Source organism: Thamnophis elegans, chromosome 2 (genome assembly GCF_009769535.1).
Source record: "Thamnophis elegans isolate rThaEle1 chromosome 2, rThaEle1.pri, whole genome shotgun sequence".
In the NCBI taxonomy this organism is placed as follows: domain Eukaryota; kingdom Metazoa; phylum Chordata; class Lepidosauria; order Squamata; family Colubridae; genus Thamnophis; species Thamnophis elegans.
The window spans coordinates 161,039,745-161,181,465 of record NC_045542.1 but is presented as its reverse complement, the minus strand read 5'-3'; the positions used below and the strand labels follow the sequence as shown (position 1 = coordinate 161,181,465).

Here is a 141,721-nt window from a genome sequence, read left to right as displayed (position 1 = left end):
TATTAGTGGTCCACAGGATTTAAAATTGAATTGAATTGAATTGAATTTTATTATTTGTATGCCGCCCTTCTCCGGGAGGGACTCAGGGCGGCGAACAACTCAAAAGGGGAACATAAAACAGAATACAAGTAATTAAAATAGCCAAGAATCACACAACCACATAAGTCGAGAGGGGAGGGGAACTCATCAACCCCAGGCCTGCCGGCAAAGCCAGGTTTTGATGGTTTTTCGGAAGGCCTGGAGAGAGGTGAGGGTCCGAATCCCTGCGGGGAGTTCGTTCCAGAGGGCCGGAGCTGCCACAGAGAATTATGAATTTGGTGGTCCCTGAGGGTAGTTTTTACAACAAAGTATAATGTGTTTTTCATTCCAGGAAACCTGCCTCCTTCTGTCCCTTCACGCACAGTGGATGAAACAGCCATGGAATAAAGAACTCGTAATTTTTTGATACAAAGCAAATGAGTATAACTATTTTTGTACTTTAATAAGATAAGATATCTTTATAATAAAAAGATTGTTCATATCAAAACATTGTAAGGTCATGCTAAAAGCTCGTGTTTCCTAATGTTTGAAATTTAGAAATGGAGGCAGGGTTGATCTTGGCATAGTGGTTAGAATGCAGTACTGCAGGCTGCTTCTGCTGACTGCTGGCTGCCAGCAGTTCAGCAGTTGGATCCTGTCCGGCTCAAGGTTGACAGCCTTCCATTCTTCTGAGTGGGTAAAAGGGGGACCCAGATTGTTGGGGGCAATATGCTGCTGTATAAATCATTAGAGAGGGCTATAAAGCCCTGTCAAGCAGTATATAAGTCTAAATTCTATTGCTATTATGCTGCCTTAGAACTCTCCACTGGTCCAAGAAGTAATGAGCAACAGGGTCAACATGGAGATATATACCTAGGGGTGGGCTTCAAAATTGCAGCAATGGGTGGGCGTGGCCATGTTGGAAGTGGCCTAATTGGCCTCCTGCACCACGGTTGGTGGGAGTTTTCTGCCCTCCCCAGGCACCGGAGGCTTTCCTTGTGCCCCCAGGAAGGCGAAAACTGCTTCCTTTGGGCTCCGGAGGCCAGAAACAGGCTAGTTTCTGGACTCCCAGAACCTCTAGCAGGCCTGTTTTCCTCCCTCCCTGAGCCTCTGCGTGGGCCCTGAATTTACCTGGCACGATGAACGGGCCAGGGGGAGACTCCTGGGACAGGCAGGGTGGGTTGGAAGGGGCGGGGGTGAATGGGCACGGCCAGCCAGAAGTAACATTTGGGGGTTTGCCAAACTGGGCAGAATCATAGCTAGAGGATCCCCCAATCATCTGTGAACCATTAGCAACCCACCCTGTATACGCCCATCTTCCTTTGGGGTGAGTCTGTGTGAACCCTCCAGGAAATGACTTTAAGCCTGAACCTCTGGGGAAACCTTATGGGACTCTGCTCCATTGGGGAAGACAGAGACACTTGGTGGACAGCTATGGCAGCCAGGCATATCTGCTGGCAGCCAGGATGCTCGGCAGCTCTTTAGCCTGGCCCCGTTTGGCACCACTGATGGACCAAGGATGTTCCAGACTCCCCATGTTTGTCTCACAGTGTCAGTCATCGAGTCTTCTCCAAGAGACTGGATCTGATCTTCTCCAGGAAAGAAGTAACTCCTCCAGAGACCTTTTTGCCTCGTCTCTAGTTTACTCTTGGGGAAATTAAGGCTGTTAGGTAAGCTCCCCATTGGGAGAGCGAGTACATTCAGAGAAGCATTGTGAGAGTTGTGTTGGAGAACACACAAACCAGCATACAGAGACACTGCAGTTTAAATAGGCTTTTACTTTCATGGAAATAGAGGTATCAGAGTCCATCAAACAGTGCAAGTCATACATGGATAAGACAGTCAGTCATCAATGTCTTTCAGTTAAGGGATAATCCAAATAACATACAATCAGTCCAGTATACTTTTCTAGCAGTTGCAAAACTTACAATAGCCCACAACACTTGCAGATCAGCCCAGCATCTAACAAAACAGAGAGAGAACTAACAGTCATTCTGGCTCCCTCTTATGGCCGATTGAGGAAAACAGCAGCCAATCACATTTTACAGTATGATTTAAAGAAAGAGGTACAGCATTATTACATGATTTATATATTGCCAACCCAACCGTTTGATTATATTCCTAACAAAGGCCATTCAATCCAAAGGGCGAAGTTTTCCTCAAATTAATGTGGAATGGTGTGTGTGTGTGTGTGTGTGTGTGTGTGTGTGTGTAGAAACCAACTCAAGCTTGCAAATGGCTTGAGTTCTAGCTTGTCCAGGAGGGACATGATAGCAGTCTTCCAATATCTCAGGGGTTGCCACAAAGAAGAGGGGGGTCAACCTATTCTCCAAAGGACCTGAAGGCAGGAGAAGAAACAACAGATGGAATAACAGAATAACAGAGTTAGAAGGGGACCCTGGAGGTCTTCTAGTCCAATCTTCTACTCAATCAGGAAACCCTACAGCACTTCAGACAATGGCTGCCCAATCTCTTCTTTAAAACTTCCAGTGCTGGAACATTCACAACTTCTGGTGGCAAGTTTTTCCATGGATTAATTAATCAGGACTAATCAAGGAGAGAAGCAACCTAGAACCAAGGAGACGTTTCCTAACATCAGAAGAGTTAATCATTGGAACGACTTGCCTCCGGAAGTTGTGGATGCTTCAACATTGGAGGCTTTTAAGAAGAGATTGGACAATCGTTTGTCTGAAATGGTTTAGGTCCATGATGGCGAACCCATGGCATACATGACACAAGTAGCACGCAGAGCCCAGTCTGCAGGAACGCCAGCCATCACCCCAACCCAGCTCCATCGCACATGTGCATGCACCTCTTGCCAGCCAGCTGGTCTTCTGATCTCTACCGGCATGCTCAGGGGGCGGGGTGCATGTGGGTGGGGTGCATGTGGGTGGGGAGCATTCACATTGCATTTTGTGTATTCACGCAGTGCTCCCATGCCCCGTTTTGGCTTCCAGGTTGGTACAGGAGACCTTCCAAGCCCAAAACAGGGTGCAAGGGGGCGCATGCGACCTGTTTTCGTCCTGGAAAGCCTCCTGCACCAATCTGGAAGCCAAAAATGGGTGAGGAGGGAGGGACACATGTGTGGAGGCAGGGGGATTGTGGGGGGGATCATGCAAACATGCATGGGGATGGGGCACATACATTACATTATGGCTATGTAGACTAGAAGACTTGTGTAACAGGATGAGCTCCCGTCACTCACCTCAGCTTCTGTCCACCTAACAGTTCGAAAGCACATTCCATGCAAGTAGATAAATAGCTACCACTTTGGTTGGGAAAGGTCCCTTTGATTTCATTTGTTCCGTTCTTGCTCCTCACTTAGCACCTTTTCTGAAAGTGGGAGTTCTGCGTGTCTTAAGAGACATCACGGTCTCGGACGTCCGAGAAGCAGCTAGTTACACCAGGTGGACTCCTGACCTTGCATTCCTCACACAGGAAGCTCCTACAGGTTTCTCTTTTGCCCAGATGAGAGGGGCTTGGCTGCTGGACAACTCATCAGTGGTGGTGGTGGGGATCTCCATCTTTCCCTCCAAAAAACCCCACCGAAGAGCGAAATCCCCTCCAAATTTGGTTTCCTTACCTTCAGATCTGTGGCGGCAATCTCTTCATCATCAGACGTGCATTCTCTGCCTGGCCAATCACAGGTCTGATTCAGCCTTGCTCCCACCTCTGGGAATTGGACCCTCCCCCCCCCACTGCATCTTTTTCAAGGCATTTAGTAGAGGTTCAGTGGCTGAGAGAAGGAGGGACACCATCAGGATTATTGACATTATGGCTACATCAGGTGGAAGGATCAGCGTTTCCCTTGGGTGGCATTTGTGCTCCAGGACAAATGGTCAGGGGGAAGGGCAACATGGGTCAGAGGGATTTCCAGAGCCAGGCGTTCTACCTGGCGGAGACCCGCATTTAGTGTCTACAGTACAGAGGCACTTGGATTATGGATAGGAGGCTTTGCAGAGAATAGGTGAGCATCAGAATGAGCCTCTGGAACGCCATGGAAAATTCAGAAGAACAGAGAACAAAGCAGAGTGGAAATCGATCATTTAGATCAGTGGGTTTCAGCATTACAAGAAGACGACAATGAGAATGGAGAGAAAGCAAAGATTCTTTTTTATAGAAATGGAGGACTGTAGAGGAGGCCAGAGTTCCCCAACTTTGGGGGGGCAGAGAGAATGGTTCCACGCTAGTGGCAGGCAAGCATGTGCACTAGCTTCCCTACAGCTTGTGCAAGTCAGGATGTGTTGCCCACCACTTCTGTGGCCTGGTTCCAAATGGCTTAAGGACCGGTAGTGGGCTACGGCATGGGGGGGTTGGGACTGGGGGGTAAACTATCCCAGTCATGCTCCATAGGATATCACTAGTGGGCTCTCTCTTTGGGGTTGATCTCGGTGCTGAGCCGGACATAAGAGGTCCCGTACTGGTTGAGGGCCACGTTTCCTACAAAAGGTCTCATACTTTTAGACCTCTCCATCCCTCCTGCAGGTGACCTGGATCTCCTTGGGGAAGCAGCCACAAACCAGGGAGATGAAGGTCTCACTGTAATCTAGCAGATCCCCTTTCTCACTAAGGCAGGGGTGTCAAACAGAAGGTCTGTGGGCTGGATGTGGCCTACAGGCCCATCCTGGAAAATGTAAGGGCCCAGCCTGGGTCCCTTTGGCCAGGTTTACCCACGTTGCTTCAGCCTGGTCTACCCAATGCAAAGAGGAAACATGCCAGCAGTTTGGGTGGTGTCAAGCTGGTCACGCTCCCCCAGTTGGCCACATCTGCCCCCCTGAGGTCAACCACAGCCCTGATGTGGCTCTCAATGAAATTGAGTTTGACACCCCTGCACTAAGGGCTCTGTAAAAATGGCAGTAGTGCAACTCAATAATTCGAAGGGCAAGACAGAAAGCAACTACTTCTAGATCCAAAATGACATTTCTTTATGAATGTCTTCATTCTGTTTAAATAGATCCAACCACCATCATAAATGACTTGGGGTGGTTTACAGAGTTTTCATCTGTTTATTTATTTCACATATGACGGTGTTACATTAGCCAAGAGACAGCAATGCTAGTGCAGAATAGTACTTGGCTGCCTGTTTGCTAGCTCTGTTTGGTTGATGCTCCCGCACTTCCCAAGATGTGCCACAAGAGGGCGAGGTAGCTTTGCACCAGAAAGACAGACTTTCCTGCAGCAACATCTGAGGCTCTCTCCTTCCATTGAAACCACCTCACAAATTGGCACTGCAACCAAGAAGGTTCACTGCTGGCAGGATTCTGATCATTTGCACGAAACGCCGGCTCATTTCCCACCCGAAGTGGTACCTATTTATCTATTTACATGGAACATGCTTTCGAACTGCTAGGTGGGCAGAAGCTGAGGCAAGTGATGGGAACTCATCCTGTTACGCAGTGCTAGGACTCAAACCACCGAAACAAAGACCATTTCCAGCATCATTAAGTTACTGAACCACCACTTAGAATTAAGTGCTTAGAATTAAAACTGTACTAAGAAAAAAAGGACATAACAAGATAATTAAAACAATAAGAATTATTAAAACCCTAAATAAAATCACAAAGTTACAATCTCACTACCAGTACAACATTTGTTAGGCTAGATAACACTACTAGATGCTCAGGCCAGATGGCAAATCCATGTCTTCAGGTCTTTCCAGAAGACCATTAAGGTTAGGACCAGCCTGGCCTCATGTGACACAGATGTTCCAGAAGATGGGTTCTTCAGCAGGAAAAACTCTCATCCTGGGTCCTGTCAGATGACATTTCTTAGTGGAGGGGACCCAATAACCCAGTGAACCTGATGGGATGGATAATGATGGATACTGGGGAGAGATACCCTGTTTCCCTGAAAATAAGACTTTCCCAGATAATAAGCCCAATTGGGCTTTTGAGCGCATGTGCTAAAATAAGCCCTCCCCCCAAAAAATAAGCCCTCCCTGAAAATATTGCCAGATAGCAGCAGCCATGAGGTGACCACGCTCGCCACCCCCTACACCTCAAAAATAATAAGATCTCCCTGAAAATAAGGCCAAGCTCTTATTTCAGGGGTCAAAAGAAAATAAGACTTATTTTCAGGGAAATATGGTAGTTCCTCAAATAATCCAACCCTGCAATGGAAGGCTTTATATGTCATTATTAATACCTTGAATTCAACCTGGAAGCAAACTGATAACGTACGTGGCTCAAAAAGCAGAGGTGTAATATACTGATCCAGATGCATACACAAGTGCTTGTGTCACGGTTCCACCACAAAATCGCGGAGGACAAAATCGTGCTCGACGAAAGCGCGCATTTGACGTCATCACAGCGCGACGAAAACATCGCGCTGTGATCGAAAAATGTAAAAATAAAACGAAAACCTTACCCTAACCCCCCCAAACCTAACCCTAAACCTAACCCTAAACCTAACCCTTAACCTAAGCCTAAATCTAACCCTAAACCTAACCGTTAACGTAACGCTAAACCTAACGCTAACCCTTAACCTAACGCTAAACGTAACCCTAACGCTCTAAACCTAACCCTAACCCTTAACCTAACCCTAACCCTAACCCTAAACCTAACCCTTACCTTTATGTGAATCGGCTTGCTTTAATTTTAATTTTATTTCAATTTTTAATTTTTTTCGTCGCGCTGTGATGACGTCACATGCGCGCTTTCGTCGAGCGCGATTTTGTCCTCCGCGGTTTTGACGGGTCACGTGTGTCACTACATTTTACATTAGATGAAATTGCTGGATACCCTTCAAAGGAACCCTCATGTAGAGCGCATTACAGCAACCCATCTGGGATGTGCCAAGGGTGTGACTTAGAGTTGTAACTAAGGATCTTAAGGATCCACGAAAATCGGGCAATGGAGACTCACAGATTGTCTTTTCAAAATGACTATCTCTCAGCTTTGAGGCTAATAACAAGAGGCCTGGAAGGTATTTCATGTCACTCTTGACTGGTGTATAAGAAACACACGTGGATTGATTCTGACCTAAAGGCAAGCCCTGAGAATTACACTCCTGAATTCCAAGTTTCTTTCATTTTGAGAGGCACTTTGTATAGGAAGGGTACTTAACTATAGGGAAGCTTTTGAACTTTGAGGTTGGAGAAGTCGTCTGAGAATACTATGGATAATCAAGCAAACAAATACATCTACAATAACCAATTACAGCATTGATTGCCTCATGCATGTCAGCACTCTCTAACTAATCAACTACAGTCGTGTGTTCTGGCCTATTGTCTATGAAGATTCTCAATCATCCAGGTCATGGTTGTCCCAAAGGTGGTTTTTCAAGACGCAACTGGACTTTCTTGAACTTCAGCTCTGAAGAGGTTCTGGCCTATTGTACACTTTACTGTTCCAGCTACTAAATTCAATATCGTAACAGAATCCTTCATTCAATGACAACAATCCAGCTCTCCCAGTTGAGGTTGTTAAATGATCTTGTTGGTCATTATGTAGAGTCCTACATAAAGAGTGTCGGGTCCCCAGAGGGATGGAGGAGACCTTTGAAGGCGCAGCACCAGCAGAGTTCAAGTGTCTCTCCACTCTTAGCATCGGAATTCCTCTTCTGAGCCAACCTGAGTGTCTCCACCTTCCTCGGTTCCTTCTATTGCACCTGGCATGCTACGTTACCCACTCGCAGCTCTCTCCTTTTGACCTCTCTCTTCCACCCACTCTCAAGAGCAGCATCAGCACCAAATCCTGACAACGTAAACATTTCAAGAGGAGGGAAAAAGGTGGGGAAGGGGAAGGTTTCCTGGATCTCTTTCCTTTCCAAGACTTGGCTACAAATATGAAGAAGAAACAGGCTGGAGGCTGTTTGACGTTGCTAGCCCTCTTCCTTCATCAGAGGTAGCCATGCTCTGTGAATCTTTCAGAATGCATCCAGGACCAGTTATAACTCTTTTTTGGGCCATGATAGCTGATTCAATCTTGACACTTCGCTATCCAAGGTCTCCAACTCCCCAGCCCATGACGAAGACTTTTTGGGCCCCTGTTCCTTCCCTTCTCGCTTGTGCAATGCTAACCACTGGTGCCTCAACCACTCATGGGATGTCCCGTCCTGCAAAGAGAGAAAATGAAAACATCAAAACCACAGTTTGTACCAGCAATGTGGTGTTTTTTTCTCTCTCCTTCAATTAGAATCATAGGGGTGGAAAGGACCTTGGAGGTCTTCAACCCCCTGCTCAAGGCAGGAGTCCTTATTAGCTCTCAGTCATCCTCACCTCCATACTGACAGGAATGAAGGCGAGCAACCAAAGAGGCTTGATACAAACAGCTCCTGAAACAGGTGGGAGGGGATACTCCCCCAAGTTTCATTTCCTTCCTTCCTTCCTTCCTTCCTTCCTTCCTTCCTTCCTTCCTTCCTTCCTTCCTTCCTTCCTTCCTCTATCTATCTATCTATCTATCTATCTATCTATCTATCTATCTATCTATCTATCTATCTATCTATCATCTATGTATCTATCATGTATCTATCACATTCTATCATGTATCAGCTATCTATATTATATAGCTATCTAGCTATCATTTATCATGTAAGAGCCGAGGTGGCTCAGTGGTTAAATGCAGCACTGCAGGCTACTTCAGCTGACTGCAGTTCTGCAGTTCGGCTGTTCAAATCTCACCGGCTCAAAGGTTGACTCAGCCTTCCATCCTTCCGAGGTGGGTAAAATGAGGACCCGGATTGTTGTTGGGGGCAATATGCTGACTCTGTAAAACCGCTTAGAGAGGGCTGAAAGCCCTATGAAGCGGTATATAAGTCTAACTGCTATTGCTATTGTATCATCTACCTAATATCTATCATTATCTATCATCTATCTATCACATTCTATCACCTATCTTTTATATATCATCTATCTATCATCTATCTATCTATCTATCTATCTATCTATCTATCTATCTATCTATCTATCTATCTATCTATCTATCTATCGCATTCTATCACCTATCTTTTATATATCATCTATCTATCTATCTATCTATCTATCTATCGCATTCTATCACCTATCTTTTATATATCATCTATCTATCTATCTATCTATCTATCTATCTATCTATCTATCTATCTATCTATCTATCTATCTTCTATCTATCACATTCTATCATCTAACTTGTCTATCATCCATATCTATCTTCTGTCTGTCTGTCTATCTGTCTATCTATCTTCTATCTGTCCATCCATCCATCCATCCATCCATCCATCCATCTATCTTTCTATTGTCTGTCTGTCCCTCCCTCCCTCTTTCATTCGTTCTTTCCTTCCTCTCTTTCCTTTTCTTTCTTTCTCTTTTTTTCTTTTTCTTTCTTTCTTTCTTTCTTCCTTCCTTCTTTCTTTCTTTTTTCTTTCTTACTATCTCGCAAAGGTTACCTCTGCAGCTCATGTTCTCCAGGATCTGTTTCTAAACCCCCTTCTAAAGGAAAGTCACCAGGATCATTTCCATAGATGCCCCCTCTTACACTTTGTTTTTCCATCCTCCCATTCCTTCTCTCCCTCCCTTCCAGTCCTCCTTGGACAGAAATCCCCCATTTCCCCCCAGCTCCTATTCCTGACTCCTTCCCCATGTCATTCTTCTCCCTCAGAGCTGATGGGTGCAAGAAGCTGAGCTGGGCTGGCTCTTCCCTGCAGAGCAGGCAATCACAGGATCTCCAGCAGAAGGGGCTGAACCCCAGAATAGCTACAAGCAGCCCACAATCCCTTCTTACAAAGACTTTGGGGATGAATGTTGCCCACCCAACCCTTCAATGGTCTTGGCTCTTGCGTATTTCCCAAGCCCAGAGTTTTGCATCTTACACAGACTTCAACAACAATCAGTCTCACCTCCCAGGTTACTTCAGATTGGAGCATCGGTTCTGATTGAATCTCATTATCTCCTGTGTCAGCAGAGAAAAAACAAACTCTCTCTAAAGGAAAGTCACCTTGCAAAGCCGTTGCTTCCTGATAGAGAATTGTCCTACATCTCCAGTCTGATGGCAAAGAGAGAGGATAGCTGGTTAATTTTGGAAGTAGCAGTTCCTGCCTCAAATAGAGAAGGATTCATGCTAAGAAGGCCCAGATGGCACAACTGCCTGGATTATAACCAGGCATCCTGAGAAAGATGCATTAGTACTTCTATCTCTTTATTATGGACTAAGGAAAAATGGCTAGCTGTCAAGAGGTACTGACCATGAGAAAATGGAAAAGGACATTCCTGGGTATTATTCAGAAGTAATTGTTGAAATTGTCCTTGCTGCTATTGCAGCTCTATGCTATGGTCCACCAATGGCCAGCAGAGCTGGAAGCAGAGTCAGACAGTAAGGAGTTTGGGGAGGAACATGGGCCAGTCCTGGAGGCTGGGGAAGGCTCAGACAAGGGCTCTGCATCGGAGGCAGAGATGGGGCCAAGGCCATCTGGCAGTTCTCAACTGCCTTCAGAGCTAGACAGCAGTGAGGCAAAGGAGCAGCTGGGGCCTGTTCCCAGTGTGCACATGCGCAGAGCTGCCAGAAGAAAAGAACAACTAAGAAATCAGGGTCAACTAGGGAGTAAAGATGGACAGTGAATGTCCCCTCCCATAGGAAATAAAAGAGGAGCAAAAGGGGAGTGGGCTTTTGCAGGAAACAATTTCTTCCTTTGGTCATTAGATTCATTTCAGGAGTGTGAAGATCTGTCCATGAATCTTAGAGCTTCTGTGCCAAGTCTTGGATAAATGGCTGCTTAGTTTCTTCCTCCTTTCGACCCACATGTTCAAAATGCTGTTTGTGGGAAAAGGGCTTGTGGAGATGATGGGTGAAAGGGGAAGGTTTTAGACAGTTGTGCAAAAATGCTGTAAATTAAGAATGCTTTCAGAAATAGAAGTGTTAATAGTTTGTTTTTAACCAGTTAACAAAATGGAAAGAAAATGAACAGAAGAGAAATCCAGATCAAACGGATATTTGGTGTGATCAGTCTTTTCTTTCAAAACAACATATTTATATTTATTTACTGCATAAATAAATACAAATATTAGAGATAGATGGATAGACAGACAGACAGACAATGGATGGCTGGATGGACAGATAGATGATACACAAATAGGTAGATATAGACAGATAGATGATAGTTACATTGACAGACAGACAATAGAAAGATAGATGATAGATAAAGACAGACAGATGGAGACAGCTAGATAAATAGATGATAGACAGACTGACAGACAAGAGATAGATAGATAGATAGATAGATAGATAGATAGATAGATAGATAGATAGATAGATAGATAGATGTTGTGGCCCAGCAGGAGCCGTTGGAGCTGCCACTACATTCCGACAGCGGGGGGCCCTATGAGTCGGCTCTGGAAGATGTGGAGGACCCTGGACAGGGTTCCGACTCCAAGCAGGGCGTAGAGAGACTGGTTGGCCACCAGAAGCACCTGAGCCTTGGACCAGGGGGGAGGAGACAAGGAAGAGTGAGCCGGAGGCCAGTAGTGAGTTGTTCCTGGATGCACGCCATCGAAGAGCTACTAGGCATCAGGAACAATTACGCAGTTACAGGAGGTAATTGTGCTCAGTAGGGTGGACTCTTTGACATGTTAATCATGAGATTGAATTCCATTGCTGGCTTCTAGTAATCGCCACGTTCATTTCTCACGAATCTGTGGCTTATCATTTTCCAGGATTTTCCCAGATATTGATGGCAAGGTAATTGGTCTGTAGTTTCCTGGATCTACCTTTTCCCCCCCACTCTTTGAAGATTGGAACCACATTGGCTCTTTTCCAGTCCTCTGGAAGTTCCCACACTCTCCAGGAAGTCTGAAAGATTTAAGTTCGGTGGTTCCAAGATCACATTTGCCGCCTCCTTTAGTTGCCTTAAGACAAGGGTCCTTGTTGTGGCCCAGCAGGAGCCATTGGAGCTGCCACCAGACTCTTGCCAGCGAGGGGCCTTATGAGTCGGCTCTGGAAGAGGTGGAGGACCCTGGACAGGGTTCCAACTCTGAGCAGGGCGCAGAGAGGCTGGTTGGCCACCAGGAGGTGCCTGAGGCATGGAGCAGCGGTGAAAGCAGAAGGGAGTGTGCTCCTGACATAATGCCTTGGAGTAGTGATGAGGAGACAAGGGAAGTGGTCCTGGATGCCCGGCAACGGCGGACAGATCAACGGAGAGAACAGGTACGCAGTTACAAAAGATAATTAGGCTCCTCTCAAGATTGTATTTAAGGAGAGACTGGGAGGAGTCTGGTTTTTCAGGATTCAACTTCATTCGTAACACTGGAGAAGCTGTTATCTGTCTCTGTCGAAGTCTGAGTTGCTGCCAAGGTTCTTATCTGTTTGTTGTGCTTGGCTTTCAGCCACCGAGGTTTATGTTTCCTGCTAATAAAGTGCTGTGAAATTCCAGTTAAGCTTGTCTCAGCATTCGTTACTGGACGGAGGAGGGGGTCAGAACAGGTCCCCAACCCAACCAATCTTACTTCATTGTTCAACATAGTGACTAAGCAGACAAGCAAAATACTGTGGACATTATATACTTAGACTTCAGCAAGGCATTCGACAAAGTAGATCACAATCTACTTCTCGGTAAGCTAGAAAAAAGTGGGATATATAGTATCACCATCAGATGGATTCGTAAGTGGCTGACAAACCGTACTCAACGAGTAGTATTTAATGGGTCTATATATCTACATGGAGGGAGGAAAGCAGTGAGGTACCACAACATTCCATCTTAAGCCCAGATCTCTTCAATATATTCATAAACAACTTAGATGAGGGAATAAAGGGGAACATAACAAATTTGCAAATGATACTAAATTGGCTAAATAATAGGCTCAAGATCCATACAACAAGGCCTTGAAATATCCGATTGTGAATGTTTTAACAGCTGCTAGAATTGTATTTGGCAAAAATTGGAAAAAGAGAAAGTACCATAACAGGAGGAAACTATTCGGAAAATAATGGAATGTGCCGAAATGAGTAAGCTTACATTTGAAATTAGAGAACGAGAGGATGAGCAATATTATAAAGTATGGGACTTGTTTTACCAATGGCTAGATAAAAAATCTGGGAATGAAACTGTTTACTTATGTAGTAATAGAAAGTTACAGTTATTGCTATGAAGTTTTTTCTTTTCTTGTTATGATATAGAGCACTATTTACATGATATATAAAGGACAATAATAATCTCAATGTATAAGAGTGGGATGATTTGAACATTTTGGTATAATTGCATTTTATATCAGAAAGATCTTTGTATATTAAACAGACCAATGATGATGTAATGAACAATTGATATACATATGATCTGAAATACTTAACCACTATATGGATTAATAATTAATAATGGAAAACTATTTTTGGAACTCTGGATGATTGGTGACATTATGGTCAATTGAAAATATGAATGTATATTATAAATTAATGGGAATTCTTTGTTCTAATTTCTGCCTTTTCTCCTTGGCGATAGATGATATTATAATATTTTAAAGACTCATTGTTATTTGATAGATAATTATGAATTCAAGGAAATAAGGATTGTTACAAATGAAAGAATATTAATGGTAATTTGAACACATGATGCTCAATGACAGCGAAATATTCAGTTAAGTTTAATGCAAAACCAGTGATGTTAATCTTAATCGTAAGAATTGATGCGTAAAAACTTGTAACCAAACGAAATGGAGGAAAGTTGGGGGTTTTTTTTCTTCTCTTGCTTTGTTTTGTATGTGTTGTTTTGTTTAAAAAGAATAAAAAATATATTAAAAAAAAAAAGATCAAGTGAGGTACTAATACCACTCTATAAAGCCTTAGTAAGACCACATTTAGAATTCTGCATCCAGTTTTCGTCACCACACTATAAAAAAGATGTTGAGACTCTAAAAAAAGTACAGAGAGGAACAACAAGGGACTGGAGACTAAAATGTATGAAGAACGGTTACAGGAACTGGGCATGGCTAGTCTAGTGAAGAGAAGGACCAGGGGAGACATGATAGCAGTCTTCCAATATTGGAGGGGCTGCCACAGAGAGGAGGGGGGGGGTCAAGCTATTTTACAAAGCATCTGAAGGAAATATCCCTAGAGGTCATCCAGTCTGCCCCCCCGATCAGTTCTGTATTTGTTCTCCTATGTTGTGCCGTGTGCTTATGAAGTGGTTGTTTTGTTGCCCCAATGTACAGATCTGCATGCGGCTAGCTGCATTGTGCTGCATATACATAGTACTGCATAAGTCAATGACTTATGACCAAAATTCTGGCCACAGTCACAGTCAAAAAGTTGAGGCACAGAAATCCTGCCCAGAGTCTGTCTTTCAGAAAGTCATCAGCCTGGAGGAGACTCATGTAAAGTTTACAACTAGGAAAAATATGCAGGAAACTATGCCAGGCTCCCATTGGATTTCTCTGGCACAGGGACTGAGTTTATTCAACAAAGGGCTAAGGAGCGCAACTTGTTTTGAGAAGTGAGCATCCTCGGTGGGAAGCTGGTCTGTTTGTGGCCAACGACAACAACCACATCCTTTTCCCACCAAAAGATGGGTGTCAGCGTTCCAACTAATGCACCCATTCAGAATAGAATTCTGAGGCAGGTAGATTCAGATTACAGGTTAACAGAATTGGAAGGGACCTGTTAGGTCATCTAGTCCAACCCCCCCCCCCCCATCCAAGCAGGAGACCCTACACCATTTCTGACAGATGGCAGTCCAGCCTCTTCTTGAAAGCTTCCAGTGATGAAGCTCCCACAACTTCTGTTCCTTTGGTTGGTTGTTCTCACTGTCAGAAATTTTCTCCATATTCCAGGTTGAATCTCTCCTTGGTCAGTTTCCATCTATTGTTCCTTGTCTGATCTGTACATTGGGGCAACAAAACAACCACTTCATAAGAACATGGCAGAACAAATAGGAGAACAAATATAGAACTGATCAGGGGGGCAGACTGGATGGCCTCTAGGGCTCTTTCCAACTCTGCTTGTTAAGGGCGATTTCTAAAGTGTTGCTGAAGGAAAATGCAGGATCAGCCCGCGAAAGAAGGACGATTCCTCCCAGAAATAGGGGATGAATTACTGCACTTGGGGACCACCCCATCTTTTCCCATAGAAAGGTGCCCCAAGAAGAGACTTTGAGGGTTTTCATCCAAAGCGAAGATCATTGGGGGTTTCCTGATGTCCACCTGGCTACGAGAGGATTTCCTAGCACAGCAGATGGGGACTCTGTCTCTCCCTCCCCCCCCCATTGTTTGTCTTTCAAACAATGACAATTGAAAGAGCCAATCATCATCTCGCTCGCTTGCAGCCCCATCTTCCTTTGGATTTCGAGAATAAAAAGCGGATGCGCGCAGGTTGAGTTTCCCCGACAGGATGGCTCCGCGCTCTGCGCCCCTCTTGCTTCTGGTGTTGGTGGAGGTCGTCCTTTGGGGGAGCTGCTTCAGTGAGTCCCTTCCGGGATCTTTCCCCCCCATTTATAAATTTGCCTTCCCCAGAGCCTCCTTTTGTTTCAGACTCCCCCCTCTCCCCCCCAAAAAAAAACCCGTGGCGGGGCTTTGCAGAATTCAATATTATTATTATCATCTCACAATGCAGTGGTCAGGATTTGGGGATCTCGGGATTTTAACAAGCTGCGTTGCAATCAACCTCGGGCAGGTTTCCCACGTAATTCAATGCGGAGACCCACAAGGGAAAGAAAATAGCTGGTTCTGCATCATGCACGCGAGTTTGATTTCCCCAACCTTTCGGAGATAAGAGGCAAACGCTGATCCTCTTGGATTCTGAATTCTGTCCAGCACTGGAAGTGGATCTGGGGATCTTCCTAACCTAACGGCTCTGAGAATCTGCTGTAAGGGTTGCTAGGAGCAAGGCCTTTACCTTGGGACTGGGAAGGGCTGGGAGACCATTCCCTTTGGTCCCTTCCAGCTCTATTCTGATTAATTGATTTCTACTCTTGGAAGGAAAAACCATCTGTTCTGTTCCAAGCTGGGAGAAAGACGCTGGAAATGTTTTTGTTGTTGTTGAAAATAAGCAGCAAGAAAAAAAATCACAAAGTACCGAGACTTGCAAATTGAAGTTGAGCGACTGTGGAAAAAGAAATTGTGTGTTGTCCCAATTGTAATTGGAGCCCTTGGAGCAATACCCAAAGGGCTACCTCGCTATTTGGAAATTTTAAATTTACAACTTATATCCTCCAACGTTACCTTAACAGTTCCTAGGTTCTTGGTTAGGACTCGAGCTGTTGAGCTACCAACCAGCCCCAAAGGCTGTGAATCTCACCAAAGATTTTTTTTTCATAGAAAATTTTTTTATTTTCCATTTTCATAGCCTATAATCACATGTATACTATTACATAGTCAATATCATGTTATATTATTAAGTAATTACATCAATTCATCTTACCATCAACTACCAAAGGGGAAAAAAAACAAAACCCAGTTATTGGCTCTTCTGCTCTCCATACACCATATTTATACCTTATCCGACACTTTCTTCTCCCTCTCTCCTCCCCCTTTCCACATCCTTTCTTCGCTCCATCATTTTCTACTCTACTCCCCTTCCTTTCTCCTTCTCCTCTCTCCCCTTACCACTCCTCCTTATACACCTCATCTTCTCCCCTCACCCTCTCTCCTGTCCCTCTCTTCCTATCTTTCTTCTCTCCTCTGCTTCCCACTCTTTCTCTAATTCACTTGGTGTATTTCAGCTTCTGAGCAAACTCCCTTTTGTGTTGATGGTATTTATAATTCCATTTCAATATACATAAAAAAGAAAAAATAGCAGTATACATGAACAATCATAATACCTTAAAATCCAACACCCCTCCTCCAACTTAGTAAACTCCGCTCCCTCCCCCCAACCCCCCCCAACCTCCCCCTCCTGACTTCCCAGAACCAATACAAGGTATAAATCTTTAACAAAAACAGTTCAAAATATACTTAAAAGAAAAAGTAGAAAATTAATAACATCTTTGAATTGAGCTTAGCTCCTCCTTGCTAGGCTAACTATAAACAATTTGTATCATTTCTAATCTAATTCTAATCTAATCTAATTTGTATCATTTCTAATCTAATCTTAATTTGTGTCATTTCTAATCTTAATCTTAAACTATCTGAAATTTCCTAGACCCATATTTATTTTGAATATAGTCAATCCATTTTTTCCAGTCTCGTTTATATCTCTCGTTTGAATAGTCCTTAAGATATGCAGATATTTTAGCCATCTCTGCAAAGTTTGTGACTTTCAATGTCCATTCTTGGATAGTAGGCAAATCTTCCTTCTTCCAGTATTGCGCCACCAACAATCTAGCTGCAGTTATCAAGTGCAAAATCAAGTTAATCTCTACTACTGTACAGTCAGTAATTATACCTAACAAAAATAGCTGGGGGGTAAACTTTATCCTTTTTTTGAGAACATTTTGCATAATCCACCATATTTTTATCCAGAATGCCTTAACCTTTTTGCAAGTCCACCATATATGAAAATATGTAGCGTCCATACAATCATATCTCCAGAACTTAGGTTGTAAATTCAAATACATAGAAGCCATTTTTTGGGGATCTAGATGCCATCTGTAAAACATCTTATAAAAATTTTCTCTCAAGTTTTGGGCCTGTGTAAATTTTACATTTCTCACCCATATCTTCTCCCATGTATCCAACATTATTGGTTCTTCAACATTTTGAGCCCTTTTAATCATATAGTCTTTAACTAGCTCTGTTTCAGAGTCATTTTCTATTATTACATTATATAATCTTTTTATATGCATTGAACTTTGGTCTCTAATTTGTTTAAGTAAATTATCCTTGATTTGGATAAAGCCAGTTTTTTTATCTATTTTCCATTAGCCTATAACTGCCCATACTGAAACCTTTACCTTTTCCTTTTTTAATACATCCAAAGATTTCAGTTGTGGTACACCTCTTTCCACAGTAAGAAGATGCCTATAAGTAATTATATCCTGTTTCTGTACTATGTTCATATTTTCTATTGCATGTCTAGGGATAGCCCACATAGGTAACTTATCATTTAGTTTATATTGATATTTTTTCCAAACCCGCAGTAAGACATTCCTTAAAATATGACTTTCAAAATTCCTATCCACCTTTTTGTTATATAGCAAATATGCATGCCAACCATATACCAAATCATACCCTTCAATATTGAGTATTCTATCATCTGTTAAGTTGATCCAATCACTAATTATAGATAAAACTACTGCATCATAATATAGTTTTAAATTGGGTAATTTCAAACCTCCTCTTTCACGCACATCCTGCATTATTTTAAGTTTTACTCTCAGCTTCTTACCTACCCGTACAAATTTATTAATACCCTTCTGCCATTCTAACAAATTTGCATCATTTTTAAGTATTGGTAGCGTTTGAAAAAGAAATAAAAATTTAGGTAAAATATTCATTTTCACTGCTGCTATTCTTCCCAACAGAGATAACTGTAATTTCTCCCATTTTTTCATTTCTGTCTGTATGCTATACCACAGTGGTTCATAATTGTGCTTATATAACTTCCCGTTTGAGGGTGAAATATAAACTCCTAAGTATTTGACCTTTTTAACTATTTCACATCCTGTCGTTCCTTCTAGTTCTTCCCTTTGTTTAGTATTCATATTTATAGCTAATATCTTTGTTTTCCCTAAGTTTATTTTAAATCCTGACACTTGACCATATTGATTAATCATATTCATTAAGACCTTACCAGATTCCTGTGGCTGTGTTAATGTTATAACCAAGTCATCCGCAAAGGCCTGTACTCTGTATTCTTGCTGCCTAATCCTGATTCCCTGTAGGTCCCCTGAACCCCGTATTTTATTCAACAATAATTCTAAAGTTATAATAAACAATAGTGGGGACAAGGGACACCCCTGCCTTGTACCTCTCTCGATTTTAAATGAATCTGCTAAGAGTCCTTTAACTATGATTTGGGCTGTTTGTTCCTGATATATTGCTTTGATTGATTGTAAAAAGTGGTCTCCTATTTGCATTTTTTGCAATGTTTTCAGCAGGAATTTCCAATTCACTCGATCAAAGGCTTTTTCAGCATCTAAAAATATAAGCGCCGCAGGGATTTGATTGTTCTTCCCCAGGTATTCTAATGTGTTAAGGATTAATCTTACATTAGTTCTCATATGTCTCCCTTGAATAAAACCTGTTTGATCGTTATGAATCAATTGTTGAATAACCAACATTAACCTATTCGCTAGTATTTTAGTAAAGATTTTATAATCTATATTAAGTAATGATATGGGTCTATAATTTTTTGGATGAGTAGGGTCTTGATCTTCTTTGGGGATCAGAGATATAAAGGCTGTCTTCCAAGAAGGGGGTACCTTCCCTTCCACTTGGATCTTATTAAATAATTCCTTAAGTGGTTCTACCATTTCTAACTGCAAATTTTTTTAATAAACCGCTGTCAGGCCATCTGTACCCGGTGCTTTTCCTGCTTTTAGCTGTTTAATTGCCTGTAGAATTTCCCCCGAGGTTATTGGTTGATTCAGTCTTTCCCTCTGCTCATCTTTAACTATGGATATTTTTTCTTTATCCAAGTATCTCTCTATATCTAAGCTTTGAATTTTATCATTCGTATAAAATCCTATAAAAAATTCACGAAAAACTTTTTGAATCTCTTCCTGTTGATACACTTCCTTTCCTTTAAAATGTAATTTTGATATGTTACGAGACTTCTGTTTTTTCCTAATCAGATATGTTAACCATCTACCGGATTTGTTTGCATTACAGAAAGTGTTGTGTTTTGCGTATAGCAAATTGGTAGCTACCTGATCGGACATTAACATGTTAAATTGCTCTTTTAATAATGTGATTGTTTCTTTAATCTTTTTATCTCCTAGGTTTAAGATTAGCTTCTGCTCTCTTCCTAATTTCATTCTCAAATTCAATTCTCTTTTCCCCCTGTTTGCGTCTATGTAGTCTATTCATATTTATCAGAACTCCTCTCATGTACGCTTTACTTGCATCCCATACCATTTCCATAGATGTACCCTTATTCATATTAAAAACAAAATATTATTTTAGCAACTTTTTACATTCATTAATGTTTTTCTCATATCTAAATAAGTTTTCATTCAGTCTCCAAGACCTTCTTACTCGCATCCCCACCCCCAACTCCATCCAGACTGGATTATGATCTGATAAGGCTCTGGAACATATCTTCGTCTTCTTTACCCTAGAAAGCAAATCATTGGTTGTTAGTAGAAAATCAATCCTAGAAAAGGATTGATGTCTATCAGAGAAAAAGGTAAAGTCATATTCTTCTGCATTCCTTTCTCGCCAGATATCCCTCAATTCAAAATCCTCTATCATATCAAAAAAGGTAATTTCGCTTGCTTTTGGGTATTTTGGCGGAGAGCCTTCTTGTCTTTCTTGGTATCCATGACGCCATTCCAGTCACCCAGTAATATACAGGATCTAAAGTCCCAATGTACTAACTTAGCATGAAGCATTTTGTAAAATATATCTTCTTGTTGATTGGGGGCATATATTCCCAATAGTAGTGTCTTTTTCCCTTCTAAAACCAAATCTATTGCAATATATCTTCCATGGGGATCTGCTTCAATTAATTCAACTTTCAAATCCTTCCTTAAGTATATAACAATACCATTTTTCTTCTCAGTGGCAGAAGCTATGAAGTGTCGTCCAAGTCTTGTATTAATCAGGTATTTTTGATCAGTTGATCTAATATGGGTTTCTTGCAAACAAATTATGTCATTCTTAAATTGTTTAAGATAGTGGTTAATTTTCTTCCTTTTTTGTGGGGAATTTAAACCATTGACATTCCAAGTTAGAAACTTAGTTGCCATCGTTAGCCCCCTGATGCCTTTTAAGAGCCATCTGAACATCTTGGAATTTAACCTTTGGCCTGGCTCCTCCCACTGCTTCTGATGTAACACCTGTAGGCTCCTGAATGGTGGCTTGTGTTCGTTGCTTTTTTAATTCCTGTTCCATTCATCTAGTAACCACGCGGCCTTGTCTTTGTTCCTTAGCTTCTTGTACCTCTGAGAGAACAAGTTGATACTTGAGTGGTTTGCTTTCCATCATATCCTTCTTGTTCTCTTTCTCTAAATCTAGAGGGAGGGGGTTGTCCAGCCTTCAATATGTTGCTGTAGAAATCTTGGGCCTTCCATACTGTATTGAGGCGATGTCTTTTTCCAAGGTAGCTAAATGCAATGCCGGCTGGTGCGTCCCATCTAAACTGTATCTGGTGATTTTTAAGCTCTTCAACTAAAAAGGCATAGTCTTTCCTAGATCTCAGCATTTTAGGTGGTATCTCCTTCAAGACAGTCACCTCCCGACCCCCGATTTGAAGCTTATTTTTGTAGGACTCCTGTAATATCGTGTTCCTCATATCTCTAGTGTAAGGTGACCAGACGTCCCGCTTTTGGCGGGACACACCCGCTTTCCAATGCATTTTCCCATGTCCCGCCCGCTTTTTTAAAAGGCACGCTTTTTTTGGCGCTCGCAGCTCCCGCCCATCAGCTGCTAGCTTGCTGGGCTGGCTCATCGTTCTGTTCTCTATCCTACCAGATGAGCCAGCCCAGCAAGCTAGCAGCTGATGGGCGGGAGCTGCGAGCGCCAAAAAAAGCGTGCTTTTAGCCTTTTACCTACTACCTACAAATTTAAGCCAGCCCAGCCTGCCGCTCACTGATTGGATTGGCCTGGACTCCAGCCAATCAGTGAGCTGGCTGGGATGGGAAATTTTCAGCACGCTTGCGCGAGTCTCCATTTCCTTTCGACAAAAGACGAAAGAGGTTGCAGCTGCGCTGACTGGTGAGTAATCTAATTCTAATCGAATTTTCCGCTTGCCGCAGCAGGAGGAGAGGGTGGGGGCAGCTGCAGCTGCCCGCGGCAGAGAAGTTCCACGCGGTTCAGGGGCTCCTGCCGCCTGGCAGAAGCCCCTGAAGCGCGTGGAGGTTATCTGTGGACGGCGTCCGTTCGTGAATGGGATCGCCGCCTCCGAGAGCGTGGGCGCAGCGGCAGCTGCCCGCAGACAACTTCCACACGCTTCCGGGGCTCCCGCCGCTCGGCAGAAGCCCTTGAAGCGCGTGGAAGTTGTCTGCGGGGCGGCTGCCAGCGCACCCACCTCTCCTCCTGCCTCTTCGTGAATGGGATCGCCGCCTCCGGGAGCGTGGGTGCGGCCACGAGGAGTCCGTTCGTGCAGCGCCCCCACCTCTCCTCCTGCCTCTTCGTGAATGGGATCGCCGCCTCCGAGAGCGTGGGCGCAGCGGCAGCTGCCCGCAGACAACTTCCACGCGCTTCCGGGGCTCCCGCCGCTCGGCAGAAGCCCCTGAAACGCCTGGAAGTTGTCTGCAGGGCGGCTGCCAGCGCACCCACCTCTCCTCCTGCCTCTTCGTGAATGGGATCGCCGCCTCCGAGAGCGTGGACGCAGCCGCTGCCGCCCGCAAACAACTTCCACACGCTTCCGGGGCTCCCGTCGCCTGGCAGAAGCCCCTGAAGCGCGTGGAAGTTGTCTGCAGGGCGGCAGCCGCTGCGCCCACCTCTCCGCCTGCCTCTTCGTCAATGGGATCGCCGCCTCCGAGAGCGTGGGAGCGGCTGCCGCCCGCAGAGAACTTCCACGCGCTTCCGGGGCTCCCGCCGCCTGGCAGAAGCAGGAGCCGCTGCGCCCACCTCTCCTCCTGCGTCTTCGTCAATGGGATCGCCGCCTCCAAGAGCGTGGATGCAGCGGCTGCCGCCCGAAAATAACTTCCACGCGCTTCCGGGGCTCCCGTTGCCTGGCAGAAGCCCCTGAAGCGCGTGGATCTTCTCTGCGGGCAGCAGCCGCTGCGCCCACCTCTCCGCCTGCCTCTTCGTCAATGGGATCGCCGCCTCCGAGAGCGTCTCTTTGGTTCCCTTCTCCTCCTCCTCCTCCTCCTCCTCCTCCTCCTCCTCCTCCTCCTTTCTGGAGCCCCTTCCTCAAAGATTTTTTTTAATAAAGCCCCCCCCCCCCGGTCAAGGGCGTCCCTCTTTTCCAATCTGAAAATCTGGTCACCTTACTCTAGTGGCAAAATACACCACTATATCTCTTGGTAATTGCTTTTGTCTTGCCAGCCAGGAGTTAACGCGGTAAACCTTTTCAATTTGCCAATCAAGATTCCCTCCTGACCTTCCCACCATCAGGTCGAAGGCTTCAGAGAGAATCTGTTTCAGGTTCTCTTGTGTATTTTCATGGAGGCCCCTTATCCTTAAAGCAAATTCCATTTGTCTATACTGTAACATTATGATTTCATTTTCTGCATCGCTGACCTTTTGCTGGACCGCATCCATCTTCATTACCAGGTTCGTATTAGACCTTCTAACATTTCTTCAAGTCCATATACATAGCCAGATAGAGAATTCAGAGCCATCAGAAAGTCCTCTCTAATCATTTGGTTACATGTCATAAGTTCTTCAGACATGTTTGTTAGATGCAGCTATCTCTTCCTTAAGTTTTGCTTCCATCGTATCAGCATGATTTTTCAACGCATCAATTAATTTTTTCTGCAGAATTTCCCTTGTCAAGGGGTCCCCTGCAGAAGTAGAAGGAAGTAATGACTGTAATTTAGTAGGAGGAGCTGGGGAATTTCCAGCACTTTTCGATGCGGGGGGAGGAGGAGGGGGAAATTTTTGCTTAGAAGTCATCTCAAGTTTAATCTTCTTTACTCAATTAAAAAGTCCAGGCAGTCCAATTATACAGCAATTGCTATTTGGTTTGACTCCGATAGCGAGGGACCCTATGAGTTGGCTCTGGAAGATGTGGAGGACCCTGGCAGAGTTCAGACTCTGAGCAGGGACCAGAGAGGCTGGTTGGCCACCACGAGGGGCCTGAGGCATGGAGCAAAGATGAAAGTCAAAGGGAATTTGTCCCTGACACCCGGCAGAGGAGGGCGGAGAAACGAAGGCAGCAATTACGGAGATAGACTCATAGGAGATAATCAGGACCAGATGGTTGTGGTTTGGCTCCTCTCAAGAGAGTATATAAGAAGAGACTTTGGGAGGAGACCTTTTGCAGGACACAACCATTTATACCAAGCTGGAGAAGCTCTTGTGTGTATTGTATCTCTTATCTTTGGGAGTCTGGGTTGCTGCCAATGTCTTGTCTGTGAGTAATTACCGTATTTATCGGCGTATAACACGCACCGGCGTATAACACGCACCCCCCATTTTAACACAAAAATTTGAGTAAAAATTTTTTTCATTAAAAATAAATGACTTGGAAGCTCGGAACTTAATGTTGGATTAAAATTTATAACATTAGAACATGAATTATAACATTAACTCCTCTTAAAAGGCAAATATGAAATGAAAAAACACCTCTTTGAGCAAAAAAACTTAATCAGAATCACTGCTTTTTGGAAAACCAAAAACCTCTTCCTCATCTTCACTTGTATCCTCAAAATCAAACTGAGCACTGCTTTCACTGCTTTCACTGTCTTCATAGATCAGTTCGTCTTCTTCCCCATCCAAAGCATTGCTTATGCCACATTTCTTAAAAGAGTTGATAACAATATCTTCTTTGACTGCGTCCCATGATGTTTTCACCCACTGACACACTTTTGAAATGCTAGGTCTTTTCATTCGCCCAGAATTTGTAACTTCATGTTGAGTTTCATCACACATGTATTTATTCCACTCTAGAATAAGTGTGAAAGTGTCGCTAAGTGTGAAAATGGTTGTTAAGTGTAAAAAATGGTAATCAGTCACTTTTTTCAATGCCATTGTAACGTTGGTCACTAAATGTTTTCCCCCTCCTCGAGACACCTCACTTCTTCCTTCATTCCTCTTGCTTATCTATCTTCACCTTATCCATCTTCTGCTCTTTTCTTCTCTTCCTTCCTTTCTCCTTCCATCCTCTCTTCTTTCCTCACTCACTCCCTTCCTCCTTTTCTCTTCCTTCCTCCTTCCATTCTTTCAACTTCCTTTCTTTTACCTATCTATCTTTTCTGTCTTTCTGCTCTTTCCATTTCTCTCTTCCTCTTCGCTTCTGTTCCTTCCTCCTTCCATCCTTTCACCTTCCCTCCTTCCTATTTCTTCCTTCCTTCTGCCTATCTACCTTCACCTTTGTCTTTCTGCTCTTTCCCTGTCTTCCTCTTTCCTCCCTCCCTTCTTTCCTTTCTAGTTCCATCTTTTCTTCTTTCCTCTCTCCCTCCCTTTTTCTTTCTTCCTTCCTTCCTCCTTCCTCTTGCCTATCAACTTCATCCTCCTCGTCTTTCTGCTCTTTCCCTCTCTTCCCCTTTTCTTCCCACTTCCTTCCCTCTTTTCTCCCTCCCTTCTTCTTTTTCTTCCTTTCTTCTTCCATCTTCCTCCTTCTTTCCATCTTTTCTCCTTCCATCTTCTCCCCCCTCCCTTCTTTTCCTTCCCCCTCCCTCCTTCCTTCCTCTCCTTCCCACTCTCTCCTTGGGAGGGGTTGGGGTTGGCAGCAGAGACCAAATAAAGTCAGAAAATCTTATTAAAACTTTCCTATTTGTTGGATTGCCTTGCTGCGAACTTATAAACCAAATCAGGGAAACATTTTGCAACCGAGCCTGCTGCAAGGAGAGGCAGTCCTGCCCCAGTTTTGCAAGGAATGAGAAACGGTGCTTTAAACCGAAGCAACTGCAAGGAACCGCAGACAGGGAAAGAAAGAAAGAAAGATCCTTGTAGCACAAAACCCACCTTTGCATGGTTGTGAGAACATAAACAAACAAACAAAAAAAAGCACAGCGTCCCTCCGCCCTCTGAATAGGACTCAGCATGACTCCGAGCCGGGCAGGGAGATAAGCACCTTCATTTGCATTCTCTGAGACCGTGATGCTTTGCAAGCCCCGGGCTTTTTGGAGATTTTTCCTTTCGTGCTTAAATAAAAAGAACGGGACTTCTTTAAAACGCCACAGCTCTTTCAGCCTAACAAAAATGCAATCTCTTCCTTCGTCCTTCTCCGTCACTAACAGCTGGGGGCTCAGAAATCGGAGTGAAAAGTCAGTCCTCCATCTCTTCCCTCTTCCCGGATTCACTCCGAAGTTTTAAATCTTCCTTCTGTGCATAAACACTCCCTCCCTCTCCCCCTCCCTCTCCCTGTATCTGTTTGTCTCTCACTCTCTGTGTGGCTCTTTACCTCTATCTCCCCCCCTCCCTCTCTCTGTCTCTCTTGTCATTCTCTGTGTGTGTCTGTCTCTCTCTCTGTCTCTCCTCCCTCCTTGTGTGTGTGTGTATGTGTGTGGGGGATCCCTGCCACCGCGGATGGGCTCCGGACTAGTGGAGCCTCCTCTTCCTCCTTTTTAACCAGGCGATCTTTGGCTGCTACACAATCCCAAGGTTTGCAGTGCTTCAGAGAAAGAAGGCATGCGAGAAAGCCCCCCCCCCCCATCCCCGCTGCCTGAACATTTGAATGAAGGAGGCTGCAGGCTCCTTTGTCCTTGGCTATGCAATTTTCTTTCGTTCTCTGCTGCCCGAACGAGTGAATAAGGCAGAGGGAGAATGAAAGGAGATTGCGTCCCTTCTGTCTCCCAGTTGCTCAGAAAAGCAACTGTGGGAAGGTCAAAGTATCCATGGAGAGCGAGGCTGCTGCCGGCCGTTTCACCTTCAAGGTGAAACGGCTGGCAGCAGCCTCCCTCTCCTGCGGCCAGCGTCCGTTTCAGTAGGGAAGAAAACTTCCTTTCGCCTTCCCGGGCTTCTGCCGCCCGGCAGAAGCCCCGGGACCCAGTCAAATTCGCTGCGCAAGGTGAAACGGCTGGAGCAGGCAGTTTGGGACCCGGCGTATAACACGCAGTATCGGCGTATAACACGCAGGCAGGGTTTAAGCTTGCAATTTTAGTTTTAAAACTGCGTGTTATACGCCGATAAATACGGTACTGTGAATAAAGCATGGCTAACAGTAAGCTTTTGTCGGCGTTACTTACCGGATGGAGTGGGGTCAGAACATATAAGGGATTTGTATTGTGAGCGGAGGAGTGGAGGACTCTTCTCGTGAAATACCTCTGGACTCGCTTGATTGTGTTAATATCCGACGTAGAGTGTGGATTCCAGGCAGACTCTTTGGGGGAAATGTTGCAGCCTCCTTGGGACAAAATCCGAGTCATTCAAAAGAGGGTAGGATGGAGGCCTTGCGGAAGTGGGGGGGAGGCAGATTGTGGAGGGTAAGGGTTTTTTTTCAGGTAGGGTTTTGGGGTTATTGCTCTCCCTTTAGCCTGCTTTCCCTTCCCTTGCTCTCTCACTCCCACCAATCTGTCTGCTCTCCAATCCTTCAGCTTCCCTCCCAGAAGCTCCTTCTCTGCCCCCCTTTTTGCACGCTCAACCTCTTCCCCTTCCATCACCTCCTCTCCTCCCCACTGTCCTCAGAAACTCACATTTGGTCCCTCAGCTGAAGCCCCTAATTCTGCCCCTTTGGGGTCTCTTTCAGGCTCCTCCTTGCACTCCCTCAAGTATTTCTACATCTCCGTCTCAGACCCCAGTCAAGGGCTGCCCCACTTTGTCGTTTGGGGCTATGTGGACAGTCAGCTCTTCACTCTCTACGACAGCAACAGCAGGACATTCCAGCCCAGAGCCTCCTGGATGGAGAAAACAGAGAAGGACTATTGGGACACCCAGAGCCAGATCGGGCATGTCACGGAGGACGTCTACAGAGCAGCCCTGGAGACTCTGAGGAGTCGCCACAATCAGAGCAAAGGTAGGGTTTGGTGGCTCGTCTTGTCTCATCTCCCACCCACCCCCCATCCCACCAAGGAGCAGGTCGGAGGGGGGAGAAAAGGGGTCCCTCCAGGGGTGAAATCTAATTCCCCCCACTGGTTCTGTGGGCGTGGCTTTAGCAATAGCAATAGCAGTTAGACTTATATACCGCTTCATAGGGCTTTCAGCCCTCCCTAAGCGGTTTACAGAGTCAGCATATTACCCCCAACAATCCGGGTCCTCATTTTACCCACCTCAGAAGGATGGAAGGCTGAGTCAACCCTGAGCCAGTGAGATTTGAACAGCCGAACTGCTGAACTGCAGTCAGCTGAAGTAGCCTGCAGTGCTGCATTTAACCACTGCGCCACCTCAGCTCTTTTTCTTTGGGAGTGTCATGTGACTCCCGCCAAGGAGCAGGTCAGAGGGGGGAGAAAAGGGGTCCCTCCAGGGGTGAAATCTAATTCCTCCCTACCGGTTCTGTGGGCGTGGCTTTGGGGAGGGTCATGTGACTCCCGCCAAGGAGCAGGTCGGAGAGGGGAGAAAAGGGGTCCCTCCAGGGGTGAAATCTAATTCCCCCCAACCAATTCTGTGGGTGTGGCTTTGGGGGTGTCATGTGACTGGGTGGGCATGGCCAACATTTTTTTCATGTTCAGCTTTATTTTTAAAGCTTTTTAAAGCATTTTCTCCCCTGTTTGCTCAGCTGTGAGCCGTGCGATCGTCAGAAATTATTTTTTCAGATTTTTAAAGCATTTTTCCCCCCATCGGTTCTCCTGGGGACTCCACAAAACCAGCTAAGCCGCGTGATCATCGGAAGCTTTTTTTTTTAACTACTGGTACGCAGAACCAGTATCAAAGTCCTGCCGAGGGGGAGAGGTTGCTGCCTCTCCTGAGGACTCCACAAAACCATCATCCTGTCCCAGTGGTGGGATCCTGCTGGTTTAATAACCCGTTAGTTGATCGCGTGCTCCATATGCGCCCGCACCTGAGGCACTCTGCATGCGTGCACAGTTTTAACAAAACTTACCTTCCATGTTGCTTCCGGGGAGTAACACAGCTGAGGTGCGGCAATCCGCTGAGAAGATATAGGTAAGTAAAGCGCAGGGGCAAGTAGGCCACCTGATTATCAGAGCCAACCGGCTGATCGTTGGAGCTATCGGTTCGTCCAAACCGGCTGAATCCCACCCCTGTCCTGTCCGTCTTTCAGGCCTTCACATGATACAGCAGATATATGGCTGTGAGCACCGGGGAGATGAGAGCAAAGGAGGATTTTATCACTTTGGCTACGACGGGAGGACTTTCATCACCTTTGACATGGAGACTGTCACCTGGGTGGCTCCCAACCCCCTGGCCCAGATCACCCAGAGGAAATGGGATGCTGCCCCTGGATTCAATCAGAGAGTCAAGTCCTACCTAGAGGAGGAATGCATTGGGTGGCTGGATAAGTACCTGTCCTATGGGAAGGAGACACTGCTGAGGACAGGTGAGCTTCTGGATCCAAGCTGAAGTTTCCCCCCCTTTTTGAATGGGTTTCCTGTGCCTTTTGGCTCCCTGGTAGACCTGGAGGAAATCCTCTTCCTCTTCCAGCACCTTTCATTCAGAATAGAGCTAGAAGGGACCTTGGAAGTCTTCTAGTCCAACTCCCTCTTCAAGCAGGAGATCCTATATCATTTCGAGTTTCGAGTTTCATTTTATTTATATGCCGCCCTATTCCCGGCGGGACTCAGGGCGGCGCACAAACCCAAGGAGGGGAAGGGAAAAACACAAAAACTACAAAAGTACAGGGCATTTAAAAACAACCAACAGCCACACGATTCGAGAGGGGAAGGGAACTCATCGACCCCAGGCCTGCCGACACAGCCAGGTTTTAACGGCTTTTCAGAAGGCCTGGAGAGAGGTGAGGGTCCGAATCTCTGCGGGGAGTTCGTTCGTTTCAGGTAGCTGGCTGTCCAATCTCTTCTTAAAAACCTCCAGTGATGAAGCATCCACAACATCTGGAGGCAAGCTGTTCCACTGGTTAATTGTCCTCACTGTTAGGCAGTTTCTCCATAATTCCATGTTGCTTCTGCCCTTGATCAGTTTCCATCCTTTTGTCATGCCTTCTGGTGCTTTGGAAAATAAGATGACCTTCGTTTGTGGCTGTTAGGTAAGCTCCCCGTTGGCAGAGTGAGCATTGTGAGAGTTGTGTTGGAGAACACACAAACCAGCATACAGAGACACTGCCATTTAAATAGGCTTTTACTTTCGTGGAAATAGAGGTATCAGAGTCCATCAAACAGTCCAAGTCATACACGGATAAGACAGTCAGTCATCAACGTCTTTCAGTTAAGGGATAATCCAAATAACATAGTCCAGTATCATATAATCCGTTCAGTACACAAAGTTTGCTAACAGTTGCAAAGCTTACAATAGCTCATGGCACTCAGATCAGATCAGCCCAGCATCTAACAAACAGTCGTTGTGGCTCCCTCTTATGGCCGATTGAGGAAAACAGCAACCAATCACGTTTTACGGCATGATTTAAAGAAACAGGTACAGCATTGCTACATGATTTATATATTGCCAACCCAACCGTTAGATTATATCCCTAACAGTGGCAGACCCTCAAATATTGGAATACCGTTATCATGTCACCCCAGTCCTTCTTTTCTCTAGACTGGCCATACCCAAACGCTGCAACCGTTCCTCATATGTTTTAATCTCCAGGCCTTTAATCACCCTTAGTTGCCCTTCTCTGCACTCTTTCCAGAATCTTAATATCTTTTTTATAATGTGGTGACCAAAGCTAGATGCAGTAGTCCAAGTGTGGCCTTACATCTCTAGGATGCAGGAAACCCTGTTAGGTTCCAATGGCAAGGCAGCCATTAAGAAAGAGTGCAGTGAAGAGTGCACAAAGATGATGAGGGGACTGGAGACTAAAACATATGAAGAACGGTTGCAGGAACTGGGTATGTCTAAGAGAAAGAAGGACTAAGGGAGACATGATAGGAGTCTTCCAATATCTCAGGAGTTGCCACAAAGAAGAGGGAGTCAAACTATTCTCCAAGGCACCTGAGGGTGGAACAAGAAGCAATGGGTGGAAACTAATCAAGGAGAGAAGCAACTTAGAACTGAGGAGAAATTTCCTGACAGAACAATTAATCAGTGGAACAGAAGTTGCCTCCAGAAGTTGTGAGTGCCCCAACACTGGAAGTCTTTAAGAAGATGTTGGATAGCCATTTGTCTGAAATGATATAGAGTTTTCTACCTAGGCAGGGGGTTGGACTAGAAGACCTCCAAGGTCCCTTCCAACTCTGCTATTGTATTGTATTTGTATTTGATTTGTATTGTATTTGTATTATTTGTATTTGTAATTGTAGTGTATTGTAATTTTATTTGTATTTGTAATGTATTGTATTTGTTATTGTATTTGTTTGTATTGTATTGTATTATATTTATTGTATTGTATTTATTATATTATATTATATTGTGGACCAGGAGACATAGCATCTATCCAGTGGGTGTCTGTGTGGATTAGACAGCAAAACCGTTCACATTTGTAAGTGTGCTTGTGTCCCTTGAAAAAAGGCCTAGAGCAGCCTAAGATTTGGGGGAGTGGAGGAGGACCCAAAAAGTGGGGAGAAGCTTCTGTGTTGCTTTTCTTTGAGAGGGGAACTTTTTTATTTTGTTATTCTCTTACATACTATTTTAAGTATATGATCTCATGATTGTTATTCTCCTTTACCTTTATCATTCTTATACATTTATTATTTCATTTAATAGGTATATATTTAATATAATATACAGTTTGGATTGCTTTTTTTTACCAACCCTTCTTCCTTTTGTAACACCACCTTGTTTTCCCTTTCTTTTCTCCCTCCCTCCCTTCTCTACTTTCTTCCTTCCTCTTCTCCTTCCCCTTTCTTCTTCCCTTATCTTTCTCCTCCTCCTCCTCTTCCTCTTCCCCTTTCTACCCTTTCTCCTTCTCTTTCCTTCCAGCCTCCTCTCCTTATCTCTTTCTTCTTTCTTTGAGAGGGGAACTTAAAAAGAGCATCTCCTATCCTTCTATGAAGGAAACAGGTCAAGATGCGTCAGAATTCAAAGCAGTCTGAATGGAATTTGCTCAAATCCTCAATTTGTTGCCAGAGATTTTTCAGACTGAATCACTAGAGGGACTCACAATCCAGAGTACTTTCTGGTTGAGCATCTTCCAGATTGGGAGCATTTCCTTTCGGAGATACTGGTTTTGAGTGGGGAATCCATGTCTTCAAACTAAGCAGTGGTGGTGGTGGTGGGACTTTCCTGCCCCTTCAAGCTTCTCATCCACCTTCCAGGCTCTGGAGGGGCTCAGAGTTAATTCTGGCGGTGCCTTTTCTGCAGAACCCCCCGTGGTGACGGTGAGAAGCAGCACAGAGGCCGAGGACGGGATGGAGATGTACGTCTGCCGAGTGGATGGCTTCTTCCCCAGAGAGGTCGATGCCACTTGGAGGAGGGATGGGGAGGTCTGGCTGCAGGACACCCTCCAAGGGTCTGTGGCCCCCAACTCGGATGGGACCTTCCACTATTGGCTCAGCATCCAGATCGACTCCAAAGAGAGGGACCGTTATCAGTGTCATGTGGAGCACGACAGCCTGAAGGAGCCTCTGGTCGTGGCCCTGAAGGGTGAGAGGCTGCTGGGAGGGAAAGGCTGGGGTCTTTTTCCAGATGGAGGATTGTGGGAGAGATAGTTGACTCCAGTTGTGTCCAGATGTGAGGGCACTTGGCGTTTAATCCATTTTTTTCCCCCATGTTTGAAGTTCGTCGACTTCCAAGAAACCGTCTGCTGAATTGGTTTCAGGCGATTGAAGGGAAACAACAGATCCCATCACAAGAGTTGGCATATCCTGATGAAATGCCCTTAGATCCTCTCTTAGCCACTGTCCTTGCCCTGCTTCCTGACTCCAGTAGGGGAGCAACAGTTATGCTGAGCGCCAGAAACAAATTTTCTTTTGTTTAGAATTCCTAAAGTACAAAAATCAAGGGTGTGTGTGTCAGGGTTCCAAATATCATCCAAAATTATATCAGAGTTGTTAGGTAAGCTCCCCGTTGGGAGAGCGAGTACGTTCAGCGAAGCGTTGTGAGAGTTGTGTTGGAGAACACACAAACCAGCATACAGAGACACTGCAGTTTAAATAGGCTTTTACTTTCGTGGAAATAGAGGTATCAGAGTCCATCAAACAGTCCAAGTCATACACGGATAATTCAGTCAGTCAGTCATCAATGTCTTTCAGTTAAGAGATAATCCAAATAACATAGTCCAGTATCATATAATCAGTTCAGTACTCAAAGTTTGCTAGCAGTTGCAAAACTTACAATAGCTCACGGCACTTTCTAACAGCCAGCTTACAAAAACACTCAGATCAGATCAGCCCAGCATCTAACGAACAGAGAGCTAACAGTCATTCTGGCTCCTTCTAATGGCCGATTGAGGAAACAACAACCAATCACATTTTACAGTATGGTTTAAAGAAACAGGTATAGCATTGCTATATGATTTATATATTGCCAACCCAACCGTTAGATTATATTCCTAACAAGAGTCCAAGGCAGAGCTTTCCTCAAACTTCCAATTTATTAAGAGAGACATGTTGGCACATCTGTGGAAAACCCAAATTTGAAAACTTCCCGTGTTTTCCCACCCAGTTGAAAGTTCATTATCTTTCCCCCCACACCCACCAGTCCATCCAATGGTCCAATCTTCCACTGCCACGCTGGCAGCTTCCACCCATCCAGTTCTGTCAGGCTCAGAGGTGCAGAGACAAAGGATGACCTTGGGCTTCTAGAAAGGAATTTTTTATTTTGACGACAACACATTCTACTCCTTACTATTTCCCCTCCCAATTCCCCACTAAGGAAACAGCATAGTAGAAAAGAATATTAGTGTGGCAAGCAAAAGATCCTAAAAGGAACCAGCTGCAGGCCTGACAGGGTGACTAATAGCCCTTTTCTGACTGGCAAATTTTATTAAAATCTGTGAAGTGCAGCTGGCTCCATGAAATGCATAGAGTGGCAGGAGTGATGCACTGGGAGTCAGAAAAGGGTTAGGCAGCCCTCCTGAAGTCCGTTTTCAGTAGTCTTGAGAGAGAGAGGGAGAGGGGGAGAGAGAGAGAGAGAGAGATTGTCCTCTCCTAATCCCAAGTGGTGTTTGCAACAAGAGGATTCCCCTATCCTGGTCTGCCTTCCTGGCAGTAAAAAGCTCCATATGCAAAGATTGAAACAATTTCTATCACATCACTTCCCGGCCAGATGATTGAAAGTATATGGAGTCAGCATTCGTTCCTTTCTTCTCCCCTGGGGGGACAAATCAACCTTAAAAGGGATAAAGAAAATGAAACTATGCTTTAAAAGGGATAGGTGATATGAACCCTTTTATTTTGGATAATAAGGTGTAAAAACCTCAAGCTTAAGAAAAATAGATAAATATACAGAACTGCCCAATTCCACTGCCCAGTTATGACAGCCTACAAAAAGAACTAACATGTTTTTATTGTTTCACTAATTTGGTTTATATTATTGTGTGGTCGACAACTTTTCTCTAAACCGCTGAGAGAGCCACAAGATTGCAAAACGGCTGCTTCTGAGCGGAACGCTTAAAGATGAATGTCGGCTACCTTCAGGCTGGGCAGGGGTGAGAAGAAGGCAGCGTCCTGAGGACACATCCCCTGAAGAATAGTCAGCAAGGCCTCTTCTTGCTACCTTTAGAGGGACATGAGTTGTGGGATTTCCAGTCTGTTGGCTGAATTAGATCTTCGCCCCATAATTGGGAATGATTGCTTAGAGTTCTCCTTCAGTTATCTGCTCTTTCCTCCAATTTGATTCCAGAATACAACCAAGGGCTCATCGTTGGCTGTGTTGTGACTCCTCTTGTCCTGGTGTGTGCGATTGCTGCATTCTGGTTTTTCAGTAAGTATCCTTTTCTGGGTGAAAGAAGACGGGGTGATTCCTTCCAAGTCCCTCCCCCTCTCCCCCGCCCCCTTTGAGCAGGGGAGACTGCTAGGCTTCCTGGCTTCCTTCTGTTTTCCCAGCCCTCTTGGGGAGCATCTGAGATATCGGCCTCCAGACTCGATTCGGCTTAGTCTGAGGTTCAGACAACCCTGTCTTCTCCAGAGTTGGGAAGAAGCATCACAGTTCTGTCCCTTTCAGGGGCTTTGGCCAAAAAGCAGCAGAAAAGGGTTTGAGTGCAAATCTTCCTCCTCTCCCAGCTGCCGTTTCCTCCCTTTCCCCGCCATCCCTCTATTGTGGCCCACCAGTGGCCAGCGGAGCTGGCAGCAGATTCGGACAGTGGGGAGGTTGGGGAGGAACATGGGCCAGTCCTGGAGTCTGGGGAAGGCTCTGATGATGTGTCAGAGGCAGAAATGAGGCCAGGTCCGTTCAACAATTATCAGCTGCCTTTGGGGTCGGATATCAGTGAAGGAGAAGAACAGCTGGAGCCTGTTCCCAGTGGGCGCATGCGCAGAGCTGCCAGGAGAAGGGAACAGCTAAGGAACATGGGCCGACTTAGGAGTAAAGCTACAGGTGGACGGTGAATGGCCCCTCCCATAGGGAATAAAGAGGAGTGAAAGGGGAGGGGAGTTTGCAGAAGACAATTAGTTCAATTCATTAGGGTGAAAATCTGTTCCTGACTTCTGGCCAAGTAATTGCTGCTACAGCGTGGCGTTTGGAAGATATCGGCCTGGCAGCTCTCCAAGCCTGATAAAGGTCTGCGGTTGTGAAATCTCATGAAAGACCGTTGGCCGGGACTTTACTGGAGAGGAATTCCCTTTAACCTAAATAAAAGGGGTTGTATCGGGGACGAGGAATCTGCTTCATGATCTTGGGAAGTTTAGGTCAGGACACCACCTCAGAGGCAGCAGCTCCCTCTTGGGGCAGATCAGGGGGTGAAGTCTGAAGATCTTCCTGTGGCTGAAACAAATGGGACAAACTGTCCTGGGTATCTTCTGCATACAGGAGGGGAGATTGGATGATCTCTGGTGGGTTCCTTTGAGTTTTCACTGCTTTTTTTGTCCTTTCAGGGAGATACCGAAAAAGCTACAGAGCAGCATCAACCCAGTGATTTGTCCTCTTTACATGTGAATGCCAGTTCAGAGTGGGCATTGAACTTCCTGTAAACATGGCCGATGGAGGGGAAGCCCAGGAAGGCCTTTTCTCTCTAGTTTGTTGTTTTCTTCAACTTACTAACAGGAAGGATCAGGGATTCTTTTTATTTATGTTTATTTATGTTTCTTTTTATTTATTTATTTTTTATTTATGTAACTGTCCTGGGTTCGGGAGAGTCCAAGATCCTCCATAAAGCAGCAAGAAGTTTCAGGAGCTGTGGTTTGGAGTAGTTGGTGAGCCAGAAGCCTGAAGGGGCTACAATCACTTTACTGCCAGCCCTTGGATGGCGGGGGCTGCCATTCGGACAGAGCCCCCCCTCAGCTGGCCAGCGTGACCATGCCAGCACGCCACACCAAGATCTTGTTTCCATTTGGAAATCGCTTCTGGATTTTGTGCTTGTGATAAAGAATATATATATGTAAGTTTGCAATTAAGAATGCAATCCGTTTCTTTATTTTTCTACCAAAATCAATATGGTCTTGTATGATTTTGATTTAATTAATTGTTTGAACACTGAACTGCAGTGCTAATATCAGAAATGTCCATCTGGATAGTGCCATATGATGAAATGAGTTAGGATGATGAAACATACCGTATTTTCACCCATATAACCCGCCCACGCAGATAACCCGCACACGCATATAACCCGCGGGTTTTCTGGATCGTGTAAAATGTTTCCCGTATACCCCGCCCACGCATATAACCCGCCCACGCAGATAACCCGCACACGCATATAACCCGCGGCGAGTAAAAGAGAAGGGAAACAGCTGAGATGGGGGGGGAAGAAACGGAGAAAGAAAGAAGCCTGCGCACGCTGGGGAAGAGGAAAGGAACGAAGGAGAAGGAAACAGCTGAGATCGGGGTGGGGGAAGAAACGGAGAAAGAAGCCTGCGCACGCTGGGGAAGAGGAAAGGAACGAAGGAGAAGGAAACAGCTGAGATCGGGGTGGGGGAAGAAACGGAGAAAGAAGCCTGCGCACGCTGGGGAAGAGGAAAGGAACGAAGGAGAAGGAAACAGCTGAGATCGGGGTGGGGGAAGAAACGGAGAAAGAACCCTGCGCACGCTGGGGAAGAGGAAAGGAACGGAGGAGAAGGAAACAGCTGAGATCGGGGTGGGGGAAGAAACGGAGAAAGAAGCAAGCCTCCGATCGTGTAAGCCTCCGATCGTGTAAAATATTTTCTGTATACCCCGCCCACGCATATAACCCGCAGGGGGGCGCTGTGCATGTAAAAACCGCATATAACCCGCGGGTTATATGGGTGAAAATACGGTAGTTTGGCTGGTTTGAGTAATTCAAAAAATAGTCTTTTTCTCATTCCCAAGATCTCGCCATTCTTGTCCCAAACTTTGCAAGATTTCACCTTTTGTGAATGAGACAAATCAGTATTTGGCCATGAAAAAAATGGTTTTTTAAAAAAATTCGATGTGAACTGTGTCTTTCCTACCCTGAATGAGATCAACCATTACTTCCTATGATTTAGAGCAGTGTTTTTCAACCTTAGTAGCTTTAAGACAGATGGGCTTCAATCCCAGAATTCCCTGGCCAAGCTTGGGAAGCACTGATCCAGTGGAAAGAGGGTCAGGTTAGGTAGCGAAGACACACTTTATCAAACTTGGCAACTTTAAAGACGTGGACTTCAATTCCTAGAATTCCCGTGTTAGCTTGGCTGACTGGGGAATTCTGGGAATTGAAGTCCACCCTCCTCTTAAAAGTTGCAAAGGTTGAGGAACAATGGCATAGATAGATAGATAGATAGATAGATAGATAGATAGATAGATAGATAGATAGATAGATAGATAGATAGATAGATAGATAGATGTAGATGCATGCATGCATGCATGCATGCATGTATGTATGTATGTATGTATGTATGTATGTATATGTGTATATATGTATGTTTATGTATGTGTATGTATGTGTGTGTATGTGTATATAGGGCATGTTTTTTTCCAAAAAGGCAACTGGACTTTTTTGGTTGAAAACCTTTCACTTCTCATCCAAGAAGCTTCTTCAATAATACATTTTCAAGAAAAAAAAAAACAAAGTCCAGTTGCCTTTTTGGAAAAAGCACCTTTGGGACTGTCCTATAATATCATACAATGGGTTGAGCTATACAGGTAGTCCTCGAGTTACAACAGTTCATTTAGTGACCGAAGTTGCACTGAAAAAAAGAGACTTATGATCATTTTTCAGTTATGAACTTTGCTGCATTCCCCATGATCACATGATCAGAAGTCAGATGCTTGGCAACTGTGTCATACTTATGACAATTGCAGTGTCCCCGGGGCCATGTGACTGGTCCTCTTTTGCGATCTTCTGACCACCAAAGTCAACAGGGAAGCCAGATTCACTTAACAACTGTGGGACTAATTGAAGAACCACAGCGATTCTCTTAACAACTGCTGCAAGAGAAATCGTAAAACAAAGCAAAACTTGCTTAACAAATCCATCATGTAGCGACATCACTTTTGGGCTCAAATGTGATGGTAAGTCAACTTGCCCTCAACTCTGCTTCGGATTTCACATTCCTTTCCTCCCTAAGAATTAATTCCCCACCTCAGAAGCTTTTTCGACTTCTGTGTGTTTAACAGATTAACAGAGATGGAAGGGACCTTATAGGTCATTTAGTCCACCCCCCCTCAAGCCGGAGACCCCTACACCTTTTTGTCATTGCCTGCTGAAAGCGTGCACCCCTGCCACCATAATACAATGTGCGCACCCATGCATGCGTTTGCACCCATATGCGCCCTGTCCCCATGCACTCATGTGCTCCCCCGCACATGTGCCCCGCAACCCTCGCCCATTTTTTGCCTTCCAGGTTGGTGCAGAAGGCCTTCCAGGCTCAAAATGGGATGCTGGGGGGGGGGAGCGGCACGAGGCCCCAAAATGCAATGTGAGTGCCATCCCCCCCCCCCGCATGCCCCCTGCCCACACATACATCCTCTGCAGAGACCCAATTGGCCAGCAGATGTGGTGCAGCTGGGCTGGGGTGACGACTAGGGTGGCATGGTGGCTACACCATTTCTAACAAATGCCAGTCCAGTCTCTTCTTGAAAGTCTCAAGTGAGGAAACTCCCACACTTTCCGAAGGAAACTTCTGTTCCATTGGTTGATCGTTCTCACGGTCAGAAAGTGGGTTTCTCAAAGCTGGCTGGATCAGGCCCGCTTTGCAAAGGTTTGGGGAGAAAGTTAAGTGGTCCAGGTGTTGCGACCCTCTTTGATTTGACCTGTGTCGATCCTTCGCGACTGCCAATCGAGCGCCAGTGGATCCCTCGCAGCGCAATAGAAAAGAATAAGAGTTATTTATTGACCCAGTCAAGGTGATTGGAGGCGCAATGCCTGACCCGTGCAAAGTATTGCCAAAGTCTCTCACACACCGCTTTTAAACGCAGCCGGGTCTTTAAGAGAGCGAAAGTTAGCCAAGCATTAAAATAACAACAACAACAACAATAATGATTGCATTTAACAGGAAGGATCGACCTTCGCTGTTTCAGCGGCGCTCCAAGGGGTTAAATCCAGAGAGGCAGGGAGTCCCGCGTCCTAGAAAGGCCGAGCAAAGCGGAGGGTTTGCAGGGTTTGCTTCTAGGTGCCGCCTGGGAGTCTTTGCAGACGGACTGGTGGGGAAAAAGGGGGGGGGGCATTGCCGTGCATGGGGGGAAAAGTGAGTGGCGTAGCACAAGGGAAGAGGGGCTAGGAGGGTGGATTCCTCACCCCTTCTCCCCCCACCAGCTGGGATCCCGGTGGGCCGTTTGCTCCGCGAAAAAGCCTCTTTGCAAAACTGGATCTACGCTGCGCTTCTGCTCCAGGCTGGATCGGTTCTGCCCAGCCAAAGCGCGGTGGGTTACGATCGCGACTCAGCTCATCCGGAGGGCGCCTGGTTGGGGAAAGCTGGGGCAGATATGCCCTCTAGGGAACCCTGGAAGGCGGGCGCAGGTCCCTGGCCTGGAAAAGTGGTGTGCAAATTAGATGCCTGTGCGCGCGGGCGGGCGCACATATGCATGCATGCATGATGGATTTGGAGATGATTAGGACAAACACCACGGATTGCAAAAACAGCCCATCAATCTTAGTTCAAAGGAAGCAGGGAGTCACATATTTAGGGCGTGTCAATCAAGCAGATCACCTTGCCTGCCTGTGGAAATCACTTGTGGCTCTTCCCAAGGGAGTCCCTATTTTCTTGGATCCCCTTTCCAGCTGTCCACCATGGCTCCCTCTCCTTCCACCCTCAATCAACTATGCCCACAATTGGTTGGGTTGGTTGGTGTCTGGTCTTACATCTGCTTGGTTGACATGCCCAAAGTACATGGTTCCCTGCTTCCTTTGAAACTAAGACTGCAATCCATGATGCCCCTTCTAATCTTCTCCAAATCCATCACGCAAAGGATTCTTCTTTGTCTTGCTCACTGTGTAAATTTCACAAGCTTTGGCTCAGCTGGAAACAGTGTTTGAGGCTGGTGTTTCTCAACCTTGGAAAGTTTAAGCTGGATGGACTTCAACTCCCAGAATTCCTCAGTTGAAATGCATGTGCAGAATGGCTGGGGAAATTCTGGGAGTTGAAATCCAGACTTTTTTTAAATTCCCAAGGTTGAGCTGGATCTGGACAGCAAAACCTGTTCCTGTCTTTGCAGATATATCCAGCCTGGTACCAGGTGACAAGAAGCGGTTGCAAAATTATAAATAAGAGCGTTAATTTCCATCATGGCCACTTTTCAATTTGCATGTGTGATACCCAATTTCATGTTTAAAGCAAGGAGGAGAACGGGATTCTTTGAATAACTGCATAGTTTTTTTAAATAGGCTCTGTAAATTTAATAATACAGCTTTATAATTTTGCCTAGGGACTCAGCGGCTAAGATGCTGAGCTTGTCAATCAGAAAGGTCAGCAGTCTGAATCCCTAGCGCCACGTAACGGAGTGAGCTCCTGTTAATTTGTCCCAATTTAGCAATTTGAAGCACGTAAAAAATGCAAGTAGAAAAATAGGGACCACCTTTGGTTGGAAGATAACAGCATTCCATGCGCCTTCGGCATTGAGTCATGCCGGCCCCATGACCACGGAGACGTCTTCGGACAGCGCTGGCTCTTCGGCTTTGAACCAGAGATGAGCACTGTCCCCTAGAGTCAGGAACGACTAGCATATATGTGCGAGGGGGAACCTTTGCTTTTACCTTTATGATTTTGCCAACAAAATGCAAATGTTTATTTTTAATCATTGTGCCAAACTTTTTTGGGATTCTCCTCCTTGTGTCCTTCCCAGGTTGTTATCCTTTGTCTCTGAATGTTCTCCCGTGTGCCACTATCTTGGTGAAGGTCTCCAAGGATGAAAATGGAAGAAGGAGGGACTCTTAGTTGTCTCCCAGGGGAGCCGTCCAAACCAGCCGGAGAATTTCTTCCTGGGGTCATTGTAGATTGCAAGACCAGAGTGGATTTCAGAGGACGAGGCAAATCTCTGGATGGAGATACGGAAAGATCCTGTGGACAGGCCATCCTACCTCAGGTGAAGGGAGAATCAGAAGAGGATCTAACCCAGCACTGGGAAGTCCAATGGAAGACTTTCTTGAGGACAATGGAGTCCTCTCACCTGGGCTGGGGAATGACCCATTTCCCGGAGGACCCTTCCTTGTGGGAAGACGCCAAGACCTTCCTGGGCTCCTTCGAGCAAGTGGCTGAGGCCTGTCGCTGGCCCAGGGAACAATGGGTAGCCCGGCTCTTGCCCGCCCTCAATGGAGAAGCCAGGTGGGCCTTTGATAAGCTGGAAGCTGGAGACCGAGAGGATTACGGGAAAGTGAAGGCGGCCATCTTGCGAGGGGATGCTCTGAGCAGAGAGGAGATTCGCCGGCGCTTCCGGCAGTTTAGCTACTGGCAGGCCGACGGGCCAAGAGCCGTCTATGCCCAGCTGCGGGATCTCTGCCGCCAGTGGCTGAAGACCGAGAAGAATAGCAAAGAACAGATTGTGGAATTGCTGGTCTTGGAACAATTTCTGGCTATTCTTCCTCCGGAAATGCAGAGCTGGGTCTGTGAATGCAGCATGGAGACCTGTGCAGAGGAGGCCGTGGTCCTGGCGGAGGACTTCCTCTCGAGGCAGCAAGAGGCTCGGAGGAAAGATAAGCAGGTGAGTTTGACTGTGTTCTTCCCCGAAATTGTGGGATCTGCAAAGAAATGCTTTAGCTTTGAAAAAGGAGAAAGAGTTCAGATTTTGCATTTTGTATTAATGCACTCAGTAGTAGTACAATCCAAGTGGCAGTGTGTATGTAGTGGTATATTTTAAAAAAATAGTCATTCAAAGTCTTGAACCAAGCCATCTTTTCATCATCACTAAATGCAGATTGAAAGACCATCCTCATTTACTTGGTTGTTAAGTGAAGCAGTCACTAAATGAAACCACAAGTGTGATTGCAATCCGATTTTAGTTTTTTCTTTCTTTGATAGACCTGTGAAGGTCATCAGTGCAAGAATTGGTCATAACAATTTTTTTAGACACCGTTGCAACTGCAAACAGTCGCTAAACAAGACAGTGGCTAAACAAGTATTACTTGTAATTTGGAACCACCGTGAATGAGATTCTGACTGCGGGTCCTGAAAGTCTGTAATAAACATGTTTAATGTATTTAACACCATCTGTGACTTGTTTATTTTTTTTGGATCTCATAGGGCATCTTGGAGGAAGCCCAGGCTGTTTTCTCCTGGACTCCGGTTGAGCCCGGACAGAGAGTCCTCTATGTTGAATCAACGCTGGAAGGCAGTGATGGACGTGGCACTTTGTTAGGTAAGGAGGACACTGTTTATATATCCCAGTTCTCTGATCTACGGAGGGTCGTTATCACTCTGAAATTCCTTCTCTCCCATACGAAAGCTGGGAACTTCTCTTTTCCTGAAAATCACCCGGATCTTGGGAAAACAGAGACAGTGGAGGAGAGAAATTCAGGCAGCCCTTGAAGAGCATCCGGCGACTTCAGCTAGTGCAGAACGCGGCCGCGCGAGCGATTGTGGGTGCACCTCGGTTCACCCACATAACACCTCCGCGAGCTGCGCTGGCTACCTGTCGATCTCCGGATGCGCTTCAAGGTGCTATTAGTCACCCATAAAGCCCTGCATGGTAGTGGATCTGGATACTTGAGAGACCGCCTTCTGCCAATTACCTCCCTGCGACCAATAAGATCTCATAGATTAGGCCTCCTCCGTATTCCATCGACCAGCCAGTGCCGGCTGGCAACTACAAGGAGGAGGGCCTTCTCAGTAGTAGCCCCGACCCTTTGGAACGAGCTCCCCGTGGAGATTCGTACCCTCTCCACCGTCCAGGCCTTCCGCACAGCCCTTAAGAACTGGCTAGCCCGTCAGGCCTGGGGACAAGGATAGCCGCCCCTCCCGAATGATGAATGTATGTTGCTTATTACTTTTATTATATGTGTCTACGTTATTGTTTGTATTCCCCCTCCCTGATTTTATGTGAGCCGCCCTGAGTCCCCTCAGGGAAAAGGGCGGCCTACAAATGTTAATAAACATCTAAACATCTAAACATCTGTTCAAGATGCTTTCATCTGAACTGCCTCTGTTTTCCAACAAGGATTGGCAATAATGGTCATAGGTTGCAGCTCCCAAGAGCTTTGGATTCCATTCTCCACCCTCCAGTCAGAGTTGAAGAAGCTTCTTGGATAAGACGCTAAACATCTTCAAAGAAAAACCAAAAAGTCCAGTTGCCCCTTGAAAAAAAACCATTGGGACAACTGTGACCTCGCTGACTGAGAATCTCCATAGACATATACAATAGCAGAGTTGGAAGGGACCTTGGAGGTCTTCTAGTCCAACCCTCTGCCTAGGCAGGAAACCCTATACCATTTCAGACAAATGGCTATCCAACATCTTCTTAAAGACTTCCAGTGTTGGGGCATTCACACCTTCTGGAGGCAAGCTGTTCCACCGATTAATTGTTCTGTCAGGAAATTTCTCCTCAATTCTAAGTTGCTTCTCTCCTTGATTAGTTTCTACCCATTGCTTCTTGTTCTACCCTCAGGTGCCTTGGAGAATAGCTTGACTCCCTCTTCTTTGTGGCAACCCCTGAGATATTGGAACACTGCTATCATGTCTCCCCTAGTCCTTCTTTCTATTAAACTAAACATACCCAGTTCCTGCATGAACAGTATTTGTGTCCGTATCTCATAGGCATTACTCAATGGCCATTCTGAGCTTAGATTAACGGGACAGGTGAGATCAACAGATTTTCCTTCTTAAGGATTGAAATACTTGTCTACCATTAGAAATATAGAAATTAACTCATATATCTTTTTTGTCCTCTGCTGCAGAAAATCCACTGTTACCCCAAAGTGATGTCTCTTGGCTGGGAGAGAAAAAGGAGACATTTTTTCCGAGTTCAGAAGAAGGAATACTTCCAGGTAAATGGACATCTGCCTTCTTGAACAATTTTGAATTGCTGTGAGATTTAAAAAAAGTGAGTTGAGGGTTTCTCTCAAGTTAGAGTCGGATGCCCCTGAATATGTATGTAAAATTATAGATTTCGTAACCTCTCATAATTTTGAAATCTCGTGGTTATGCCAGAAGCCATGTGGCAGGAGATTAAATGCGCACCAAAATAGGATGTTAGAAAAATAATAAAATCCTTCGTTAAACATTGCCACGGGTTATTATAATACTCTCTAAGATACAGAATGTTATAAAATGAGATTGGATTGATTCATGAAAGATACGTTTATTAGTAACTAGCTGGATACCCGTGCTTAGCGATGAAACTATGTGATCGGGCAATGCAGGAGAAATCCGGTTCAGTCCGTTGGCTCAATGGTGGTCAGAGATTGAAACATATAAGGGAATATCGCTCCCACCGCCTTGAATCCGTAAGCAGTTCCATAGGTGGAAGGCATAGACATTTTGGTGAGGTACCGACATTTAGTACCGTAAGGAGCCCCAGACCTCTCCTGAGTGAAAGACTGGAACGTCTGCCAGTTTGAACTGAGGTAATAGAATGTGAGGCAACTGGCAGTTGGAACAGAGTTCTTTTCAGGTGGGGAGGGGGAGTAGAACTCCTTAGCATCAGAGCGTGTTAATTACTGTATAAGAAATACTAATGATTGGATGGTCATTTCAAAAAATCCTTTCTTAGCAAGCACCTAGAAGCCAAGAGGAACATACTTGCCAAAATTCAAGTTTTTAAGCTTTAGGGTTCTGGAGATTTCGTGATGAGTGAATGGTATTTGCCTTTTAAATATATAGAATAGATTCACAACCAGGATCAATGTTTAAATTAGGTAAGAAAACCTGAACTGGGTTTAGTCAATCAGGAAAGGTGTGGTGAATTCCTCTTAATTCCCACTAGACTCTTTGGGGTTAAAAATCCTTCTTTATCACTCCTTTCCTTAAAGCAGAAAAACACAGCAGGCTGACAATAGGAAAAATAATAATCCACAGATTCTTCCAATCATTATGAGAATCCTATTTTTTTTTTGTCTTGGGATTGGAGTTTGGAGTTAAGGAGGGTTGCTACATGGATGGGAGACCGCCAAGAAATCACAGAGCTGCTAATTAGATTGGAAAATGAAAATAGTTTTGCATATGTCCATGAAATCCCCAGTAATCAAAAAGAGGTTTTGCCTATGCACATTGTCTCCTTAGAACTAAATGTAGAATGGTCTTGGTGAATTGAATATTATTTAGTTATATATACACATACATACTACGGTACATGCATACACATTTTGAACGTCATTCTGTTATAAGGTGAAGCATTCAATGTTAAATCAGAAATATTCAATTTGCTAGGACCGTTCTCTATTTAGTTCTAAGGAGCCTATGTATGTAAGGGAATCATTGCAGTTGTTCAGTTAATTACATGATTGTTAAGTGAATCTAACGTCCCCTTTGACTTCAAACAGTCACTAAACAAACTGTTGTAAGCCGAGAACTACCTGTATTTCATTCTCTCCCTGCTCCAGAAGGTGTGTCCGAGAAGAAAGATGGAGGGGAAACACGCAAAGCGTTAGAAAGAGGCAGGTGTGAAGCTCTGAGAGAAATCCCCTGGAATCCAGATGGTCCACAGATGCAGGAAGGTGAACAGGCAGGAGAAAAGGATAAATTTGCTGATGTGGACGAGGTCCCAGTTCCTCAGGAAAAGCAGCAGAAGAAGAAGAAAAACCGGTGCCTTGTGGTTATCTCGGAGGAGAGACCCAGTAAAAACTCAGCCTTTGGGAAGGGGGTCCCCCTCCATCAAAGACTCCATAGCCGAGAACTGCCCCATAAATGCTCGGACTGCGGCAAGGGCTTCGGCCACAAAGCGAACCTTACGTCGCACCAGAGGGTCCACCGCCTGGAGAAGCTCTACGACTGCTCCAACTGCGGGAAGACTTTCCTTCGTAAGTCCATCTTGGATATGCACTTGAGAATGCACACCGGTCAGAAGCCCTTCAGCTGCTCCGACTGCGGCCTCAGCTTAAGCGCCCATTCGAGCCTCGTCCGGCATCAGCGGATCCACACCCGGGAGAAACCCTATAAGTGCTCCGAGTGCGAGAAAAGCTTCAGTCAGAACTCGGACCTGATCCGGCATCAGCGGCTTCACACGGGCGTAAAACCCTACCGGTGCCCCGAGTGCGGGAAGAGCTTCAGTCGGGGCGACTGCCTGGCTACCCATCAGAAAATCCACGTGGGGAAAGAGCAAGGCGGGAACCCGAGCCTAGGCAAGGCGTTTGTGATCAATCAAGTCCTCTTCAGCGCTTGAGAATTTTTCACTGGCGGCAAGTGACGCTTGGAGAAGCAAGAGGCGATGCCTGATCTTTTTCAGACTAAAAGGGACACGATTTTTCAGGAGCAGGGGAGGGGGGCACATTCCTAAATTGGCAGGATTGGGACAGCACCTTGAATATGATATTGTTGTGGCCCGCCAGTGGGCAGTGGAGCTGGCAGCAGAATCGGACAGTGAGGAGGTTGGGGAGGAACATGGGCCAGTCCTGCAGGCTGGGGAAGGCTCGAACAAGGGCTCTGAGTCAAGGCAGATAGGGGGCCAAGGCCATCTGGCAGTTCTCCGCTGCCTTCGGAGCTAGACAGCAGTGAGGCAGAGGAACAGCTGGAGCCTGTTCCCAGTGTGTGCATGCGCAGGACTGCCAGAAGAAAAGAACAGCTAAGAAATCAGAATCAACTTGGCAGAAAAGCCACAGGTGGATAGTGAACGGCCCCTCCCATAGGAAGTAAATGAGTGAAAGGGGAGTGGGCTTTTGCCGGAAACAATTCATTCATTTGTTCATTTCAGGAGTCTGAAGATCTGCCTGTGAATCTGAGAGACTCTGTGCCAAGCCTTTCCTTGCCAAAGACTGTGTTTGGAAAATATTTACATGCCAGCTTTCCAAGATAAGGTCTGTGGTCATAATTTCACCTTTGAAAGACTGCTTGCCAGGCCTTTGCTGAATGTGAATGAGAGAAATTCACATTTGTTTAATAAAAGGCGTTTTGTCGGAACCAGGAATCTGCTTTGTGCTTTTTGGGGAAGCCTAGATCAGAACAATCATTTAAAGCTGAGTGCAGTGGTTTTTTTCCCCATCAAAGACTCTCCTAAGTGAAAAATCACAAGAGTTTAACTTTTTTTTTAAGACAGTGAGAGAGTGCAGCTTACACCTCTCCATCTTCATAAAGTTGTTTAAATGTTCGGATGCTAATAAACGACTTTTCAAAGAAATCTTGCCCGGTGGTCGTGGTAGCCACGCATTCTTAAGCAGTGGAAATATCTGTGTCAGTGTGTCTCAACCTTAGCAACTTGAAGATGCGTGGACTTCAACTCCCAGAATTCCTCAGCCAACTTTCCTTTGCTGGCTGGGGAATTGTGGGAGTTGAAGTCCACGTGTCTTAAACTTGCTAAGGTTGAGAAACACTGATCTATGTAAGAAGAAGAAGAAGAAAAATAAAAACAATAAGAAAGAGGACAACTGATTTGAAACCTTTCGTTATTTTTCATCAGCCTGTGAAACTGTACAAACAGGAGGACTTTTACTGTGTTGGGGAAAGAAGACAAATTCAGCAAGCAAATTCAGACTTCCATTTGCAATGAATTAGAAAAATGGTAGTGGTGGGTTTCAAAAATTTTTTGAACCTGCTCTGTGGGTGTGGCCTCCTTTGTGGGAGTGGCTTGCCAGCCATGTGACCTGGTGGGAGTGGCTTGCCGGCCATGTGTTTTCTTTCTTTCTCTCTCTCTCTTTCCTTCCTTTTGTCTCTCTGTCCCTTTTTCCTTTTTTTCTTTCATCTCTCACTTTTTCTTTCTTTTTTTCTTTTTTATTTCTTTCTTTCTTTCTCTTTCTCTCTCTGTGTGAGTCTGTGTGTGTGTGTGTGTGTGAGTGGTGGGTTTCCAAAATTTTTGGAACCTGTTCTGTAGGTGTGGCCTGCTTTCTGGTGGAACCTCTTCTAACCGGTTCGGTAGATTTGACGAACCGGTTCTACCGAACTGGTGCGAACTGGTAGGAACCCACCTCTGAAAAATGGTTTTAAAATTCTGATGAGCTAACGCAGATTTGCCTTCTGCTTCAGTTAAAAAAATAATAATAACCCAGGTTAAATAAAACCAATAAAACCTATGAGCTAACAATCTCAACAAGTATAACATGGAAGGAGAGAAAATTTAAAAAAATAGGGAAGAAAAAAAAACCTTGAGAATCCATTACGGGTAATCTTCGAGTTACGACCACAATTGAGCTCAACACTTATGTGGCTAAGTGAAACATTATTTAAGTGAGTTTGCCCCATTTGACGACCTATCTTGCTTCAGTTGTTAAGTGAATCTTTACATATGTTAAGTGGGTAACACGCTTTTTGAAAGGTTTAAAGTGAGCCAGTGCTGTTTCTTAGACTTAGAGAGGCCAAAGGAAGTGGTGAGAGAGGGCGGAACTAAGCCATGGGTAACTTTTTCCTCCAGGAAGGCAGTGTTGGGTTTTGAATTTTCCCTAAGCAAGAGAACAGGAGGCTTGGCTATAGAAATGAGGGCCCAGAGCGGAGGTGTTTCTTCCAGAAAGAGTGGAGGGTTTCAAACAGGAGAGGATAGACTCTCTTAAACCCTCCAGCTAATCTTCCTGCTCTCCTGTAGAGGAGCTGATTCCCAGCCAGCTCCTTCAGGAGTAGCAGAGGGGGAACGTATAAAATAAAAAATAATGAAATGAAATGAAAAAAGAATAGGATAGGATAACAGAATTGAAAGGGACCTTGGAGGTATTTATCCAATTAACAGAGTTGGAAGGGACCTTGTAGATCATCTAGTCCAACCCCCCCCCCCCCAAGCAGGAGACCCTACACCATTTCTGACAGATGGCAGTCCAGTCTCTTGAAAGCTTCCGGAGATGCTCCCACCACTCCTGAAAGCAAAAGCCTTGATTGTTGGTTGATTGCTCCCCCCTGTCAGAAAATTTCTCCTTATTTCAAGGTTGAATCTCTCCTTGGTCAGTTTCCATCCATTATTCCTTGTCTGGCCTTCAGGTGCTTTGGAAAATAGCTTGAGCCCTTCTCTGTCTTCTAGTCCAACCCCCAGCTCAAACAGGAGACCCTATAGAGTATCATTTCAGACCAGGGGTTTTCCAATTTCTTATTTAAAAACCTTCAATGATGGCTCACCCACAACATTTCAGGGCCAGCTGCTCCACTGAAAGTTGGAATTGTTCTGTCATGAAATTTCTCCTGGTTTACAGGTTGGATCTCTCCTTCCTAAGTTTCCATCCATTCCTTCTTGTCCTGCTTCAGGTGCTAATAGGTTGATGTTGTGGCCCAGCAGGAGCCGTTGGAGCTGCCACCAGACTCCGACAGCGAGGGGCCCTATGAGTCGGCTCTGGAGGATGTGGAGGACCCTGGACAGGGTGCCGACTCCGAGAAGGGCGCAGAGAGAATGGTTGGCCAACAGGAGGCGCCTGAGCCTTGGACCAGTGGGGAAGAGACAAGGGAGGGTGATCCTGAAGTCGTGCATTGGAGCAGTGGGGAGGAGCCAAGGGAGTTGTTCCTGGATGCCCGGCAACGCCGGGCAGATCAACGTAGAGAGCAGCTACACAGTTACCAAAGATAATTGGACCCAAGTGATTGTAATTCGGCTCCTCTCAAGATAGTATTTAAAGAGAGACTGGGAGAAGCCTGGTTTTGCAGGATTCAACATCATTCCTAACGCTGGAGAAGCTGTTATCTGTCGAAGTCTGAGTTGCTGCCAAGGTTCTTATCTGTTTGTTATGCTTGGCTTTCAGCCACCGAGGTTTTGGTTTCTTGCTAATAAAGTGCTGTGACATTCCAGTTAAGCTTGTCGTCTCGGCATTCGTTACTGGACGGAGGAGGGGGTCAGAACAGGTTGACACCCCCCCTCTTCTTTGTGGCAGCCTCTTAAGAAATTGGAAGACTGCTATCATGCCATCCCTTGAACACATTGTTCAGAATTCATCACTTTACTGCATCTTTTTTTTTTTTTTGGTAGCAATGCAGTTTTGCAATGTGCGGAAGCTGAGAAGACAGCTGAATGGATTTTCCAAAATGCTCCTAGCTAATTTGTGACTTGAATTTACTGGACTTAAATAACAGCCTAGTTATATAGAATTTACCTTGTGGATTCTCACCATGGATGGAACATGCATTAACCATGTTTAATGCGAGACGTGAATTCTACCCTTTGGGTTTTTAACTAGGATAGTAGTCAGGTGTGCTGTGTGAGCCTAGTATTAATCCAGCTAATTCAGCAATTTGGCATTTTAAGGGTGTTTAATACCTAGATCTACCAGTTAGCCTGGGTTCTCAACAGGGGCAATCAACGTTGAAAGGAGCGGGTGGATTTATCGTATTTAACATTTAAAATATTTTTATATTTATGATTTTCATCGTAAGCCAGCCAGAATTGCTTTTCAGAGTGAGATGGGTGGCATATAAATTTAATAAATCTCTAGAGCAGTGTTTCTCAACCTTGGTCACCTGAAGATGCGTGGACTTCAACTCCCAGAATCCCCCAGCCAGTTGGCTAGGGGATTCTGGGAGTTGAATTCCACGCATCTTCAGGTGACCAAGGTTGAGAAACACTGTTCTAGAGTAAGCTAGCAGTGTGTGTGTGTGTGTGTGTGTGCGCGCGCGCGCCCGCACACACACACACACACACACACACAGTACCAGCCATGTATGGTTACGTTGCAATAGAAATTCTAGGTATTTCTTGTAAACTTTCCAGCTTACCAACCACTGATGATAGCCCACTTTTTCTTCCTGCCATTCTTTCTGTGCAACAGACCGCAAATCTCTTGTGGCCACAGAGAATAAGTCTTTGGGGCTGGATAAGGCAGGGGCTTTCCCATAAGGATTTTTTAAAAGTCTCCATCTGCCTGGCTATACTTCTGCAAACTACAATATGAGTTTTCCCCAAATGTACTGCTACTCCTACTTTACTTCCTTTTACGCACATATCTTACCATGATTAGCTATTGCATGCCTTGTTTATTTATTGATGGATCAAATTTGTTGGCCACCCAGGTTACCTTAGGGTAACTCTGATTGGCTTACAAAAAAATAAACAAATTCATGAATGAAGGCAAGTATAGGTGTCCCAGAATAACAATTGCAGGATCCAATCTGGGTCGGTCACCGGAACCTGAGTTTTTCCAAGCTTTGGACTCATGCTGAAGCCCATCCTCAGTGAACTACTCTCTACCTGAATGTATACTTTTGGACTATTCTATGTGTTATATTTATGTGGTGCCTGGTTTTGTGTTGCTTTTTAATTATTAACTGGGGTATTGGTAGCCAGCTGTTGGCTGTTGTTTCCTTGTGCTACCGAGTCCTAAGTACCTGATAATTTAAAAAGTAAATGAATTTAATTTAATGAATTCAACTCGTAGAGATAGAAGCATAAATAAGATACAAGACACAGCCAAATGCAGTGGCCCAATTAAAAGATGGGGAAGGCGGGAGCAGGATGGTGGGGGGAGATGGGATATATTGACAATCAATCAACCACAACTTGTTCACAACCTGAACTCCAGCACTAGAGCAATATCCCTGTGGATGCATTCTCCCACCATGCTTATCTTGATTATTGAATCAATTCATTTTATTTGATCATATTACAGGTAGTCCTCAACTTACAACCCCAATTGAGCCTAACATTTCATTTGTTAAGTGAGTTTTGCCCCATTTTACGACTTTCCATGCCACAGTTGTTAAGTGAATCACTGTAGTTGATCAATTGGTAACCCGGTTGTTAAGTGAATCTGGCTGCTACATCGAGTGTTTGTCAGAAGGATGCAAAGGATGATTTATATGACCTTGGGATGCTACATCTCTGTCATCAACATGAATCAGTTGCCAATTGCCTGAATTTTAATCACATCACCACCGGGATGCTGCAACGGTCATTAGTGTGAATAAACGGTCATAAGTCACATTTTTCAGAGCTGTTGTAACTTTGAACGGTCACTAAAATAACTGTTGTAAGCTGAGAACTCTCTGTATTATAAGAGGGCTGTGAATCAGTTCATCAGGCAGACACCTAAATCTGGCAAGCTGATTGGCCACTGAAACCGAAGGGGATGGATGTTGGGCTCTTAACCAGCTTGAATCATTTTGGTCCTCAAGTTACGAGCACAACTGAGCCCAAAATGTTGCTAAGTCAAACATTTGTTAAGGGAGTTTGCCCCATTTTACGACTTTTCTTGCCACAGTTGTTAAGTGGTTTTTCTTCGAAGATGTTTCGCTTCTCATCCCAGAAGCTTCTTTAGCTCATCATTCAGCTTCTTCGATCTTCTTGGATGAGAGGCTTGCCTCTTGGAAACTGCACCTTTGGGACAACCATAAACTGGAGGACGACTGAAAATCTCCACGAACTTTTAATGAGGAAAGTATCAGCCTAGAAATCACTTGTGGTTTCTAACATCACTTTAGCCATCAAGCCAGCTGGCTGACCTTGGGCCAGTTACTTTCCCTCAGCCCTAGGAAGGAAGAGAAGGAGGGGAGAAGGAGGAGAAATCAAGCGCAAATTTATTTATTTATTTATTTATTTAGTTAGTTAGTTAGTTTGTCACTCATATACAAGATAACAGGAATAAGAATAAACATGAATAAGAATACAGGAAATGGGTACAAATAAATGGGGACATTAGGACAGGGACGGTAGGCATGCTGGTGCGTTTATCCTGCCAAAAAAGTGGCAGGGCTGGTGGTGTCCTTGCTGGCTAGGGAATTCTGGGAGTTGAAGTCCACACATCCTGAAGTTGCCAAGACGAGGAAGCACTGCTCGGTGTTTTTCCCAATAGGCATCAACGCTCTTTCCTTCCGCTGCCTTTATTTCTCTGCCTGGATTTTCTTCTTTTCCTGTTATTGGCCAGCATGTTCAGCTCTTCCACCTTTCTCGTGTGGGGCTTCACCTTGCTGGGGTCCCTCCGCAGAGGTGGGGAAACGATGGCCCCTTTGATGACCTATGGACTTTAACAACTCCCAAAAGTTGTCGTATTTTGTGCTGAATTTGGGATCGGTTTGGTCTTCCCCAAAAGGCCAGAGCCCCGATTCTAGCACAGCTTCATTGAGAAGACGCTGTCCGGTCATGGAGGAGGTTCACGGGTGGGTTAACATCCATGTTCAGCTGGGGTATGATGGCGGGGGGAGGGAAACATCTGGGGCCAAAGGTCTCCACTTGTGTGACTCTCTCAGCAGTGGCAGCTTTCAAGAGTCCTTAAAACTGTATAAAACTACCATTAGAAGACCTCCAAGGTCCCTTTCAGCTTGTTCTGTTCTATTACTATTCTATTCACTTTTATAAATCCTTAGTAAACCCATACCTGGAATATTGTATCCGATTTTGGTCCCCATATTAAAAGAGAATTTGATAACTAGACAGATTATTTGGGTATTAAAGTTTTTTTACCATGTGGAATGGGAAAAAGGAATAATTACCCTTAAGATTAGTTGTTCTGTTTGCTTCACCTAACTAAAACAAATGAAACAGGATATTGGTACCAATACCCCCCTGTGGGGAGGTAAATGAGTAATGAATGTCATGTCTCTGTTTTGGGAGATGATGTACGAGGTTTACATGACAGAGAAGGGGGTCTACATGACACAGGAAAGCCAGGTACTTTGGGATGATCGATAAGTTGTCTAAGAGTATAAAAGACTGTAAACAACTGCCCTTCGGGGGTTCAGATTTTGCTTGATCAATCGCTACTGAATCTTTGCGCAAATAAACCTCTCCCTCTGACAAAGAGCTGGTCTTGTCTCATTTTCTGCTACGACATTACAAAAAAGATGTTGAGACTAGGAAAAAGTGCAGAGAAGAGCAACTAGGATGATTAAAAACCTCGACTGAAGAACAGTTGCGGGAATTGGGATGGCCAGTCTAGAGAAAAGAAGGACTAGGGGTGACGTGATAGCTGTATTCCAATATTTGAGGGGCGTCCGCAAAGAGGAGGGAGGTCAACTTATTTTCCAAAGCACCAGAAGTCAGGACAAGAAGCAATGCATGGAAACTAATCAAGGAGAGAAGCCACCTGGAATTAAGGAGCGAGAACAATTAACTAATGCAGTGGTTCCCAAACTTGGCAACTTTTAAGACTTGTGGACTTCAACTCCCAGAATTCTCCAGCTAGCTCTTCTGGCTGGAGAACTCTGGGAGTTGAAGTCCACAAGTCTTAAAGTTGCCAAGTTTGGGAACCACTGAACTAATGGAGTGGCTTGCCTCCAGAAGTTGTGGGTGCTCCATCATTGGAGACTTTCAGGGAGACAGTAGACAGCCAACTGTCTGAAATGGAATAGGGCTTCCTGCTTGACCAGGGGATTGGACTAGAAGACCTCCAAGATCCCGTCCTAACTCTATATTCTGATTGTAATCGTAGAATTCCTGAGCCAGCATGGGGAAACCATGGCCCCTTTATGACTTGTGGACTTCAACTCCCAGAATTCCTGAGCCAGCGTCGCTCATAAGCATGGCTGGCTCAGGAATTCTGGGAGTTGAAGTCCACAAGTCATAAAGGGGCCATCGTTTCCCCACCTCTATAACTCTATATGGCTCCTCTCCTTGGCACCGTCCCCTCGTCCCGCTTCTTGGGGGTGGCTGCTCCGTTTCCTGGGGACTGCAGAGCCCTACCGCCTCTCCCTTCTCCTCTCAATTTCGAGCTCAAGCGAGGGGCGGGGGGCGCCTTTACGCGCTCCTCTGCCCCGCTGAGGCTCCAAAGGAAAGGGGAAGGGGGAGGCGCCCGCCATGATCCCAAGCCGTCCACGCTTCTCCCGGGAAAGGGGCGGGTTTTAAGGGCATTAAAGGCAGACGAGTTCGGCTGCCTAGAATAGACGGCGGCGGTTTTTTTATGTGTATGTGTGTCTTGTGGGGTGGGTGGGTGGGAGGCGAGCGCGCGCGCACCCTCGGGAAAGAAAAGGACCCCTTTCCTGTTTCTCCGCGCGGCAAGCGGCGCGCGCGCCAGGTGAGCGGGCAGACTTGACAGCCGAGGGAGGGAGGGAAGGTGGAAGGAAGAGCCGCCCGGGGGAACAGCCGTGAGAAGTAATACCCCCCCCCCCCGCTTCCTCAATTCCACCCTGTTCATAATACCCTTCCCGTTCGGGATCTCGGTCCGCTCAGCCCGTTCCGGCTGGTCCCGGCTCTGACCCGTTGCAACCCCGTCGGGCGGCCTCCCTCGACCCGGTTCTTGGACGGCCCTTCACCACCCACCAGTGTCCGCTGTGAATGCGACGCCCGTCGGGTCCCAAACAGGAGGGGATCCGTTGGGAGGGAAGGAATTAGGAACGGGCAAATGCCTGGCTGTAATTGCACGCCTGCACACACGTATACGCACCCGCACACGTGTAAGTGCAAGCCTTGGTAAGGCCGCGCCTGGAGCACGGGAAACCCTCGACTTACAACACTTCGTTTAGTGGCCGTCCAAAGTTACAACGGGCCTGGAAAAGGTGACTTTTTTTCCCACCCGTTGCATCATTTCCCAGGCGCACTGTGATTGACGTTTGCATGCTTGATACAACTGACTCGCATGTATGACGGTTGCAGTGCCCCGGGGGTCACTGTGGTGACCTTCCAACAAGCCCAAGTCAATGGAGAAGCCAGATTCACTTAAGTGCCCTGCTGCTAGTTTTAACGACGGCAGCGATTCACTTAACAGCTGTGGCAAGAAAGTTCATAAAATGGAGGCTAAACTCACTGTCTCACTTAGCGATATAAATTCCAGGCTCCATTGCGGTCGTAAGTTGAGGACTATCTCAGCTTAGGGTTGACTCAGCCTTCCATCCTTCTGAGGTGGGTAAAATGAGGACCCAAAATTTTGGGCGGGGGGCAATATATGCTGACTCTATAAACCACTTAGGGCTGTAAAGTGGTATATAAATCTAAGTGCTATTTATTGCTAGCGCTGTCTGTACTGCATTCGGTTTTGATCCCCACATTACAAATAAAGAAGTTGAGACTTTGGGAGGAAAAATGTGCAAAGAAGAGCAACTAAAATGATCAAAGGCCTGGAGGCTAAAACATACGAAGAACAGTTGCAGGATTTGGGTTTGGCTAATCTAGAGAAAAGAAGGACTGAGAAGGACAACATTAACAATTGTAAGATGGCCACACTAAGTCTTGTTTCCCTGTTGAGGAAGTCTGGCTCTTTGGCACCTCTTGTGATAATCCGTGGTTTGTTTAACTAGGTTTGCTGAATGAACTACCTTGTAGAGTTTGCAAAATAGATCCGTGTCAAGCACCATATCGGTTGAGGTGATCTGCAAACACTGTGCATCAGAGCGGTCTGGCCAACTTTTTTGACTTTGTATCTGAAAATATGCAAAGTGGCTCACTTAATTTGAGCTGCCTACCTTAGCTTTCTGCCATAGAGGTTTTTACAATGGCAGCTGGGATCTTCTTAATAGAAGAGGATTCTTTATTGGCCAAGTGTGATCGGACATCGCAAGGAATTTGTCTCCGGTGCAAAAGCTCTCCGTCGACATACAAGCAACCATTGATAAATCAGCATCAGAATCGTAAAATAATTTCTGCCTCTTCAGTGATTTATGTACTGCAGAGTTTAGAAGCTGGGAGGAGGGAGGAAATATTCTTTCTTTTTGGATGGATTTTTATCCTGCCTTTTCTCCACAAGCTCCAAAAGATTGCCTTTTGTTGTATTGCCACAACATGCTTGTGAGGTAGTCTGAACTGAAGGAGTTGCCCCAAACCATCCAATTTTCCTTGCTAAAAATGAACCTGAACTTGGCTATTCTTCTTCCCCCGATCAACTTTCCCCAACGGGTACCCGGTTGGACTTCGACTCCCAGAATCCCTAGCCATTCTAAGTGCTCCCAGCAGAGCATTCTGGGAGTTGAAATCCAGCACAGATGGTAGAAAATTGGAGAAAAACTGCTTTTATTCTCCGAAGATGCTATTAGACAACTCAACCAAGCGTCTGAGCATTCCAGACAGGCTTCCCCTCGGTGGAATTATGCTTTCTTCGCTCCCTTTGGATGACTTTTTTATTCTGAATTTGTACAGTATCTCTTTTTTTTTAAAAAAGCTTTTTTACAAACATATCAATGCGTGAATAGTAGGGCACCCGGAGTCCTTCGGGATTGGGCGGGCATATAAATGTGTCTAATAAATAAAATAAATCAATAAATAAATGCATTCTAATATAAACAAAACTAATAGCATTAGTCATAGTTATTACTTTCAACCAACTTATATCTTTCTAATGGCAATACCCTGTCTTCCCAAAAATAAGACCTCCCAGAATAAGCCCAATCAGGCTTTTGAGTGCATGCGCTAAATAAGCCCTCCCCTGAAAATAAGACCTCCCCCAAAATATTGCAACACAGCAGCAGCCATGAGGTGACCCCGCTCGCCATTTCCTGCACCTAAAAAATAGTAAGACCTCCCTAAAAATAAGACCAAATGCTTATTTTGGAGGGTTCAAAAGAAACTAAGACGCTCTCTTATTTTCAGAGAAACATGGTACATATTTATATAAAGTTGCAATCTGTCATTATTTGATTATTCCATTTTTCTCTTCTTATTGCTCTTATTTTATTATATAAAGGTGTATACGCTAATATTCCTCTTTTCTCTTATTTCTAATCTCTTATACTACTTTATAATCATGTCATCCTTTTAAAAAAAACATTTTCTTTCTATCCTACCTAACTTTTAGTCATGTCACCTACAAAGAAAAGTAAGGGAAGAGAGAGACAAAGGGAAGCAAATCAAAACACCACCAAAAGCGAAAAATCATCTATCCATCATCTCTTGCCCCGCTCCAGTACTTTAACAGTACTGTGCTTTTTAAAAAAACTTTTTTGAGTCAAAAAGAGAAAAACCTCTTTTGAGATAGGAAAACAGTGTCACAGAAAAAAAATTAAAATAAGAGTTCTTCCGTGGGGCATGCTGGAGGATTATCCAGCAACATGGCTTGAAATAATGGATCACATCTTAAAAGTGCTTAGTGTTGATAAATGTACGGTGGTGAAGGTGGATTGCCTTGAACTCCTGAAGAAGTGGGAGATAAATGAAATAAACGCGAATGTTTTCTATGGAGATTCTCCGTCATCCAGGTCACGGCTGCCCCAAGGGTGTTTTTTTCAAGAGGCAACTGGACTTTCTGTTTTTTCTTTGAAGTCTTTTCGCTTCTCATCAAAGAAGCTTCTTTAGTTCAAGTAAAAAACAAAAATAAAGAAACCAGTTGCCTCTTGAAATAGCACCTTTGGGACAAGTAAACGTTATTTGAAGTTCTTAATGTTCTGATCCCCCTCTTGGTACACCAAGGCACTCCAAGACAAGATTACTGCTAGACGATTTATTCACAGTAAATCAACACACTGACCAGACCTTGGCAGCAATCCAGACTTCCAAGATAAGAAATATACACAAGAGCTTCTCCAGTGTTGGTAATGAAGTTGAATCCTGCAAACAGCCTCCTCCCAAAGTCTCTCCTTATATACTCTCTTGAGAGGAGCCTAATTACAACTACCTGGGTCCAATTATCTCCTGTATCTGTGTAGTTATTCTCTGCGTCTATCTGCCCGCCGTTGCCTGGCATCCAGGACCAACTCCCTTGTCTCCTCCCCACTGCTCCAAGACTTGACGTCAGGGACAAATTCCCTTTGGCTTTCACCGCTGCTCCATGCCTCAGGTGCCTCCTGGTGGCCAACCAGCCTCTCTGGTCCCTGCTCGGAGTCGGAACCCTGTCCAGGGTCCTCCACATTTTCCAGAGCCAACTCATAGGGTCCCTCGCTGTCAGAGTCTGTTTGCAGCTCCTGCTGGGCCACAACACCTTAATATGTGTTATTTGAAGTTCTGTGTGTTCTCCACTGCTGGAGGTTTTTAAGAAGAGGCTATACAGAATCTGGAGGATGGGTTGACTGATTTTCCTTCCCGTTGCAGAGGGTTGAATTGAAATTCTGGTTGGGTGAAATTCTGGAAGTTGAGATCCACATACCTTAAAATTGTTGAGGTTGAAAAACGCCAGTTTACACGATCTTAGTGGCCCCTTCCAACTCCCCAATTCAATAATTCTACCTTTTTCCTTCATGGACGATAAAAAAAATAGAACAAGTGAGTTTGCAAATGATTCTTATCATAGACTTTATTTTACCAACCTAACTTTCCACTCCATCATCCAGGTTCCAGTGGCGTATGCACACACAGCTTAAAAATACATCCAGTCAACCTTGGGTGGGAATTCTAGAGAGTGAAGCATTCAGGACTCCCGCCGGAAGACCAACACTAATTGGGAACTACAGCACAACCACTTTCAGGAACCGGCAAAAGGACACAAAATGGTAATTATCACCTGACTTCTCTTTTAAGCTTCAATCCTAATTTTTAACATTGCGTATCAGTCTTTGTTTATTCAAGGCAACATACAGAATGCTCTGTCTTCCCATTTTCTCCCCCACAACAATCTTGGTTAGGTTGAATGTGAGTGGGCCAGAATCTCCCCTGCCGTGGTGGCGCAGTGGTTAGAATGTGGTACTGCAGCAGTGGTGGGATTCAGCCAGTTCGCACCTATTCGGGAGAACTGGTTGTTAACTTTCTAAGCAGTTCAGAAAACCGGTTGTTGGAAGAAATCTCCTTTTGTTTTTTCCCAACTTTACAGGGCTAATCCTGTAAGGAAGGCGGGAAGGAAACATTCTGGTGTTGTTTCTAGCCTCATCTTGATTGCCCTGCTTACAGAAACTGCCTCTCTGGCTAACCTTTATTACATTATAGCAGCTAAGGCAAAGCACCCATCGACATGAGTGACATTGAGTTCGCCATGCCCACCCAGTCACATGATCACCGAGCCATGCCTACCCAGCTGGTCATTAGGGCAGAGAACTGGTTGTTAAACAATTGGAATCCCACCACTGTACTGCAGGCTACTTCTGCTGACTGCCAGCTGCCTGCAGTTGGGCAGTTCAAATCTCACCAGGCTCAAGGTTGACTCAGCCTTCCATCCTTCCGAGATTGATAAAAGGAGGACCCAGATAGTTGGGGAAATACACTGACTCTGCAAACCACTTAGAGAGGGCCGTAAAGGACTGTGAAGCGGTATCAGTGGTGGGTTTCAAAAATTGTTCGAACCTACTCTGTGGGTGTGGCCTCCTTTGTGGGAGTGGCTTGCTGCCCATGTGACTGGATGGGAGTGGCTTGCCGCCCATGTGACCGGATATGAAGATGCCGCCGACACTTGTCAGAACCACCTTAAATTACCTCACACACAGCACTGGCATGCATAAGAATATGATGTAAACTTGTTTTTTAAAAGGCATCTTTGGTTTGCGTTAAAACAACTTCAACACACGCAATGTTCTGATTGCACCACAAACGCAGTAGTCATCCTTACCTTTCACAGAGGCACTGAGTTTTATAAATATGAGCATGATAGTGTAGAATAATCATATCCAAGGACCAGTGGTGGGTTTCAAAAAAATTTGGAACCTCTTCTGTAGGTGTGGTCTGCTTTCCGGGTCCACTGGTGGAACCTCTTCTAGCCGGTTCGGTAGATTTGATGAACCGGTTCTACCTACCGAATAGGTGCGAACTGATAGAAACCCACCTCTGAGCGGTATATAAGTCTAAATGCTATTGCTAAATAATCTGTGGCTGAGATGGAAAGTAAAATTGGGTTCTTCCTGTCCTAATCTGATCCCTCAATTGTTGCCGCCCAGTGGCAAATCTGAACATATCTACCTTTAAAAAAATAAATAAATAAATAAAGTTAATTATGTTCTTAAGTGAAGGTCAACCTTGCTGGCTGAACTTAGGTAGTTTTGCGGGAGATTCTCATTGATTTCTTCTGCAATCTCTTTTCACATCCCACAGCTCTGGGTTCCCAGGGCTCCCCATCCAATTGGTAGCTGGATGCGACCCAGCTTCACTTCCACCCTCTAAACCGGCCTCCCAAAACTTCTGCCAGCTCATTCAGATTACAGGTAGTCCTCGACTTAACGACCACAGAGCTCAGCCCGAAATCTATGTTGCGAAGCGAGAAATTTGCCTAGTGGGTTCTGCCGCCCCCCCCCCCCCCGTGTTACGACTTTTCTCGCCACGTTCATTAAGCAAATCACTGCGGCGATTAAATTAGTCACACGGTCGTTAAGCGAATCTGGCTTCCCCATTGACTTTGCTCGTCAGAAGGTCGACCAAAGGGATGATGTGACTCCCCCCCCCCCCCCCCCGGGACACTGCAACCGTCATAAATGCAAGTCAGTTATCAAAGCATGTAAATCTGGTGACTGTGGGGATGCTGGCATGGTCCTAAGGATGAGAAACGGTCATAAAGTCACCTTTTGCAGTGCCGTTGTAACTTCGATAACTGAATGAACCACCATAAGTTGAGGACCATCTGTATGTCACCAAATCATCACGTCTTCCCCTGTCTCTTTTGCAGCCCCCCCCCCCTCCCGTGGCCAAAAATCATGCAGCAAATTTAGTCTGGTCCCGAAACGAAGTTGCCCGATAGCAATAGTGCTTAGACATAAACTCCTTCATAGTGCTTTCCCAGAGTTTTTTTAATTTTTTATTCTCTTACATACCATTTTAAGTATACATTCACATAGTTGCTATTCTTCTATACATTTATCATTCTCATACATTTGTTATTTCATTTAATAGGTTATAATATACAATTTGGGTTGCTTTATTTACCATCCCTTCTTCCTGTTGTAACACCACCTTCATTTTCCCTTTCTTTTCTCCCTTCCCTTCTCTACTTTCTTCCTTCTTCCTCTCCTTCCCCTTCCTTCTTCCCTTGCCTTTTTCCCACTCCTCCTCTTCCTCTTCCCCTTCCTACTTTTACAGCCCTCTCTAAGTGGTTTACAGAGTCAGTCTATTCCCCCCCCCCCCCAAAAAAAAAACAATCTGGGTCCTAATTTTACCCACCTCGGAAGGATGGAAGGCTGAGTCAACCTTGAGCCCAGTGAGATTTGAATTGCCAATCTGCAGCTAGCAGTCAGCTGAAGTAGCCTGCAGTGCTGCACTCTAACCACTGCGCCACCGTGGCTCTTAACCTGATTCCGGGTTTAAGTAGAGGGTGCAAAGGAGGTCTTTAGCGCTGGCTGACTTTCTCTGTCCTTGTAGGAGTCCAGAAGTCCAGATTGCCCCAACGCCACCCAGTCTTTTTGGGACTCTGAATTGGGACTGTTGCGTGTCATTGTCAAGGAGGAAGATGACAGTGAAGAGGCCCTTCCATCAGGTGAACAGGAATAACACAATTTGGGGAGGGAGAACCGAGGGGTCTTGAATGTCCTTGAAATCCCTTCCTAGGCCAGGCTTAGCTTTGGCTCCCTTGTTGGTTCTGTGGTCAATAGTGCACAATAGTAATTCTCGGCAGCTGGGATGTTCATTCTGTGACATCACAACAGCTCAGTCACAGTGTCTGGGACTCAAACGTACAACCACAATTGATGTTCTAACCTAGGCTTCCCCAAAGAGCATGAGGCAGAGTCCTGGTCCCAACAAAAACCCCTTTTATTAAACGAAAGTGAATTCCTCTCATTCACATTCAGCAAAGGCCTGGCAAACAGTCTTTCAAAGGAATATTTATGACCACAGACCTTATCTATCTTGGAAAGCTGCCATGTACTGTAAATATTTCCCAAATGAGGTTCTGTGGAAGGAAAGACCGGGCACAGAGTCTCTGAGATTCACGGACAGATCTTCACACTCCTGAAACGAATCTAACAACCGAACGAACCAATTGATTCCTGCAAAAGCCCACTCCCCTTTCGCTCCTCTTTGATTTCCGATTGGAGGGGCCATTCACCTTCCACCTGTGGCTTTACTCCCAAGTCGACCCTGATTTCTGAGTTGTTCTTTTCTTCAGGCAGCTCTGCGCATGCACACACTGGGAACAGGCTCCAGCTGTTCCTCTGCCTCACATTTGTCTAGCTCTGGAGGCACTGATCACTGCCAGACGGTCATGGCCCCCTCTCTGCCTCCGATGCAGAGCCCTCGTCCGAGCCTTCCCCAGCCTCCAGGACTGGTCCATGCTCCTCCCCAACCTCCTCACTGTCCTACTCTGCTGTCGGGTTCTGCTGGCTGCTGGTGGGCCACAACAATTGAGCCCAAAATTTCTGTTGTGAATTGAGACATTTGTTGAGTGAGTTTTGCCCCATTTTATGACCTTTCTTGCCACAGTGGCTAAGTGAATCACTGCGGTGGATAAGTTGGCAGCCAGGTTGTTAAGGGAACTTAGCTTTCCCATCAATTTGCTTGTCAGAAAGTCGCAAAAGGGGATCCCGTGGGCCTGGGACCACAACAGTGGTCGTAAGTACGAATCAGTTGACCAGCAGCTGGATTTTGATCATGTGATCCTGCAAAGATTGTAACTGTGAAAAATAGTCCTAAATCCCTTTTTTTCCAGCGCCATCGTAACTTTGAATGGTTACTAAATGATCTGGTGTAAGTCAAGATCTACCTCAGGGGTGAAATCCATCAGGTTCTGACAGATTCTAGAGCACTGTTTCTCAACCTTGGCTACTTGAAGATGTCTAGACTTCAACTCCCAGAATTCCCTAGCCAGCGAGTAAATACGACCTCTGGCTGGCCCTGCCCCCATCTATTCACTGCCTCCTGAGTCTCAGCTGATCGGGAGGGAATGGAAATTTTGCAATATCCTTCCCCTGCCATGCCCACCAAGCCACGCCCACCAAGCCACGCCCACAGAACCGGTAGTAAAAAAAATTACATCTCACCACTGGTCTACCTGCACGGTAAAGAAGGGGCCAGATTTTCATCTCATGGAAAGTATGTTCAGGTCGTCCTTGAAGTACGACCAGAGTTAGGATTGGAATGTCCATCGCTAAAGAATGATGTTTTTAAGTGAACGGGGTAATTGTTAAGCAAATCCAGCTACTCCCACTGAACTTGCTTGTCAGAGACCTCTGGGGAAGATTTTTAAGTGTGCTTAATACTGTTTGTCAAAGATGAGCCTGAAATATTTTACAATCTTTTTTTTTCCCCTCCTGAAGACGACTGGACGGCAAGATCAACCACCGAGGCGGGTTTCCTCCCCGAAAGCTTCACTTCAGAGCATCAGCTGAAACGTTCACCGCGAAGTTCCCCAGACAATAATTTCCCTCCAGTGGAAGTGGGTGAGTGCAGGGGTGAAACCCAGCAGGTTCTGACAGGTTTTGGAGAACCGGTAATGGAAATTTTGAATAGTTCAAAGAACCGGTAGCAGAAATTTTGAATAGTTCAAAGAACCGGTAGCGGAAATTTTGAATAGTTCAAAGAACCGGTAGCGGAAATTTTGAATAGTTCAAAGAACCGGTAGCGGAAATTTTGAATAGTTCAAAGAACCGGTAGCGGAAATTTTGAATAGTTCAAAGAACCGGTAGCGGAAATTTTGAATAGTTCAAAGAACCGGTAGCGGAAATTTTGAATAGTTCAAAGAACCGGTAGCGAAAATTTTGAATAGTTCAAAGAACTGGTAGCGGAAATTTTGAATAGTTCAAAGAACCAGTAGCGAAAATTTTGAATAGTTCAAAGAACCGGTAGTGGAAATTTTGAATAGTTCAAAGAACCGGTAGTGGAAATTTTGAATAGTTCAAAGAACCGGTAGTGGAAATTTTGAATAGTTCAAAGAACTGGTAGCGGAAATTTTGAATAGTTCAAAGAACCAGTAGCGGAAATTTTGAATAGTTTGGAGAACCCCCAAATGCCACCTCTGGCTGGCCTCAGGGTGGGGTGGGAATGGAGATTTTGCAGTATCCTTCTGCCACGCCCACCAAGCCACGCCCACCAAGCCGTACCACGCCCACCAAGCCACGCCCACATAACTGGTAGTAAAAAAAAATGAATATCATCACTGAGTCAGTGTAATATCTACCCTCTTGTGAGCATTTCCCTGAGGTCAGCTCTCTATCCCAGGGAACTCATTCTCATGTCCAAGTTTGAAAATTACCTCTAGAGCCAGCAAGACTCAACAGAAGAAGCCGGGTAGAATAGAATAAAAACAGAAATAATAGAAACAGAAATAATCGAAATGGGAATGAAAATGCGGTGGGGTGGGATGGGATAGTTGGAAGGGACCTTGGAGGTCTTCTAGTCCAACCCTTTTCCTGATTAGGCAGGAAACTCTACACCCTTGATGGCGAACCTATGCCATGGGTCCCGGAAGTGGCACGCAGAGCCATCTCTTCGGGCACGTGCGCCGTCACCCGATGCTCTTCCTGGTTCCGGCGCACAGGCCAGCTGGTCTTAACGCGTGAGGGACGGCCAGAAACCGGAAGATTGTCTTTTGGGCACGTGCATGTGCACCGGGCGGCTGCTCTTCTGGTTTCCGGCACACGTGCACGAGCTCCCATTTCGGTACTCGGTGCCGAAAAGATTCGCCAGCACTGCCTTATCCCATGTTCGGTAGTAATAGTTGGATTTTTCCAATTGGATTGCATCTTGGATTAAGGCCAGTGTAGTTTGTTCTTGATTCAGAATGGTTGTGAAACTGATCACGGTGTGGGATGAGATGCCTACAGTTCAGGGGTGGGTTCCTGCCAGTTCTAACCTCTTCTATAGAAGAGGTTCCACAAATCTACCATGCCGTTTAGAACCGGTTCCAGCTCCCTTCCCCCGCCCGTCCGCACCATGCTTGCCCCGCCTGCCACTCACTGATTGGCTGGCTCACCAATCGCCCTGCCCGCCTCTAAGAGTCCTATCTTAACCTTAAAGTCTTAAAGCTGTCAAGTTTGAACACCCCTGGGGGGGGGGGTTCTAAAGGGTTAGGGATGCAAGGGTCTTGTAACTTGACAGCTTTAAGACTTGCACACTTCAATGCCAGAGTTCCTGAGCCAACATGACTGAAAAAGGAATTCTGGGAGTTGAAGTCCACAAGTCTTAAAGCTATCAAGTTTGAACACCTCTGGGTTTTTTTTCTAAAGGGTTAGGGGTGCGAGGGTCTTGTAACTTGACAGCTTTAAGACTTGCGTGCTTCAAATGCCAGAGTTTCTGAGCCAACATTTTGGTTGCTAAGCAAGAGCGTTGTTAAGTGAGTTTCACCACATTTTACAAGTTGGCCATGCCCACCAGGTCACATGACTGCCAAGCCACTCCCACTCAGTCACATGGCCGGCAAGCCACTCCTACCCGGTCACATGGCCGGCAAGCCGCTCCCACAAAGCAGGCCACACCTACAGAAGAGTTTCTAAAAAAATTTGAAACCCACCACTGCTACAGTTCCAGCCGCAGTTCTGGAAGGTAGCTTAGCGATCAAATCTTTGCTTGAGAGTTCATATACAGGATAGTCCTTGACATGTGACTGTAATGGACCTCACCCATTACAGGGTAACAGTCATGACAAACCCAATTTTATTACCTTTCTTGCAGTAGTTGTTAAAGAAATGACTACCCTAGAGGAAATGGCCTTGAAGGACAGAAGGAGGAGGAGGTCAGATAAGGGGGACATGAGCCGTGGCCAGGAAAGTAATTTGAGAAAATGTTTCAGGCAAGCCCCTCCCTGGTTCTTAAAAAGATAAAAGCGGGGGAGGGAAGCACAGTCAAGACTTTCCAATAGCAATAGCAATAGCAGTTAGACTTATATACCGCTTCATAGGGCTTTCAGCCCTCTCTAAGTGGTTTACAGAGTTAGCATATTGCCCCCAACAACAATCCGGGTCCTCATTTCACCCACCTCGGAAGGATGGAAGGCTGAGTCAACCCTGAGCCGGTGAGATTTGAACAGCCGAACTGCAGAACTGCAGTCAGCTGAAGTAGCCTACAGTGCTGCATTTAACCACTGCGCCACCTCGGCTCTATAAAGATTATATTGCTGAGGGTCCTTGGTGCTCTCTGAGCTTGGCTGTTTTTTTGCAGACGTTTCATTACCCAACTAGGTAACATCATCATCAAGGATTTAACAGATTTAACAGATGACTTAACAGATTAACAGAGTTGGAAGGGACCTTTTAGGCCATCTAGTCCAACCTCACTCCCAAGTGTAACACCCTACTCCATTTCTGGCAGATGGCGGTCCAGTCTCTCCTTGAAAGCCTCCAGTGATGAAGCTCCCACAACCTCCGATGGCAAAAGCTGTTCTATTGGTTGATTGCTCTCCCTGTCAGAAAGTTCCTCCTTATTTCCAGGTTGAATCTCTTCTTGTTCGTTTCCCATCCATTATTCCTTGTCTGGCCTTCAGGTGCTTTGCAAAATAGGTTGATCTCCTTCCTCTCTGTGGCAGCCCCTCAAATATTGGAAGACTGCTATTGTGTCTCCCCTGGCCCTTCTCTTCTCTAGACTAGCCATGCCCAGTTCCTGCAACCGTTCATCGTATGTTTTAGCCTCCAGGCCCCTCATCATCCTGGTTGCTCTTCTCTGCACTCTTTCTAAGGTCTCCACATCTTTTTTATAGTGTGGTGACCAAAACTGGATGCAGTACTCTAGGTGTGGCCTTACTAAGGCTTTAGAGAGTGGTATTAGTACCTCACTTGGTCTTGATTCTATCCCTCTGTTAATGTAATTTAGGATTGCATTAGGATGATGAAAACATCTGCAAGAAAACCACCATGCTCGGAGACACCAAGGGCTCCTCATTTCAACCCTGTGCTACAAATATTCTCCTTTACGGGATTCTGTTACTTTAACGGTTCTCCTGGCGTTTACAGGGTTGGCTTTTTAATTCTGGTTATCTGCCAAGGGCCAAAAGCCCAACCATTTCCCAGGCTCCTCTAAGATATTTTCTTTTCCTCCCTGTGTTCCCGCAGAAACCATCCAGATTAAGGAGGAACCCGCCGAGGTGTCTGTAACGATACTCGAGCATCCGAACGCCGAAGGGACGAGTGCGAACAAGTGTGCCCTGTGTGGGAAGACCTTCAGTTGCAAGTCGGACCTCACCAGGCACCAGAGGACTCACACGGGCGAGAAGCCCTTCCGGTGTTTCGAGTGCGGGAAAAGCTTCAGTCGAGGCGATTATCTGATCTTGCACCAAAAGCTTCACCGGGGGGAGAAGCCGTACAAGTGCTCGGAGTGCGGCAAGGGCTTCTACCGAAGCACCCGGCTCATCTCCCACAAAAGGGTCCACCTGGCCGAGAAACTCTACAAATGTTTCCGTTGCGGGAAGAGCTTCGGCGACGAGGCCAAGCTCGCCCAACACAAGCAGGCCAAGCACACGAACGAGAGGCCGCACACCTGTGCCGAGTGCGGCAAGAGCTTCCGCCGGAGCACCCACCTCACCAGGCACCAGAAGATTCACACCCGCAAAGCCCGCTACCGCTGCCTGCAGTGCGAGAAGACCTTCACTTGTCGAAAGCACCTCCTGTCCCACGAACGGACGCACACGGGGGACAAGCCGTACAAATGCCTGGATTGCGGCAAGAGGTTCAGCTTCAGCGGGAACCTGGCCTCGCACCTGAGGATGCACACGGGGGAGAAGCCCTACCTGTGCCTGGAGTGTGGGAAGAGTTTCAGCCGGAGCGCACACCTCACTTTGCACCAGAGGACCCACACCGGGGAGAAGCCATACACCTGCCTGGAGTGTGGGAGGGCCTTCAGCCAGAGCAGCAACCTCACTTCGCATCAGCGCATCCACACGGGGGAGAAGCCCTACGAGTGTCCCGTCTGCGGGAAACAGTTCTCGCGGGGCGACTCGCTGGTCTCGCACCAGAGGATCCATGCCGCGGAAATAGTCTAATCCGGGGTTCAAAGGGCATTTGGCGCAATGGGGTGTGTGTGTCTCTCTGCAGTGAGCTTCAATTGCGAAGGGGGGAAAAATGGGAAAGAAAGCTGACTCTTGCTTCATGTCAATTAATCAAGTGTGTTTCAGAAGCTTCTTCGTTGTCACCTTTGGAGATCCTCGAAGATCGTGGTTGTCCCAGAGGCGGGGGTTGGGTGTGTAATTCTCAAAATCTTGTTGGTTGTACAAGGGGGGCATGCTATATTTTTTGTCTCTTCCTACCAGGTTGTATGTCATCTATGGCAACGGATGAGACTGGCTCATTGGCCCACAAGCCATTTTGCAATTCCAGGGGATTTAAAAGACAAACAAACCAACATCCTGATGTTACAAACCAACATCCCGATGTTACGCACAATCTAAACTTGGAACGATGCATGTTAAAAGGGCTTTTAATTACCACATTTTTCAGCCTATAAGACACAGTTTTGCCTCCCAAAAGGGGGTGAAAATGTCTGTGCGTCTTAGAGACCGAATATTACCAAAGCTCCGCCCAGCTGCCAGCCATTTTTTGGCCTCTGCACAACCCATTTTTCAGGCCTTTGTTCGGCCGGTTTTCGGGGCTTTTTTCGGCCCCGTTTTTGAGGCTTTTTTCATCCTTTTTTTGAGAGCTTTTTGGGGCTGTTTAAAAAGAAAACGGCTGGAAAAAAGCCTCAAAAACAGCTTTTTTGGTAACTATTATTGCTTTGTTCTTAAGAGAAGATCTGTGGGTGATAATTTGCAAAATCCTCCTTATTAATCTTGAAGGAAGAACCCGGAGGTGATTGCTGGGTTTTTGTGGAGAGTGATGAACTTGGTTGAAAATAGGGAATAAAACATTACCTTTGTGGATTATATATATATCCAAGAGGTGGGATTGAACAATTTTAGCAACCCAGTTGCTGGGTGGGCGTGGCCATCTCAGCCTCCTCACGGGGAGAGGGTGTTTTCGGTCTTCCCAGGCTCTTGAGTCTTGCGTCAAGAAATGGGCCTGTTTCTGCGAGTTCTGGGAGGCCTGTTTTTCGCCTTCCCAGAGCTTCCACGCGGGCTCTGTACTTACCTGGCATAGTGAAGGGGCTGTGTAGAGACTCCTGGGAGGGGTGGGATAGGCAGGCCAGGGCCAACCAGTCCTTGCAACAAGTGGTTCGGCGAACCAGATGCAAAATTAGAATCCAGTTCGCCCAAACCTGTCCAAACCAGCCGAATCCCATCCCTATAATATATTCCCACCGTCTTTCCAAGGAGACCGAAACGAGACATCCCTTTCTCCTGCTTTCTGTTTTTTTTGTGTGTTTTTTTTGTTAAATCTCCCACAACATCCCTGACAAGGCAGGCCAGTTACGGAGAGAAAAGGGGACTGGCAGTAAGGCGCTTTCTTTTCGGAAATGGTTGTGGGAATTCCTTGCTTTCTTGGCCCCACACTGCCATTCTAATCTCCATGTGAATCCAACCTTGATTTTGAGATCCTTTTACCCTCCTGGAAAGGAATGAATTTGAATCCAAGCCATAAGAGTTGAAAGGGACCTCAGAGGTCATTGAGTCTGACCCCCTGGCTCTTAAGCTCTGTTGGAACATCTCTTGACAGGCAACCCTCCAGCCTCTAAAGGCCTCCAGTGAGGGAGACCCCACTGTTTGGAGGGGTTGTGTGTGGAGGGTATTCCACTGCCTGACAGGAGGAGGGGAGGCTGTGATCCCATAAAGCGAACTGTGAAGGGAATGTCTCTTCGAATATGGCACCACCATTGGGTCAATTCTAAGTAACATTTCTAGCTTCCAAAGATCGGGAAACCCATCCTGTTCCCTCCCTGTCCTCCATTTCATTTCCTTTCTTCTTTCCCCTATTCAGCAACCCACAGCTCTGGAGCTGCATGTGGCTCTTTCATCCCTCTGCTGTGGCTCCCCGTTGCTCAAAATATGCATCACAACCGCCAATGTGTGATACCCATCGACATGCGATTTATTGAGCGTTTTGACCTCCGGTCGGCCAACCATGGATAAATCCAAGAAAAAGAAAAGTTTCAGAAAGCAACGGAATGTTTAATTCAAATACCTACGCTAGTTCTGTGGCCACTCAGGAAATAGTCAGGCATGGGAAGGGTTTTGTGGCTCCCGGTGTTTTCTGTGGAAAACTGGTCCGAATGGCTCTTTGAGGGTTTAACGTTGCTGACCCCTGTCCTAGTGCTCAAGGCATCCAACATGGTTCTCTTCTTGCACCAACAGTTGTGCCAGGAAGACCAGGGTGGGAAGAAAGAAGTGGTTGTGAACTTTATGGTTAAGAATTTCATCCTGGATTCCCCCCCCGCCACCCTCCCCCAGAAAAAAACACACTAGAAATGTCAGCAAGTCTCATCTAATGTTTCTAGAACTGTGATCCGCAAAGCATTTGAAGGTGTTTTCGGAGTGGATCCCACAGCCCAATAAAAAAAAGGATTGGTTTTGAATCAGGTTCTTCAGTGGGGGGGGGGGGGGAAATATTCTTGCCATGACCGATGGAGGCAGATGTGAAAAACCAGGTTGTGGGGAATCAGTCATGGAAAAAATTCAACAATCTCAGGCCCTAAGACTCAACATATTGGCTCTAAAAAGACCATGTCTACACATTTCATGTCCGTTTGAAGAACGCCGGGGGCGTTTAGCAATCCGTCTTTATACTGCGATGTTAATCCCGTGTTATTTCACTACAAGGAAGGGGCTGGACTAGATGATCTCCAGAATCCCTTCCGTTCTCTGAAACCTATTATCCCACTTCTTCCTCCATGCTGTTTAGACAAAACAAAGTTCCAGGGGACTTCCCTGGTTTTATTATATTATATAGGTTATATAATTCTTGTAATTGTATTCTATTATCTATCCTGATGGCAGAGCTCTATGGAATGAAGCGCTTTAAATTTGTAACATTTCACTGATCTTAACAGCTTTTCTCTAAACCGTGTACTTAATGAATTGATAAATAAAACGGAATCTCAACATGGCCAGTTTGGGGGACTATTTTTGCCCGATCCTAAAATGATTTAACTTGTTACCTGCCCTGGGGACCCAGTGATTGTTAGCATGCAGTATTGCAAGTTAACTCTTCCCACTGCCAGGAGTTCGATTCTGACTGGCTCAAGGTTGGCTCAGCCTTCCATCCTTCCGAGGTTGGTAAAATGAGGACCAAGATTGTTGAGGGCAATGTGCTGACGCTTTAAACCGCTTAGAGCAGGGGTGTCAAACTCGATTTCATTGAGGGCCACATCAGGGTTGTATTTGATCTTGTGGGGGGGGGTTGGGTTGGGGTAAGCGTGGCCAGGGTGGGCGTGCTTGACATCACCTGTGGTGGCCCTCGTGTTCTGCCAGTGAAAACTGGCTCACAAGCTCCATTTTTGGCTAGGATGCCCCCCTGCAACCTTCTGCTACCGAAAACGGAGCTTGGGAAGGCCTCCTGAGCTCCATTTTTTTTCTGGCAGAGGCACCATGGGCCGGTCCTTCGCTATTTCCAGGGTGACCCCGTGGCCCAAATTTAAGCGCCCCACGAGCCGGATCCGGCCCGTGGGCCTTGAGTTTAACCCTCCTGAGTTACAGACTGCTATAAAGCACTAAAAGGGTAAAGCTAAAGGTTCCCCTTGCACATATTTGCTAGTCATTCCCAACTCTAGGGGGGTGGTGCTCATCTCCGTTTCAAAGCCGAAGAGCCAGCGCTGTCTGAAGACGTCTCCGTGATCATTTGGCCGGCATGCTAAACGCCAAAGGCGCACAGAACGTTACCTTCCCACCAAAAATGGTCCTCATTTTTCTACTTTCATTTTTACATGTTTTCGAACTGCTAGGTTGTCTGGGACAAGTAACGGGAGCTCACTCCGTTTTAATGCGGCACTCGGGATTTCCGAGTCTTAGCCACCGAGCCACCGCACCCCAGATATAAAGCACGATGACGCAGTATATAAGTCGAAGTGATATTGCTACATGAGTGGGAGTTTCTCAAGCAAATCTGCACTTAAGTGCAGACCAATAATTATATCAGAATGTCATATTTCTCTTCCCACATCTGAATCCAGTAAGAGAAATGTGGTTAAAAATCAATATAATTGTCATAAATATACAAAATGCCATCCACAGCATTAGAACGAAAGGAATGCAGCCTCCAGGATGAAATACCCAAATCACCATGCAAAAACGCTTTTTAAGAAAAAATTAACTTTATTGGAAAAACAGGACAGACGTGCATTAAAAGCAGCTATCGGGAGACAAATTCTGACATACTTCCTGACTTTTAAAACAAACAAACACACACACACACACACACACACACACACACAAAGAGGCAATCTCAATGGGAATTGCATCATGGGAGAGCAATTTGGCTACAGAAGATGAAGCCTAATGAGAAATGTAGGCAATCCTCAACTTACAACCAGTGAGGTTCAAAAACATTGAAAAAAGCAACCCATGCCCATTCTTCACACTTACGACCCCTGCAGTGTCCGCCATGGCCGCACGATGAAAAATTTGGACGTTGGGCAACTGGTTAGTATTTACGACGGTTGCAGTGTCCTGGGATTACGCGATTCCCCTTTGGTGGCCCTTTTGACAAGCAGAGTCAGCGAGGAAGCCAGATTACTTTAACAACCGTGAGACTAATTTAACCACTGCAGGGATTCCTACTTAACAACGGTGGCAAGAAAGGTCCTAAAATGGGTCAACATTCACTTAACTGGCTTAGAAACAAGACATTTTGGGCTTAATTGTGGTTGTACCTTGAGTGATACCTCTAAACTGGAATGGGAATTGGTAATTGTTGAACTTGCCAGTTTATTTTAATCTATATACTGTATATATAAAAATGGCTCTGTGTGTGTGTGTATGTTCCAACATAACTCTGCAATGCCTTAAGCAATTTCAACCAAACTTGGTACACAGATGACTTACTCTCTGGAAAAAAGTACTGTGGGAGTAAGACACCCCTAAATCCCCTTGGGGGTGTGTGTGTTATTCTGTTAAGATACCACCTGTTGTGCCTTAAAATGGCTTCTACTGCACAGCACAATGGAGTTGCCACGGTAAGGGCTTCACAGTACTCCACAAGGGGGCTCCCTTTGGTAAAGGGAAAATCCAACATTAGAAATTATGTTTTGTCTGGACATTTCCCCCCTATAAATAAATACCCGGGCGACGCCGGGTTATCAGCTACTAAAAAATAAATTAAAACACCACTATTTTTCATCCTCCCCCCCCCCCAAATCCCCAATGATTTTTTATGCCACCAGGTGGTTTTCCACCTTCAGGTAACTGTTTAGAGTCACTTTAGCATGTACAAAGATTTCTCCTCAATTACAGGGGGCCTTAAGAGGCATCAGTAAAGTTAAGATGGCGCCGTCACTGTGACAGAAGCCCTGCCTCTTTCTTTTAAAGGTTGCATGGTGGTGGCCCCTTCTTAGATTTTTTTCTTGCCCTTTAAAGCTATGCCGACTCAGCAACCATCCTGTCTAACGCCTTTTTTTTTGGGGGGGGGGGGGAATCCTGCTTCATTATCAGTTGAGGTTAATGATGCTGGTCTTTCTCTCGTGCGGCAACTTCAAGATGGAGGTGGACTTCAACTCCCAGAATTCCCCAGCCAGCCATGCTGGGAGTTGAAGTCCACCTCCATCTTGAAGTTGCCACAAGAGAGAAAAAGAGATAAGTCCATCCTCCCTGGGAATTAAGCTCAGCCTTTCTTCTTCCAAGGGAAGAATCAAGAGCTGACGGGGAAATCCAAAAACGACATTCCCTGCTCACGACTCGAGACTTGAGGGAGGATGTTTTAGGAAGGAAAGAGAGAGGAAGGAGGCAGTTTACATTTCAGAATAAGAGTTGGAAGGGCCTTCAGAGGTCATCTAGTCCAACCCCCTGCCTGGGCAGAAGACTCTATCCGTTTTCGCAACAGATATTTTTGGGGTCAATTGTGATCGTTAAGCCGAGGTCTACCTGTATACCATTCATCATTTTCTGGAGTGCCAGAGAAGTACGGATATATTGGATACTATACCCCAGCGGTCCTAGTTTGGCCTTCTGCGGGAGGTGAAAAGGGATGATTTGTGCTGTAGCGGATTCAAAAAGATTGACAACTACCTCCATGGAGCACAGGACGAGAGCAATTCAAATGGCATGAAGCGGCTCGGAGGAAAGGGAGTTTAAGAGTCCTCAGACAGGGGTGTTCCTGGATTGGTTTTAGGTGTCAGCTGCATCCCTGGAATTTTTCTAAGGCTGTGATCACAAACACAAAGTCACAATGTTGCACAGGGCAAACAGTCCCAAGGATCTTCTTTGGACCAAGACTAAGTTGTTTGGTGTGCGGCATCCTGGGACCCCACAGTGCACTGTTTCACAACTTGAAGATGCATGGACTTCAACTCCCAGAATTCCCCTGCCAACCATGCTGGCTGGGGAATTCTGGGAGTTGAAGTCCAAATATCTTTAAAAGTTGCCAAATAGTTGAGAAACACTGTTTTATGCGCTGTGCTACGCGCCCCATGACTAATAGGGGGAGGAGCTTAGAATGGAGGCCCAGAATCCTGTGAAATCCTCCCTTCTAAGCCCCTCCTCCCTGCTAGTCATGTGACCCATATGAGAGAATTGGAAGGGGGGCTGCTCTTCTCTGCGCTCTCCAACCTTATCTAGTTCATTTACAAACCAAGTTTTTCTTTCATCAGTGTCTGCCCTCAATTTGGTGCCCCAGCTGCTCCTTTTTCCAGAAATAATGGCGCTGACGTACAATCTTCTTCCCATAATTTCTTTCTCAACTTCCATTGGGTTAGAAAAGAGGAACGACGACGGGCAGCGGGAACTGTCGGAGGGCCAAGTGACGGAAAGGCAGCAGGGAAGAGCAAGGATATTTGGTAAACCAGTGCGTTTTTACTGGTGACGTCATTCTGTAAAACAGCGTATCTCAAAGTTGGCGACTTTTTAAAGACAGGGGGACTTTAACTCCCATGCTGGCTGGGGAATTCTGGGAGGTGAAGTCCACATATCTTAAAAGTGGTTAAGGTTGAGAAACACGGCCTTAAAACAATAACCTTAAGTTTGAGAAACACTGCTATAAAAGTCAAGACACCAGTAGCCATTTTGAAGAGGGGGGTTTCTGTTTAATACCATCGGCGCCCTCAAACTGTTTCACAACTCTGCATATTTTATAGTTCAGGCTCTGTGTGTCCTTGGGAGGACCCTTCCATAAAGACCAATTTGGTTTGTCCCCACCAAATGACCATACCAACTGAACATGGCCATTCTCCGTCATCCCCGATTCCTCATGCGTGGATGACTGAGACTCAAGACACAACCTTCCAGCGGGGTATTCCTTCCCGTTTCCTATTTTTGTTTCTCACAGTCATGGGACCTCTGATGTCTGGTAAGATTGGATCTTTGGCAGAAGCCTTGTCCGCAGTCCGTGCACCGATACGGCTTCTCTCCCGTGTGGATTCTCCGGTGGACAATCAGGTGCGCCCTCTGGCTGAAGCCTTGCCCGCACTCCACGCACGTATGCGGCTTCTCCCCCGTGTGGGTTCTCTGGTGCACCACAAGGTGCGTCCTTTGCGTGAAACTCTGGCCGCACTCCGCGCAAGCGTAAGGTTTCTCTCCCGTGTGGATCCTCTGATGCCGGATGAGGTTGGACCTCTGGCTGAAACTCTGCCCGCACTCAACACAGGTGTGAGGTTTTTCTCCCGTGTGGATCCTTTGATGGATCACCAGGTGTGCTTCCCAGGTGAAGGTCTGCCCGCACTCGGTGCACTGATGGGGCTTCTCTTTCGTGTGGATTCTCTGGTGAGCCACAAAGTTCTTCCTCCGATTGAAGGTCTTCCCGCAATCCAAGCACTGGCGCGGTTCTTCGCCCGCGTGGATTTTTTGATGCCGGATGAAATTCGATTGCCAGTTGAACATCTTCCCGCACTTCATGCACTGATATGGATTGCCTCTCAGGTAGATCCTCTCGTGGCTCCTGTGGCCCGGCTCCAGGCTGATGCTCGCCCCATCATCTGAGCCATGGTTGTAGGAAGCCTTCTCCTCTGCGTGGACTTTCTGGTGTTTAATCAGGTGAGGGCTCTGGCGAAAACATTTCCCACAGTCAAGACAGGCGAAGGGTTTCTCCCCGGTGTGAATCCTCTGATGGCTGGTGAGGTTGGCTCTCTGATTGAACCTCTTCCCACAGTCGGAGCACTTGTGAGGTTTTTCTCGGGTGTGGATGCTCTGGTGTCTCAGAAGGTTGCCCCGGCGGGTGAACATTTTCCCACACCTGAAACACTGATAGGGTTCCTCTCCCATTGGGTCCTGTCTGACGCTCCCGGTCGGCTGATGGAGGGCACTGTCCCCTGTGTGAATCTTCTGATGCTTGAGAAGGTTGGATTTCTGCCCAAAGCTCTTCTCGCACTCAGAGCACTTGTACGGCTTCTCCCCCGTGTGGATTCGGAGGTGCCTCACCAGATTGGACCGCTGGCTGAAGCTCTGCCCACAGTCAACGCATTTGTGCGGCTTCTCGCCGGTGTGCAAGCGCTTGTGGATGATCAGGTGCGCCCTCCACCGGAAGCTCTTCCCACAGTCCGGACATCGGTACGGTTTCTCCCCAGTATGGATCCTTTGATGTGCATTCAGGTTGGTCCTCTGGTTGAACCGCTTCCCGCATTCGAGGCATTTGTGCGGCTTGTCTTTTGTGTGGATGCTCTGATGCCGGAGGAGGTTGCCTTTCCGGGAAAAGACCTTCCCGCACTTGAAGCACTGACAGGGATTTTCCCCAAGGGGATCCCTGTCCAATCTCTTATGACTGGACCTCTGGCTGAGTCGCTTCCCATTAGCCGAGCGTCGGGGCGGCTTGTCTCCCAAATGGACACTCTGATGCTTGACGAGGTTGGATTTCTGAGTGAAGCTCTTCTCGCACTCCAGGCATTTGTACGGTTTCTCCCCGGTGTGGACTCGGTGGTGCCGAACAAGATTGGAAACTTGGCTAAAACTCTGCCCGCAGTCTACACACTGGTGGGGTTTCTCCCCGGTGTGGATCCGCTGGTGAATGATGAGATTTGCGCTCCGACTGAAGCATTTCCCGCAGTCCACACAGGGGTAAGGCTTCTCGCCGGTATGGAATCGCTGGTGTCGCATAAAACTGGTTTCCCATTTGAAGTTTTTCCCGCACTTTAAGCACTGAAATGTCTTTCCTCCCACGTGGGTTCTCTGATGCCGGTTGAGGTTGGATTTCTGAGTGAAGCCCTTCCCACAAATAGCGCACACGTGTCTTCGCTTTCCTGTTGGCGTTCTGTCCTCCAAGACACGCTCCCTGGAAATCCCGCTCTCGCCGAGAATGGCGTTGTTTCGTCTCTTGTCTATGGGGAATCTCTGCTCCCACCTTGATGCCTCTTGTTCTCCAAAGTTTTCTTCTAGGACTTGAGTTTCGGCTTTTTCCAATAATGCTTCAAACACGGCCTCTTCATCCTCACTCTCCCACTTATCTGTCAAGATTAAAAGAGAGTGTTAGAAAAGCTAGAACTGAAAACAAGTGCAATGGTTGGAACGACACACTTTCATTTTCTGCGCTGATCCTTTTCTTCATGTAATGTATTTTTTGACATATGAGGTACTTCCCTCCCCCTAAAAGAGGGTAAAAATTTGGGTGCATCTTATAATCTGAATGTAGCCCCGCCCAATTGCTGGTCCCCACTCGCCGGCCTCTGCACACGTGCTCACAACCAGCAAACTAATGTGCGAAAGCTGACCAGGCTGTTTGCTAAGGATGCTAGCCAGATGAATACCGATGGATGCTGGCAGACAGAGGCAGATTTGTTTTCCTCCCCACAAAATTAAGGTGCGTCTTATACTCCGAAAAATACGATTTTTTTTTTTACCATTCTAATGAGTGACTACAATCAGTTTAAGATCATTTAACCACAATTTGTTTCAGGGCAGCAAATTTTAATTTGAAAGCTATCCTGTTCCCTGAGGCTTTGCATAATGTAAGAAACAGGTATATAGTTGGTCAAAACAATGTAAAAAAGATGCGGAGACTCTAGAAAGAGTGCAGAGAAGAGCAACAAAAATGATTAGGGGACTGGGGAGGAGTCGGCTTTGTGCTTTTGGGAAGCCTAGGTTAGAATAGTAATAAAAAAATAATTAAAATAAATGAATACATGGTAAAGCATCCGTACCCAACCAGTTGGCCTGCTCTTGCTTGATTTCCCGGCAAGGCTGTTTTTCGCCAGTGTCATCTTCTCTCGAAAAACTCATTGCTACTTCTTCAAACTCTCCTAGTACCTGAAAGATAAAAAAGCAAGAATGTGGGTGGCTGCAATTCTGGCTCTTTGAATCAGAATGATGACTCTGGTTCTGGCCCTTTGGGGGTGTACCTCTAATGTCAGAACACTACACATTTGAACACGGTGGGTGTTTGCTGCGCGACGGTGCAACAGTTTGATCAGGAAACAAACTTCACCATAAATGCTGGGAACCTACTGAGCGTTTAGTGCGAGATCGGGAGAAGTGGCAAGCAGTGTTTCTCAAACCTTGGCAATTTTGGGAGTTGAGGTCCACAATTCTTAAAAGTTGCCAAGTCTTGTCTACATTCGAAAGGTTCACCGACAAAAGGGTGAACGACAAAACTGCGCCTGACTAAACCGCGTTGCTGACGTCATCAACAGGGCGACAACAGGGCGGAGACAGAAGCACGCTATAAACCCTAAACCTAAATTTAACCCCTAACCCTAATCCTTAACCTAACCCTAACCCTAAACCTAACCCTAACCCATAACCTAACCCTAAACCTAACCCTTAACCTAACCCTAAACCTAACCGTAAAGCTAACCCTAACCTTAAGTTGAATCGGCTTTCTTTCAACGTGCTATTTAAAGCGACCTTCTTTCTCCGCGCTGGCTGTTGTCGCTGCGTTGATGACGTCAGCGACGCGGTTTAATCGGGCACGGTTTTGTCGTTCACCCTTTTGTCGGGTCACGCATTCAAAGAATGTGGGACAAGAATGCAGGACACTCAAAGAATCCAGGCCTGAGAAATTTTAAACAGGCAGTAAGATCTGGAGAAAGACTGGAAAACTTATTAATGGGTTTAGTACAGGGGTATCAAACTGGCGGCCCGTGGGCTGGATGCATCACGTGCTGGCCACCCCCATTTTAGTGAAGGGAGGGGAAAGTCGCGATATGTCATGTGATGGCGTGAGTTTGACACCCCCGAAGTGGGAAGGTCAGAAAGACCCAAAACTTTTCTGGGGAAGAGACTGGCTTGCTCACATTTCAGGCTGTTGGCTCAACTGATATCCTTCAAGGGAAAAAATCCAAAATCTCAGGCCCAAAGTTGATTGCTGACTGGAAAGCCCTATAAACTTTTTGTGTGAAACGGAGAAAAAAAAAAAAGAACTTGTGATAGATGCTTCTGATTAGGAAAAAAAAATAATTACAGAAAAAATGAAGAGCCTGCTATCACCACAAAATAAGAGCTAAAGTTATACTTATAATTGCTGTAAAGAAAATTGGAAGCTATTTTTTAATATATTTTCTTTTTTCCCTACATTTCGGTTTTATCTTGCTATTCTGCCTTTTCTTTATTTTAAACATGAATATCAACGACTCTAAATATATTCTGTCAAATATCATCTTTCTTTACTAAAACATTTTAGGCGACCAAGGCGAAGTGTTTATCCCTCAGCTGAGGAGGCTGCATCCTCGAATTCGATTCCCACCATGGATGAATGGCTACAAAAACTGATGGACTTAACAGAGATGGCTAAATTAACCATTTTTGATCAAAGAAAAGAAGATAAGAATGTTTGTTTCTGCTTGGAAACCGCTTCTGGACTTTTTGCTTGAGGTGGAACAAATGAAACTGATTACCGTATTTGTTGGAGTATAAGACACACCTTTTTCCGTCAGAAAAGAGGGTGAAAATCTGGGTGTGTCTTATACACTGAATAGAGCATTTTTGGCCCCCTGAAACCCTGCCCACTTTGCAAAAATGGCCATGCATAGCCTTTAGGAGGCTTCCAGAGTGCTCCTGGGGGCTGGGGAGGGTAGAAATGAGCGAAAAATGAGCTGTTTTTTGCTCATTTTTGCACCCCCCCCCAGCCCCCAGGAGCACTCTATAATCCTCCTAATAATGCCTCTTTTTCTTGAAAAAAATGGGCCCGTTTTCACGAAAAAGTGGCCATTTTTGCTCATTTTTGGCCTCCCCCAGCCCCCAGGAGCACTCTACAAGCCTCCTAAAGGCTATGCATGCCTTTTTTAAAAACAAAAAATGGACCTGTTTTCGGGAGGTCTGCAGATGCAAAAACTTTTTAATTTGCCTCTTCAAAATCTTGGTGCGTCTTATACTCCGGTATGTTGTTACTTATAAAGCGCTTCATGGTATTGGACCTGGGTACTTGAGAGACCGCCTGCTGCCAATTACCTCCAATAGACCTATTAGATCCCACAGACTAGGCCTCCTCCGAATTCCATCTACCGGCCAATGCCGATTGTCTACCACCCGGAGGAGGGCCTTCTCTGTGGCTGCTCCGGCCCTCTGGAACGAGCTCCCCGTGGAGATTCGAACCCTCACCACCCTTCAGGCTTTCCGCAAAGCCCTTAAAACCTGGCTGTTCCGACAGGCCTGGGGCTGACGAGTTCCCGTCCCCGCTCGAATTGTGTGGCTGTTGATTGTTTTTAAATTCTTATTGTAGTTGTTTATTTGTTTTTTTCCTCTTGTCTGTATTCCCTCCCCTTGATTTGTTAGCCACCCTGAGTCCCCCGAGAATAGGGCGGCATATAAGTGCAATCAAATCAAATCAAATCAAATCAAATGTCTTATACTCTGAAAAATAAGGTAAATTGATTTGTCATTATAGAAAAAGGCTAGCTTATAAAAGGTAAAGGTTCCCCTCGCACATATGTGCTAGTCATTCCGAACTCTAGGGGGCAGTGCTCATCTCTGTTTCAAAGCCGAAGAGCCAGCGCTGTCCGAAGACGTCTCCGTGGTCATGTGGCCGGCATGACTAAATGCCGAAGGTGCACAGAATGCTGTTATCTTCCCACCAAAGGTGGTCCCTATTTTTTCTACTTGCATTTGTTACGTGCTTTTGAACTTCTAGGTTGGCAGAAGCTGGGACAAGTAACGGGAGCTCCCTCCATTACACGGCACTAGGGATTCGAACTGCCGACCTTTCTGATCGACAAGCTCAGCATCTTAGCCACTGCTGTGGGAAAGTTAAAAGCTGAGGTTCGATGTTAATGCTTTATTTTACTGCAGCAGAGGGAATTGGACAAAGTCAACACTTTTTTTTCCCTTCCCCCCTCTCTACTTTCTTCCCCTTCCCTTTCCCTCTGTGTCCTACTATCTGCTTCTGTAGTTTTGTATTTTATATTACAAACTAATAAAATGGGGGGGAAAATAGCAGGAATTCTGGGAGTTGAAGTTCCACACGTTACAGTTAAACTAAGATTGAGAAATACTCAATCCACTTGTCGGTCCCTGATGGAACACAGTGAGATAGCAACAGCAACAGCATTTACACTTATATGCCGCTTCATAGTGCTTTACAGCAGCGGCCTCCAAAGCTTTAGGCACCAGGGACCAGCTCCGTGGAGAGAGCTTTTTCTGTGGACCAGAGGGGTGTGTGGTTTTGTGTGCTGCCTGCATCCCATGGATGGGGCTTCGTTTGGCCTACTTTCTGGCATGCTGCAGCCAGAGGTGGGTTCCTACCAGTTCGTCAAATCTACCGAACCGGTTAGAAGAGGTTCCACCAGTGGACCCGGAAAGCAGGCCACACCTACAGGTTCCAAAAAATTTTGAAACCCACCACTGGTCCTTGGATATGATTATTCTACAATATCATGCTCATATTTATAAAACTCAGTGCCTCTATGAAAGGTAAGGATGACTACTGCGTTTGTGGTGCAATCAGAACATTGCGTGTGTTGAAGTTGTTTTAACGCAAACCAAAGATGCCTTTTAAAAAACAAGTTTACATCATATTCTTATGCATGCCAGTGCTGTGTGTGAGGTAATTTAAGGTGGTTCTGACAAGTGTCGCCGGCATCTTCATATCCGGTCACATGGGTGACAAGCCACTCCCATCCAGTCACATGGGAGGCAAGCCACTCCCACAAAGGAGGCCACACCCACAGAGTAGGTTCGAACAATTTTTGAAACCCACCACTGGCTGAAGCCCAGTGCTGGTCCACAGATCAGAGGTTAGAGACCCCTGCTTTGCAGCCCTCTCTAAGCGGTTTAGAGAGTTAGCGTATCGCCCCACCCCACAACAATCTGGGTCCTCATTGGACTGACTTTGGAAAGATGGAAGGCTCAGTCAACTTTGAGCCGGTCAGGATCGAACTGCCAACAGCGGGTAAAGTTATCCTGCAAGACTGCACTTTACCCCCTGTACCACTGTGGCCCTTATGAGATGAAGGACTGATGGACTCATCCCCAATTCCCCATTCCACCCCAGAACCCCCTCCCCCTTACTTCCTGTTTCCACCTCTCAGTCTCTTGCTGCCTCAGCAGATAGTCCTCCACCAAGGCCACCGCCTGGGCACAGGTCTCCGGCCCGCTTTCTCCTACCCAGCCCTGGATGTCCTCAGGCAAGATGGCCAAGAACTGCTCCAGGACCACCAGCTCCACCATCCGTTCTTTCGAATTCAGCTCCGGCTGCAGCCAGTTGAGGCACAGCTCCCGCAGCCGGGCGCAGACGTCCCAAGGCCCTTCTGCCTCCTGGTAGCAAAGCCAGCGGAAGTGTTGCCGATGCAGTTCCGCGCTGGGCATCTCCTGGGCTTGGCCCTCTCCCTTCACCTCTCCATCCTCCCCTTGTTCGGCGGGGTCTGCATCCGAAATGGTCCTGAGGGGCCTCTCAGGTGGCAGAATCCCACCTGCCTCTTCTTGTAGGAGCTCTTCACCAGCCCTGGTTTCAGCAGGAACCGGGATCTGGGGGTGGCCCCACCCCGAATAAGGGGACTGTGTGTTCTTCAGGATGTCCCGCCATTGGGCTTCCCAACATGGCGACAGCCTCCCTTCCCCGAGGTCCCGCTCCGTTGGCTTGGCTGTCATCCGGCTAAAATGCTCCCCGACGGTGAAAGTTTGGACCACGTAAGGGCTCCTCCTGAACCGGGTTGGGCCGGCCAACGCAAGGCTATTTCTTTCGAACTCCTCCATTTTGACTCCTTTTTCCACCCTGGTTTCGTACGGGTGGAGGCCCACAGAGGACACCTCCCGTTGCTCGGCCGCCATTTCGGCCTCGGCTCTGCTCAACCGCTCGCCTTCCCAGCCCAGCACTGGTTTCTTTCTGCGGACATGATCGAGGGGGTTGTGAGTCCACGTTTGGGCAAGTTCAGAGTGGTACTTACAAGGGACAGATGATGAGATTTCAGAGCTTCTCACCTACAGAAAAACTGGGAGCGTCTTCTCTCAACCGACTTCCTCCTGAAGGGCAGACAGAGAAACATGGATGAGGAGGAGGAAAAGTGTAACACTGAAGCAGCCACTCGCTGAATGGCAGAATCTAAGAGCAAGGGGCCACTGAAGTCATCCAATCCAGCTCCTTGCTCAGCGCAAGAATCCAGATTAAACCATTCTTAGGAAGTCGCTTTGAGCAACCAGCAGCCTAACAGCTGTCTGACGATACTCCCCACCACAAAATGGTTGTTACTTTTAGGAAGTATCTTCTCTTTTTTTTCCAATAATTTTTTATTATTTTTACATTTAATACAATGCAGTACCGTGAAGTCGAAGTGACCATTCATTCACATTATATACAGCTAGTCTCAACCATTGGCAATTAGCCTACTCAATACATTATCAATCCTTCTGTCCAATCGCAATATATACAGTTTGTTCCAGTCTTGTCACCTTGTCTTATACCAGTCATAAAATCTGTTCCAGACTTCAAAATATTCTGAATCCCCTTTATTTTTAAGTTCAAGAGTGAGCCTATCTGCACAGGCCAACACTTTTCTGATTATATCTAACTCTGATGGTGTATTTTCTTTTTTCCAATATTGTGCATGTTATGTGCGCTGCAATTAGTACATGTATAATTAAATAAAGTGTATCTTTCTTAAACCCCTCCGGTATTATACCTAGGAGAAAAATTTCCGGTTTAAACAAGATTTGGTCTCCCACCATTTGTTCTAACCATGATTGAATCATTTTCCAATAATTTTTTGCCTCATTGCACGTCCGCCACATAGGATAAAAAGTGCCTGGTGTTTTTTTTACACTTAGGAAGTGTCTTCTAATGTTCTGTCAGGATCTGCCCGCTTGCCAGTTAAATCCATGGAATGGCGTGGAATGGAATAGAATGGTGTTTCTTTAGCAACTTTTAAGATGAGTTGGACTTCAACTCCCAGAATTCCACAGCCAGCAAGATTGGCTGGGGGGAATTCTGGGAGTTGAAGTCCACTCATCTTAAACGTTTCCATGGTTGAGAAATGCTGTGATAATTAAACAATAAGCCGACAACCCCTCCCCTCCTCTTTGTGGCAGACCCTCAAATACTGGAGTACAGCTATCATGCCCCCCTAACTCCTCCTTTTCTCTAGAATAGCTATACTCAAATCTTGCAACCATTCATGTTTTAATCCCCAGGCCTTTAATCATCTTAGTTGCTCTTCTTTGCACTTTTCCCAAAGCCTCAACATCTTTTTTTGTAACGTGGTGATCCAAACTGGATGCAGTATTCCAGGTGTGGCCTTCTAAGGGTTTATAAAGCGGTACTAATACTTCACGTGATTTTGTTTCTGTGCCTCTATTTATACAACCGAGGATTGTATTAGCTTTTTTCGCTGCTGCCACACACGGCTGGCTCATGTTTATGTATTCTAAAGACACGCTGCTTGCCAAGTGCCCACATTTTTGCTCACATGACCACGGATGTGGCAACGGTTATAAATGCGAGGACTGACTGGAAGTCACTTTTTCAGCACTGTCACTTGAAACGGTGACTAAAGAAATGATTCTAAGTCAAGCGCATCTCGTTTTTGTTCCAATTCTGCTGTTAGGGCTGCCTTGGTTGAAAAGGGGAAGTTTCTGTTTCCCTTCAGCCTCGGTTCATACTGACATCTGTGGCTTCCGCCAATTTTTCCCTGGTTACAGATGACTTGTGGGAAAGAGGATCTTTGAATTTAATTGGCACAGTATTTTTAAATCTGAAATGCTCTGAACATCAATGAGAACGTATGTCGGGCTGGCCTGCACTGCAGACCAAATACTAGTTATACCAATGTTGTATTTTTCTTTCCTCACTTGCATTTGACCATGTTTATTTATATTCTCAATGTCCCACCCCTGTCAAATGGGAATATTTACGGATCAGCTGCAGAAAGGAGCAATTGTGAAACCCTTTTATGACCTAAACTTCCCCAGCAGCACGAAGCCGAGCCCTCGTTCCGATAAACCCCTTTTATTTAATTTACATTGAATTTCTCTTCAGCAAAATTCCCGGCCCACAGTCCGTCAAGATAGTTAGCAGTTAGCAGTTAGACTTATATACCGCTTCATAGGGCTTTCAGCCCTCTCTAAGCGGTTTACAGAGTCAGCATATTGCCCCCAACAACAATCTGGGTCCTCATTTTACCCACCTCGGAAGGATGGAAGGCTGAGTCAACCCTGAGCCGGTGAGATTTGAACAGCCGAACTACAGAACTGCAGTCAGCTGAAGTAGCCTGCAGTGCTGCATTTAACCACTGCGCCACCTTGGCTCTTCAAAATCACCGACTTTATCAGGCTTGGAGAGTGGCCGGGTCGGTATCTTTCAGACGCCTGCAATACTTGGCAAGAATGCAGGAATGAACTAATTGTCTCCTGCAAACTCCACTCCCCCTTCGCTCCTCTTTTATTTCCCCAGGGAGGAGCCATTCATCGTCCACCTGGGGCCTTACTCCCAAGTCGACCCCTGTTCTTTAGCTGTTCCCTTCACCTGGCAACTCTGCGCATGCGCACACTGGGAACAGGCTCCAGCTGTTCCTCTGCCTCACTGATGTCTGACTCTGAAGGCAGCTGATAACTGGCACTCAGCCCTGGGCCCCTCTCTGCCTCCGACACAGAGCCCTCATCAGGGCCCTCCCCGGACTCCGAAGACTGGCCCATCTTCCTCCCCAACCTCCTCACTGTCTGAATCTGCTGCCAGCTCCGCTGGCCACTGGTGGTCCATAACAAACCCATTGATCACACGGGGAATCTGAGCCTATGACCTTTAATGTGTTACAAACCGCAGCTGCTTATGGAATATAAAAAAAATCAAATAGCAATAGCAATAGGAATAGCAATAGAAATAGCAATAGCAGTTAGACTTATATACCGCTTCATAGGGCTTTCAGCCCTCTCTAAGCAGTTTACAGAGTCAGCATATTGCCCCCAACAACAATCCGGGTCCTCATTTTACCCACCTCGGAAGGATGGAAGGCTGAGTCAACCTTGAGCTGGTGAGATTTGAACAGCCGAACTGCAGAACTGCAGTCAGCTGAAGTAGCCTGCGGTGCTGCATTTAACCACTGCGCCACCTTGGCTCATACATAGCACTTAATAGCACTTAATACATAGACCAGGGGGTCCATAACCCACCATCCGTGGACCGGCACCAAGTCACGACATGCCAGAAACTGGGCCATGCAAACAAGTGAAGGCCTATCCACAAGATGCAGGCAGCCCATGAAAAACGCCCCCCTCCGGTCCTGGGAAAAACCTCTTTCCACAGAACTGGTCCCTGGTGACAAAAGGTCCTCAACTTACAACCACAGCGGAGCCCTCAATTTATGTTGCTAAGTGGGACATTTCTTAAGTGAGTTTTGCCCCGTTATAAAATCTTACTAAACACGGTTGTTAAGGGAATCACTGCAGTTGTTAAATTAGTAACACAGTTATTCAATGAATCTGGCTTCTCCATTGACTTTAACAATAATAATACAATAGCAGAGTTGGAAGGGACCTTGGAGGTCTTCTAGTCCAACCACCTGCTCAGGCAGGAAACCCTATACCATTTCAGATAAATGGCTATCCAACATCTTCTTAAACACTTCCAATGTTGGGGCATCTTTGTTTGAATTCTTAATCATATTTGTTTCAAGTCTTCTTAAAGTCTTCCAGTGTTGGGGCATTCACAACTTCTGGAGGAAAGCTGTTCCACTGATTAATTGTTCTAACTGTCAGGAAATTTCTCCTCAGTTCTAAGTTGCTTCTCTCCTTGATTAGTTTCTACCCATTGCTTCTTGTTCTACCCTCAGGTGCCTTGGAGAATAGTTTGACTCCCTCTTCTTTGTGGTTTAGTGGTTTAGTGGTTTATTAGCATTTGTAGGCCGCCCTTTTCCCTGAGGGGACTCAGGGCGGCTCACAGAAAACCAGGGAGAGGGGAATACAATATTAAGACAACAACATATAATAAAAATAGTAAGCAACATTCATTCATCATTCGGGCGGGGGCAGCCCCTGAGATATTGGAAGACTGCTATCATGTCTCCCCTAGTCGTTCTTTCTCTTAAAGTAGACATACCCAGTTCCTCAACCGTTCTTCATATGTTTTAGTCTCCAGTCCCCTAATCATCTTTGTTGCTCTTCTCTGCACTCTTTCTAGAGTCTCCACATCTTTTCTACATGGTGGTGACCAAAACTGGATGTAGTATTCCAAGTGTGGCCTTACCAAGGCCTTTTAAATTGGTATTAACACTTCACGTGATCTTGATTCTATCCCTCTGTTTATGCAGCCTAGAACTGTGTTGGCTTTTTTGGCAGCTGCTGCACACTGCTGGCTCACATTTAAATGGTTGCCCACTAGAACTCCACTTTGTTTGTCAGAAGGTTGTAAAGCATGACCCTGGGATTTTGCAACTGTCATAAGTATGAGTCAGTTGCCAAGCATCTGAATTTCAATCATGTGATCCTGGGAACTGCAACAACAGTTGTAAGTGTGAAAAACGGTCATAATTACAACAGGGCTGTTGTAATTTTGAACGGTCAGCACATGAACTTTTGTAAGTTGAGAACGACGTGTATACTGCTTGACAACAAAACTCACTTAAATGTTTCACTTAGCAACGGAAATTTTGGGCTCATGTCGTACGTCGAGGGCTACCTGCATTCAGATCTGTTTAAAAGCTGAACACCAGAGGAACACGCGTTTACTTGGCACACACTGCCAAGTTTTTCTCAATGTCCTGATCTGGTGAAATCCCACAACCGGAGGGGGTTTTTTTTCCTCCGTCTCAGCAAATTTGAGATGTGAGAACTTCAATTCCCAGAATTCCCCAGCACGATACTGAAGAAGCAATCTTCCCCTTTTGGACAAAGGAGTGGGGGGGGGGGGGAGTTATTGCTTAATCTCCAGAGCAAACACAAAAGGAGAAGAGGAGACTGGAAAGAGGAACAACCAGGCAGGGGGGGGGAAAAAGCAGAGAATGCAGAAAGTGGAACTGGGGGACCAATCCGACCTTCAACAGTTCTTTCATTTCATTCTATTGCTTGTTATGTTCTAAATCTGTAAGATAAAAAACCAAGCTGCCTGCTAATTACTTTTGGTCAACCATTTTGAATTTGGTTGTGGGGGGATTTCAGCTAAAGAATTGGGTTGTTCTGACTGAGGCTTCCTGAGAGCATGAAGCCAACTCCTTGTCCTAACCAAAAAAAACCTTTTATTAATTTACTGTGAATTCATTCACAGCCAGCAAAGTCTTTCAGGGGAGGATTTACAGTCACAGACCTTATCTGGCTTGGAGAGCTGCCAGGCGGATACCTGCAAAATTTGGCAAGGAGTCTCGGAGAGTCACGAACCAATTAAGAGAACTAATGGTCTCCTGCAAACTCCACTCTCCTTTTGCTCCTCTTTTATATCCTCTGGGAGGGGCCATTCATCGCCCACCTGTGGCCTTACTCCCAAGTCAACCACTGTTCTTTAGCTGTTCCCTTTGTCTGGCAACTCTGTGCATGCGCACACTGGGAAACAGGCTCCAGCTGTTCCTCTGCCTCACTGAGGTCTGACTCCGAAGGCAGCTGTTATCTGTCAGACGGCCCTGTCCCCCTCTCTGCCTCCGACACAGAGCCCTCATCAGAGCCTTCCCCAGACTCCAGGACTGGCCCATCTTCCTCCCCAACCTCCTCACTGTCCAAATCTCCTGCCAGCTCTGCTGGCGGGCCACAACATGGGTAAAAACACCCCAGAATTCCCCCGTTTCCAGATTTCGGAAGCTGTAACCCCAACATGTGAAAACGGTTTTAAGTCAAGGAACGTCACTGCTTTTCTAGTTCCATCAGATTACGAAATTTGCGAATAGTTTTGTGCTCTCCCTTCCTAAAAGTATCCTTTCTTTCCAGCAGGGCAGCACAGTGCTCTTCTTGGAAAAAGTTAAGCGTGTTAGTATTGGGATGGGAGACCAAAAGGAAATCCAGGGGTTGCAGATTAGCCTGGGAGGTAAACAAAATACATTTCCAGAAAACAGTAGTGGTGAATCACACTTCTGTTTGGCCTGCGAGAAAATGGTAGGATAATGAAAGCCCCACAACCTTAACTTTAAAGTATCCCTGCTTTATGAAATAACCCAATTGCTTCAAAGAAAAGCTTCAATCATCATGAATTATCATTGAATATTCAGGCTCTGCTGAAACAAGATTATAGGTAGTCCTCGACTTACGACCAAAATTTCTGTCCCAAAGTGAAATGTTTGTTAAGTGAGCTTGCCCCATTTTACGACCTATCTTGTCACAGTCATTAAACGAATCAGTGCACTTGACCGTGCTGTGCCTAGATACTGTTACGTTAGTGACAGGGTTGTTAAGTGAATCTGGCTTCCCTATCGATTTTGCTCGTCAGAAAGTGACTGAAGGTTACAGAAAGTTTCAAAAGGGACCTCGGGACCCTGCAGCCGTTATAAATACAGGTCGCCCTCAATTTATGACACCACTGAGCCCAAAATTCATGTTGTGAGAGATTGGTTAGGTGAGCTTGCCCTGTCTTACGACTTTTATTGCCATGTTTCTTAAGTGAATCACTGCAGCTGTTAAATTAATAACATGGTTGTTAAGTGAATCTCGCTTCCCCATGAACTTCGCTTGTCAGAAGGTCGCAAAAGAGGATCGTGTGACCCCCTCAGGGACACAAGGCAACCGTCATAAACATTGTCAAGTATCCAGAGGCAAATCAGGTGATCCGAGGCACGCTGCAACAGTCACAAGTGTGAAAAATGGTCATAGAAGTCACTTTTTCCAGTGCGGCTGTAACTTCGGTCATTAAGTGAACCGTTGTAAGTCAAGGACTAGCTGCATAGCAAAAGTACCCCCACTGAGCAATGTCTTGTTAAGTGAGATGCACAACACTAAAGCAGGAACTCTTGCTGACCCAACTACCCTGTTTCTCTGAAAATAAGACCTCCCCAGATAATAAGCCCAATCGGGCTTTTGAGCGCATGCGCTAAAATAAGACCTCCCCCAAAATATTGCAACACAGCAGCAGCCATGAGGGGACCATATTCGCCGCTTCCTGCACCTCAAAAACAATAAGACACACACACACCCCCGAAAACAAGGCCAAGCACTTATTTCGGGGGTCAAAAGAAAATAAGACCCTGTCTTATTTTCGGGGAAACACGGTATGAAAAATTTTGAGGAGGAAAAAAGGAAGACACATAAAAACAGCCCCCCCAGCCTGAAGCCCAGAAAGGACAATTCAGTCTAACTGAAGAACGGCTAAGGCCTTAAGAAGCTGTGAAGAGCCTTTGCTTGAAACCCTGAAGAACGGCTGCCAGTGAATGGCTTAGTTCACACAACCCATTAAACCAGCTAGGAGAGGGGGGAAAAAACCTGGAAAGGTGCATTTGCAAAATGAGATCTTGACATTCTGTGAAGCCCAGTTTCATTACCCGCCTCTTTTGTGTCCCCGTGCATTGCGCAAACCTCCAAGTGAGTTAATTTATTGACCAGGTTACGAATGTTGTGCGAATACAGGAATGTACACCGCTCTTCTACAATTAAGGAGCCTTTGGGCCTACATTTCCGACAACCACAGAGGATTGCAAGGTGTGTGCTCACACCAACCAAACTGCAACCTAGTTATCAACTTTGAAGTGAGTGTGTTGCACGACTACTACCAGCTCCATGGCTTGTGTGGTTTGGTGCATTGTGCAAAGGCTGGAGAAAAACAGCTGCATTGAGGAAATCATCTCTAGATTAACCACAGTTTATGTCAGACGACAACCATAGCAGGAAAGTTAAAAACTACCTTACTGAGAAGAGCTGGAGATCAGACAAGGCCGGGTAGACAATATTAAGTTAAATACCCTTGAGAATTAGGCAGCTTCCTAAGCTGCTAGTCCTCTGCAAAAAGACTGCAGATGAGCACCCTGGTTTTGCATGGCAAAGAAACCCACAACCCTTAAACTGCAAAGAGGACTACAGACAATCTCGACTCACAACAGTTCATTTCGTGATGTTCAAAGATACAATGGCCCTCTAAAAAGGGACTGACGGCTGTTTTCCCACATCTACGACTATCGCAGGATCCTCATGGACACATAATCAAAATTCAGACGCCTGGCAAATGACTCTTATTTATGATAGTCACAACGTCCCAGGATCACATGATCCCCTTTTTGGTGACTTTCTGACAGTCAGTTAAGCCCCGCCTTACTAACTTAACGACCGCAATGATGGACTCAACAACTGTAGGCAAGAAAATCATAAAATGAGACACAGCTCACTTAACAAATGCTTTCCTTAACAGCAGCAAGCTTGGGGTCATAAGTTGAGGACTATCAATACCTCAAAATTTGGGACAACTTCTTGAAGTGGGGTTTGTCTGAAAACAAAGTAAAAGCGTAAAAAAAAAAGGGGGCAGCCAGTATCCTCCCCTAAGGGGGAGAAAGCCTTCTCGAAGGGGTTTGGCTATTCAGGTGGACCTGTACACATCTGAACTGAATCAGAATAGAGCTGGAAGGGACCTTGGTGGTCTTTTAGTCCAACCCCCTGCTCAAGCAGGAGATCCTATCCCATTTCAAACAAATGACTGTCCGGTCTCTTCTTAAAAATCTCCAGTGATGAAGACTCTACAAGTTACAACTCCTCCAGGCACTAGTTAATTGTTCTGTTAGGAAATTTCTCTTCAGTTCTAAGTTGCTTCTTTCCTTGATTTTGTACTTGTACTTGACGCCTCTTCACCCATCGTGGGTATAGGGGACTTCCATGGAAATTTGACGCCACTGTAATGGATACGGCGATCCATGGAAGCTGTTTCGGCTGGATATACCCAAGGGGACGCCAGTCCCAAGGGTCGACAGAGCCCGATTGGTGGGAACGGGGGGCACCACGTGAAGGCCGGGTTGTCGTTTGATAGTTGAGAGGCTTTGCAATAAGCGTTGCAATGCATATTTTGCGCATCAACTATCCTTGCCCGCCCCTTTCCTTGATTAGTTTCCACCCATTGTTTCCTGTCCTGCCCTCAGGTGCTCTGGAGAATAGTTTTGACTCCCTCTTCTTTATGGAAGCCTCTCAAATACTGGAATACACTATATTGCCAAAAGTATTCGCTCACCTGCCTTTACTCGCATATGAACTTACTGTAAGTGACATCCCATTCCTAATCCATAGGGTTCAATATGACATCGGTCCACCCTTTGCAGCTATAACAACTTCAACTCTTCTGGGAAGGCTGTCCACAAGGTTCAGGAGTGTGTTTATGGGCATTTTTGACTAATCCTCCAGAAGCGTATTTGTGAGGTCATACACTGATGTTGGATGAGTTTACGTGGCCTATCACTTCGTGGCTGAGTTACTATTGTTCCATGTTCTTATAATACAGCTGACAGTTGACTGTGAAATATTTAGGAGCGAGGAAATTTCACAACTGGATTTGTTGCACAGGTGGCATCCTATCACAGTTCCACGCTGGGATTCACTGAGCTCCCGAGAGCGACCCATTCTTTCACAAATGTTTGTAAAAACAGTCTGCATGCCTAGGTACTTGATTTTATACCCCTCTGGCCATGGAAGTGATTGGAACACCTGATTTTGATTGTTTGGATAGGTGAGTGAATACTTTTCGCAATATAGTGTACTTCTATCCTTCTTTTCTCTAGACTAGCCAAACTCAAATCCTCCAACCGTTTTTCGTATGCTTTAGCCTCCAGACCTTTAACCATCTTAGTTGCTCTTCTTTGTTCGTCATTGACAAAGAAGTCAAGGACTTCCAGAATTGCGGACTGGGCTTACAAAATCCGTTTACAAGTCTTCCCACAATCATCTTTTAAGTTAATCAAATTAAATCAGGCATGTTAACCAATATTTAACCAATTTCGTTGTGGACATGATGTACAAAGACAATAAAGGCTATACTATACTAGGTCTATGGAGATTCTCAAACCTCCAGGTCTTGATGGTCCCCCCCCCCCCGAAAGTCCAGTTGCCTCTTGAAAAAAAAAGCATGAACCAGACATGCACCACCCAACACCCCCCCCGACCCAGAGCCCAGCCGGCTGACACCCAACGCAAAAACCCAAAGCTGGCACAGCAAGTCGTCTGAACCCATCTTCCCCCTCCCAGAAGTAGATGGCTGTGGCTGATGGCCTTGGTTAGACCTACTTACCTCTAAGATTGGGATGGGTGGGAAGCGAGCGGGCTGTCTGCCCTCCCTTCCCTTAGGAGCCGCAGCCCCGAGGCACCCGCTCTTTTGCACCGGCGGCTCCGCTTCCCCACCCTCCGCTCGCAGCCGCCGTCTCGGCTCCTCTGCGCACCGACGGCGAACTGCACATCCCGGAGTGTCAAGAGGAGAAATGCGCCGCCCCCCCCCCACACGCCCACAAATTCCCACGCCTCTCTAGACCTCCGCGGCTCGTTGGTTTTAACCGCGGCTGCTCCGTGGCTTGGGAGGTCCCTCCCGTCTCCCTTCTCGCATTTCCGGCCCCGAGGAGGGAGGGGGGAGGAGGAAGAAGAAAGGGCTCCTCACGTGATCCCGTGGCGTCACGTGATCGCCCCCGTGAAGGCGCGAGGGTGGGGGGGATAGAACAATCTGGCGCGCAGGGAATGAACTTCTTCAACACTCCTTCCAATAGTCCCCGACTTCTGACTCTAATTGAGCCAAAAAGTTCTGTTGAATTGGTGGACTTGGCTCCGGTTTATGACCTTTCTTGCCGAGGTTGTTAAGCAACTCACTGCAGTTGCTTAGTTCAGTGTTTCTCAACCTTAGCAACTTGAAGATGTCTGGACTTCAACTCCCAGAATTCCCCAGCCAGCGAATGCATTCGCTGGCTGGGGAATTCTGGGAGTTGAAGTCCAGACATCTTCAAGTTGCTAAGGTTGAGAAACACTGGCTTAGTTAGTAACGTGGTTGTTAGGTCTATTCTGATTGAAAAATAAAAACAGATTTTTTAAAAAATATATAATAACCAGTGGTTAGCCTTCCACAACTCGTGTCTGCAACGTGTCGCGTTAACGGGATGAACTCGGTGAATTAGGAGAAGGTCGCGAAAGGACGGGAAATATTTGCGCTTCCTTTTCGCGGCCAAAGCCCGTTCCCGCCAAAGGGTTAAAATAGGAGCAGCGCGCCGGCTTCCTAGAGCGGCCCGGCGTGTGCGTCAGCCCGGCGCCAGCGAGCGTGCGTGAGGAACGTCGAAGGCCCCCACCTTTCCCAGCCCTCGCCTCCAAGCTCCGCCCCCCCCCCCCCCAACTCTCTGGATTTTGAATTTCTCAACTCGGGAGGTTCGGCTGTGAGTTTCGGAGGCTGCTTTGTCCGGCGGGGGGGAGGGGGAAGGGGAGGGGGTGAGGAGAGGGGATAATCGGGGGGGGGACGACAGCCGGGGGGGGGGAGGAGGAGGAGGAGAGGCAGTGTGGTCTAGTGGTTAAAGGCACCGGGCTATAGAAAGCGAGGCGGCGAGGTCTAGTGCCGCCTTGGGCGTGAAAGCCGGCTGGGTGACTTTGGGCTGGTTGCCTCTTTCTCGCTCCCCTCCACGGCAGGATCAGGAGACGAGCCGGTCGGGCGGTGATCTGTTGATCACGACCAACAGATCGATCCTGGAATGATCCCCCTCCCCCCCAAATAAAGGGGGATCTCCTTTTTGGGGGGTGGGTGGGTGGGGGAGGGCTCTAGGAAGAATCACAAAAGGGAGTGAGGAGGGGTCCAACAGGCTGGTTGTGGGTGGGATGGGGTGGTATTGTACCGGTAGTCCTCAACTTACGGCCACAATTGAGCCCAACGTTTCTGCAGCTAAGCTAGACATTTGCTCCCTGGGTTTTGCCCCGTTTCCTGACCTTCTTTTGGCCAGGCCTTTTAAGAAGGGAATCATGGCTAGTGGTTCAGTTAGTGACACAGTTGTAAAGTGAATCCGGCTTCCCCCACTGACTTGTTTGTCAGAAGGACCCCCGATCATTAAGTGAATCGTTAGAGTCGTTAAGTTAGTAGCAATGGTTGTTAAGTGAATCCAGCTTCCCCGTTGACTTTGTTGAGTTGCAAAAGGGGATCGCGGGACAGTGCAGCTGTCATAAATATGAGCCAGTGGCCAAGTGGCTGGATTTTGATCATGGGACCGTGGGAATGCTGCAACGGTTGTATGTGTGAAAAAATTGTCCTAAGTCACTTTTTTCAGTGCCGCTGTAACTCTGAGGGTCCCTAAATGAACTGTTGTAAATCAAGGACTGCCTGTATTAACCTAGCACAGGAGGAACAAAGAGAAAGACCCTCATTCTGTAATTCTATTTCATTCCTAGGACTTATTTGTGGAAATTTGTGGCAGTGTGAAAGCTGGCCTCACTTAACAACCAGGTTACTAATTTAACCACTGCTGGGATTTACTTAAATGTGGCAAGAAAAATAGTAAAATAGGGCAAAACTCACTTAACAAAATTCTCAGCAACATAAATTCTGGGCTCATTTGTAGTCGTAAATCGAGGACTACCTATATTTGCCTCATCTCAGAAATCATAAACTGTGGCTAAAAACTGATAAAGCAAGCATTTAAGTCCTTCCTTCCTTCCTCCTTCCTTCCTCCCTCCTCCCTCCCTCCCTCCTTCTTTCCTCCCTCCCTCCCACCCACCCTCCCTCCCACCCTCCCTCCCTCCCTCCCTCCTTCCTTCCTTCCTTCGGTTGAGGATAGAAAATTTCACAGCTATTATTGTGTGAAGTAGGTTGGTCTGAGACAGAGACTGTATTGCATCACCTAAGAAACCATAAACTATGGCTTACAAACCATGAGAAAACAGGCATTTAAATCCTTTCCTCCCTCCCTCAATCCCCAACACAGTCCATGATGGGCACATAATCCCACTAGCCCACCAGGATGAGGATTAACCTTGAACCTAAGTCTCTATGCTCTTCGTTAACATCTAACACCCTTCCTACATTTTTGCCCACAACTTATCGTTTCCTTTCTTCCCACCAGATAAAGGAGAAAACCATAAAATAGTGACAACAGCAGTGGGAAGTCTTTGATCTCCCAGGTGGTGGTGTTTCAACTGCCAACAGCTGCAATTAACTGGCTGGCTGGCATCTAGACTCTTCAAAGAATGGATGCTGTGGGCACCCAGCTCCCACATAGCATTTTTCTCAAATGCAGAAACTTTTTAAGATGCTGCAATAGCAATAGCAATAGCAGTAGACTTATATACCGCTTCATAGGGCTTTCAACCCTCTCTAAGCGGTTTACAGAGAGTCAGCATATTGCCCCCAACAATCCGGGTCCTCATTTTACCCACCTCGGAAGGATGGAAGGCTGAGTCAACCCTGAGCCGGTGAGATTTGAACCACTGAACTGCTGATCTAGCAGTAGCCTGCAGTGCTGCATTTAACCACTGCGCCACCTCGGCTCTAGGGGGCTTCACCCTTCCAATTCTCAGAATTCCCCAGCCAGCTAAGGCCACGGATCTTAAACGTTGCCGAGGTCGAGAAACACTGAGTTAGACGTTGCAATAAGCTTGTTTTTGCTCAATCGTGGTTTATCAAACGAACCGCCATCAGCTGGGTTCATCCAATGCTCTCGGGCAAAACTGAAGGAATAGCATTGGATTTCGCACAGCGTGTAACCCAGTTAACATGCATTTTTTTTAAATGGGAGAACTTCTTTTATCTAAAAGCAGGCTCAAACTTTTAATAGGTTTATTGAAGGATGGATCTGGCCAATTACACTTGGCCCATAAAGAATCCCATTCTATTCTATTCTAAATCCCAGTTTTCATCCATTATAATTATGGATGTGCAGTTACTTGACTTATGACCAAAATAGGAGCTGGAAAAAATTGCCACACCCGATTTTACCAGCTATTTTACTGTGGTCATTAAGCAAATGGCCGTGGTTGTTAAGTGAGACGTCACATGCGACTTTCTCCGTTGGCTTCCCCAGTGACTTTGCTTGTCGGAAACCTGCTGGTCACAAACGGCAATCATGTTGGTGCTGTGACGATTATCGATATGTCAGGTGCCTGAATTTTCACACCCCGAGACTACGGGGACACTGATGGCTGTAAGGGCGAGGACTGTTTGTAAGTTTTTAAAACACAGATGTAACTTTGAACAGTTAACTAAATAAATCATCATCAACTGAGGGATGCCTGCACATCAGATCTGAATATAATATTTGGGCATATGGACCGAAATTAAATTTAATCAACATTATAAATTCGCTTCACACAAGGCAATCCCCTTTGCAGATTGGCTTGGGCTTCAAAACCATCATCTCTATCAGGGGCCTCCAACATGAGCAACTTTAAGTATTGTGGGCTTCAATTCCCAGAATTCCCCAGCTAGTTCTTTTAATTTCAGGCCTTTCCCCAACCCATCGTTCGATTATATACCATCAAGTCAATGTCAACTCTTAGCAACTCCATAGATTTTCTTCTTCTCTTTTTCTTGGAGAGCCATTTGTCTGAAATAATATATGGTCTATTTCTGCCGGCTGCCGGCAATTCGAGCCTCACCGGCTAAAGGTTGATTCAGCCAAAGTCGGTAAAATGAGGACCCAGATCGTTTTGAGGGCAATAGGCTAACTCTGTAAACCACTTTAGAATGGGGCTGTAAAGAGCTAAGAAGCGGTATATAAGTCTTGAGTGCTACCGCTATCCCGTGACTCTGGGACACTGCAACTGTCATAAATGTAAATCAGTTGTCAAGCATTTGAATGTAAATCATGTGACACGATGCCGCAACGGTCATAATTGTGAAAAATGACCATTGGTTGCTTTTTTCCAGTGCCGTTGTAACTTTAAAACAGTCACAAACTGAACTGTTGTAACTCCTGGACTGCCTGTACACATTAACATTTCAATTTGATTAGTAGAACCAAATAAAGTAGAAATGTTAAAAAGATCCAAAAGAGGCCAGGGTGGCTGGGGAATTCTGGGAGTTGAAGTCCACAAGTCTTAAAGTTCCCAAGTTTGGACACCCCTGGTCTAGGCCATCTAACCATTGGAAGCGCAGTATTGTTTACATCAAAACAATCAGATACAGGTAGTGCTCAACTTATGACCACAATTAAGCCCAAAATTTCTTAAGTTGCTAAGTGAAACCTTTGTGAAGTGAAATGTACCCCCATTTTATGACATTTCTTGTCACAGTGGTTAAGCGAATTACTGCAGTCATTAAGTTAGTAATACAGTTTTAAGTGAATCTAGCTCCCCCCCCCCCCGTTGACTTTGCTCGTCAGAAGGTTGCAAAAGGGGATCATGTAACTCGAGGACATGCGACCCTCATAAATTATTGCCAAAGTTTGATCATGTGTCCATGGGGATACTCCTATGGTGTTAAGCATGAAAAACAGTGATCCGTCCCTTTTCAGTGTCATCGTAACTTTAAGAGATCCCTAAATGAACTGTTGTAAGTCAAGGACTACAGGTACTGGACCGGCATAGCCGGTCACAATGCAATCTGCAATTTGGCTGAGACCCCCACAGTCACACTGAGGGGAGGATGCTATGCCCCATTTTGGTAAGCGATAGCAATTGTCGCTGATGGCCCATTGATGAATGTCAACTGAATTTTATTTTATTTTATTTGATTCCAGGGATACCCCAAGCATGAAAACCGAAAAGGAAGCTGCAGGCAGCCCCACTGCTGAATCTGAGGGGAGCCTCCAGCTGGTTGTGACCGGGATTGTGGGGGAGGATTTGCCTGTAGCGATGCCATCCCAGATTAAAATGGAACCGGAAGAAGGACAGGTGACCACGTGGGAAGACCGATGGCAGAATTTCCTTAAAGAAGCAGAGTCCTCTTGCTCCATGTGGGGAAACACCCCACCCAAGGGCGACTCGGAAAGCCACGGGAGAAGGATCGTCACCATCCCGCCCGGCTTCCAGCAGGACGAACAAACCATTTCCGAGGAGGCCCACCGCCAGCACTTCAGGAGGTTCTGCTACCAGCCATCCGAAGGTCCCCGCATGGCTTGCAAGCGGCTGAAGAAGTTCTGCTGGGGGTGGCTGCAGCCAGAAAGACGTACCAAAGACCAGATCCTGGAGCTGGTGATCCTGGAGCAGTTCCTGGAGATCCTGCCAATGGAGATCCAGAGAAGAATTCGGGGATACGGAGCGGAGACATGTTCCGTGGCAGTTGCTCTGGCGGAGGAGTTCTTGCTGAGGCAGCAAGAGGCAGAGGAGGCAGAAGAGCAGGTGAGAAGGCAGGTCGTTCTTGACATACAATAGTCCGTTTAGTGACCGTTCGGAGTGGCAGCAGCATTGGAAAAGTGACCTATGCCCGTTTTTCACACTTACACGCGTGGTAGCATCCCCACGGTCATGTGATTTAAATTGGGATGCTTGGGGACTGACTCAAGGACCTTCCTAGCTAGGGCTGCCACCTGCCCTTCAAATAGGAGTTTTGAGTCCAGGAATACCTCCCCCCCCAGACTATGCACCATTCTTTATGACCCATCCAAGGTCATATACCCCCCCCCACCCACCCCCGATGACACCTAAGTTACTTTCTAACGCTAGAGATGTTTTTAATCTAATTGTTCATGTTTAATATTCCGTAAGGCAAAAATGGCTGTGAAAGTTGGACCATAAGAAAGGCTGAGCGCCTAAGAATTGAGGCCTTTGAACTGTGGTGTTGGAAAAGACTTTTGAGACTCCCGTGGACTGCAAGGTGATCAAACCGGTCAGTCCTCGAGGAAATCAACCCTGACTGCTCTTTAGAAGGAAATCAGATCCTGAAGATGAGACTCAAATACTTTGGCCACCTAACGAGAAGGAAGGACTCACTGGGGAAGAGCCTAATGCTGGGAACGATTGAGGGCAAAAGAAGAAGGGGACGACAGAGAATGAGGTGGCTGGATGGAGTCACCAAAGCAGTAGATGTGAGTTTAAATGGACTCTAGAGCAGTGTTTTTCAACCTTTTTTGTGCAAAGGCACACTTTTTTCATGAAAAAAATCACGAGGCACACCACCATTAGAAAATGTTAAAAAAATTTAACTCTATGCCTATATTGACTAGAGATTTAGAGATTTAGAGATTTATTAATATTTGTAGGCCGCCCTTTTCCCTGAGGGGACTCAGGGCGGCTCACATAAAATAGGGGAAGGGGAGATACAGACATTAAGATAAGACATATAATAAAATAATAAACAACATACATTCATCATTCGGGAGGGGAATTATCCTTGTCCCCAGGCCTGACGGGCGAGCCAGTTCTTCAAGGCTGTGCGGAAGGCCTGGACGGTGGCGAGGGTGCGAATCTCTACGGGGAGCTCGTTCCAAAGGGTCGGGGCTACTACTGAGAAGGCCCTCCTCCTTGTAGTTGCCAGCCGACACTGGCTGGCCGATGGTATACGGAGGAGGCCTAATCTATGTGATCTTATTGGTCGCAGGGATGTAATTGGCAGAAGGCGGTCTCTCAAGTATCCAGATCCACTGCCATGTAGGGCTTTATGGGTGACTAATAGCACCTTGAAGCGCATCCGGAGATCGACAGGTAGCCAGCGCAGCTCGCGGAGGATAGGTGTTATGCGGGTGAACCGAGGTGCACCCACAATCACTCGCGCGGCCGCATTCTGTACTAGCTGAAGTCGCCGGATGCTCTTCAAGGGCAGCCCCATGTAGAGCACGTTGCAGTATTCCAGCCTAGAGGTCACAAGGGCCCGGGTGACTGTTGTGAGAGCCTCCCGATTCAGGTAGGGTCGCAACTGGCGCACCAGGCGAACCTGGGCGAATGCCCCCCTGGTCACAGCCATTAAATGGTGGTCAAACGATAGCTGTGAGTCCAGCTATCTATAAAGTAATTCTCCCACGGCACACCTTACACTATGTCACGGCACACTAGTGTGCCGCGGCACAGTGGTTGAAAAACACTGCTCTAGAGGATGGTAGAGGACAGGAAGGCCTGGAGGAACATTGTCCATGGGGTGGCGATGGGTCGGACACGACTTCGCAATTAACAACGACAAGGCAAGAAGAAACAAGAATTGAAGAAAAACACCTTTGAACAATACAAATCAACAATAGTTTTCAAATAGCACTAAATTTATCAGAAGAGAAATTATTATTGTTACTTACTAATCAACCTATATAGCATCTGTAGTGAAATCTGATAAAATTACTCTCTATTTGAATTTTAGCAGTGACTTTGCCTGTAAGAGCTTATCTCAGCATGCCAATTATCCAAGAATAGATGGTCTGAAAAGTTCCACTTTTGAGCAATTCTTCATTTTGTAACCATGGGTAAAAAATACAGTGAAATCCTTTTTGTTTAGTTTCAACCTATCTCCATCAAAAAGGTGTAATAATCCCAACTCTCAAAATTCTAATCTTCTGTCATTGTTTTGTTTGTTGTTGTTGTTCCTTTAGGTCTCAAGTCCAGCTGATGAACAGGCTGGAGATTTCTGTGATTCTGGAGAGCCTTCAATGGGGACCCCAGAGAGACCTCCCTATAAAGAGATGAAACTGGAGGGAAATGAAGACGCTTCCTTATTAGGTCAGGATCTTCTGTTTCTTCAGCTCTGGGTGTTAAGAAAACCAAGTACTTCATAGAATCCTTTTTAGTGTTGGTGATTGAACATGCATTCTGTTTAAAGTGTGCTTGATTCTTGGCTTCCAATTCCTGGATATATATATATTTTGCGATTGTCAAACCAATACATGTTAGCTTATCTAGTTAACTATGGGCAAAAGGCTTAACAATTTCCATTTCCAAAAGAGCAAAAAAGGTCCACTTTTCACAAAAACGGGCCTGTTTTTCGTAAATAAAAGGGTATGGATAGCCTTTAGGAAGTTTATAGAGAGCCCCTGGGGGCTGGAGGGGGGTAAAATTGAGCAAAAAACGGGCCATTTTGTGCTCATTTCTGCCCTCCCCAGCCCCCAGGAGCTTTCTAAAAGCTTCCTAGAGGCTCTGCACGGCCATCTTGGTGAAGGCGGCGGGGTTTCAGGAGGCAAAAAAATGCTTTATTCAATATATAAGACACACCCAGATTTTCAGCCTCTTTTTTGAGGGAAAAAGGTGCGTCTTATACTCCGAAAGATACGGTAAACCCTTTTTTAATCTTTAAAGGCTTAAGTTAGCTAAATCATGAGAACGTTCATAATCTGTATAAATGCTACTGTCGCCAAGCAATATGGTGTGTTACTTGCGTTTTACAATAATTAAAGTATTATAACGTTGTACATCCCCCCCCCCTTCTAGAAAGTGACCAAGAGATGTATCAACCTATCGAAGAAGATCAGACAGACGCTTTCGACAGATCGGAGATAGAAGATGTTGTCATTGACTACCCCGAAGAAAACGAAACGCAGAACTCAAAAGAGAGCGAGCTGGACGGGGTCAACCTCTGGAGGTTCACTGTCCCGCCAAGACAGCACAAAGATGGACCACGACACACCTGCCTCCTTTGTGGGAGAGCGTTCACCCGAAAATCAAGCCTGAATAGACACCTCATTATTCATACTGGAGAGAAGCCCTACAAATGTGCTCACTGTGGGAAAAGCTTCAACCGGAAGACCAACCTGCTCTCCCACGAGATGGTTCACGCCAGAGACAAGTCGTATCAGTGTTCTGACTGTGGGAAAAACTTCAAACCGAAGTGGGGTGTCAACGCCTACCAGATCGACCACACGGGGGAGAAGGTTTACAAGTGCATTTCTTGTAAGAAGAGCTTCCGGCAGAGATTGGAACTGGGGAGGTTGTTGAACGGGCAGAAGAAGGAGTCCACCGCGGGACAGTTGAAAGGGGAGTGGAAAGATGGAGTCTTTGGCCCTCTAGAAGAGCGCGAGAAAGAGCCGGAAGGTGAGATCGCCGAAGAAAAAAACGTAGCCGTGATCAGCCCGTACGACGACCTCGATAAAATGAACAGCTCACCGATGCTGTATAAGGGAAGGCAGGGGAGCCCCTGCCCGATTTGCGGGAAAGTCTTTGCCACGCAATCGAGTGTGAACCGACACAAAAGGATCCACACGGGAGAGAAGCCGTATCAGTGCTCTGACTGCGGGAGAAGCTTCAACCAGAAGACGACCCTTCTAACCCACATTGTGATCCACACCGAGCAGAAGCCGTATCAGTGCTCGGAGTGCGGGAAGCACTTCCGGCATTCCTCGGGCCTGTTGGTGCACCAGAGGATGCACACGGGAGAGAAACCCTACAAGTGCGCCATCTGCCGGAAGAACTTCACCCAGCGGGCACACGTGGTCAAGCACTTTGTGAGAAAGCATGCGCGAGAGAAGCCGTCGGCTTACCTTTCTCAGTCCCCCCAGTAGTGGCGGCAGCTGTAACAGGATGCCACTCTTTCGCTTTGAGTTTGGAAATTGGTTTCTCCTCAGGAGAAACCTCCCCTCTTTGGGGTCTTCACAACTTTGTCTCCTTGTAGTTCACAGCACTGAGCACTTAAAACCACCAGACATGCACGACCCGCAGCCTCAAGGTCACAAGGGGTGGGTTGCCTTTTTGCAGAAGAAACGCTCAAATTAAGATCTGAAATAGACTGTGCTTTAAAACAGCTCCTCCTCAAACTCGGTTTGTGGGGTGTGTGTATGTGTATGTGTATGTGTGTGTGGAAACAGCACTGTCTGTTTGGGTCATCAAATACTCTGAAGACAAAGATGAAACTGTCAGCTGCCTCGGCAAAATTGCTGTGCCCCGTGACGTGAAGATTCCCAAAGGCAGTGAAACCGCAATGTGGGTCGTCTTTGCTTACTGACTGCTTCATTCAGTGACCAGTCGAAGTTACATTAGTGCTGAAAAGCTAACTTTACAACTGATATCTGCCCTCAACGGCCTTTCAGTATGCTTTCTCCTGTGCCTGACCTGTTGTTTTTCCATTTGCTTGCAGATTGGAGAGATTGGAGTAAGATTGCAAGAGAGTAAGCGGACACACAATGGGGGAATACACATTAAAAGTAATGTAGTGGCAATAGCAGCCAGTGTATTCTCCATTACAGACCTGCTTACTCTCTTGTAATCCCTTCCTCTTCAAACTCTCCACTGTGTAAGCCAGGATGGGGAGAAAATAGGTCAGGCGTAGGAGAGCTTGCCTACAGAAAACCCTCTTTTCTTCCCCCCTTTACAGAATGGAGAGATGAAGGGGTTACAAGAGAGTAAGCAGAGCACACAATGGGGACTACACTGGGCTGCAGCCAGAACCAAGACATTGATTTCAATGTGTATTCCCTATTGTGTGCTTGCTTACTTACTCCCTTGCAATCCCTTTCTCTCCAATGATTGTAAATATACATGTTCATTCCCCTTTTTTTGCTTATTATCCCAGAGGACTGGGAAAATAGAGAAAAGGGAAACCCAGTGATGGTCACGTGATTTCCCACTTAGTGGCCGCTTCACTTCACAACAGCCGCTGGTCCCAATTGTGGGTGTTCCAGAAAACGGTAGCCATTTCAAAAGAATCTGGCAAGTTTTTGAGCGAATGGGAATGACTGCAATGTATAACTGGTTGTAGGTAACCCTGGCGTTCTTTTGCACTGTAGCTCTTTCAAACGAAATGCTCGGTTTTTATGTTACTTCTAGGCATCCCGGAGTGTATGTGTGGAGAGGAAAATGATGAAAGCACCTGTGACATTGTGAACATAAGCTCCACCCCTTTTGTTTATGTGCCAGGACGTCTGCCCATAAGAAAGGGACGGAACTTGCTCTGCAATGCCTCGACGCCACTTTCGCCCTGTCGATCTGGCTTCACATCTTAACACTTTTTAATACTTTTTAAACGTTGGAATTCCCGCGAGGATTCCGAACTTTTACAGACTGGGACGATTTTAACAGGCCCATAAGGTCGGATTACAAATGGTTTCCCAGCTGCTGTGCTGGGGGCATTGCACCACCGTGGCAACTTCAAGTGGTGGGTACTTCAGCACGGGGCATCTGCCCTCTGAAATGCTACCTAGACCAGGGATGGTGAACCGTTTCAGCACCAAGTGACAAAAAGTGCTTGTTGGGCGACGCGCCCCGGAAGAGAAGCTGCCAAGTGGGCATACGCGCACTGGAAACTGAAACTTCATTTCCCGGTGCCTTTTCAGCATGCGCACCGGCCAGTTTCTCTTCCTGTTACTGGTGTGCATACGTGCATGACGATCAGCTGGCATGCGCGTAACAGAAATCAGAAGACCAGCTCTTCTGGTTTTGCGGCATTGCCGCGCGCGCAAAAAACAACTGATTGCCATGCGCGTATATGTACCAGAAACCCAGAAGAGGGTTCGGTGAGGCTGCGCATGCCCCCTCGGGCACACGTGCCATAGATGTGACCTAGATGTTTTTATTCTTTAGCATCGACTGATTTGGCTGCTGTTAAGTAGGAACTGAATGACTTTTCTACTCGTCTGTTTCTTTATCCAGCCATCCCATATGTGTAGCAAAGCTCCGTTTGGAAAGGATTGAACCTGTTCTGTTTACTTAATTATCATTAACCGTAACCTGATGCTTGTTTTTCATGCTCCTGCTTTCCTGCTGAGAGAGGCTGGAATAGTTGAACTAATTTCTCAGAAAATTTGGTTCTCTGTGGCAAGTAAGCGATGGGCACAATCTCTGTCGACGGGGAAGGAAAGTAGAAATATGTTACTTTTCGCAGAAGCTGATTAGAATAAAGCTAATAAGAACGTTGGCTCAGAAGCGACGTCTCTTTCACACATCCGGTGCGAGAATTACCCTGCCTCCCCAAAAATAAGACCTCCAATCGGGCTTTTGAGCGCATGAGCTAAAATAAGCCCTCCCCCAAAAATAAGCACTTCCTGAAAAGATTGCGACACAGCAGCAGCCATGAGGAGACCATGTTCGCCGCTTCCTGCACCTCAGAAATAACAAGACCTCCCCGGAAATAAGGCCAGGGGCTTATTTCAAAGGTCAAAAGAAAATAAGACCCCATCTTATTTTCGGGGAAAACACGGTATTGCAGTAGGAGGAAGAAAACTTCCTTCGATATTTTGGCTTTCTTCAAGAGTCCAATGATTGCGATGGCACTTTTTCCAGGCACAAAAATATTCATTGCTATGGGAAAGAGGGAAATAAAGATAGGCCACGACTTACACACGAGTTCATTTAGTGACCGTTCAAAGTTACAACGGCACTGAAGTGACTGACGACCATTTTTCACACTTGATCCTTGCACCATCCCCGTGGTGATGTGGTCTGTATTCGGATGCTTGGCAAATGACTCACTTTTATGATGGTTGCAGTGATCCCTTTTTGTGACCTCCTGACAAGCAAAGTCAATGGAGAAACCAGATTCATTTAATAACTGTGTGATTCATTGAACAACTGCACTGATTCACTTAACACATGTCTTATTTAACAAATGTCTCACTTAGCAACATAAATTTTGGGCTCTGGTGGTGTAAGTCAAGGACTACCTGTAATACATATACATACATACACACACATATACACGTACATCAGTGGTGGTTTTCAATTTTTTTTAGAACCTCTTCTGTAGGCGTGGCCTGCTTTGTGGGAGTGGCTTGCTGACCATGTGACTGGTTGGGAGTGGCTTGCTGACCATGTGACCAGGTGGGAGTGGCCAACTTGTAAAATGTGGTGAAACTCTTAACAACGCTCTTGCTTAGCAACCAAAATGTTGGCTCAGAAACTCTGGCATTTGAAGCACACAAGTCTAAAAGCTGTCAAGTTACAAGACCCTTGCACCCCTAACCCTTTAGAAAAAAAAACCCCAGGGGTGTTCAGACTTGACAGCTTTAAGACTTGTGGACTTCAACTCCCAGAATTCCTCCTCTCGCTCTTCATTTTGATGATGTGCGGACGGGTGGTGGGGGGAAGGAGCTGGAACCAGTTCTAAATGGCACTGGAGATTTGTGGAACTTCTTCTATAGGTTAGAACTAGCAGGAACCCATCCCTGACACATACATACATACAAATCATAATATATGCAAAAGAGTAAAATATCTCCATTAATATCAGACTGGATTTTCAGGAAATACTATTCTCAAAGTTAGTTTTTTTTTTTTTAAATTAAAGATAAAGGTAAATGTTTCCTTGGCACATATGTGCTAGTCATTCCTGACTCCATGGGGCTGTGCTCATCTCCATTTCAAAGCCAAAGAGCCAGGGTTGTCCAAAGACGTCTCCGTGGTCATGTGGCCAGCAGGACTAAACACCAAAGCCACATGGAACGCTGTTACCTTCCCACCAAAAGTGGACCCTATTTTTCTACTTGCATTATTCATGTGCTTTCAAATTGCTAGGTTGGCAGAAGCTGGGAGAAGGAACGGGAGCTCACTCCGTTACACAGCACTAGAGATTCGAACTACCAACCTTTCTGATTGACAAGCTCAGTGTCTTAGCCACTCGTCCCTTGTTTTTTAAATTAGCCATTTAAAAATTTACCCATTTTTTTTAAATTAAGGGGAACCATAGCTTGAAGTCAGAGTCTTCTTTTCAAAGACCATATCAGAACTTGGAGAGATGAGCGGGAGCTCACGTTTCATGAGAAATCGTGTGATTTTAAGATCTATGGGTTTTTTTTAATTATTTTTTTCTTAATGCACACAGACAAACTAAAACTCTTATTTCCTGTAACCTTTAAGTGGGTGTATTGTCTGCAGGGTAAAACCTTTTGAATCAAGGTATCTCAGATGGGTTAACTTTTTAGAATGCAGCCAAATGTGGGACACACGACACCTGTAAAATTGAGATTTTGCAAAAACTGATAAAAACATGTTATGATGTAGACATTATACTAAAGCAGCTTATGACAGCCAGTTTGGTCTAGCGGTTAAGGCACCGGACTAGAAAGCAGGAGACCGTGAGTTCAAGTCTCAGCTATGAAAGCCTGCTGGGTAACTTTGGGCCGTTCTCTCTTAGCCCAGCTCACCTCACAGGATGGTGGTTGTGGGGAAAATCGGAGGAGTGTGTGTTGGATAATCTTCCCCGCCTCGAGTTAATTTGTAAAAATAATACAGGCAGCCTATAAATAAATATAAATCATACCAAATGGCGCAAAACATTTCCTATGCTGATGTTTGACTGGCATACAATCCAAAATGGGTTGTTATTCTGGAGGCAAGTTGTTCCACCGATTAATTGTTCTGTCGGGGAATTTCTCCTTAGTTCTAGGTTGCTTAGTTTCCATCTATTGTTTCTTGTCCTGCCTTCAGGTTCTTTGGAGAATAGCTTGACTCCCTCTTCTTTGTGGCAATCCCTGAGATATTGGAACAAGTAATTAATTGTTAATTCTCACCGCCAGGAAATTTCTCCTTATTGTTAGATTGCTTCTCTCTCTGCTTAGTTTCTATCTATTGTTTCTTGTCCTGCCTTCAGGTACTTTGGAGAATAACTTGACTCCCTCTTCTTTATAGCAGCCCTTCAAATATTAGAACAGTGCTTTCATGTCCCCTAGTCCTTTTTTTCCCACTAGAATACATACCGAGTTCTTACATCTGTGAATGTATCCCAGCCATTAATGACCTTAGAAGCTTTGTCATTGTTGAAGGCATTGAGAAAACTGATAAGGAAATATTTCTGAAAGGATGATCCAATAGATCAGAGTTTCTGTAGAAGAGAGAGAAAGATTTATTTAAGAGTTGAGAAGCCTGGGCCAAACACTTTAGGTATCTAGGAAGGGCAAGGATGATCAAACATGCATTGTGATGTCATAATTCAAACCCTGTGGTTTACACATTGATGCTGGGAGGTGATTATGAGAGGATCTGCAATGCAATGTTTTGTCTCTCCCCCCCCCCAAGCCATTATTGCACATATCCGAGTCAGCAAGTGAGAAGGACTAGAGGTGACAAGACAGCAGTTTTCCAACGTCTGGGGCTGCCACAAAGAGGAGAGGGCCTGGTCAACCTATTTTCCAAAGCATTGATGAAAGAAATGTCCTTCTGGGTTCGGCTCCAAGTGGGGGAAAAGACACTGGAGACATGGAAGCTGCTTGGAAAGATGGTTTATTGGTGGACAGGACCGCATGGCTTGAGCCCTGAACAGAAAAGGTGATCACATGCTTCAATGTAGGTGGAGAAGAAGAGAAGGGAAGGCTGAAATGCTGAGTCCCTGGTTTTATGCCCTCTCTGGCCTTTGATCATGAGCTTGTATTCTCATTGGTTGTCAGACTCCCATGGGGCCATGCAGGGGCAACTCTCTTAAGTTGCGTTTTGAATCCAGGTTTGGTTGAGCTCTCAGATGCCATGTGGGGAGTTGAGTAAAGTGCCAATATTATCATGCCTTAATCCCATTCCCCTGGAGCTGAAGGGAGAGAACTCTTTATTATGTAAAGTGGACTAGCTTGGCCTTCTTAATGGCCCATTGACAAAGGGGGATGGGCAGGAAGCTGCAGGCAGCTATTCTGTCTTTTAAAACATGTTTTCACATCCAGAGAAATATTCTGCCTTTTCAATATTTCCTAGGATATTTCATTTCTCTGGGAGAGGGCTGGGTGATAACTTTCCAAAGCACCAGAAGGCAAGACAAGAAACGATGGAAATAAATCAAGGAGAGGACAAACTTAGGACATTTCTTTCAAAAGTTGTTTAGGGTTCACAAGAGATAAGCCAGACCCCCAATTTGTACTAACAAACTTTTCTTGTCTGAACCTAGTCTCCAGCTTGTTTATCAGTTGAGGAATGTTAAAAGCTAATCAATCTTGAACATCACTTTAAAAGAAAGAATATAAATCAGATTAAAATACAAACTAATTATGTTAATTAACAAATATCAAAGCCCATGTTATTTGTCTCTCACTATTTGGTCAAAAAGATAAAAAAAACAGACCCGGAAACCATCTTTTTTTTTGGGGGGGGGAGAATCTACCTCGCTTGCGAAAAACTACATTTCCCAGGAACCTTCGCGGAGGCTCCAAGGCACCTTCCGAACGGTGGCTTTTTCCCTCCTTCTCTACTTATTTTTTTTCCTCCTTTTCCCTTTTTGCAAAATGCGATCCGAGCCAAGGAGCGTCAAAAAAAATAATAATAATAAAGAGAGCGAAAACACGTCATAAGCATCGAAGGGAGCGGGACGCAAAGAAGGAAAAAACCTAATCCACCTTTTCATACATTCTGGGGAAGGGGAGAAATCTTTGCCAAAAATAATCACAAATATAGCAACAATCCAAAAGCTCTTTAAAAAGCGCCGCTTGGACCAATTTGGGAGGGGGGAATAAAGTGCATTTCAGAGGCAATTTGCTATTTGACTCGGTGAGCCTCACCCCTTCCTGCTCGGAGCCCTCCCACGGAAGCAGCTGTATTTATTTCATGCTCTCGGCTCGCAGCGAGGTCCACTTCCTTGTAGGAGGAGGAGGCGTCCTTGTTTTGGAGAAGGGGGGGCTGTCTCCCGCAGGGATCCGGGTGAGTGGCCGATCGGACCGCGGCTTTGGGAACTAAGGCTCAAAGAGGTTAGTAAGCGAAGCCCCCCCCCTCCACCCCCGTTGATTTCGATGGGAGATGATGACTTCCCCACACCGAGAAGGTCCTTAAAGCAAATCCAAAGGCGAAGGAGGACTTTCTTCGCAGCCCAGAAGCGGAGATGGGGGGCAGCTGAAGAGTTGCCACCCTAACATTTCAGGGGGGACGTTTTGGGTGGGGGGTGGGGGGGTCTGGACCCCTTCCCCCCTTCAGCTACGGAAACTATTGGGACCTTTCGGGCCGCCCCTCTCCCATTCAACCCCAGAGCCAGGATGGGGAAGGAGTGGAGAAAGAGAGAGACCCAATTCTTGTCCCTACTTTTAACCATCGTAGCTTCTTGGCGGGGTGGGGTGGGAGGTTCCTACTGGGCTAGCAGTCTTCTAGTATTTGAGGGGCTGCCACCAAGAATGAGGGGGGGGTCAATTTATTGTCCAAAGCCCCAGAAGGCAGGAGAAGAAACAATGGATGGAAACTAATCAGGGAGGGAAGCAACTTGGAATTAAGGAGAAACGTCCTCATAGTGGGGGGGGGGGGAAACTAACCAGTGAAACAGCTTGCCACCAGAAGTTGTAGGGGCTTCATCCCTGGAGGTTTTTAAGAAGAGACTCTGATAGTCACTTGTCTGAAATGGGATAGGACCTTGATGGGAAACCTATGGCACGCATGCCACAGGTGGCATGCAGAATCCTCTCTGCGGGCAAGCCAGCCGTAGCCCCAGCCCAGCTCCACGCACCTCCCCCTGGCCAGCTGGTCTTTGGGTCTCTCCACAGGTTTCCACCACCACCACCAGCACACCCTACCTTTCTCCTCCATTTCTGTCACCCACGCCAACCTGGAAGCCAAAACGGGGCATGGGGGTGCTGCACCAGCCCCTCCACACATCCCTTTGGGGATGGAAAGCCTCCTGCACCAACTTGGAAGTCAAAATGGGGCACAAAGAGGGCCAGGGCTCATGCGTGTGTGTGTGGGGAGCACTCTCGCAATGCATTTTGGGGCTTGGGGCTTGAGTGTGTGCATTTGCACACATACTTTGGGCACTCGGTATCAAAAAGGGATAGGATCTCCAGCTTGAGCAGGGGGCTGGACTGGAAGACCTCCCTTCCAGTTCTATTCTGATTCTGATTCAGTCCTTCTCTTATAGCTCAACCTATTTTGTGTGTGTGTAGGAAGTTTGGAGGCCAGGGTGTTCTCACTGCCCCCCCCCCTTGAGCTTCTGAAAAAAAAACTCCGATGTGGAGTTCAGCCAGTGCTTTGAACCATAATTGTATCTGAGATAGCAAGCCACAAAAGACTTGCCAAGGTTAAGCTGTTAGGCAGATACAGCTGGCTCTCAACGCACGACCAGCCACTGAGGCCAAAATTTGCTGCTGCTAAGCCGAGACGTTTGTTAAGCAAGTCTTACCCCGTTTTACAACCATCCTTGCCACCGTTGTTAAGGGAATCTCTGCAGATGTTAAGTTAGTAACACGGTTTTTATTGAATCTGGACTTGGCTTGTCGGAAGGTTACAACAGCGGAGCCTGTGATATTGCAACATTCATAAATATGAGTCGGTTGCCAAGCGTCTGAATTTTGACCCATGGGGATGCTGCAATGGTCGTAAGTGTGAAAAATGGTCGTAAGTCACTTTTTCCAGTGCCTTTGTAACTTTGAATGGTCACTAAATGAACTGTTGTTAAGTCGAAGACTACCTTGTACAGTTGTTCAGCCTTGACCCATGCTGGTGAGTTGTGACACCAAAATCTCTTATTTTTTTATATCTGAATAGCTGCACCTTGGAGCTGTAGAAACACCAGCCTTGTCAACGCAAATTGGGGAGAAAAATACAGGTAGACCTCGACTTACAACAGTTCATTTACTGCTCGAAGTTACAACGGCACTGAAAGTGATAGTTTTAAGTGAGAAGTGAAACTTAAGTGAGAAGTGAAAGTGATACGGGCGACATTACAGCGTTTAGCAATAGCATTTAGACTTCTATACCCCTTCACAGAACAAAAAATTGACATGAATCCTGAGCTGTTTCTTCTAGGAATAACAAAAAAAATAAATTAGTAAGGATATCCAATATTTAATGCTTCATATAATCACCGCTGCCAGAATTTCATATGCCCAAAGTTGGAAACTAAAAACCATTCCATCAAATGCAGAAAGCGTAAAAAAGGTGTTAGAATGCTCAGAAATGGACCAACTAAGAGATAGAGAGGAAACAAGATATGGAACAGGTGCGTGGCACGACAAAACCGCGCTCGTCAAAATCGCGGTGATAAAATCACGGCGCTAAAGCCGCGACGTCATCACCGCGCGTCATCACCGCCGCGACAACAGCGCGGCAACAGAAGGGCGCTTTAAAATGGCGCCACGGCAGAAAGCTGATTTCAATTAAGGTAAGGGTTAGGATTAGGTTTAGGGTTAGTTTTAGCGTTAGGTTTAGGGTTAGTTTTAGCGTTAGGTTTAGCGTTAGGTTTAGGGTTAGGTTTAGGGTTAGGGTTAGGTTTAGGGTTAGGTTTAGGGTTAGGTTTAGGGTACTGAGTGCTTGGGAACGCGCGGATTTGCCCTCCGCGATTATGTCATCGTGGTAGGGTCGCGTTTTTCCTTAGCGCTTCGAACGGCGCGAATTAGTCTTCGCGCTTATGTCTCCGCGGATAAGGGCTTCGCGGATTTGTGGTGGAACCGAACAGGTGGTATAATTGGCTTGAAAAGAAATGTAAAATCAATGCATAAGGAACACATAGCAAACAGAATGAAAAGAGATGGCATATATTTAGAAAGCAATAGATGGAAATATTGTATATAGATGTATATATTGTAAAAATGAGAAAGTATGAAACAAAGAAGAATATGTATAAAATAATAGAATGGAAAACGGAAACCAGAAAAAAAGAAATACCGATAGCAGAAATCTGTAAAAGTGTAATTGGGATTTTAATGTTTGGAAAAATTAAAAAGAAAAAGAAAGTGATGGTTTTTCACACTTATGACCCAAGGGTGGGTTGATGCTAGTTTTACTACCGGTTCTCAACCCTCGTGTGCGCTGTTCAATGCAAATTGTTCTTCGCGCAAAATGGCGGTGGCTCAGCGGTTGCGAGGGAACCCTGGGTCGTGGCAGGCCTAGGCCGCTGCCGTTCTGCGACCCAGGCCTGAATCTTACTACCGGTTTGGCCCAACCGGGAGCAACCCCCCTCTGTTATGACCGTTGCAGCATCCCCATGGTTATGTGATCCAAATTCAGACTTGGCAACTGACTCATATTTATGACGGTTGCAGTGTCCCGAGATCACATGATTCCCCTTTTGCGACTCTCTGACAAGCAAAGTCAATGGGGAAGCCAGATTCATTTAACAACTGTGTTACTAATTTAACAACCGCAGTGATTCTCTTTAGCCACTGTGGCAAGAAAAGTCATAAAACGAGGCAACACCCGCTTAACAAATTTCTTACTTAGCGACATCAATTTAGGGTTCCACTGTGGTCGTAAGTCGAGGACTACCTGTACCCGCAGAAACGGGGGCATTTTTGTGCTGCTGGGGGCTGAGGGAAAGCAAAAACTTTTTTTCTTACTTATCTCTTCGGAATCTTGGTGCGTCTTATACACCGGTGCGTCTTATAGTCCGAAAAATATGGTACTGACGAAGTTCCCTGAAAGGTGGCTGCTGTTTTTTTACCCTCTCCTAGTGGTGCTGTGGGTTCGATTCCCATTTTTTCAATCTTGTGTTTTTTTTAAAATAGCAATTGGGACTGGAATTGCCGTTGCTAAGCGATGCGAAATCGCATGTCTTCACTGCTTAGCAACAGCAATTCTGGCAATCCCAGTTGTTCATTGGGAAGCTAGGAGCATGTGGGTTGTTAAGTGAGGACCTCATAGGTTTGTGGCTTCCTGCTGGCTTTGCCTGTTCTTTGCTTGTGGGGAAACCAGCAACGAACACCCAAAATCATGATTAAGTGACCCTGGGATACAGCAAAAGTTGGAACTCCAAGGATGGGTGATAAGTACCACTTGTTCAGTGCCGTCCTAACTTTGAACCGTCGCTGAATGAATGGTCCTAAATCAACAACTAATGTCCCTGACTCCCAACAGTTCACTTAGTGACCATTCGATGTTACAATGACACTGAAAAAAGTGACTTATGACCAGTTTTCACACTTACGACCGTGGCAACATTCCCATGATCGTGCGATCAAACTCCGGGGCGCTTTCACAACTGACATATATTTATGACGGTTTCACTGCCCCAGGAACATGTGATCACCATGTGTTGCCTTCCCCAGCCGACTTCCGATAACCAAGTCAAGGGGGGGGGAGCCAGATTCGCTTAACGACCGCCTGATTCGCTGAACAGCTGCAGTGATTCGCTTTAACAACCGAGGCAAAAGATCGTAACACGAGGCAAACCTCACTCGCTTGGCAAGGGAAAATTTAGGGTTCGGTGGTTGTAAGTTGAAGACTAACTTTTATGTGTCAGACAGGCTTAAGGGCCTCTCCCCAAATCTGTTTTTTTTTTTTTTTTTGCTGTATTTGATTGGCAGCTGCCCTTCTCTTTCTGATTTACAACTTGATGGGCTTTTGAGGGAGGGAGGAGGTTTCCTTGGGGTGAGGCCCAACCTCTTTTATCTGGTTTGGAGAACTTTTTTCTCCCCTTTGTTTCCTTAAGGATTTAGTTCCTTCTTTTAAATACCTCCCGGAAGGGACTTTTCAGACAAGATCCCTATCTTTTGTCCACCCACATGCCTGCTTCATCTCTAGGTAGGGCAGCTTCGGCCTAGTCTCACCCAGACCACCTGTTCCTCCTGCGGGAAGGATGGATGGGTGACTTGTGAGTCGTGGGGTTGGGGGAGAGGGATTAGAAGTGTTGGGAAACTGAGGCACTGGTCTCTTCTCCCCGCAGAACGCCAGAGAGGCATTTCGCCATCGACTGTAGGTTTCCCTTGAGGGATCGGCTTTTTCTCAGTTGGAGAGAATTCCGGCTTGTCCATTGCCACGCGAAGCTGATGGCCGACGGAGAGGTGCCCCGGATGGGATTCAGCCTGCAGTTGCAAGCTGCTTTGGAGAAGTGGATGCAGCCGGGATTCAAAAGGCAGGATCTGGGCCGGGCGGCTCCCAAAGCGGGTGAGGAGCTGGGAGGAGACCGGAAGAGCTGCCGAGGGCTGGAGGGAACGGAGCAACTGGTAAAACAGGAGCCGGATCTCCTCTCTCAGCAGTGGGAAGCCCAGTGGCAGGAATTTTTGAAGATGACTGAGTCCCAGCAGCCCTGGGGGGTTGTGTCCCTGGTCCAGGAGGAGCCCTCGCCCTGGAATGATGCCAAGGCCTTCCTGGCTTCCTTCGAGCAGGTGGCTGAGGCCTGCCAGTGGCCTAGGGAGGAGTGGGCATCCCGGTTGCTGCCCGCCCTCCGAGGAGAAGCCGAGCGAGCGTACTGCAATCTGGGAAGCGCCGAGCGAGAGGATTATGGGAAAGTGAAGGCGGCCATTTTGCAGAGGGACGCCCTGGGCCGCGAGAAGCTGCGCCAGCACTTCCGCCGCTTCTGCTACCAGGAGGCGGAGGGCCCGCGGGGGGCCTATAGCCGCCTGCAGGCGCTTTGCCACCAATGGCTGAAGGTGGAGCACCACTCCAAGGAGCAGATCCTGGAGCTGCTGATCCTGGAGCAGTTCTTGGCCATCTTGCCGCCCGAGATCCAGAGCTGGGTCCGTGGAAACAGCCCCGAGACCTGCACCCAGGCGGTGTCCCTGGCTGAGGACTTTCTGCAAATGCACGTGGAAGGGCATCAGGAGCAGGAGGTAGGTCGATTCGGGAGTTTGCAGTTGGGACCGCAAGGCTTGGGACCTTCCTTTGCAGATCAAACCAGGTGTGTGAAGCAGGAGGCACGCGTCAACCTTCATGACTGACAGCTGTGCCATCAAAAGAATTTAGGGTCTGGCTTCAGGGCACGTCGGCCCTTCACCTTAGTCTAGATAGCAAACCATGAGTATAAACACCTACCTGTTTTGCATACCCAAACCTACCTGTTTGGTTACGGTGACTGAATCTTGCCAGTCTCCAAGTATATTTTTCTCCTCTTGCCTTTACTTCCCAGGGGCTGGGGGAGGGTCCCTTTTGGAGAAGCTTATTCCCCCCCCCTCCCCTCCAATTGCTTCAGTGGGCCGAGAAGACCCTTTCTTATACATGTAGTCCTCGACTTACAATCACAATTGAGTCCCAAATGTCCATTGCTAAAGAAGACAGCTGTTAAGGGAGTTTTGCCCCAAGGTTGACTCAGCCTTCCAACCTTCCAACAAAGATGATTAGGGGCCTGGAGGCTAAAACATACAGTTACATCAATTGGGTGTGTCTAGTCTTATGAAAAGAAGGACCAAGGGTGACATTATAGCATTTAGCAATAGCATTTAGACTTATATACCGCTTTACAGACCTCTTTAAGTGGTTTACAGAGTCAGCCCATCGCCCCCAACAATCTGGGTCCTCATTTTACCGCTGATGAAAGAATTGTCCTTCTGGGTTCGGCTCCAAGTGGGGGAAAAGACACTGGAGACATGGAGGCTGCTTGGAAAGATGGTTTATTGGTGGACAGGACCACATGGCTTGAGCTCCTGAACAGAAAAGGGGGATCACATGCTTCAATGTTGGTGGAGAAGAAGAGAAGGGCTGAGGGAGGGGCTTGCTAAGCTTTTTATAACCTGTTCAGTCCCACCTCTCTGTTTCCTGTTCCTGTGTAAGAAATGTATGCTGATTGGTTGTCAGACTCCCATGGGCCCATGCAGGGGCAACTCTCTAGGCTGCGTTTTGAATCCAGGTTTGGTTGAGCTCTCAGATGCCATGTCGTCAGTTGAGTAAAGGGCCAATATTATCATGCCTTAATCCCATCCCCTGGAGCTGAAGTGGAGAACTCTTTATTATGTAAAGTGGACTAGCTTGACCTTCTTAATGGCCCATTGACAAAGTGGGGATGGGCAGGAAGCTACAGGCAGCTATTCTGTCTTTTAAAACATGTTTCTTCCTTTTCACATCCAGAGAAATATTCTGCCTTTTCAATATTTCCTAGGATATTTCATTTTTCTGGGAGAGGGCTGGGTGATAACTTCCTACACCACCTCGGAAGGAGGGAAGGCTGAGTCAACCTTCAGCCTGGTGAGATTTGAACTGCCAAATTGCAGGCAGCCGGCAGTCAGCAGAAGTAGCCTGCAGTGTTCCAATATTTCAGGGGTTGCCGCAGAGAAGAGGGAGTCAAGCTGTTCTCCAAAGCACTTGAAAGCAGGGCAAGAAACAGGGGGATGAAAACTAATGAAGGTGAAAGAAGCAACCTAGAACCTAGTAGAAAATTCACAACAGAACAATTAATCAGTGGAACAACTTGCCACCAGAAATTGTAAATGCTCCAATACTGGAAGTCTTTAAGAAGATGTTGGGCATCCATTTGTCTGAAATGCTGTAGGGTTTCCTGCCTGAGCAGAGGGTTGGACTAGAAGGCCTCCAAGGTCCTTTCCAACTTGCTTATTCCATTTTATTCTTCTGAGGTGGGTAAAATGAGGGCTGACTCCGTAAACCTCTTAGAGAGGGCTGTAAAGCACCATGAAGCAGTATATAAGTCTAAGGGCTATTGCTATTGCTTTCTTGTCTCAGTTGTTAAGTTAGTGACATGGTGACTTCCAGTGTTGCAGCATTTACAGGCAAGTTGTTCAACTGATTAATTGTTCTGTCAGGAAATTTCTCCTCAGTTCTAAGTTGCTTCTCTCCTTGATTAGTTTCCACCCATTGCTTCTTGTTCTACCCTCAGGTGCCCTGGAGAATAGTTTGTTCTCCATAGGTTAGGATTAGGGTTAGACTAAAACATATGAAGAACGGTTGCAGGAACTGGGTATGTCTAGTTTAATGAAAAGAAGGACTAGGGGAGACATGATAGCAGTCTTTCAATATCTCAGCTTTGTGGCAGCCCCTGAGATATTGGAACACTGCTATGATGTCTCCCATAGTCCTTCTTTCTATTAAATTAGACATATCCAGTTCCTGCAACCATTCTTCATATGTTTTAGCCTCCAGTCCCCTAATCATCTTTGTTTCTCTTCTCTGCACTCTTTCTAGAACAGTGTTTCTCAACCTTGGCGACTTTAAGTCCTGTGGACTTCAACTCCCAGAATCCCCCAGCTGGACTTAAGGACTTAAAGTTGCCAAGGTTGAGAAACACTGCTCTAGAGTCTCCACATCTTTTCTACATCGTGGCGACTTTTAAGCCAAGGACTACCTGCCCTGTTGCTTTAGATCTGGCTTTTCCTCCTATCTCTCAAGGCTATTCCCACAGACTCCTGCAGGTCCCCAGGGAAGCATCGCAGACTCAATATAGAAAATACAGGCAGTCCTCGACTTACAGCAGTTCATTTAGCGACCGTTACAACGGCACTGAAAAAAAGTGACTGATGACCGTTGGAGCATTCCCAGGATCATTTGGATACTTGAAAACTGGTTCATATCTAGGATGGTCGCAGGGCCCCGGGGTCACATGATTCCCCTTTGGCAACCTCCTGACAAGCAGCGTCAATGGGGAAGCCAGACTCACTTAACAACCGTGTCACTGACTTAACGGCTGCGCTGGTTCGCTTAACAATAGCGGCAGGAAAAGCTGTAAAATGGGGCAAAACTCACTCTACAAATTTCTCACTTAGCAACATCAATTTTGGGCCCAATTGTGATCGTAAGTTGAGGACCACCTGTAACCACCGAGGTTCGTGCTTCTCCTCCTCCGAAATTCAGTGAACTACACAAGAATCTGCCCAGGGGTGGGCTTCTGCCCAGTTGCTGGGTGGGCGTGGCCATGGTGGGTGTGGCCTAGTCAGACTCCTGAACCATTGTGGGGGGGGGTCGTTTTTGCCTTCCCTTGAGGCTTTCCTTGAGCCTCTGGGAGGGCGAAAACTGCCTCAACCTGGGCTCCCGGGGCCGAAAACTGGTCCGTTTCCGGCCTTCCAGAACTTCTGGGAAGCCCGTTTTCCCCCCTCCCTGAGCCTCCACACAGGCCCTGCACTTACCATATTTTTCAGAAATAAGATGCACCTTTTCCCCCTCAAAACAGAGTGTGAAAATCTGGGGGCTTCTTATACACTGAATACAGCATTTTTGGCCGCCTGAAACCCCGCCGCCTTTGCAAAAATGGCAGTGCATAGCCTTTAGGAGGCTTCCAGAGTGCTCCTAAGGGCTGGGGAGGGCAAAAATGACCAAAAAACGGGCCGTTTTTTGCTTGTTTTTGCCCCCCCCCCCAGACCCCAGGAGCACTCTATAAGCCTCCTAAAGGCTATGCATGCCCTTTTTTTGGCAAAAAATGGGACCATTTTCCTGAAAAACAGGCTGTTTTTGGGAGGTCTGCATAGTGCAAAAACTTTTTTAAAAAATTTGCTTCTTCAAAATCTTGGTGCCTCTTATACTCCGAAAAATACGGTACCTCACATCCAAAATGGGCCGCATGGAGACTCCTGGGGTGGGTGGGGCGGGCAGGGCCAGTCAGGGGTGGGATTTGGAGGTTCTCCAAACCAGTCATAACATTAGCTATAGGTTCTCCTGAACCTGGGCAAACCCGTAGCAGCCCACCCCTGAGTCTGCCTGAGCTGCCTTCTGAATATGTTATCTTATTCTGGACTTTAAAAATGCTTCAGCCCCTTTTGCCATAGGGAACGATTCCTTCATATCTTCCTTCACTCCTTCCTGACTCTCTGCAGGTTAGGTAGCGAGAGGGACTGGCCCCCTCTCCTTAATTCCTGTGACCGAGAGCAAAATGAACCTGTGTCTCTCCCATCCCTGATCCAGCCCTTTCCCATCTACCCCATCTGGACCGTCCACCGGTCATCAGCCTTGCAACGCCCTCTTCTCCATCTCTCTCCCCGCCTTGTTGAAACAGATGTTTTCTCCTGTTTCCAGGTGCTCAAGGAAGTGAGGGATGCTGCAGAGGATTGTGGGAAGGGACCACTGTTCAGGGAGGCTAATCATGAGGGGAACTCTGGAGATGCCGGTGAGTGATACAAACGGACGACTTAAGGCCAGTTGGTCAAATATTTGGATGCAGTGCAATTCCTTTGGGTGGATATTTTTTAACTCCATCCCTTTCCTCCCTTCCCATTACCCTCCCCACTGCCAAATGGCTCCCCAAACATTTTCTTTAGATCTCTCTTTGGGATTATTATTATTATTTTTTCCATTTCTCCCATAGGTGAAGGGAGTAGAGGCGTTGACAAAATGGAGAAATATGGACTGGAGAATTCTGAGCCCGAAACCTCGCACGAGATGCTCAGCGGGCGAACGGAAGAGCCGGTGGCTCACTTCGGGGATCAGGAAAACCTTTCCCAAAGCCAAGACAGACTCATTTGGCCGCAGAAATTTCTTCCCAAGGAAATGGGCGATAGCGCTGTTCCTTGTCGAGGAAGTTACCGGGAGCTCGGCCAGATCAAAACGCCCATGGTTAAGAAGTACACCGCCTCCAGCGTTATCGCGAGGAGTTTCTACCATAAATCAAACTTTGCGAAACAAAAAAAAATCCACCCGGGAGAAAAAACATACAGCTGTTTGAATTGCGGGCGGAGATTCAGCCGTAGGTCGAATCTTAAACGCCACGAGGGCATCCACACAGGGGAGAGACCCCACGAGTGCTTGGAGTGTGGGAAGAAGTTCACTCGGAAGTCTTACCTCCTGAAACACAGCACCGTTCACATGTACGGGGCCGCCACATAGCAGTTGGCGAGAAAAGACGGAAATCGGAACTGTGGAAAAACGAGTCGAAAAAGTTGGGGATTTGATTCTCCGTCAGATCTTTATTGTTCTCAGGGAGCTTCTGTTGCCGGCTACATTGGAAATCCCGGGAAATACTAAGACCTGGGGGAAATGTTAATCTAGGGTACACAATATGGATGATTCCTCCGGAGGTTTATAGATTTTGGGGGATGAGCCCATAATGCACAGGAGAAGGAGGGAGAGATGCCTGTTTGCTTCCCCCTCACTCCTCTTTTGAGTTACAGGATGCCGTAACTCAGTCCCAAGACAATTATGATTTGGGATATTGTTATTTGGGATATTTCGTCTGTGAAAACAGGAGTGAAGACATATATGCCGAAGCTTAAATCCGAATGTCTATTTGGAAGGCTGGCGTGTTTCTATATAACAATGCAGAAGATGTTAAATATAACTATGAGACGGTATACACTTTGAATTCCTCCACGAGGAACGGATGCCACGCAAGAGAGGAGGGGAGCTGTTCCACGGGGAATTAGAAACACTCCCGCATCAAATCTGAGTGATCCAAATTCACTCATATTCATCAGAGCAGATTGATTGCTTCTTCCAAGATGATACAGGGCAGGGATGTCAAACTGGTGGCCCGTGGATCAGATGTGTCACGCGCAGGCCACACCCACTTTGGCTCCGCAAAGCCAAAAAACGTCACGATGCGCCACGTGGCGCAATCGAGTTTGACACCCATGATACAGCAAATGAAACTCTTCCGTTCCCCACCCCCCTTGTCATATTACTTTACAGTTTTTCCTTGCTGGTTTGGTCTATTTCAATGTTTCTGAACCTTGGCAACTTTAAGATGTGTGGACTTCCACTCCCAGAATTCCACACATCTTAAAGGTGACGACATTCAGAACTCCCAGTTTATTTGATTCCATTGATACGATCACCTTCCTTTCCCCAAGTGAGTAGCTTGTTAAAAACACAATGTTATGCAAAAAATAAAAATCAAGGACAGGAAAAATGTGACAGAAGAAAGCTCATTGAAACTTCTGTGGTGACAGCTCCAGGGCCGTCCTACTCAATACGTGAGGGAAGAACCAGGTTTTGGGAGTCCTTCTAAAAGCCCGGCAGAGCTGGGATCATGTGATTCTCAAAATGAATGATTTGGGAAAATGCTCCTTTGCCGAAGAGCCTCCTGGAAGAAGAAAATCCAGATAGAACTTTTGAGGAATGGTTATTCATCCCTACATATGTATGGGGAGCTCCTTATTTGAGACACTGCGGGACACGCAGTTGGGTCTCCGTGATCATAATTTGTCCAACTCTTAATTCTCAATCCATCCCCTCTGCCTACTTTCTACTATTCCTGCCAGCCCATTTAGAGCAACGTTTCTCACCCTTGTCTCTTTTAAGATGGATGGACTTCAACTCCCAGAATTCTCCCCTGCCAGTGTGTGGTTGACTGGGGAATCCTGGGAACAGAAGTCCACGCATCTTAATGTCGCTAAACTTGAGAAACTCTGGTTTAGAGAGAAAGCTCGCGGCTGGCCTCTGCTTTTCTCCATCTTTCTGTTCTGAGCCTGCTAGATATAATCCACATTTCTCTCTCTATCCCTCCCCATGCATATATATTAAAATAAAAGCTTGCAGTCTATTTGTAGTCTGGTTTGAGTAATTATTGCCCCGCTTTAAAGAAGTTATTCCCCTTTTATTTGCTGGAAATAAATCTGAACAAGCGGTACACAACCCGAGGATTTTTTTTTTTTTGTTCTTGGGGGGGGTTCATGTAAGTGTGTGAAAACAAGGGTGCACAATTACCAGGGTGAAGTAAAAAAATATTGCTTGTCTTCTACTCCCAAAGTTACTGCAGGCCCCCTTTGAAGTCTTGAAAAGACAAAGTTGAATGTAAAGATGCCTTCGGCTAAGATGCTGAGCTTGTTGATCAGAAGGTCAGCAATTTGGAGGTTCGAATCCCTAGCGCCGCGTAACCGAGTGAGCTCCCGTTACTTGTCCCAGCTTCTGCCAACCTAGCAGTTTGAAAGCACGTAAAAAATGCACGTAGAAAAATAGGAACCACCTTTGGTGGGAAGGTAACAGTGTTCCGTGTGCCTTCAGCATTCAGTTATGCCGCCCACATGACCATGGAGATGTCTTCGGACAGCGCTTTGAAACGGAGATGAGCATCGCCCCCTAGAGTTGGGAACGGCGAGGGGAACCTTTACCTTTAAACAATCATGCAATTTTTTTTTCACTTAAGTTAATTACCTGCTGTCAAGATTGCCTGCTCTAGTGGTTCTTCTTCCAGCTTAACCAAAACACTTAATCTTACAATCAAATAGTAAAAAAAATGTTTTGTTTGTCCATAGATCTCTCTTGTGGGAATCTGGCCATTGTCTTAAGTGCATTGTGGGGAATCGGGCTATTATCTTAAATCAGTGTTTCTCAACCTTGGCAACTTTAAGATATGTGAACTTCAACTCCCAGAATTCTGGGAGTTGAAGTCCACTCATCTTGAAAGTTTCCATGGTTGAGAAATGCTGCCTTAAACAATAGTTTAGGCATAGCATGCTACGTGAACACAAGTGGTTTGTTATTGAAGATCTAAGATTGTATGTTAGGTCTGAATGTAGCCATTGGGAAAGCTGATAGTGGAAGGATAAAGGAACAACAGGAGTATCTCAAACATTGCCATTTAGCAGCGTGATCTGCAACAAAGATTTGTAGTGTACTAGTTCAGAATTCCAGCCAAGCTTCAATTAATTTGTGTCAGAGGTGGTCTCTTGAGCTACAATTTTGCTCTAACTAACACGGGGATGATGAGTTCAAAATCTGCTTATGACATCCCAGCAGCAGCCTATTATATGAACCCAGCAATTCTGGCTTATTAACTGGGTTTTGAGAAGAGACACGTGATCTGATCTCAATTAGTCTTTCAATTATTATCCTAGATTATTTATCATGGAACACTCTAATTGCCCGGAAGAAAGCACACAAGCAGATTAAAAAGCAGAAACATCTGAACTCGAATGTGTGCTTCCTTAGGCTAAATTATATAAATGTCACATTATTCATTATCTGTGGACTATGGATGATGTTACATAGTTGGGTAATGAAACGTCTGCAAGAAAACAGCCAAGCTCAAAAGAGCACCAAGGACCTCGCAGCTCAACTCTGAGCTACAAATATTATCAGTAGCTATCAACTGATCAAAAGCTTGACAATATTTCCCCCACCTCTGTGGAGAGCCTCTCTGGGCAGCCAGTTTGCAAACCACATGATAAAGCAAAGAAGATCTGGAAAACATATATGAGTAGTCCTCCCTTAACGGTAGTAATTGGGCCAAATGTTCTGTTCTGTTGTTAAATGATGCAGCCCTAAAACAGGACTTCACATGATTGCTGACTTATGACAAGTCATGGCAATCTTAGGTTGCCACTGTTAAACAAATCCCTCAAAGATGCTTTAGTCAGGTTGGTGACCTGCCAATTCCTCCGTTCACTTATATTAGAAGCTGGCAGGTTGCAAACAGCAATCATGGGATGCTACGATACACACCCAGAATAACAGATTTAACAGAATTGGAAGGGACCTTGGAGGTCGTCTAGTCCAACCCCCTGCTCAAGATGGCTTAGACCATTTCAGACTGGGCAATTGCCTGTCCAATCTCCTTGAAACCCTCCAGCAATGGAGCACCCACAGCTTCTGAAGGCAAGGCCTTTCCACTGGTTAATTCTTCTCCCTCTCGAGAAATTTATCCTTATTTCTAGGGTGGATCTCTCCTCGGTAGGTAGTCCTCAAGTTACAACCATAATTGAGCCTGGAATTATAGTCATAAGTCGTGCTCAACTTGCACGATCGGCTGGCCGGAGCGCACACGTATGTGTATGCGGATGATTGAGTTGCGTGCGCCTATGCACAGGCACCAACCCACCATTCAAGTCAAATTGCGTGCGTGCATGCTGACTTAAGACTCACGTGGCCCAGATGTAAATAAGTGTGAATAGGTCTTGCGGGGTTAGGGACCCCCGATTTATATTAAATTGATTATTTTGATAGTAGACTTCACTCGTGATTTATTCTGCCCATAGCAAACTGCTAGTTGTTCCTTTGAGCTGTATGGTTCAGTATAAAAGCCCTTGAAATCGATAGATAAAACAATTCAGAGGAAATGTCTTGTGTAAATGAGCTTTACTCCCAGATATTTTTTCTGTAATCTACCAAATGTCATTAGGGTGGCATTTTCCTAAAAAGAGGCAGAGAGGATTCTACCTCTTTGATCTTTTTCCGTACGGAGTGTATAGAAAACCACCTGGGAAAATGTATAGTACAGGTAGTCCTCGACTTACAACGCTTCATTTACTGACCCTTCAAAGATATAACAGCACTGAAAAAAGTGATTTATGATCGGGGTTATTTTCCCACACTTATGACCTTGGTAGTATCCCCATGATCATGGGTTCAAAATTCAGATGCTTGGCCACTAACTCATACTTATGACCATGGCTGTGTCCCAAGGTCATGTGACCTTGTGACGAGCAAAGTCAGTGGGGGAAACCAGGTTCATTAAACAACCAAGTTACTAAGTTATTAACCCCTGGACGCTGCAACCGTCATAAATAGAGTCCGTTGCAAAGTGTCGGCATTTTGATCACGTGACTATAGGGATGCTGCAATGGTCATTAAGTGTGAAAAACAGTCATTAGCCACTTTTTCCAACTCCGCTGTAACTTTGAATGGTCACTAAACATGCTGTTGTAACTACGGTGCTCTGCTTAAGCACGGGGTTGGACTAGAAGACCTCTAAGGTCCCTTCCAACTCTTTTGCAGAAACATAAGGAAGGCAACAGGGCAAATTTTCCTCTGCTTCACCCTCCAGACATCCTCGTGCCCCCTCCTCTCCAAAACCACGTGCTATCCCTACCAAAAATCTTTTCAGCCAAGGCACAGTTTCAGTCTTCCCACAGAAAAACCAATAAATTCTTGGGAATTCCCTGCTTAAAGCATTCTTCTGCTGCTCGCTTGGAATTCCTAGCACCACAACATCAACTGTTTCTCTACGAAAGCTTTTTTTTTTTTTAGCTGCAATTAAACAGAGTTTTCCGGTGCCGGCTAAGTTGCAGGCTCTGGTTGAAGCTTTTCCCGCAATCAGAGCATTTGTAGGGCTTCTCTCCCGTGTGAATCCGCTGATGGCGGATGAGGTTCGTGGCCTGGTTAAAACGCTCCCCGCAGTACGAGCAGCCGTACGGCTTCTCCCCCGTGTGAGTCCGCCAGTGGCGCTTCAGGTTCGAGTTGTAGCTGAAACTCTTCCCACAGATGTCGCAAATCTTCCGGCTTCTCGCCTTCCGGGGTTTCAGAGGCTCCGGGGAACGAGTGAACATGGGTCCCTGAGCCACCGGTCGTTCCTGCCGACTGTCAGCAAGTTCGGCCTCTGAGTGAATCTGTGGGCCCTGATTTGAAAAAGCAGCCATTATCCGCTGAGAAGGGTCTTTCTCCAAGGTCTGCCAAGAGCTCACAGCTTCTGGAGAGGGGAAAAAAAAACCCAATAAAATCCAGAAATGTTCACTCAAGACAATCTCTACTTGAGAGAAATAAGGTTATTTGTGTAAAAGAGCCGAACCTGAGTGGCTCCATTTTTACACTTTACCTAATAAAAGCAAGCAGCACCTTGTAACACATTCAGCTTAATACCATATATAGAAGGAACATTTAGGAATATTGGAGCTGGGAGGTTACCTAAGGAAGAACAGGCTGGGTCAAATGGAGGCCTAATGGGAAAGTGCAGGCATCAGTTTCAAGAGGCTGACATAAGGGGATTGATTGTGCTTATAGATTCCTCATATGGTGGGAAGCGATTCCGCAAGGAGATTTTCAGCCTGGAAACTGTTTAACTGGTTGCCAAGATTTTGTATAATACATATTGTATAATAGGACTTTATATAACACGGACATTTAAGGAAGTGGACTGTTACCCCAAAAACTGTATTTAAGCTCTGTATCCAAAGCTGTCAGACAATCACTTTCCATCTTTCAAGATTGAGAATCCTTTTGCAAAAGCTTATCTTAAATAAATGCCTTTTGTTGTTCATGGTCTCCTAGCTTTTTTGTTCCTTTGTGAGCTAGAGATTTATTTTTCTCACACTACTGAACTGTGAACCAGAAGGGACAAACTGGGGTGAGCAAACTCCTCAGCACCAGCAGCTAAATTTAATAGAATAACAGAATTGGAAGGGACCTTGGAGGTCTTCTAGCCCAACCTCCTGCTCAGGTAGGAGACCCTATCCAATAGAAAGGAACAGAATGCCATAGAACACAATGAAACATAATTGAACACAATATAATGAAATAGTATAGAATGGAATAGAATGAAACATAACCAAACACAACACAGACAGACTTCAGTGGGATATAAATGGAATAAATAATCAAAGAAATAAAATAAATTATTGCCCTGAACTCCTTAAAGAAAGGGAGGAGCAGGGACTCAGTGATTAAGATGCTAGTAAAACTGGCAGTCCAGGTTCGAGACCCGAATGCTACGCGACAGGGTGAGTCCCATCCTCGCCTCGGCTCCTGCCAGCCTAGCTGTTCGAAAGCATGCCAATGTGAGTATATAAATAGACACCACTTCGGTGGGAAGGTAACAGCCTTCCCTGACATTATGCTGGCCACAGGACTGTGGAAATGTCTTCGGACAGCACTGGCTCAATGGTCTTGAAAGGAGATGAGCATCACCACCTATAGTTAGCTATGATTGTTCTGACCGAGGCTTCCCGAGAGCATGAAGCAAACTCCTTGTCCCGACAAAACCCCTTGTATTAATTTACTGTGGATTCTGCTCATTCGCATCCAGCAAAGTCTTTCAAGGGAGGATTTAAGTCACAGGCCTTCTCTGGCTTGGAGAGCCAATAGGCCGATACCTGCAAAATTTGGCAAGGAGTCTCAGAGAGTCACGAACCAATTAAGAGAACTAATGGTCTCCTGCAAACTCCACTCCCCTTTTGCTCCTCTTTTATATCCTCTGGGAGGGGCCTTTCATCGTCCACCTGTGGCTTTACTCCCAAGTCTACCCCTGTTCTTTAGCTGTTCCCTTCGTCTGGCAACTCTGTGCAGGCGCACACTGGGAACAGGCTCCACCTGTTCCTCTGCTTCACTGATGTCTGACTCTGAAGGCAGCTGATAACTGGCATACGGCCCTGTTCCCCCCTCTGCCTCCGACACAGAGCCCTCATCGGAGCCTTCCCCAGACTCCGAAGACTGGCCCATCTTCCTCCCCAACCTCCTCACTGTCCGAATCTGCTGCCAGCTTCACTGGCCGCTGGCGGGCCACAACAAATGACTCACAGAGTAAAAATCCATGGGGACTCCTTTTTTTAACCTTGAAGAAAAGTGCGCCTATGCATTCAGCCACTGGCAAAGGGGAGGCAAAGTCAGCCCCTGTGAAGTTCTTACCTAGAGGATCATTAACGTCTCTTTTTCTTTTGGTCTCAGCCTCCCTGCCTGGGCTCCTGTGGGTTGTTTTAGAAGATGCCTCCTCCACAACTGGGAAGTTCACCGTCAACACTTGGAAGAGGATCTGAAAAAGAAGAGGCTTGGCTGAGTTGTTTGCCAAAGACAAAGCATGTCAGAGGGAGGGACTTCTGCCTGCGGAGGGAATCCACGTCAGGAAGATGGCAGGGATGGCATCATGATGGAAGCCCCGCCTCTTTTGGGGCGGGGCTTCCACCCCACTACCGCAACGGCCATCTTGCAGACACCAACCTTGTACAGACCAACACGAGAGGGGAAATTGTCTCCTCTTCTTGTAATGTCAGAATTTGCAGTTGGAAAGGAGGGAGATTCACCAACCAATCTACATTTCAAATACCAAATACATTTCTGCAAGCAGCATGGGTTGTCCTTGACTTATGACCACCACGGAGCCCAACATTTCCGCTGCTTAGCAAGACAGTCGTGACGTGAGTTTCGTCCCGTTTCACTAATTTCCTTGCCACAGTGGTCAAATGAATCTCTACAGTTGTTAAGTTAGCAATGCAGTCATTAAGTGAATCTGCCTTCCCCACTGACTTTTTACTTGTCTCGAGGTCGCAAAAAGGGGAATCACATGACCTCCTCCGGGACACTGCGACAGTCATAAATATGAGCCAGTTGCCCAGCATCCGACTTTTGACCGTCTGACCATAGGGATGCTGCAACGATCATCACTGTGAAAAATTACGCATTGAGTAGCACAATATTAAAGCTGCCGATTTACAGGAACAAATTAAGAGCTCCTTATTAAAAGTAAACGCTTTCTGGCAGCACCCCAAATTAAATATAGAGCCGAGGTGGCGCAGTGGTTAGGGTGCAGTACTGCAGGCCACTTCAGCTGACTGTTATCTGCAGTTCAGTGATTCTAATCTCACCGACTCTAAGTTGACTCAGCCTTCCATCCTTCCGAGATGGGTAAAATGAGGACCCAGATTGTTGTTGGGGGCAATATGCTAACTCTGTAAACCGCTTAGAGAGGGCTGAAAGCCCTATGAAGCGGTATATAAGTCTAACTGCTATTGCTATATTGTAGTCCAAGCCAATTATATAGGGAAGTGCTCGATTTTAATTGTACAGGTAGCCCTGCACAACTGAGCCCCAAATTTCCATTTCTAAACATGACAGTTGCTAAGTGAATTTTTACCTCATTTTACCACCTTTCTTGCCACAGTGGTTAAGTCAATCACTGCAGCTGTCACGTTAGTAACACAGTTGTTAAGTGAATCTGGCTTCCCCATCGACTCTGCTTATCGCAAAAGGGGATCACACGACCCCAGGACACTGTCATAAGAATGAGTCAGTTGCCAACCACCCGGGTTTTGATCATGTGACCCTGGGAATGCGGCCATGTGAACAATGGTCTAAGGCACTTGTAACACGGCTCTGTAGTTTCAACTGGTCACTAAACAAAACTGTTGTAAGTCGAGGACTACCCACACAAAATCTTTCTCCGCTTTTTACCGACCTCTCCCTGGTTTGCTGCGACCGGAGTTTCAGCTCTTACCGTCTGCATCTGCCTCTTATTTTCCTGCTGCTTCAGCAGGAACTCCTCGGCCAGGGCGGCTGCTTGGGAACAAGTCTCGGGGTGCCTTCTCTTCACCCAGCTCTGCATCTCGGGGGGCAGGATGGTCAAGAAGTGCTCCAGGATCAACAGATCCAGGATATGCTCTTTGGTGTGCTTCTCCGGCTTCAGCCACTGACGGCAAAGGTAACCTAGTCGGCAAAGAGCCTCTCGGGGACCCTCAGCTTCCTGGTAGCGGAACTGGCGGAAGTGCTGGCGTTCTAATTCCGCACTTCCTGCTTCCTCCTTCAGAGCTTCCTGTCTTTTTTTCGTAAGCTTCCTGCTGCCTCCATCGCTCTCCCGGCTATGGAACTCTGCGTTCTTCCCAGCAGGCTGGGATGACTGCCTCGCCCTCTGCTCTTTGGCTGCTGGGCAGCCCTCTTGCTCCACAGAGGGGAAAAAATCGGGAATATTGTCTCGTGGCATGGCCTCCGGTGGCTCCACATTTCCCCACCCGGAACGTGAGGATTGCATGGTGTGCAGGAATGCCTGCCATTGAGCCTCCCAGCATCCGGACAGCCCCTTCTCCGGTTCCTGGGGTGGGTTCTTTTTCAGGTACTCCCCGATGGTCCCCACCTGCAAGACTCGAGGGAATCCCGCTTCCCTGCTGGAAGACTGAATTCCAGGCCATTCTTGTTTCTCCGTTTTGATGGCGGTTGTCACCTTGCGCTCCGAATGTGGCACTGACCTCTTGTTCTGCTTGGTGGACATTTTCTTTCCCAGAGCTGGTTACCAAGTGGACGAAGGGTCTGGACTGCAGAATTTGGCCTGATGGGGAAAAAAAGATACTGAAGAAATTCAGCGAGTTCTTTGTGACTTTGGATGGGTGGACCGAGGCGGGTGGCACAGATCGGGATTTATTTTCCTCCCACCAAGTGATGTTTCTGTTAGGAGGAAAAGAAATAAAGCAATAAGTTTAAGGTCCCCAAATTGCTGCCTTTTCTCTTGTAAGATCACTTCTGTGTCTTTTCAACATCTTTTGCTGCCTCTGGGAAGGGAGATGCTATAGATTTGTTTCGCGCTTCCTCTCCATGACCCATGAAACATGACACAGTGTTTCTCAACACTGGCAACTTCAAGACGGCTGGGGAATTCTGGGAGTTGAAGTCCACACATCTTGAAGTTGCGAAAGTGGAGAAACACCATTCTAACATATCAGAATCAGAAGAGAACTAGAAGGGACCTTGGAGGTCTTCCAGCCCAGCGCTCTGCTCCTGTAGGAGACCTTATACCCGTGATGGCGAACCTATGGCCCTTGGGCCCAAAGTGGCACATGGGCCATGTCACCTGGCATGTGTGGCATCACCTGTTCCTCTTTCAGGTTCCGGTCACGCATGTCAACACGACGATCAGCTGTACTTTGCGCATCGGCAGTGCCGGAAACCGGAAGAGCTGGTCTTCTGTTTTCAGCGGATTGCCATGCACGCCAGAAACTGGAAGATTTGCTGGGCGGTGCGCATGTGTACGCCGGAAACCAGAAGTTCATTTTCTGGTGTGCACATGCCCCCTGGGCAGCTCCTCTTCCTAGTCGTGGCCCAAATGAGCGCACGCGAAGGGCTCCCTTTTTGCCGAAAAGATTCTCCATACTGCCCTATTCAATTTCAGATAAATTGTCAGCGTTCCAAGAATCATGTAGAATTAAATCAGAGTCCAAAGGCAAAATGATCCTTAAAGTTCCAATTTAATAAAGCAGACATCTTAGCACATCTGTGTTAGTCCCAATTCTGGAAATTACATCAGAATCCCACCCAGTTAAAAGTTCATGATCTTGTCCCCACACCCACAATCCATCACATGGTCCAATCTTCTTATTTCACGCTGGCATCTCCACCCAGCTGCTTCCGGTCAGGTGTAAAAGTGCGGAGACAAAAGATGACCTTGGCTTCTAGTAAAGAATGAAAACAATACATTCCACAATCCTACTCCTATCTATTCCCCCCTCCCATCGACTATACTAATGAAACAGCATATTGAAATAAGCGAAAGTGTGGCAGGCCAAAGATCCTAACAGGAATATAATTGCAGGCCTGACATAAATAACTGTCCAGTCAATCTCTTCTTAAAAACCTCCAGTGATGGAGCTCCCACAACTTCTGGAGGCAAGCTGTTCCACTGATTAATTGTCCTCACTGTTAGGAAGTTTTTCCTTAATTCCAGGTTGCTTCTCTCCTTGATTAGTTTCCATCCATTGTTTCCTGTCCTGCCTTCAGGTGCTTTACAAAATAAATTAACCCTCTCTTTCTTGTGGCAATCTCTTAAATACTGGACTGCTGATATCATATCCTTACTAGTCCTTCTTTTCTCTAGACTAGCCAAACCTGAATATTCTTCAATATTCTGCAAATATTCTTCTTATGTTTTAGTCTACAGGCTTTTAATCATCTTAGTTGCTCTTCTTTGCTAATTTTTAATGCAATTTTTTTTTCTCCAAGCGAAATCCACAGAGGAGATTAATATTGTTTTTAACATGGTGATGTTTGTATCTGCAGCTTCATTTTAATCCTAGGATGGATTTCTTTAAGTCGCTTCCAATAGGAATGTCGGGTGCTGATCACTAGGAGAATCAGAGCCCACATAGGATCATCCCTGTAAGAAACCTGGGACGATTCCCTGAGATTCATAGATTCACACAAGCTTAAAAGTATATTTGCAACAAAAACTCACATTGGGCTAAGTGAGTGATTCTCAACTTGTGGGTCGGGACCCACTTGGGGGTCGAACGACCCTTTCACAGGGGTCGCCTAAGACCATCGGAAAACACATATTTTCATGGAAAACATAAAATAATTTTATGGCTGGGGGTCACCACAACATGAGGAACTTATTAAAGGTTCGTGACCTTAGGAAGGTTGAGACCCACTGGGCTAGATGACAATCCCACTACGAATGTTTAGAAACTCAAAATATATAAATAGCAATTACAGTTAATCCTCGATTTACAACCACAATTGAGCCCAAAAATACTGTTGTTAAGCAAAACAGTTGCTAAGTGACTTTTGCCCCATTTTATGACCTCTCTTGCCACAGTTGTTAAGTGAATCCCTACAGTTAAGTTAGTAACTTGATGGTTTTGAAGTGAGTCCAGTTTCCCTGTGGACTTTGCTTTTCAGAAGGTTGCAAATGGGGATTATGTGATTCCCCGGGGACACTGACACCGTCATAAATGTGAGTCAGTTCCCAAGTGTTTGAATTTTCATCACGGAGATGCGGCAATGGTCGTAAGTGTGAAAAATGATAATGAGTCACTTGGTAACTTGGAACAGTGACGGAACAATTGGTAGTAAGTTGAATTCAGGGTGCCCTTACATTTTGCACCAAGTTCCTCCAAGTATAACCTGCAGAAGGAACTATTAAAAAAAAACCTACAATATCCCAGCAAGGGGATGGAAAACAACGGTGAAACCCCATCAAAGCCAGCCACACGTAAACACGCTCCTCAGCTGCAGAGCGTTGCGCACGCCCACTTGAACCGAGATTCCCATCCATAAGGACTAGCAACTTGTTAGCCACCATTTCAAAGGCAATTCCCCGAGGCTGCTGTCTTCATGCACGTGGTGCCGAACAACGAACCTGCCCCAATCCTCATGCATTGCAAAGCAACTCTGGAGAACTGGGAGGGAACATCAATCAATCACAATCGACCAGACAATCAAACAAACTTTCCATGTTGTTAAATTTGCATTATAGTTCCATGCATGCTCCCACTCTGCCCGCCCTGGACTTACAGGTCCGCCTTCTCTGTTGCAGCCAAAGCCAAGGCTCACTTTGCTTTAATACTTTGCTAGTGGGCTGGACAGGAAGAGACACTCCCCCCCCCGCATCCCTTTGATTTATTATCCACCCCCCCTTAATCCCTCCTCTCTAGCCATTTCATCTCGGTGGCTCCATTCTTCTGGCACGGTGGTCTTTGAACTGAGAGAGTTCTCCTTGCCTAGAGAGGAAAGGGATTAGAGAGGGAGGGGGAGGAAGGAAATAAATAGGGGGGTGGGGAGACAGCAAAATTCAAGAGTCCAAGCCTTCCCCCCCCCCCCCGCTCTTGAGCCAAAGGAGGCATTTGGGGATGGGGGAAGGTAGTGAGAATAGAATAGAATTAGAATTCTTTATTGGCCAAGTGTGATTGGGACACACAAGGAATTTGCCTTTGGTGCATTATACTCACGTAAGAATTATAATACATTCATCAAGAACAGTGGTGGGTTTTTAAAAAATTTGGAACTTACTCTGTGGGTGTGGCCTCCTTTGTGGGAGTGGCTTGCCCACCAAGTGATCTGGTGGGCATGGTTTGCCAGCCATGTGTTCTCTCTCTCTCTCTCTCTCTCTCTCTCTCTCTCTCTCTCCCCCCCCTCTCTCTCCCCCCTTCCTTTTGTCTCTCTGTCCCTTTTTTCTTTTTTTCATCTCTCACTTTTTCTTTTTTCTTTCTTTCTTTCTTTCTTTCTTTCTTTCTTTCTTTTTTTCTTTCTTCCTTTCTTTCTCTTTCTCTATGTGTGTGTGTGTGTAGCAGTGGTGGGTTTCAAAAATTTTTTGGAACCTCTTCTTTAGGTGTGGCCTGCTTTCCGGGTCCACTGGTGAAACCTCTTCTAACTGGTTCGGTAGATTTGACGAACCGGTTCTATCGAATAGGTGCAAACTGGTAGGGACCCACCTCTGATCAAGAATAAAAAGACACAGCACTTGGTGATAGTCATAGGCAATCAAATCAGACTAGGAAACAATAAAACAATATAAATTGTAAAGATACAAGCAACATGGTTATAGTCATAAGTGGGAAGAGATAGGTACTAGGAAGGAAGAGAAGAAGAATAGTAATACAGTAATAGATAATTTGACAGTTGAGGGAATTATTTGTTTAGCAGAGTGAAGAGCCGAGGTGGCGCAGTGGTTAGAGTGCAGCACTGCAGGCTACTTCAGCTGACTGCAGTTCAGCAGTTCGGCTGTTCAAATCTCACCGGCTCAGGGTTGACTCAGCCTTCCATCCTTCCGAGGTGGGTGAAATGAGGACCCGGATTGTTGTTGGGGGCGATATGCTGACTCTGTAAACAGCTTAGAGAGGGCTGAAAGCCGTATGAAGCGGTATATAAGTCTAACTGCTATTGCTATTGCTATTTGGGGAAAAAACTGTCATTGTGTCGAGTTGTTCTGGTGTGCAGTGCCCTATAGTGTCGTTTTGAGGGCAGAAGTTGAAACAATTTCTGTCCAGGATGTGAGGGGTCTGTAGATATTTTCACTGCCCTCTTTTTGACTCCTGCAGTTTACGGGTCCTCCATGGAAGGCAGGTTGTCAGCCATTGGTTTTTCTGCAGTTCTGATTCTCCTCTGAAGTCTGTGTCTCTCTTGTTGGGCTGCAGAGCCAAACCAGACAGTTATGGAGATGCACATGAGAGACTCAATGATTCCTCTGAAGAACAGAATCAGCGACTCTATGGGCAGTTTGAGCTTCATGAATTGGCACAGAAAGAACATTCTTTCTTCTGCTTTTTGGATGACGTTTTCAATTTGCAAACTTGGGAGAGGGGTGGAATAAAGAAATCACACAGCCTTTATCCAGTATACAGGAAGTCCTCGATTTACAAACATTCATTTAGTGACTCTTTGAAGTTACAGTGAAAAAAGGGGCTCACAACCACTTTTCACGCCTAAAACCCTTGCGGCATCATCCCTGAGGCCACACAGGATCGAAATTTGGACACTTGGCAACCAGCATGTATTTTTGATGGCTGCAGTGTCCCGGGAACAGGAATCAGAATCAGAATAGAGCTGGAAGGGACCTTGGAGGTCTTCTAGTCCAGTCCCCTGCTCAAGCAGGAATCCCTGTATCATTTCAGATTTGGGCAGTACCCCAAATTATACATCTAAGCATAGATTTAATTTTGGGTACTGCCAGAAAGTGTTTACTTTTAATAGGAAACTGCAATTCCACCCCACCATCCGTAAATTGGCAGCTTTAGTGTTGGAAGAAATGTCCTTCTGGGTTCAGCTCCAAGTGGGGAAAAAGACACTGGAGACATGGAGGCTGCTTGGAAAGATGGTTTTAATGGTGGACAGGAACACATGGCTTGAGCCCTGAACAGAAAAGGTGATCACATGCTTCAATGTTGGTGGAGAAGGGAAGGGAAGGGAAGGGAGGGAAGCTGAGTCCCTGGTTTTATGCCCTCTCTGGCCTTTGATCTTGATCTTGTATTCTGATTGGTTGTCAGACTCCCATGGGGCGATGCAGGGGCAACTCTCTAGGCTGTGTTTTGAACCCAGGTTTGGTTAAGTTCCCAGATGCCATGTGGCGAGTTGCGTAAAGGGCCAATATTATCACGCCTTAATACCATCACTGGAGCTGAAGGGGAGAACTCTTTATTATGTAAAGTGGACTAGCTCAGGCTTTAATGGCTCATTAACAAAGGGGGATGGGCAGGAAGCTGCAGGCAGCTATTCTGTCTTTTAAAACATGTTTCTTCCTTTTCACATCCAGAGAAATATTCTGCCTTTTCAGTATTCCCTAGGATATTTCATTTTTCTCTGGGAGAGGGCTGGGTGAGAACTTCCTACACTAGTGTTAGCTGTTAGGCTACTGAATGGAAAAGGCTGCTAACGAGATCGACCGGGAACGTGTCCAAGCGAGCAGCCTTGGCACTGGTCTCCAACCTCCCGGTTCTTTAAGGGTTAAAACGAGCGAATCAGCGATGCTGCGATTCCTAGTGAAGACTTGCAGGGGGGGAAGGGGGGGGAGGAATTAGCTCTTTCCGGTCCGGCCCCTTTTCGAGCCTTTGGAAAAAAACAAAGTGGAATCCCTGAGTTTGAAGAAATGCAGCAGCTGCAGCGGGAGAGGAGGCGGGACCGTTGCAGCGAGACCAATTGCAGGGAACTGGTCTCGGAAAGATATGATTCCAATCAATCAATCAATCAATCTCCAAGATCCCTTCCAGCTCCTATTCTATTCATCAGAATAGAGCTGGAAGAGACCTTGGAGGTCTTCTAGTCCAGCCCCCTGCTCAAGCAGGAGGTCCTATATACCATTTCAGACAAATGCTTGTCCAATCTCTTCTTAAAAACCTCCGGTGATGGAGCATCGATAACTTCTGGTGTCAAGTTGTTCCACTTGTTGTCCTTAGTGTTAGAAAGTTGCTTCTCTCCTTGATTAGTTTCCCTCCATTGTTTCTTTCCTTGACAGGTGGGGACACTCTCTGTGCCCCCTTTGTCAACCTGGTGTGACAGGGAGGCTCCGGCGGCGATTTCTGGTTGCAGAAAAAGTGACTTACGACCATTTTTCACACCCAACAGTTGCAGCATCTCCAGTGTCACGTAATCAAGAGGCTTGGCAACTGACTCACATTCATGACGGTTGAAAGTATCCCGGGATCGTGCGATCCCCTTTTGCGACTTTCCGACAAGCAAAGCCAAGGGGGAAGCCAGATTGACTTAACAGTCGTGTTGCTGGCTTAACAACGGCAGTGATCCACTTAATAACCGTGGGAAGAAAAGTCACAAAATAGAGGCAATGTTCATTTCACAGACTTCTCACTTAGCAATGGAAATGTGGGGCTCAATTGTGGTTGTAAGTCAAGGACTACCTGAACACCTCCCTAGATAATTGGCTTTCACTACAGCTCAGACCATTTAATTGGATTTTTTTAAAAAAGAGGATGATGGTGTCAAGGAAGGGGAGCTTCTCACTGAATTTGTGATTGTAGAGAATAGGATTTGGGCATTTTTGTTGTCTTCATAAAACAAACTAGTATTCGTGCTTTCAGTGCATGGGAATAACTCAGTGGTGAAATTCAAATTTTTTTACTACCAGTTCTTTGGGCGTGGCTTGATGGGCGTGGCAGGGGAAGTGTTGTGGCCCAGCAGGAGCCGTTGGAGCTGCCACCAGACTCCGACAGCGAGGGGCCCTATGAGTCGCTTTGGAGGATGTGGAGGACCCTGGACAGGGTTCCGACTCCGAGCAGGGTGCGGAGAGGCTGGTTGGCCACCAGGAGGCGCCTGAGCCTTGGACCAGTGGGGAGGAGACAAGGGAGAGTGAGCCGGAGGCCACTAGTGAGTTGTTCCTGGATGCACGCCATCGAAGAGCTACTAGGCATCAGGAAAATTATGCAATTACAGGAGGTAATTGCACTCAGCTGGTGGTCATTAGGCTCCTCTCCAGACTATAAAAGGAATGCTTGTACACACGCCCCTTTTGCAGAAGTCAATACAGGAACGAACGTTGGAGAACATTATTGTGATCTTGGCAGGCTGGATTGCTGCCACGGCTTATCTGTGCTGGATTGCTGCCCAAGCTTGTCTGTGCTGGTTTGCTGCCAAGGACCTGTCTGTTAATTAAACGCCGTAACTTATCTTTGGCTCGGAGTGTGTGTTGGTGTGGGACGAGGGTGGTCAGAACAGGGAAGTATACAGCAAAACCTCCATTCCCACCCCACTCTGGGGCCAGCCAGACGTGGTATTTGCTGGTTCTCCGAACTACTCAAAATTTCTGCTACCGGTTCTCTAGAGTCTGTCAGAACCTGCTAAATTTCACCCATAGGGAAAACTCACTTCAAAAATGTCTCACTTAACAACAGGAATTTGGGGCTCAATTATGTTCGTAAATCGAGGACTAGCTGTAACTTCCACAGGGACAAAGTCTGAATATTGTATACTGTTCAGCTGTCAGAAATGTGGATTCTTCTAGTAGGGCAGCTTCCGTTTCCACTGAAACTTTCCATGATCTTCCATGGTGTCCCTCTCTTGTAATTTTGTCTTTGATTGATGGAACAATTTTTAGATCTCCTGTCATCACCTAATCATCTGATCCTTACATGTTCATTGGCTCTGTTTAAATTTCTTGGCTTTAAATGATAAAAAAGGAAATCTCTAGACCAGGGACATCATGCCTCCAAATTCCACACAATGGCAGAAGATAGATATGCCCTCATCTCCCCTTCGAGAGCATCCCAGAAGAATATAGTTGGCTGCTGTGAGAAACAAAATGCTGGACTAAGGCATGCTAACTTCTCTTTAGTACTAGTTTAAAATAAAAAAGAACAATATATTTTTGGTCCCTGTGTTTGTTGGATTTCATTTTGTTAGATAAGGCCATTTTCTGGTCTTGTCGGGATCCTTCGGGAACCTGAGCTTGCCTTCTGGGGTATTGGCTATTCCTGCCAGCTTAGTGTCATCTGCAAATTTGATGAGTTCCTCTTCTATTCCCTCATCTAATCATTTATGAAGATACTGAAGAATACTGGGCCTCAGTAAAAATAAATAAGGCTGGCTTCATCCTTTTTGACTTTCTGACACTCCCTCAAGATCTGGTCGTACACAAACCATCAGGCCCAAGAGGATTGGGGAAATATTGAGTGAGCCCCACTGTTAAAATAAAAATGGATTAAATCTGTCACCATTGCGTGTCATGTAAATTCAGATATTTAATAGTACAATCTCCAAAAATTGGGGGGGGGGGAGGAAAAAATTGCAAGTGCACAGTACAATATAGTCCTTTTATTTTACAGAATTTCATTTAGATCTATGTTATTCAGAGGACGCAAGCAGAGAGAAGCAGTCAGCATGATAATGTTTAGGGAGATGGGACCCCCACACCCACTAAGGCAGCGTTTCTCAACGGTGTCAACTTGAAGATGTCTGGACTTCAACTCCCAGAATTCCCCAGCCAGCAAATGCTGGCTGGGGAATTCTGGGAGTTGAAGTCCAGACATCTTCAAGTTGACAAGGTTGAGAAACACTGCACTAAGGACTTTGTGCTGAAAAAAAGATGAAGAGGGGATTGGTTTTGAGGGAAGTGCAGCCATCTTGATGTCCTCAGAAGGAAAAGGATGAGTTTCTTGAAAGAAAACATTTGGAAGAGCTTATTTGAAGAGTTTTCTGTTCGGTTTGGTAAGTTGGATGAGTCCAGGATCCTTTAAAAAAAAAATCAAAATAAGACCGTTGATGGATTAGAAAAATCTATGTAGAGAATTCTGTGAAACTTCCAATTTACTAAAAGAATTATGTGCAAGCGTCATTAGTAGAAACGAGATGATTGCTAGAACGTTCTCTTTCCCCAAATCAAATCAAACTTTTATGGTGGCCGTAGACCAGCAAAAAAGGGGGATGGGGTGCAGTTACTTAACAAGCATTAGAAGATGCACCAGAGTCTAAGATTACTATTACCACAAAAAGCTAAAAGATATAAAACAAAACGCCATGTAAAAAATAAGAGTCTAAAATAAGGGGTAGGAACATTAGATCCGACCTGGTAATTTTACGCATCTGGCATTTTGGCAGTCCAGTTCATGTGAGGTCAATTGAAAATTAGAAATGAAATCTAAAGAAGTATCCACTATGACAACTGCACTGCTTTTATTTAAAAGTCAACTATTTTTCTTTCAATTTCTTGAAACTGACAGAAAGAGCATTACATACTGTATAGTGTGTGTGTGTGTGTGTGTGTGTGTGTGTGTGTGCGCGTGTGTGTAACACAGAACATAGATGAGGGGGATTAT

General features: G+C 46.0%; 6 protein-coding genes across 7 annotated transcripts in view; 3 read left to right on the top strand and 3 right to left on the bottom strand.

The window, feature by feature from the left end:
- Positions 1 to 40,774: 40,774 nt before the first annotated feature.
- On the top strand, positions 40,775 to 71,746 carry LOC116502485 (zinc finger protein 184-like). The gene is made up of 9 exons (XM_032208365.1): positions 40,775 to 41,800; positions 42,340 to 42,454; positions 43,989 to 44,078; positions 45,633 to 46,405; positions 46,940 to 47,004; positions 59,340 to 59,424; positions 62,207 to 62,321; positions 64,099 to 64,221; positions 67,825 to 71,746. The coding sequence occupies exons 1-9, from the start codon at positions 41,009 to 41,011 to the stop codon at positions 68,748 to 68,750; spliced, it is 3,084 nt and encodes a 1,027-aa protein (XP_032064256.1). The 5' UTR covers positions 40,775 to 41,008; the 3' UTR covers positions 68,751 to 71,746.
- Positions 71,747 to 73,937: 2,191 nt separating this feature from the next.
- Positions 73,938 to 94,484, bottom strand: LOC116504526 (zinc finger protein 420-like). The gene is made up of 4 exons (XM_032211575.1): positions 94,297 to 94,484; positions 83,211 to 84,161; positions 78,911 to 79,016; positions 73,938 to 78,217 (listed from the first exon to the last, which is right to left on the bottom strand). Exons 2-4 carry the CDS (start codon positions 83,967 to 83,969, stop codon positions 76,092 to 76,094), a joined length of 2,991 nt encoding a protein of 996 aa, XP_032067466.1. The 5' UTR covers positions 83,970 to 84,161; positions 94,297 to 94,484; the 3' UTR covers positions 73,938 to 76,091.
- An 867-nt stretch (positions 94,485 to 95,351) lies between these two features.
- On the top strand, positions 95,352 to 106,721 carry LOC116504542 (zinc finger and SCAN domain-containing protein 12-like). Its single transcript, XM_032211611.1, has 4 exons — positions 95,352 to 95,416; positions 99,698 to 100,298; positions 102,473 to 102,599; positions 103,305 to 106,721. The coding sequence occupies exons 2-4, from the start codon at positions 99,711 to 99,713 to the stop codon at positions 104,369 to 104,371; spliced, it is 1,782 nt and encodes a 593-aa protein (XP_032067502.1). The 5' UTR covers positions 95,352 to 95,416; positions 99,698 to 99,710; the 3' UTR covers positions 104,372 to 106,721.
- Positions 106,722 to 111,324: 4,603 nt separating this feature from the next.
- LOC116504547 (zinc finger and SCAN domain-containing protein 16-like) lies at positions 111,325 to 123,819 on the top strand. 2 transcript variants are annotated; one of them, XM_032211627.1, is made up of 4 exons: positions 111,325 to 111,413; positions 116,353 to 117,238; positions 121,359 to 121,449; positions 121,648 to 123,819. In XM_032211627.1, exons 2-4 carry the CDS (start codon positions 116,456 to 116,458, stop codon positions 122,163 to 122,165), a joined length of 1,392 nt encoding a protein of 463 aa, XP_032067518.1. In that variant the 5' UTR covers positions 111,325 to 111,413; positions 116,353 to 116,455; the 3' UTR covers positions 122,166 to 123,819. The 2 variants fall into 2 exon arrangements, with proteins under 2 accessions (XP_032067518.1, XP_032067517.1); XM_032211626.1 differs by having other exon boundaries at positions 111,325 to 111,460.
- A 3,054-nt stretch (positions 123,820 to 126,873) lies between these two features.
- On the bottom strand, positions 126,874 to 135,033 carry LOC116504548 (zinc finger and SCAN domain-containing protein 16-like). Its single transcript, XM_032211628.1, has 4 exons — positions 134,979 to 135,033; positions 131,197 to 132,137; positions 129,615 to 129,738; positions 126,874 to 127,683 (listed from the first exon to the last, which is right to left on the bottom strand). Exons 2-4 carry the CDS (start codon positions 131,962 to 131,964, stop codon positions 127,241 to 127,243), a joined length of 1,335 nt encoding a protein of 444 aa, XP_032067519.1. The 5' UTR covers positions 131,965 to 132,137; positions 134,979 to 135,033; the 3' UTR covers positions 126,874 to 127,240.
- A 6,018-nt stretch (positions 135,034 to 141,051) lies between these two features.
- The window catches only part of LOC116504524 (zinc finger protein 585A-like), a 60,152-nt gene continuing 59,482 nt past the window's right edge, over positions 141,052 to 141,721 (bottom strand). The window contains exon 12 of the mRNA XM_032211570.1: positions 141,052 to 141,136. The gene's annotated coding sequence lies outside the window, so the exon portion shown is untranslated. The remainder of the gene's footprint in view (positions 141,137 to 141,721) is intronic.

Excerpts from the sequence above, each read along its gene's own strand:
- LOC116502485 (XM_032208365.1), top strand. The coding sequence starts at position 41,009 with ATGAAAATGGAAGAAGGAGGGACTCTTAGTTGTCTCCCAGGGGAGCCG. Across the intron at positions 41,801-42,339 it reads CTCGGAGGAAAGATAAGCAG|GGCATCTTGGAGGAAGCCCA; the intron begins GTGAGTTTGACT and ends TGGATCTCATAG. Across the intron at positions 59,425-62,206 it reads CGGCAAAAGGACACAAAATG|GAGTCCAGAAGTCCAGATTG; the intron begins GTAATTATCACC and ends CTGTCCTTGTAG.
- LOC116504526 (XM_032211575.1), bottom strand. The coding sequence starts at position 83,969 with ATGGCGGCCGAGCAACGGGAGGTGTCCTCTGTGGGCCTCCACCCGTAC. Across the intron at positions 79,017-83,210 it reads CTGAGAGGTGGAAACAGGAA|GTACTAGGAGAGTTTGAAGA; the intron begins GTAAGGGGGAGG and ends TTTATCTTTCAG. Across the intron at positions 78,218-78,910 it reads AGAGCAGGCCAACTGGTTGG|ATAAGTGGGAGAGTGAGGAT; the intron begins GTACGGATGCTT and ends TAATCTTGACAG.
- LOC116504542 (XM_032211611.1), top strand. The coding sequence starts at position 99,711 with ATGAAAACCGAAAAGGAAGCTGCAGGCAGCCCCACTGCTGAATCTGAG. Across the intron at positions 100,299-102,472 it reads CAGAGGAGGCAGAAGAGCAG|GTCTCAAGTCCAGCTGATGA; the intron begins GTGAGAAGGCAG and ends TTGTTCCTTTAG. Across the intron at positions 102,600-103,304 it reads TGAAGACGCTTCCTTATTAG|AAAGTGACCAAGAGATGTAT; the intron begins GTCAGGATCTTC and ends CCCCCCTTCTAG.
- LOC116504547 (XM_032211627.1), top strand. The coding sequence starts at position 116,456 with ATGGCCGACGGAGAGGTGCCCCGGATGGGATTCAGCCTGCAGTTGCAA. Across the intron at positions 117,239-121,358 it reads AAGGGCATCAGGAGCAGGAG|GTGCTCAAGGAAGTGAGGGA; the intron begins GTAGGTCGATTC and ends TCCTGTTTCCAG. Across the intron at positions 121,450-121,647 it reads GGGGAACTCTGGAGATGCCG|GTGAAGGGAGTAGAGGCGTT; the intron begins GTGAGTGATACA and ends TTTCTCCCATAG.
- LOC116504548 (XM_032211628.1), bottom strand. The coding sequence starts at position 131,964 with ATGTCCACCAAGCAGAACAAGAGGTCAGTGCCACATTCGGAGCGCAAG. Across the intron at positions 129,739-131,196 it reads ATAAGAGGCAGATGCAGACG|ATCCTCTTCCAAGTGTTGAC; the intron begins GTAAGAGCTGAA and ends CTTCTTTTTCAG. Across the intron at positions 127,684-129,614 it reads AGACGTTAATGATCCTCTAG|AAGCTGTGAGCTCTTGGCAG; the intron begins GTAAGAACTTCA and ends TCCCCTCTCCAG.